Raw genomic sequence first — 121896 nt, forward strand, 5'->3', positions numbered from 1 at the left:
AAAGCCACTAGCTCTCTAGTGTGGCTTATGACAAAAAGGGCTTGACCAGAGTCCCTGCAATTGAATCTATCCCATCCCCTGGCACAAGCCCCAATGACCTTGGAAGGAATACAGGAAGAGTAAAGATGTCAGCATGGTATTTCTGCATGTTTAGGTTTAAAGCCACCCTATGGACCTCAGCAAAACTATTCACCTGTTACAAGTGAAAAAGAGATTTAAATGTTTTCTTCAGCTAGAACACAGGTCCCCAGTACTTTACAACTAGCATTAAGAAACAGGCAGATTAGTATAGTTCAAATCCTCTAGAGCTCAAAGCTGCTGAAAGTGTTGTGCATTTTGTTGTTTTACCATTCTTAACGCAAGGACAGAAGCTCTTAAGTGCCAGTTTACTCATCCCAGAGCTAGAATTGCTTCATTTCCTCTTTTGCTGAACTATTTCGGAGCAGTTTGTGATACTGATATTTTTTCCCTCAGTAACATCACAGAGCCTGTGTATCACTGTTAAAAAACAAGACTCAAATACTTTAAAGCAATTAAAACAATGCCAACAGAGGACAAAGCCAGAATTTCTTCACTGGCCTCCTTGAGCTTTCCAGGCACCTGGCCCAGAAGGGCCTGGGTTGGTACATACAGATGGAACAGGGCTCTCTGAGTTTCAAGGATTTGTTTATATGTGATTTTTATAGACAATATGCATTTCAGCGATTATTAGAGGTACAAACTAAAATTAAATTCTTAAATTAACATTATAAATTAGCAGTAGCCTAGATGTATCTCTCATTTTGGACAGGGTTGCCACAAGTTTTGGTCAATGTCCCAATTTGACTCTTCATCCACAAGTTGAACAAACTGAGGGAAGTTCTGGGGAGAGAACAAAAAGTTGTCAGAGGTTCCCTTCTATCTCCCTTCAAAGCCTTTCCTCCTATAGTAACTTGTCTTTAATACTGGAGGACTCACTCTGTAGAAGAATTACAAAGGAGAAAACTCAGATGACAGCAAAGACAACCTATATTTTACAAACCATTTTCACTTTTTTTTCCCTCATGCATCCCATCCCCCATACATCTGCTAACATAAAAACACGTGTTTTAGCTCTGCCTTTACTCCTGTACATGTCACATAGCATCTTGCCTCATGGAGACCTGTGTGGAATTAATTACTACCCTATAAAAACAAGAAAAGTTTAGTCAGGTCTCTAAGATAAGCATTTAGACATATGTTCAAGGGTTATCCAATTCCTACTATATAACCCTTAAATTTGCACCATTATAAGAAATATTTTGTTTTGGGGACCTTTTATTTCATTACAATTATTTTATGTAAATTTGGAAAATCACTTGTCAATATTTATTCATAAACCAACACTTAAACTGTTAATTCTTTATCACAAACACTTTTAATGACATAATCTGTGGACTAACAGTTTCACATCTACTGCCTTAACAAAAGGGTGAAGAAAACAGCAGTTAAATGATAACCTGTGCACACAAAAGCTCCATGACGTTTTATTTCCCCGATACTTCATGATCAGCCATAGGTAAAGCATAAGCCCAGCTTGTTCAATAACATTAAAACATTCTGCAACTTCAGCTTCCATTAAAAAGCTAAGGAAGAAAAGAGTCAAAATTTTCCAAATGGAAAACCATAAAATCACCAGACACGCAAAAAGTTATAATTTCAAGCTTTTAGAAAGGATACAACAGAGAAGTAATTTTCTAGAATTCTCAGCTTGCAAAAGCTTCAATTAGTTGTTAAGTCAGCAGCATTTGTTTTAATTTTCCCCCTTTGAGGACTTGTTGCGAGTCCTACTGCAGTCACTAACAGCACCGTTAATGACCTCAGTGAGCAAGGGTTCAGAGCTGAACCGCAGTTATAGTCAGAAAATAATGCCTAATGCAGAAGAACATTAAATTACATTATCAAGTTTACGTTTATTGCCTCTTGATGAATTTTGTATCACATTTGCTCTGTTTACAACTCAAGTATTCCTCTCACAGCTAGCTACTGGAGAAATAAAAAGCAAGATTTCAAGAATGATACCATTCTTGAAAATATAATCATCCAAATTTAAAAAAAAAAAAATTGCAATCAGCCCGTGCAGAGTCACATGTATCAGAGCAACACATAGGCACACCTGCCCTGCCAGGACACGTGCTGCATGAGCAGTGTGTGCTCAGTAAGGTTCCCAACCAAGAAAGCAGTGTTGTCTGCACTTCAAATAAACTTTGCTCACAGAGACTTGACCTACAAGACCAAGAGTACTGAAGAGTCTAACAGCAGACGGGGCACAAAAGAATGTCACTTCACATTTCCTTTTTAGTATAATTAAACTTTTAATGCCATTTCAGTTAGTTTCACATTCAAAGCACAGTTTTCCAACTACCACATTTAATTCTTGTTTAAAAGCTGGACTCTCTGCAAATAGCACACTGTACTGCACAGAGGCAAATCTTCACCAGAATGAACTCTCAGCACTATCACATAGCTCCTTTCAGTCCAGTTTGTGAGCAATATAGGTGCTGTGGAAATAAGTAAATATTAAATACATCACATTAATAACAACAATATTATTATATTACTGTTTAGATAAATAGATAATTGATCTTATAAATTCTTTCCTCCTTCACTTGCAATGTAACTGCATATATAAGAACTCTGAAAAACTTGGAAGCTTTAAGCCAATGTAGGAAGTCTCTCTATCATATCTTCCTCTGTTTAAGGCGTGGATACCAATACGCTGTATCCATTACAAGTCAATATAAAGCTTTTCTGCTGTGTTCTATGTTATCTATAAGGATAAGCACTCAGCTCTATCAAAAATAAAGTGCCTACCCAGAAAGCCATAGGCAAGATGTGACTTCTGACATTTTTAGTGAAAAAAGGTTAATGGCAGTATTCAATTCTCAGGTCGCAAAATCCATTTAGAAATGGTTCCATCTGGCTTATATACTAAATAATTCAAAATATGCCAACGTTGTATGACCAATATGCTCTATTGTCTCAACTTTTGCCACTAGTCTTGACCCCAAATTCTCAGAATTTAGTTGTATTTGGCAACAAAACTGTTTCAGTGAACACTTGAGCCTGTGTTGTTTGCACTATACATTTTTACTATATTAATCACATCACATGATTGCATCTTTAAAAGATTTTCTTTCTGCTTGTCAAAAAAAAAAAATTATTTCTACAGAGTATTGGTTTAGTATATTATACTTTATATACTATATAATGTGTAACAACTATACCATAACTTTATTTCCATTACCATTGTAGCAAAGTTTAGCTTTTTTAAATTTTGTAGGGGAGGAAAGGTAATAAGCACTACAAAATATGGATAATGAGAGATATCCAAGTAGCTGGGAAATATTGGCAAACTTTATAAAGAGACCTTAGAGACTTAAATACAAATACCTTTTGGGTTGTTTGTGTTCTTCAGCACTTCATTTCCTAACACTTTAGGTTGTATTGAGAGTGTTTCTAATGTTTCACCTCTTTTTTCACTTTGCAGTGAGACAATTCCCAGTCTAATATTTGTGTATGATAGCAATAAGCATAGCAAATAATAATTTTTCACTCATAAAGAAAGTTTACATCATTTCTGTGTTGGCCTTCAGCTCAAGGTAGATGTTCTGGAAAGCTGAACAGTAAACTTTTCTCCAATGTTTTAAAATGAGAGAAGAATCAGTTAGTCGTTCACAGGCAGGAGGTCAGTCCTTCTGTCCTCCTCCTCCACACAGGTGTCCCCACACATGCAGTGTGAGGAAGCCGGCCCAAGGCAGCCCATGTGCTGCCCCTGGACACGAATCTGGGACTAAGACCCCAGGAGAGAGGTAACACATGCAGCTGCAGAACAGAAACCGCACGAAGAGGGGTCAAGTTAGGACACAAATATAGGTTCAGCACATTAGTGTTACTTGAACAGTTTCTGCTTAACTGTCTTTCTGAGTCCTCTTTGACAGACCTGGGGCTAAAAGTCTGTTTCCCTGCACTGTGTTCCAGATGGGCTGTGGAGCTCAGAGGGGGGGATGGAAGGAATAAAATACTAATAGTCACAGCTATTCTGGTGCAATACAGGGAGACAAACTGTAGCCAAACTTGAATGGGGAAATGGTAAAAACTGTATTTTCCTCTCCCCATACTAGGAAAATCTAAACTGTTCCAACCAAAGCAAAAAGTTCTGCTCTTTTAGAACAACTGACTGAAACTAATGTGGGCTTTTGCCACAGCAGCCCTCCTGCCCCATGGGAGAGAGGCATGGAAGGTCTGCCTTGGAGGACAGCCTTCCTGCTTCTCTCTTGCCCACCTCTAATGCTGTGCAGGAGCACCAGCCTCTGGCTGCTCTCTCTTGAAGCCATGCTTAGCATGTAAAGCCCATCTGCAGACTCATCGAAGTGAAAACCAAAAGTTTATGAACCATACATATATGAAGTCAAAACCTGCATATGCCTGATAGAAAAAGGCAGAAATCCTTATAAATTTTTTTATGGCACAAACTATACAGATACATTTTTAACATCATGTTTGGGACTATTTTGCAGAGGACAGTATCTCTTTCCCCCCAGGACTTCTGATATGGATTCATGTTTCTCATGAACTCCTCTTCAGTAGCACAATTAGCAACAACAGAAAATCTTAACAAACCATAAGAAATTGAAAAAAATGAAGGGTTTTTTTTTTAATATTGTTAAATATAAATGAGTTTGCTGTGATTTGACATTTAGCCCTTGTGATAAACAAAGAAAAAGTAATGAAGTGTATTTTCTGGTTCCACCAGGGGGACTCTGAAATGGACTTTCACTGCAGACAGATTTGCACAAGTGCCCGTGAGTGCTTCATCCAATTAGGAACAAAACCCAAACAACCCAACATGACTTGTCTGGCAATCAGGTATTTGCAGTCAATCTCTAGATTGTGCACACACATACCGAGGCAATTCACAAGTAATCAGTCTGTTAATCAAATACCTTTGTTATTCAATAAATTTGACTAATGGGCACAGGGGACTTGATGGTTTTGTTGCTGCTGCTGCTACTAGCCAAATTTTATTAGCAGAGAAAAGCTAAGGTTGCTTTTCTTCCTTTTCAGTAACTTGTGATAATGGTGGCATTAGGATCCCTGTTCTGAGCATATAATTTTCAAGCTGTGTGTGCATACACTTTCATGAGCACAGTCAGGCTTGTCAAATCTACTATTCCAAGCATCTTCGTCTTCTTTCTCAGCTGAATTATTTATGCAGCCAATATTAAGTAAAGTATGCTTTACATATAAATGTTTCATATCAACTTAATAAAAAGTTCCCAGTTCTCAGTCACTCAGTACTGGCCTAGGTAACTTGCCTAATTTCTGCCTTCAGAGGTTTCATTTATGAGTAATCTAACCACACTGAACATGTTATAAAAGAACAGTTTATTGAAGTGGTATGTGATTCTTTTTTTTTTTCCTGCTAATTGCATTTTGGTGACTGAATTGTGAGTCTTCATTGTAGGCTGGATGAAATGAGGCTCTTCTTGCAAGAGACAAACAGTGTTTCTTCTCTGAAAGCTGAGTTAATTAAGTGTGGAAATAAAAGACCTGTGCCAAAGCCTCCCCTTCAAATGGAACTTCTTCCACGTTATTAGCTGATGTAAACTCTCAGCCCACACTGAGCAGCAGGATATGTTGTCAACAAAAGGATTTTGATTAGTTAAGGTTTGTGAATAAAGTGTGGGTGGGTGGATGATTTTTTTTAATACATTCCAAAACCTGGAAAGATGGCTATTTTTTTTCCAGTGGTGAAGAAACTGAAACTGGCATGTTGAAAACACGTAGTGTTTACCAGTTCAGTTTAAGATGGCATTTTAGATAAATTCAGCACTATTATGCTGCTCAGTGGATACACTATCTGGGTACTACTGTTAATTCTTTTTTGAAGATAATGACTTGGGTACAATATAGCAGCATCCTAAACTTCTATTTAGAACAATGGAATGTCGGTGGAATTGTCAAATGCTATAAAGTGGATTCCAATTTTGTGATGGTAGCCATGTCAGGTGTTTGGTAGTAAGCAAAGTTAATGTTGAACCAAGAGTCACCTATTCAAATACGCAATATTCTCTTACTAAATTTGAAACTTTCATTAACATAGAGCTGTGTTCCATCTCTCGTCCAGTTTTTTTCACTAAACTCAGCCTGAAATCCATACGAGTAATTGTGAGACAAGTAATAGCTAAAACGCTATTTTGCTTTTCCCAGAAACTTATTTATTGTGCCCCTAAAACTGTTTAACTTAATTATGTATTTCTTTGAGCCAACAGCCATTGCATATTTCTTTTCAGACTTTAATGCTGGCCTCTTTAAATATTCTGCTTGATATTTCTAAGCAAAATCTGTGCTTCATCTTGATGTTCCTATCTGACTTCTTCGGGGGAATATTAATGTATACCTCACTCTAAGCACAGATTGCAGAAGGACTATTCTAGTGTTTTAAGAACTTTTAGAGTAGCTTTGTCTCATTTATATTGTCTATATGGCCAAAGCTTCAAGACTCATTATTAACCTCCTACTGTCGATTGGACTGTACCTTGCTTATTACTATATATGAATGTATAACTCTAGATTTAATTCTGCCTTGCATACTCTGCCTCCACATTATTTATATGGCAGCTTGTCAACTGGCTGTAGCTAAGTATATTCTGTATTGCATTGCAAAGTGAGAGAAAAATGAAAAGGAGAACTCACCTGCAGAGTTTTGCAAATATTTTTTTTTAAGTGTTAATTATAGCCAAGGAAGCAATTCATAAAAGTATCTAAGTTTCATTCCCTTTTCTTTCTCCTCTTAAATATTTGAAAGTAGAGTGGGTATTTCATAAATACACATCTTATTTAAATGTCACCAATGAAGGCAAGATTTCTAAAGACAAAAAGGAGGAAAAGAGCCAAAAAATATGTATTTAATGAAAAATACCCTAGTAAGCATCCACCCTTTGCTACTAAACCTAGCCAAAGATACAGAAGGAAGAAATGCAGTTCCTTGTAAAACATGCTCCTTGAGTTTTGTACAGTGAAGTTAGCCTTGAGAAAGGAAGTGAAGCAAAACCAACAAAGTTGTAAGGAAGGAGCAGCTTAGTCTCCATGCAGCCAGAGGCTGCAAAAGTCAATGACATTCACTCATGTGGATGCTTCTTGCCTCAATACGAGCATCACTCCCACACTTACTTCTAACTTGTCAGCTGAAAGACAATTTACAGGAAGAGACATAAAACTAATAGATATTGGAAGTAGGGCTGACTTTAATGAGGAAAAAGTAACCAGGGATACAGGAAACAGTGGGCTGGGAGAAGAAAGAACCACACAAGGACTAACTTCAGGTACAAAACAGTGTGAGAATCACCAAGCAAATAAAACGTGCTGGCACACCTCTGGAAGAACAGTATGTGTTACTTTCCTGTTGAAATAACTTCTCCTTTTCCTCTCAAAAGTTATTCTGAAAATAGTACCTTTACAATCTCAAATTCTAACTGTAAGTTTAAAAACATTCCAATATTAGTGTGAAATTTGCTTTGAAAATTCTAACTACAATAAGTTTAAAATTACCAGGGAAAACCTTTGGTAGTTATCAGAAGCAAGAGATTTCTTACTATGTACTAGCACTTTAAAATTTGTATTTCCTCTATATGCAATACAATTAAAAGGCCCAATTTCTAACAAACAAACAAACACCACCAAAAAAATCCCCAAACTAAAAAACTAACAAGCAAAAAACCACACAGATACACACAAACCCCCCCCCAAACACACAACAAACAAACAAAACGAAAAAACCCCACCAAAACCAAAACTCATCCTACTCACTAGAAGTAATTTGAATTATTACATAATGGCAGTAACAGACAAGTTCTGAATGAAGGATAAGAATGAAATTACATCAGTTCAATTAGCATATCCAAGGAAGAAATACATAAAATATACTTACGAGAAGTGTTTTTTTAAACACAGTACAAGATTTTTTTTTTTTTAATGAAACATAAGATGAAAACACTCAAGAAAAATGGATAACACCTGACTTTCCACCACCTGTAGAGGATGGAACTATTTGTTTTCTTTCCAACAGAAAAAGCAGGGTACATCAAACAAGTTAGTAGGAACAAACTATTAGGAACCAACTTCAAAACAAACAAAAGGGGTGATTCTTCACTGAGCAGATAGCTGATATCCTTAAGAAAATAGAAAACATGACAAATTGGAGAAAATACAAAAAAAGAAAAAACTCTGGAAGTTGAATGTGAAACAGTGAAGGCCAGCCAGAGATTTTAGAGAAACAACTTGCTAAAGGCATATAAATCAGGATCCATGCTAGATGGTGCTTGAAGCACAGCAAAAATATTCTATGATGGTAAGACCATAGCATAAAAGCTCAATGGTATCTATGTGCTGATGTTCACAATGCAGGGAGATCTGAAGGGACCTTCTCACACTAGAGCATTTTTTCTCAGGGACACATCTAAGGATTGATTAAAAGCTGCAGTGTCTGTAGAAAGCTTTTACTTATTGAAATCAATTAAATGAATGAGACAAATCACTACCTGAACAACATACCAGATAGTATTCAGCCAAGAGTTTAAAAGAATTTGTTCATGAAATTTCCTATTTATTAGCTACACTATAAAGCCCTATTGCTTAAATTGGCCTCCATATTTGATGAAAGAATGGTAGCAAGGTTGATCCAAGCAACTACAAACCTAGAAAAGGACTTTTAACTTGGGTAGACAGGTTGCAAATAAAATAAAAAATAAATTTGCTAGGCACTTTGACAAATATTATAGAATGGAAAGTGAGTCAACATTTCTCTTTTTTCAAAAAAGTCAAATCTCAAATTTATTAAGTTTTTGAAGCTGCAAATAAGCTAGTGTAGTCCAGCCACAGAGGGTCCTAGATTTTCTGAAAGAAATTAATTTAGAAAAGTCCCTCAAATACTTTTAAAGAAAATAAGTTATCATTGGATAAGAAGGAACATCCCCTGGCAGATTAATAATTCACTAAAGGATAGGAGGCAAATGATAAGAATAAACAATTCTCTTGTTGATGCTAAATTATTCAAGGTAATAAAGACCATAAAAAACCCAGAATCATTCCAGAAAGGCCTGACAATGCTGAATGAGTGAGTAATTAAGGGGCAGATAAAATTCATCACTAATAAACTAAAAAATGTGCATGGGAAAAATATAAGTACAAAATCATGTGCTCCAAATTATCTGTTCTTACTCAAAAAGTAAACTAACATCTTTGATATTGCTCAAAAATAACAGTTAATCTTGACAAAAATATAATTTCAATGACCAGAGGTCCAAAATGTAAATAAGATGCTAGAAATTGTTAGGAAAAGAACAGAGAACAGAATATGAAACATCATTATGCTTTTATATAAATCCTTTGAGTGCCCACATTTTGAATCTTGAGTGCAATTTTAGTAACCTCACCTCATAACACACGTAGCAGAGAAGAGCAACAAAGGATGATTAGAAGTACAAAATGATTTACTAAAAATAGAGATTAAATAGAAAAGGACTCTTCAGCATTGAAACCTGACAATAAAGATGGAGTGTGCTCATTTCATGCATCTCTATCAATGTGGAGAAGATGAATAGGAAGTGATTATTGACTGTTTCTCAGAACACCACAATTACCCAAGTCATGTTATGTAGCGCTACTCTTAAAAGCACAGAAAAATAAATATTTTTACGTACTTCATTTATTATTTTGGCACAGGACACTGGGGTGATCAGAAACACAAGCAAGTTCAAGAAGGGATGAAACAATTTTATGGACAAGAGGTCCATTGATGGACATTAGCAAAATTCATGCAGTCTTCACCTTTGGTAGTGGTTCAACTGCAGATTTTCATAGGCTAGGGGAGCGGATCACTCTAGATCCGTTCTGCTTTTACATCTATTCACTGCTTCCATAGATGAAGACAAAAGACTAAACAGACTTTTGTTCTGACACAGTAAAATTGCCCCTGTAGTTTTCTTCAGTTTTTTTGAAGTACTACTACATTCTGGAAAAATAACCTCTTCCTAGGAAAAGAGGCAAAATAATAGTCTTGATGTTCTTCTGTGGGGGAAATGTTTCTTGCTTGCAGTGGAGCCTTACAGGCTTTTAATTAGGAACACCACAACATTTTAGGTCACATGCTATCCATTTTTTAAGATTAAATTAACCAGTTGCATGGCCCACCATACTAACAGAAGCTGGCAAATTTGCCACTGAGATGGGACTCACAACTTAAGACTATACCAGTGGAAGCTGATGCCACCCCTTTGTTAAACTAATTCACCAACTCTGAAGAGTAACAGAGAATTGCAGTCGCATCATTATTACTACCAAGAGTATGGCTGAAACATAACATTCACATGCTAGGGAGCCTTTCCAGCCAAACCTGTGTCCTGCCAAACCCTTACTGACAACTTATGTCCACAGATTATTTATCACATGGAAAATAAATGTTAATTCCTAATCAGCATTTCCTCTCTACCTGAATGCACGCTAATTTTCATAATTTCTCTTTTCTATTACAAAAGCCAGTGCAAAACCTTTCTAGCAGAACACTCGAGAAAACACCAACTCCAAGGGACTCATTCATTTTGTCTAGACATGTACCAGAGCAGAGGCAGGCGTGACAAATAATGAGGCAGCCTTCCCTCTCCCAGACACCTCTGCTATCTCCCTTGTCATCTACCTATGGGCTCATCATGTCCACACAGGGAACTAGAAGCAGACTGAACAATTTGCATTTAGTTCTTCCTCACATAATATCTTAAGTCTCAGCAGGAATTCCTCCCTATCCCTCCTCTCCCAAGATCCAGAGTGGCCATTTACCTGAAGAGTAATAACAAACTTCTGTCTGGTTCCCCTCCACCACCCCATCACGTTTAATTAGGGTCCTAATTTTTGTATGGCTATACTGGATTTTGTGTGGGAGAAATGTAGATAACCAGAGGTTATTCCAGAAGTCTGGTCACTTAGCTTAGTTGAGTCACGTATTTTAGTTGCATTGATATGTTTTGATGAATCTAAGTAAAGGTTTGAAAATTCTGGCTCAAATTCTTTCTTTTAATATACATATCACTTCTCAGTTTGACTCCAGTGAGAGCATTCTAAAGAAAGATAGCCCCACATCAGCCTCTTACTATGTTCATTGCCCTTTAGAGTGTAGTAGAAAAAAAATAGTAGTCCTATCTAGAGACCAAGTTGCTTATTTATTCCTCCTTTTTATTTTCTCAGTTTTTGGATTTATGTCCTCATCATTTTACATTTGTTCCTACTAATTATGTGCTCTCAAGCTATTTCCCATTACATATTTACTCTCTTTATTGTTTTCAATATTGAACTATAGTGACTTAATTCCACCCACACTACACAATTTCTCCAAGGCCTCATCTTTGTTATGACCAAACCTATCAATATATACTAGTTTTTAGCTCTAGGAAGTTAGTATTTTACAAATTTAAGAACAAATTAAAGAGTAAGGAACATATTAAGGTGTTATGCAAGTTCATTGGAGAAAAGAAAAAATGCCCTTTGGAGAAAAGAGAAATACCAGTTATCACTGTGGTTCATACTCTTGAATGGGAAAGTGCAGAAGCTTTCAATTGTTTCTTTACACAGGTGATGAGCACCAGTCTCCTTTTCACCCCACATCAGAGCCTCTAACATACATTTTTTGTAAAGATCCTAAAAAGTTGCTGCCAACTAGCAATGACTGCCTCCTCCTTATGATGTGATACAGACATGAAAGAGATGTACAGCCCAGCCATGCTGACTCTGTGTGACCCCAGGGCCCTCTTATGCCCATGGAATTCACCACCACCACAACACCAGGGCAGCATAAAAAGGCTAGCACCCAGGAGAACCTCTTTCAAATTGACTTATTCCTTTTAAATATATAGATCTTGCAAGAGAACCATCCAACATTATTGAGTCTGAGCAGTACCTCTTATGAGAGCAGCTATCATTGTGCCAATGCCAAGAAAACACTTAAAACAGGAAAGGAAGAAATAACATGCAACAAGATAATTCAGCATATTCCACTACTGACCAAACCATTTCCTCTCCAAACCATTTTTTCCCAGTCATTCATACTCAGAAAAGGGTTTGTGACCTACTTAATTTTCTGAAGTATGCCTCTGAAGATACTGACAGTTTTCATGAACTTACCCTCTAAATCAAAGCGTCTCAAGCACCTGGCAATGTCCTGAGTCCATCATGAAGGTATTTTGTAACAGACCCTGCTAACGTCACAAACACATGACCTAACCCTGCATGTCAAAGACATGCTGCTAGGCTTCATAACAGACAAACAAGTTTTCTAGGGCACCACCATATCCTTTCCCCTCCTGTCAGACAGGTATTGAGAAAGAGCTTTGCAGTGGCAGAGCTATGCAGGACACACACACAGCTCCTCCTGCACCGCTTCCAGCTGAGCAGCAGCGATGCTACATGGACCTCTTACTGTGGTGGCATCTGACCAAGCAGTCCTGATATATAGAGAGCACAAAAGGGAAGCAGAAAAAGGCACAGAGAATAAGTTCTCCTAAGGTTGCTTGGACTGCTCAGTATTCATGTAACAAGTGGTGCATCTTCAGGCCTGTAACAGCCTATTTCCTGGCTTTCCTATTTCTGTTTCCTTCCCCAAAACTCTTAACCTGCTTCTTCACATGCCCTTTCAATAGCTCTCTCCACTGACGTATTCTGGATATATTCCAATGTAAATGAGAACAGAATTTCCACTTTATTCCCAGTTTGGTGGTTGGGGTTTTTTTTGTTTTGGTTTGATTTCTTTAATTATTGAAGATTTAGGGCACTGTGCATGTCACCTTGAAGTGATTTCAGAGTCATGTATAGACCAGAGAAAAGCCTGCTGAGAATAAACATGATGTAAACCCAATTACACCTGAAATGGCAACACACTGTTTTAAATGACGTATGGCTGCTCTACAGAACATAGTGTAGAGCTTTAAAAGGCTAGAAGCTGGGAAATTGTCTCTGTGCATCTAACAATACAGATTGCTGTGGTTGCTCTATTTATTTGGGTGTTTTTTTAAAACCAAGACTGAAAAAAGGCTGATGCCACACTTATACTTAGTTTTATAACCAGCATAGGTGAGCCATTTACAAGGTATGCAGAGGCATACTGCACTTTAACTTCAGAGAAGGGTATGTTTAAAAAACCAGAAACATCTTTGGTGGGTCAAGATGCTAGTTTATACAGCAATGCAGAATCACATAAAGTAAATATCAAAACTCTTAACAGTTTTTCTTCTGAATTCAATCCAAACTAATAAATTTACTGTGGCTCTGCTTTCTCTGTTCACTTTGGCTCTTATCTAAATGACAAGTCTTGTCCATGTGCCATGGATAAGTATAGCATAGTGTCAGGGAAATGACAGAAGCATCCTAAGTTCTGCCAGACAAATCACAGTAGATGGGACATTATTTTTTCTTTGGTTATTTGACAGTGCCATCTGTAACTCCTGCCAATTTTCACGTGTTACCCAAGGCAATTGCTTTCCTTTTGTTGAGAAGAAAAGGAGGGTGTAAGAGAGCCAGCCATCATAAAGTTAACAGAACACCCATTTTTGTGCAACTTTTAAACCCCTCCTACCTGCAACATGGAAGAGAGATAAAATACATGAGGGAGTCAACAGACTGACAAACATAAATGCAAATTCAGAAAAAGATTTGTGCTCAATGTTCTGCCATTCAGGGAAGCACTACAATTACACATGCATGACCTGCTTTGTTCTTAAAGGCTAGAATGGGCACTTGAGTGGAACGTCAGTAGAGGAAACACGAGGTTCATGTGGCTGTCTGCACATGATCTAGTATAGAAACAGCCTGTTGCGTTACATATGATTGAAGCCATTTCTCCCTTCTTTGTGGAAGAATAACACTCTAACTCCCTCCACGCCATCTGCCCCACATTGATGAACAAGGCTACTGCAGTCCAGTAAGCTGGAGAAACTTATAATAGGAAAGACATAGATATGTACACCTTCATACTGATCATTGCAGAGAGACTACCTGAACAGTGCAAGTTCCTTAAATATTTCAGGAAAAGGGAAGAATGAAGGTAATCTTCTATAACAATAGCATTGTCAAGGTATAAAAGATAATCTTCTCTACTAATACTACAAGTGCCAAAAGGTGGACTTGGTCTCAGAATTATTAAACACATTAATAGGGTTTATGTGCAAGATCATTGCAGGAGTGTCTGAAGCGGTAAAGTGTTCCAGGCATATATAGGCACATGCAGCATTTGCACCTGACTTTTCCTGTGATACCAATTAAATCAAAACAGCCTTTTCATCTACAAGTCTCTCCCACAGTTTGGCTTAGATTCCTGCATGACAATGTCTTTTGCAACTTTTCTACCGTCCTCTGCTCAAATGAAGTACTAGTCCTCAATATAACATTCTGGAAATAGATCAGGGAGGCAGTACTCTTTGTCTCAATGGTGGTAAGACATGACACAGGGAACCCCATAAGTTTCTAACGCTGGCTCTATAACTAGCTTTCTGCATTAATTGGAGTACATTTTGCAAGCTGAATGCTTAAAATCAGGTAGGTATATATCTAGAACTAGTATGAGTTGCACATGCTTAGCAACTCTAAGAGAAAGAAGGGACATCAGTACCTGAAAACTATTCAGTCCTGCCTTCCAAGGACAGCCACAGGAGACTGGATACTTTCTAAAAACAGAAGTAAAGAACCACAGTCTACATTTGAGAGTGTGTTTAGGTTTAAACATGCATGTTTGAACCACTTAGTCTTAACTCTTCTTTTCTGCAAGGTTTTTTTTGGACTAGTCAAAGTAAAAAAGCTTAAATCTTTGTCATGCAAGCTATGATGGATGGTATCCCTTTGGATTCTCTCTTTCTCCACTGCAGAGAAAGATCAGAAGGAGCATCATTCTGCTGCAGAAATTCACCACAAAAATTGAGATAACTTTGTGGAAGAGGTGTGCTTTTTTAACATTTTTATGAATTAAAAATTGCACTGAAAGTAAAAGAATAAGTTCCTAGGTGATCTTACACAGCATGTTGTCGTCCTTCTTGGGCTGGGAATAACAGACAAAATACCACAGAAAATCTAACCTGTGGCTTTCTGTCCTAATGCCAAAAACGTAATCACTCTTGTCAGAAATGTTATTGTGTCATATAGTAAAATTTGAGAACATTAAAATACCAGAGCAGAGATTTGATATTAAAGACATTGCTCATGAAATTACTTGCTGCACATTGACAAAATCTGGAAGCCCTGTGGGCTTGTTCCTTTAAAATGATACATCTGATTCTGACAGAAAGAAATTTAAAGAAATTATGTACAGACTAATTTCCAAGTAATAGCAGAAACACGAGTCATGCTCAAAAATAAAAATCCAAGTACTATAGCCTTTGAGGATTATACTGAACATGCTAATAAATGAAGTGTGAGTAGATGAATCCCCTGTATGAAAAAATAAATACAGGGATTACAGAAGTCACAGCAAATTCTGCACAGGCAACTCTCCAGTGCATTAATATTTTCATTTAAATCAACTTGTAGCATCTTGTTTCTTTGAAGCTGTAACAAGAACTGTATAAATTCTCCTGAAGCTATTAGGCACAGAGAGACACTAAGATGTACCTATAAGTTAAACCAGAAATCAATGTGTAAAATAAATCAACTAAATTAGGAAAAAATATAACTTTTAATATGGAGAAGCAAGTGACTCTTAATGATGACTCAACAGCAGCTATAGGCTAAACATATCACTTCCTTTTTGGTGCAGTTCTTAAAAAGAACGGGATAGCATAGCAAGCTGGGAGAAGCTTAGCAGGTCACCTCCCTCTGCACTGCATTCTTAGAGTGAAAGATTGGAATAGAAAGATTGAGAGAAGCATCGTAAAACACAGGTCCTCCTCCTCAAGTCACACAAGCCAGCTTCCATATCAGGAACTTACATCTGCTTCTAGAGAAGCACTAAACATATTCTCTTAGTCTCCTTTTATCACACTACCACTCTGAAGAGGAGAGGTACATGTTTGAATTAATCTCTCCAAGCCTGCTTGTCAGATCCTTTAAAACACTTTCTCCATTTAGTGTCAGAGTGCTCTTTATGCACTTACTGGCCTTTCTGACAAAGGACCAAGTTGACCCCATCTGGTCAAAGAAGCAAAAATATGGGATGCCTGACAGCCATGAAGAGTTCTGCACCCACATTCCTTCCCATGCTGCCAGGGTGGCCGAAGACCATGGCTTCAGTCTGTTGGTAAGAGATTCTTTTCCCCAGTCCTCTTTCTGCTCTTCTAATAGTACTTCCCCTTGATTATACAAAAACCTTTTTATACAAATAAAGCATGAAAAGTTGGGCTAATTTTTTTCACCTAAGCTTCTTTTTCATGTAGCTAATTCTATTTCCCTAGTGCATGCCAAAATCCAATTCTCATATGATAAGGCAACAAAATGCATCTTATTCTTACCATCATGCATTGCATAAAGCTAGAGAGCTTTGTATTGAGGTTATTCCTTCCATTACGTTAAAGATCATACATCCCTGTCACTGTCACTGTTTCCTCAATCCATAGCTGTCCAACCTCTGATAAAAAATGTTGTGGGCTTTTTGCTGGATGAACCTTGTATTACTGACATATTCCCACGTTTTGATCCATCACTAGGGGGGCTGCTAAAGCAGTTCCTTGCTAAAGAACATGAGTAATCTTCAGTCTATCTGATCTCCACTTCACTTGCTTGTTGAAGATCATCATACCTAGCAAGTGCGTGATCAGAACTGAATAGACAAGCATGACAAACATTGTCTGAGATGCTACCCCAAAATAAGTAACAGACTGAAAGAAATACATTTAGGTAATTGTGGATTATAATTAGCTTGTTTCATGTAAAGTGTGGGCTGCATCAAAATAAAGAAATTGTGGTTTTAGCTAGACAGAGTTTAAAGGGTAGGTATTCTTAGAGCAGCTGACTGGGAACATTTCAGCCGAGATGTACTGTGAACACAGAGACAGGTCTATCATTTACAGTAATGAAAAGTCATAAAAGTCTCTATTAAAGAGTTATTTCCTGCATAATGAGGAATAAGGGACTGAGGAGTCTCATAGGTGAATGCAGAAGGAGTAGATAAGCTATTTTTTCATAAAATTGTTCCAGATCAAACACTGAAGAAGTCAGGTCTGAAATCCCTAACTGACATTGATGCGGATGCTAGCTTGAGGCCATGCTTTGGATAAGTGTAGTATTGCTCTCTGTATGGAGCACAACAGATTCAACTACTGCAGCAACAGCAACAAAATTGAATTAAAAAAATTAAAGGCTGCCTATTGAGATCTTCTGAGGCTGTAAAATCATTTAACTTTGTGCCAAAACCCCCCATTAAAAAAAAAAAAACAAAAACAAAAAAACAGAACTATTTTGTCTTTAAGATTATTTCCTCTGATGAGACTCCAACACATTTGAGAACAGTATCCTAAGGGAAGACAATATTTTATAGATCTAAAAAAATCAATATTCTACAGCAGCACTTGCCACAAGCACCAAGGCTGGTGGCTGATGGACCTGAGGGACGTTTTAGAGTATGACCCGTACCAGGTAACTTCTGCCTCTACATGTAAGACTTCCAGTAAATATATTCACTGCTGAGAGGGCCAACATGAGAGATAAAGATCTCCCTTAAGTTTTAAGGAAATGGAGTCCACAACATTTTTGAATCATGCCCATACTTTTCAGAGATAGATTAAAGTCATCAGCTCACTATTGACACCTGCCAGGAGATATCTGTGGATCTCTGGGGTCTTCTGAAGGAGAAAATCAGAACTTTTACCTCATAGCAATACTGGTAATCCGCCTTCCCGGCCCTTGAAATTACCTGAAAGAAGTTTTATACAAGCTGCAACTGTCAGTGGGTGCTCTTTGCTCTGGGCCATAGTTTACAGCTTTAAGTCATTTAGCTGTGTGCCAAGATGTTATCCCATTTCTTGACATGGCAGTCATACTCACTGCAGAGAAGCTCATCACAGCTGCTTCCTTGTTAGTACATAACTGCCTGCTATTTGCAAGTTCTATACAACAAAGGAGAAAAGTAAAGAATTGATATTTCCATTTCTTTCATTACGTTCAGCTATGTTCCTTTAGTTGCATTAAAACCCCATAGATTTTAAACCTTTTCTGACAATGTTGTTACAGATTTTTGCTTTTGATCGTTTACAAAAGAAACACACATGGCTTTTCCCCTTGCAGTTAAGGGAGGGAATAATTTATTTACCTAAATAAAAAAGCGTGTTTCCTCCCAAGTTTCCAGTGAAACTGGGTAGGTAATTCTATGTTGGATTTTTAAAGGAAACAGATTTTTTTAAAAGAAAGCCAGCAGAGATTCACTTCTAGGTAAGAGAAAGACTTTGATAGTCTAGAAATAACTTTATAAATTAGGAGGATTTATGAGGCTCAACATCAGGGACCCCCAGCAAGGGGCATCCTTAGACCTCAGGCCCAAGGCGGCACTTGTGAGGACCCGAAGTGGGCTCCTTGCCCACCGTGCCTGGGCCAAGTCACCACAGGGCCAGGGCCAGGCAGGCTGGGGGCCAAGTCCCCTCACTGAGGAGGCTGGGGTCAGGCAGGGACCAGTGCTGTGGGGGTGGCAGTGCTGGAAGACCCTGGGCCACAGCAGTTGCTGCTGTTCCATCTGTAGCCATCATTTGTCCAATACAGTCTCTGCACAACCCATTTTCTGCTACCACAGGTCCAAGGACACAGAATGGAAGCTCATCTACAACAGATGTATTTTTGCCCAACACATTTTTAATATCAGACAAGTGTTGGCCTCAGAAAATTCAGTAAAGATTTAATCTGGTAACACATCCATTTCTCATGTCTTTTCTGCATGTTTTTTTAATAGATTAATTTTGATTATGAACCTATAAACAAACTCTGTGTTGACAATGCTATATTCTGATGAAGGTGCTCTTTCCAACCTGGACAATCACAAGTTATTTTTCTCCTTCAAAAAACAGCACAGTCTTGCACACTATGCATACCCAAAAGGATCACACATGCACATTTTTATATGCAGGGATGGACACAGCCCCAAAGTGAAGGAGAAACTGCTGGGAACTCGAAGTTTGTCCCAGGTAATTGGAAATACGGGATCCCTTTTTAGACCCCTGAAGCAAAGCCATGGGACAAAGCAGGGAATATGCAATTTACAGCCCCACCACTGGGAAGGAGACTGAAGGGTTTGCAAAATAACTTGACACCTGCTATGTACGTGTACTTACAAACATACATTGTTGCGTGTCTTTACCAATGAGGGTAGAACCTTTTGGAAGGAGGGTGTGGTGCATGGAGGGAAAGGATATGCAAATATTTATGGCCCTGCTCACATGAAAATGAGTGATTTAAACAAAAAAAAAAAAAAAAAGGCAACTTAGATTAGAACTAGATCTGATGCATTTTAGATAGTTATTCCTACTAGAAATTTCTGAGAAAATAAACTGACATACAGATACTTCTGCAAAAATTCTAAATAGGACATTTTAGGTTTTTCCTGTTAGTAAGCACACTGTACCTTATGTCCATTTATTTTAGAACATATTTAACATAACACAGATCAGGTCTATCACTGACTGCAAACCATGGGTTTCTTCCACTGGATCCAAAAGCTCTTATAGTAATTTGACCATCTTTAGCACTACAGAGCTCCAGCCAGCAGGAGGCTCTGAAACAAATAATTTTAATTAAATCCCTTTCTAAAACACCTTTTATAGTTCATCCATGCCAGGAAAATACTTCACAGTAGGGTAGCCATCAAACTGTTGTGTAAGTAAGGTGAACACACCTCAATATTGGGGACAGGGGGTGTGTGGAGTATTTTTGATTTCCAAAAGTAGGCCTTAATTCTTGCAATAACAACTCTAAGATGTAACCGAGGAAGTAGTAAGGGGAGTTTAGCACTGGGGTTGAGATTCTGACTCTAGGTGACACGATCCCAGGTGGAGCTTTGCACAGGTGACTCACTTGGCCCCATGCTCTTGATCATTCTGAAAAGCACCACACTACAATGACAGTTAAGAGCTGAATGCTCTTTCATTTTAAAGTGTTTGTTAATCTGGGTGCCAGAGTAACATTAAAAAAATGTACAACATACATGCTAGCACTGTCAGAGTCAGGCAGCTTCAAGAGTTCTCAGCAAACAAAACCTACCTGCAACTTCCATCCTACTCCCTCTACTGCCTAATTGGTTGGGTAGGCCAGCTTGCTGTACCTGAGACTTGTTCAGCTCTCAGACTCTCATTAGCTTAAAAAAAAAAAACAACGTATTATTCACTGTACTATTCTGTTTTGAAGAGATATGCAGCTGTTTTCAGTCTGGCTATTCATAAGGAACTTACTCTTGGCTATAGCAGATGCTGTTTCTGATTCTGTAAATTTACACACCCAAAAAGACTATGTAAACTTCAGTTAGGTCAAGAATTCAGAATAGGGTCACAGAAGAAATATCTAAATATCTAGAAGTACCAAGTTAATTTATGACCAAGCACTGAGATCAGGTAATGGCTACTGGAGCATGAGCAACTGAAACATGAAATCTATCCATTTCAACATTTCCTCTGGAAATGTTCCATAAAGCTAGAGGAGACTGGAACTCAGCCTGACAGGATTTGGATCTCTGTAAAACCAACCTAAATAGCAAAATAAATACTGTGTATGAGGGCATTCTGAGGAGGAGGCCAGTTATCTAAAGATAAAGCTTTGAATTTGAATTGCCATTTAATAGAATAGAATTTTGCACTTATAAAGGCAAGCCTCAGTTGGAGAGAGCACAAGAAAAAGGGACCTTTGTTTGTTAAAATATCTTTGTTTTCTTCACGTCCAATCTTGCAATCTTGAATTCATACTTCAGTCATTTAATACAAGCAAGATTGTTCTATTTCTATGAAAGGTAAACACACGTATAGCTGAACTGCTAAAAATTCCAGGTCTTAAACACTACCAGTAATTTGGGAGTGTAGAACAAGGCTGGAAGCATGATATTGACAGATTTGTTTAATAAACACTTCTGTGCAATGTCAAGACAGCATTGCTTATTCTCTATTCTGCTTCAAGTTTTGTGCTATTTGGGTTCAGCTTCTGACATGAGGCATTGAGAACCTTAGCTTCCACTAAAAACAAAAACCACTGTAATATTCATGACAAAGAGAAAGTGAAGTTTAAAGACAAAAATCTAGAGGTGAACATAAGAAGAAAAACACTTTCTTTTCTTTTCTTTTTTTTTTTTATCTCCAAGTTGCTTACACAATCTTGTATACTTAGACTGGGTTTTTTAATCCTTAAAGTAGATAGTACTGAAATTTGTACTTGGCAATTTTATTGCAGATCCTTTCCAACAGAACTAGTATAAATACGATTCAATTCACTTGTTAGTGTGGATGACTATGTCTCAAAAACTGGAGACATCCCTTCCGCTTCAAGAGTTTCGTTATTTTGCACTGCTCTTCATGTTACAAACCCAGCAAATTCCAGCAGTTACCCAAAGGAAGGTTCATAGAGTAGTTTAACTTGCCAAAAACAACAGCTTGTCACTAAAACCAAACAAAACAAGACTCTACACACAGCCACATATTGGTTATTTTTATCTTGTTGGTCATGAGAATGTTAGCAAACAAACCTTGCTTTCTTTCAACAAATAGCTTGATATGTACAGAGAAATCTGCATCCTTAAACCTCCCAAAAAGATGGAACGTAACTATATTAATTTTATAATGCCAAAATTCTGGATTATAAGCAAATCAGTAATTAGCAGTAAGCAAATAATTCCTAATAAGCATCTATTTAATTTATTCTAAGGTCTTATTTGTAGTACTGTACCACACAATGTTCTCAATCAGTGCGCAGACCTATGCAGCAAAATGCAAAGTTGTAGAGATTCCCATCAGTAGAGACAATTTCAACAGGAAAAACCAGGGCAGCCTGGGAATAGGTGAAACGGGTTATTCATGCAGTTGAAAAACTTTGGGAAAGCCCGTGAGCTAGATCATAACAGAGGGATATAAATTAAATATTCAGAGCAAGCAACGTTGCTTACAGGTAACATTGTGGGTTACCTGTTATGTGTCTAGCACTATAATGTATAACTGTTATAATGGAAGTATCAGGCAATTTTAGAACTTTATCATATTTCAAGAAATGGAGCTGAAGGTTTCCCGCATTATCTGTCCCTTGCTGGCAATTTTTACTGGGGCTTTTTTGGGGACATCATATCAGAATTACTTCAGTCATTTGTAAAAATTAGCATTAGTAGAAATTTCTCTTTTGCCACTATTAACAAAATTCACTACACAACTTTTTTCTTAAGCAGCTTGTTATATATGAATGTTTCTTGTCATCATGAACTTATTTTTCACCATTTCTATGAAAAATATGACTTAGCTGTTCCCATGCAGTTCACAAATGCTTAGTCTCCTGGTACCAAGCAGCTCCAGCCTAGGCTGTTGAGGCAATAGGCAGAGAAACACAAGCAGAAACTCTCTCAGTCCTCAGTTTCAATGCTTCTGCTCCTCTCACCCAGGCAATATGGTGAGGAAAGCAGACTGGCAGGTGGGACAAGAGCCAGGATGAGAGGGTGGAAGGAAGCACAGACTGAAACAAGGAAGCTGCAGGTGGAAGACTAAAAGCACAAAGTAACTTTAATTTTTTTGTTTCTACTGTCTTTGCTAAGTTCATAATCTTACTGTCCTCCTACATAGCTTTTGTGTTTTAAAGTCAAGTGTTTTACTAGATTTCTTTTCTTGGTCTATATTTATCTGTTCATTGTCTGACTTAAAGGACAAGATGACCATTTATATAATCATGTGTTCATTTGCCACTGTGAACATGCACAAAACTCCACATATGTAGGAATCTGCATCTGCGGTGTTATTGGTTAAAAAAATCATGTTTGTGTCTATCCTCAATACAACTTTTCAATATAAAGTAACAACATACAAACAATGTTAGTTCAAGAAGAGAACTAGATATCCCTGATAGTATTCCTTTTTAGGTGTAAACATCTTTTATGAGATAGCTGTGATGTTAACAGATGTGCAATGTCTTCCTATTATTTGGGACAACAGATCATATGAGCATATGAGGAATGAAGAATGAAATGGTACTTCTGCACTGAAATCCTTTTTAGACCTTGGCATCACTAATCCATTGGAAATGCATGTACACCCAAGAAATCTATTTGACTAACATGACTGACAATCATGATGTTGAAGCAGCAGATTGTTAACCTCAGCTATAACTAGATTTAGCCTGCAATATAAACCCATTTTTCCTTCTGCTTACAGGACTTGCTTAAAAGCAGCCTGTGCCAACACAAGTAACTATGATGTAAATATCATGTAAATTTGGTTTTGACACAGCTCTTTATTGCTCCCAAGACCTCTACAGAGCCACTCTTCACTACATCTCACTCACTGTAACTTCTTTTTGGGTGCCACATCATATACCTTCATCTGCTCCATCTTCACGCATTTGGAAGGAAAACTCAGTACATCAAAAACAGTGAGTCAATGCAATTATATAAATGACTAACAGCACTATATATACACTTGATACATCATCCCATCCCCTCACCCCCTAAAAAATAAGAAACCAAAAAAAACCCACAAATATACTTCGTTCTTGACCAGGATTTGCTATCTTTTGCCTCATTCATCCTTCCCTTTGGGTTTGGTATTGGCCTAAATAAAAGGATAATGACTCTGGATATGAAAATCCAGTACCTCCTTGCTGTTACATAAACAAAAATCCAACAAACCCTCTGTATACTCAATTTTTTTTTCTGACATCTCGATTTACACTAGCAGCAGTAGCTCTTTCTCTGATGGACATCATCATCACAGGCACCAGGCCATCTTTAAGCACCTGGGAACTGCTGCTAAGGACTTGCCCCGTACCCTTGCACATCACCTACTGCTTCTAGGAAGCAGCACTTTTACATTAACCCTTAGCGCTTCCATTTTCAAAATCACAGGATCATGGTTCTTTTACAAGTTATATATTTGCATTTCTGCAGCTTGTATAGTGACTGTGATGTAATAAACGACTCTTCAAATTCATAGTCAGTAGCCTGGGAAGCCAATGGAGTAAAATTAGGAGAGAGTTATTTAATTGTTATTTAATCACTTGGGTCCCAGCTCTGCACAAACACATGCATTTCAAATGGTTGTTCTGACTTCAATGAAGTTGGGTTTGACAAAGCTAATTAGCACTAAAATGTACCAAATCAGGGCCTCTGCTACATCACCAGTGAAGGTCTGATCGACAGAGCAATTAAAATGCTTGTAGCCGTCTTATGCTAAAACTAGTCATGTGAACACAATAGCTGCTGCATGCTTTGTGCTGCAATTGTGTTACAATTAGGGCAGCAGCTACACATCTGTCAAGTATTAGGTATTTTTCACATAGACTCTCTGCAGCAAAATCACTGGATAAAATCCTTTGGGAGATGCCTGTTCAGTCTGACCACAAGATAAAGCAAGATATGTGACTGTAACTGAACTGTGAAGTCACTGTGCTCATCTCTCATGCCCATCGCCAAAAGATGCAAACAGGCAGTTTGCCTGCCCGAAGCAACGCCACGCTCCTGCAAGAACAGTCTCCGCAGCTTTGGTCCCTTCAGTTCTATGGACACTGCAGGCAGCTGACCATTCTAGGTCATCTCTCCTGAATGAAATGTTAACACATTTAAAAAGCTGATTAGTTGAACTGACCCATCTTTTTATCAGCTCTTCAGTCTGGCTTCAGAAATCCTATAATAGGATTTACTCTTCTGCAGCAGTTTGCATAGGAGCCCTGTAAATTCAGTCCAGAGGGCTTTTACTACAGGAAAATAACCTGGTATATCATTTCACTGCAGTACATTTAAAATACAGCAAAACCACAAAGAGTATCCAGGTTCAGCATTGATTTGCATGAGGTCATATGAACATGATTATTATTCCTATAAAAAGCACATGTGTTGTAGCAAATTCAAACTGCATTGCAGGAACATGATGAAAGAGGGAGAGCACAGGAACTGTCTCACTAGCTTCCTCACCCACTGAACAGAAAAGACAGCAGCCAAGAAGTTAGACAAAGTAAGCAGGAGGCCTATATTTGGCAGCTCATCTCTATATGCAGCTCCATTTCAGAGCAGCAAACGAAGCGCCTCTGGTAGCGCATTTCAATCCACAGCCTCCATTTAGGTACACAGAAATTCAGTGGACTGCACACGGCTGAAACTTTCCATTTTCTATTTCAACCATTCCTGAGGTTTTTGCTAAGATGAAATATGTGTAATAGCTATTAAAAAACAAAACAAAAGTACACACACCCCCAAGACAATCCTGGTGACCTTTCCTTTGCCAGTCTTCAGTGCTCCCAGGCTTTATAACAGCAATCTGAAATTTAGAAGAGTAGCACATTTGTGCATATGGTCTATGCTGTTCCAAGTTTGCACAAATACTAAACCTTTTAAAAATGTCATATAAATCAACCCTGAAACCTGTTGGACAGGGTAAAGGGGCAAGGGGGACAGTGGGAAGTATTGTGGGCAGTTCTGGTCTCCTCTCCTCTCAAAAAGCAGGGTTAGGCAGAATTCACAGAGGGGAAACAAGGTTGTTTAAAACATAGGGAAATGCCTGTCATAAATGTCAAAGACTTAGAAATCTGGAAAAGGAAACAACAGACATATGAAATAGATCTTCAAAATTATGAATGGCATATTGTATGGTGAGATGACCCAATCACCATCTCTTTCAGTGCAAGAACCATGTGGTCTCAAATGAAGCTAGCGAGAACCAAACTCAAAACAAATAAAAAGGGTTGTTTTATCATAAAAAAGTAGTAGAGCTCTGGATCTCTTTGCCATATGACTGTGAAATTTAAAAAGATTAAAGAGGAACTAGACAAATTCATGGAAGAGATATCCACCAGCAGTTACTGACTACATAGACACCATATTACCTCAGGCTGTTTCTGTATTAAAAATATTTGGAGCTGGGGAAAGGACTAGAAGATGCTGTTCAACTATGTGCGGTCCTCATGCTCTATCGTAGACATTTGCTTTTGAATTCTGTTGGAGGCAGGACCTTGGGCTGGTTTTGTTATTAAAAAAACTAAAAACTTCAAAAAGTATCTTTATACAGTTATTTCCATGCTGTTATCTCTCAGGTAATTGTAAGTTGTAAAGAACAAGTAATATGTCTATTTGTGAAGTCCCAGAGATTTAAAGAAGGCCCAAAGTAGACAGGTCCCAGAGGACATCTAATGGAGTCCTGGTTTGTATCATCTTATATTATTTTATTCTTCCCAAAGGCTGGTCTGTCCTGGCTTTGTTCCTTGCATACATATCCTAGTCCCAAGAACAATAAGGAGGAAAGGAGAAGCATGACATGGAGTCATGTCATGTGATCAGAGGGATCACATTATATCAAGGGGGAAAGTCACTCTGCCTTTCAGGTGTTATGTAAAGGAGTCAACTTGCCCAACAAAACAACGAAAAAGAGGCTTCAGTAAGCTCTCCCAGACAGTGATTCAGAATTCAACACCTACTCAAAAATCCTCTGAAGGTGTTTCCATCTCTCCTAGGCAGACTAGGAGACAATCTGGCAAGCACAGAAAACCAAGCAAAATGGTTAAATTTAAGCAGATAAATACCCCTTCTTGTGCAGATTGGAAATGAAGACAGACCCTAAAGAGGGAACTATCAAATAAATTGCTGGTGATTGCTTTTAGACTGCCCAGGAATGATGGTATTTTATCATGTCATCACATCTAATAAACAGAAAATGCAATTGAGTCACTCAGTGGGCTATTTGATTTGATTTGATTTTTCATTTCTTTTTGATGCTTATAATTCTGTCTTATGTTAGCAGCAGAGCAGGTTGGGCTGTGGCAGTGATAATAGATAATCTAGTAGTGGGTATTTTTGCCTACAACATCATGAAAGTAGCAAGTCGTGATAACCCCTAGCAGCAACAAGGACTAAAGACGAAACTTTCACATAGAGGCTTTTGCAGCATTACTGATATCATTACGCTGCCACTCTGTAGAAATCAGATGGCATTTTTCAGCACAATAGAGTAACCTTCCTTCAGCAAAACGCTGGTGTTAGCTGAACTACTCTGCAGCTCTAGAAAGCCTGGAGGGGCTCATTTACACAGGGGTTAATGGACTGAATTCTGCACTTGTATTCCCAAAATGCAAGCCTCCATGCAGATATTCTCCCAGTTTTACTATCATTCAGCAACCTTTGCCTTCTGTCTTTCTGAACAAATACAAATTGCATGGATTAGCTGTTTTCACAGCTGTACAACCTACTTCAGCTAATGGTTACCTAACTTTTGCAAGCTTAACAGCACTCGCATCACAATCCAGGCAAATACTTCACACACTTCCACTTGATTCCTCCTCTAAAAGTCCTTGAATTAATGTAGTTTTATAATTATCCAAGTATACACTTAATTGTTTTCAGATCAGTCCTTTTATCATTTTTTTTTTCAGTCTCTCTCAATTAGGCTCTATTTAAATGTTTCCAGCTGAAACATCCTAAAATAAATACTCTTGTGACTATTATGACAATAGACAATTCAAAGCACAGCATAAATGTAGCAGAATTTACCTGTTTGGGAACACAAAAGTAAGATAGTATCTTAAACTTGATAGTTAGATAAATGAAGTTATGCCTACTTGTCTCCTGCTGGTTTAATTCAGCAAGTACTCTGTGCTTCTGAATTGTGGTACAAAGGCACCTTAAACTGCTTTAATGCTGAATGTGCCTATCCAGTGCTCTAAAGCACAGGAATAGATAGATACCTGCAGCAACTATAGAAGAGTCTAGCACTGAGAATTTTTACCAATACATTGGACAAACTGCTTTTGACAGTTACTTAAATATAGTCGACATTACTTTCAGAAAATGGGTTTATCTTTCATGGGTTTTCCCATTTTTGTAGAATTTCATGGCACAGCCACATTTAAACCACAGTACAAACATATAAAACAGCAGCAGTTTGGATACTTTGGGATTTGGTGTGACTATATGGCCTTCTGACATTCCTTCCAGCCTGAATTATCCTCTGATTCCCTGTATAGCTATATGGATTGCTATATATCAAACTGTTCCCCTCTTTACACCACTGTGATTTTAGAGGTCAAAGTGTCAAATATGAAGAACTATAGAGGAGACTGGTAAAATACATGCCTACACATAAACATGGTTCTTCTACTGTACATTTCATACCCTTAATCTTGGTGTGATATACATCCCCCGTCTGTTTCTCTCTATATTGTGGTCCGTTTATACTCCCCCGCCATTTCTCTGTTCTCTTTTCCTCTGAAAAGCACCACATTCTAAGAATTTCAATGGACACTTCTACGTGTTTAGAGTTTGTCCAAAATATTTTATCATTCTAAAAGATCTTCACATCTAACTGAACTGTGTTTACAGATGAACACTCAGAACAATGGAAAAAATATTTGTTTGAATTTTAATTTGCAGTAAAAGTAACCTGGCTGCTGCAGTAATAAACTTTTATGTAACTAACTTTGTGAGGCAGTAAACACTTTTCCCTATATATAGTGGGTTACGAGTATCTAATACATTGAGTTGACTCTAAAATCTCAGCAGAAAAATAAAGAAAAAAACCACCAAAGAAATTATCACCTTAGAAAAAATGCAACATTGAGTTCAATCTTCAGTGTAACTATCCTAATAATCTGACTAGTATAAATGAGCTTCTGATAAATGGTGTAATTTACATGTACTTATATGTTATAAACCCACACAATAATTTTATTTCTTTCTCCAGAATTTGCTTCTTAACAAGTGTTTTCTGACAAGAAAAACAGCTTCATGACTCCGAAGAACGAGTACATTTGGAGATTGCTTCTGGTGACAGTCAAAATTTAGCTATGCCCAAAGCACCATCATAACTGTAAAGCTACTCTATTTTTTTCCTAAAACTTAAGGACTACGTAGCTGATATCCCAAAGAGAAAATAAATTTATTATTTCCTCATTATTATTATTTCTGGTGGTTTACTCCTTAGGTTAAGAAGGATTTGGAGATGCTGAGAACTGAATTGAGATGTAATAGCCATGCAAAACACCATACTTCATACAGAACTCAGTCAAGTTTAAGATGTTCATGTGACCTGCCCTTATTCTTACAAGCCAAGGCGGAGAGGAGGAGTTCCCTCTAAATACATGACATCAGTAGCCTTTGTATTCCAATCACAAATCAACCAAGTCTGAACAGTATAAACCTTAGTTCAGTCTAACATTATTTCCTGCTGTTTACCTTTAAATCAACCAGAAATTAAGAGTGAAAGCAGAGCTTGCCTTTAAATTTGTTAAATAAAAAATAAAATTAAAAAAAAATACAACAAAAAAAAATCACAAGAAAAAAACCGCAACCATTACACACCACAAACACACAATCAAAACTTACAAGCCAAAATTCCAGTATTGCACACATAGCTGAGCCCTCAGCTGAGCTCTCTCCTGATCCCACTGGCATGGATGACATGTATGTCAACACTAATTTTTTTGTTCACTGAAAGGAGGATCTAGGCAACTATGTAATTACATGCATTTAAATTATTCAAAACTGAAACCAAATTTACTGAATGAAAGTATTTTTAATGCTATTGCTGCTTTCCCGTATATTATGATTTTAAAGAAATATGCCAAAACAATTATTTTGTGAGTCCATCTACAAGAATGAATAAAAATCACTTGATAAAGACTTTAAAGTCTTTTAATGTGGGTGTCTTGACAAGCTTTAAATGACTTTAGTAAGTCAGAACAGCACAGTTTTTCAGGGTTATTTCATAAAAGGAAAATAATTCTCAGTTTAAACTCATGGCCACATTTGAAAGGAAAAAGAGCTGAATTTTTAGGTGAAAACAGCAAAAAGAATTTTTAAGAACCAACTGAATTAGAAACACAAATAGTGAAACTGCTGGTTCCACTGCTTTTATAAGTGACTTAGAGGTTTCATCCATTTCTAGATAATTCCACGTGTAGAGATATACTAATTCTTCAGAAAACCTTTCCTGACACCAGGATAACCACACTGACCAGACTTGCAGACATCCTTCCCAAATGCTAGTCACTGGGAAAGTCAATCTAACCTGACAGGACTAAGAAGTATGATGTTATCACTTGAGTCTTTAAAAGCATTTATACAACATGTTGAAAGAATAAAAATTAAGGTTGTTCCTAGAAAAAACATAAGTATAAATGTTCATATTCCACCATGAGGAACATGGTTTAAAAACTGTTATGACAGCACAGTTCCTGATGAAACACTGATTAAAGCCATCGAGTTACACCTAGAATATAAGGGGAACTTTTTTTTCCCCTATGGTTTTCCTTTTGATGGAAAAAAACCAAACATGTTCTGGCCAATATCTCATCTTTTAACATGATATCAAAGGCAAAGATCAAGCCCTTGTGTGCATAAATACATAGCGAGAGCCCTTCATCACAAGGATTTCCAAACTTTTGATACCTAACATCTCACAGAGAAGAGTTTAGGCAACACACAAAACATTTTTTTGTTCCACTAAGAAACAAGACCAATAAACTACAACCAAACTGAAAATATTTGCTCCAACAAGCATGATAAAGTCATTGCATAAATGTTATATTTGAAGATAATTATACAAGATATCAGATAGTATATATGCAGGTATACTTTCAAATACTTATACTTTATGCAGGAACTTACATATATAGTAATGTATGACCTTCAAATTTAGGCACCACATATTAATGTGCATTTTTAATGGTGTTTGAAGGAACTGGAATGACCCTTATTTCCCATCTTTCCCTCCCCTGCTCGGCCTTTAATGTGTTTAAATGCAACCTCTAAAGTATAAACAGTATGGCTGCCCCAAAGATTTCATAAAGCAGTCTCATACAGACTCAGATTGTGCTAGGGAAATTCAAGACAGTTCTGCCAGTGATGTTGGAGACAGCAAGACTGGTATTAAAGTAGATTCAACAACAGAAAAATAATACTAATAAGCACAGGGTCTGATAACATTACCTAGTGTTCAGCTTTATATAACGAGTAGGGGAATGGTTGCATGGATTTTGGCTTGGAAGACTGACATTAAAGAAATCTGAGTATGTACCATGGAGCAGTGTGTAAATGCATACTCCTGAGGTCTACACCAAATATTTTATAGTTTGTATACATAAAGCTCAACCAAAAAGATATATATTCAGTGTGATGTAAAATAAGAAAGTAAGTCATTCAGAGAAGCAAGATATGCTATAATTACCATTAGCTTAGCCTTTCCCTAAGGTTTAAGAACCTGTAATTGAGAGCCATGGGAAAAAACCATCAAAGTAGGTCTAATTTTATCAAGCTTTAATTAATTTACTGAACTACCAACTCAGTATAACAAAGCTGGTTTTGTATGCTTCTACTGTTATTCCATTTTGACTTTTTTTGTAATTAAAGTAAAATGCAAGGCCTACATTCAGAAAATTATTTAAACATACCTTAGTTGTAACAATGGACTGCCCTTAATAAGACCTATACATGCTTTATGGTATCTTATTGAAGGCTGATTGAATAGATGTTTAAAAAAATTAAAAATTTTTAAAAAGAAAAAGAAAAAAGCACTAAATCTTGAAGCCCAAATACCAATCTGAGCCTACTCCCACCTGGACAATCACACAAATCGCTCCACTGCTGCTGGGCTAGAGGTTTTTGCTGCTGGGTCGATATTCAGGTTGTCTGAATTACATCCAGAAATATGCCGCACTATTAACATGGCAGATGTCAGAGAGTTGCATGAGTGGAATCTCTGGTGTGTTTGGCAGGAAATGTTAAGTTTAAAATTGGCTATAAGTTTTAGGAATCTGAAAGCAGGTGGTACACTCTGATTTCAACAGAAACTGAAGAAACTGCCATTGACTTCACTGAGATGAAGAACTTCAATCTGAGAAACAGGGCATCAGAACAGGCTCAGCCTTCCAGCTTGCATTCAGATCACTAGTCACGCTGTATTTATTACAATCCTATGTAGGCTTCTTGCATTTCCCTCTCTAACCAGTAATCAATATTGAATTGAAGTTTGGGTCCCTGGAAAGGTGCAGTGAAACAATCTGCTCATTTCTAAAGAGTAAGTGTTTTGGCAAGCCAAAAAGCTGCAAAAGTCAAGTAGAAGCTCTGTCCTATTGTATATTCCAGCTCTCTGGCAGGAGTTATGAATGGTACTGAAAATTAGAAGAAAGGAACAGGCATTGTATTAGTGCTCCGCCCCTACTCAGCCACCCCCAGAAACGGATGCATTTGGAAAGACTGTACAGACGTCTCTGAGAGCTGAAAGTTGAGATGTTAGTGCAAAATTTTCAGACAACACCATCGCAATTTAAAACTCAAAAATTACATATGATAATTAATGTCGGGACCTATACAAGGAACTTTGACCAAAACATCCCTAGCAGGTGGCATAGTCACCAAGCACAAAAAGTCCAAAATCAGTGTTAGCAAGTCTATGTACACACACCCAAACCCACAACATAGCTGCTGTATGGATGGGTTTAAAGTACAATGAGAAGTCAATGCAAAAGGAGTCTGATTGCTATCTGTTCTCTTTTCAGAGGACATCTCAAGAGCACTCGGGGAGAAAGATGTAGACTGGATTAATTACATTGGTAACATCTGTCTACTCCAAAAAGAAACCCCTCTTTCCTACGGCAAATGCAGAGTGCAAAAGGATTTGCTGGCACGCAAGTGTAGCAGAGCACATAAGGAATAAATTCAAGATCTGGAAAGAGCTACATTTCTCATGCATGCACTGTACTCTTGTACAGATACAGAGCATGTACACATACACAGAGCAGTTTTATGGTGCAGGAGGTGCAATTAGAAGAGAGAAGAGGTGCAATTTATGAAGAAGAAGAAGAAAAATGTTAATCCTGCACAGAACCGAAATCAGTCTGCTGTGCATTATGAAATGGCTTGCATAAAATGAAGCATTTTTCATATTCCAAACAAATTGGCAGTTCCAATTCCCGAGGTTATAATTAAAGTCCAGCTTTGCTCTGCAAAAAGTAGTGGAGCTGGCATAGTATTTTTCATGTTTTTAGATGATCAGGAGAACAAATATGACAGAATGGCAAAGAAATCTATGGGGAAAGAGAAAGATGAGACAGGTTTTAAGATTACTGAAGTATCAATTACTGACTGGCAGCTGAACTAAAAATCCCACTGGGGCAGTATGACAGTCACTATGGAGAGTTTGGATAATGCTGACTGCTTTTGAAAAATCTTGCCCAGTGAAAATGTAATACAGGAAATGTAGGAAAAGTCATCAGACATGTCTGTAAAAGCCAAAGCTACACATGGTAAATACTCAGTGCAAAATGTGAGTGTGATAGAATTCTGTGGGTTTGTATAGGATCTTTACACAACTCTTGTGAGCCATTAAATAATCTGGACTTTTGCAGTGATTTTTAAATTTTGAATTGTCATCATTTTCAAATAAATTATGCAGTAACTCATTCCAAACTTCAGTAAGTAGCAACACTGCAACATTTTACGTTTAAACTAATTCTTAAAGAATAACAAAACCCTCTTCCTGATCTTAAAGACTTAACATGAGATGTGCATGACAGATATTTTTACAAATTTATTCTATTATCATTTGTGGTCTTAATTTCTGTTAATTCTGCAAAATACATTTTTCTAAATACAGTATTTTCATTTACAAAACACATACCTACTAATCAATTTCTTTTTTTTTTTTTTTTAAGCAATCTAACTCTAATCCTTCCTATTCCAAAATAAAACAACTAACTAGCCATTGCTCATCCACTTGAAAACAAATACTTCTCAGCTTTGGAAAATGTAAAGGTTAGTGACAGACACCATGAAATCTAATCCTTATAAGTCTTTGTCTGTGTAATAAAACTTTTCCATTTTTATGAGGCCTTTTGCCATATTGTTATGTACTTTCACCATCAGAACATCAACACGCAAGAATAAACTTAATAATGATCTTCATATTATCTGTAGCTCCTTAAACAAAGCCTGTCTCCATTTTTCCAGATTGAACCTTAACACACCTCTTTATTGTCACTGAGTTACAGCAGCCTGACTAAAGTTTAATGACATGGCCGCTCTGCTGATGAGTCTCTAGAGACTATCACTTACTGACAGACCCATCTAAGTTTCAAACAGAGCAGAAGTGCTAAAAGTGTATAAAAGCAATAGCTGTACAGTGGTAAATTAGAAGTACTGCCTTCTCTAAAGACATGCAGTGCAGCAAGAGTAGTCTGAGCCTGTGATGATATTCACACTGCTCAGGAGGCTGCCAGCCCCAGAGAGAATAAAAAAAACCCCAACAAACCAAAACCACCACCACAAAAAAACCCCACCACCTACTGAGGTTAGATTAAAAATTACGCAGATCTTGATTATCAATAGCTAGAATGTCTTGAGAGGATTTCTAAGAGTTTAGTCTTTCTGAGCTCCATTTCATCAATTTGAATTGCTGTTTTCTCACATAACCAATTTCAATTGTACTACAGAAATCTTCTAAGTGCAATAAAACCCCCCAACATTTACCATGGCTTCCTCCAATTGGCCTTAATCGTGTTTGTTCATACTAGAGCAAACTAGTGACAAACCAGCTTCTCCAAAACTGTGACAGATCCCCTTCTACAGCAACTGAAAACACTAACCAGGATGTGCTAAAGCAGACTCACCAAATTTTTACACGTGCATCAGAGAGAATAGCAATTGTATTAGCAGTACCGTATTCTTAAAACTCTAGAAAAGAAAGTGGATTCTTGAATATACATGTAAATTAGAGTAATCTAAATTAATAGTTTATAAATATGAGTTAAACCTCAGAAATAAATTTTCTATTGGAGGTCTTGGATATTAAACATTATGTTCATTTTCAAAAGATTCTGTACTAAAGATGAAAATTCATTCTGGACAGCAACCAAAAAGCATTAGCTCTTAAAAAAAAAAATTAAAAATCACACAAAGCATATTTTCTCACCATTAAGCAACAGTCATTTTGCCAATTCTGTGTTTCCTCATGGCTAGGGTCAAAGATGCTATTACCTGGTCATAGCACTAGAAATGCATTGGTGCAACGGTGAGCAGAATCTAATCCAGTGTATTAAGATAGTTTTAGAGAAGCTTCCAAGATGCAATAATTCCTTTGCATGGACAACCAATAAACAGCTAATAGTAGGCAGTACATAACTGGTATCAGTATCTTCAGCAATTATAAAGGCTTTACCCATAAGCCAAAAGATGTATTCTGTTTTGTTGGTGTTTTTCTTTAACATTAACACTTCACTTCAAATACAAAAATAAGGCTAAATATTAGCCATAAATCCTACAATTGTCTTTCCTGAAGTAGGAGGGCCTACGTTAATATGTTCTCTCTTGGTAACCTGTGGGAACTGAGGGCTAGATGGGGCTTGTCATGCTTCCAACTGGTATTTCTTTTTGCATGCAGTAGAACTGCAACCCTTCCAGAGAGAACCAGATATATTGTGCATGTGCCACATGTATAGTCTGGGCATACACTGTAAATCTGACATTGTCACATATTGAACATACTCTGCATGTAGTGAGCAACTGTGTAGTAGATTTTTGATAAAGTAAATGTTTCTGCACACTGTGTGGTTTCTCAGCATGTGCACTGTAGGAATACCTGGGGCTTCCAGCAAGCAGCAGCCCAGGGGAAGCTCAGTACAGCAGTTTGTTGGACTGACCAACATACAGAAATATTAGACAAATGGTGAATCCTCCCAGGCAAAAATCATCAGCCTGGGGAGAGTCCAAGGCAAAAATCAATGTGCATACATCTAGAAGCAAGATTGAAAGCCCTCACAATTCTCTGAAGGAATCACTCATTAGACTAGCTTCAATGTTCACCTCCTGCCCTAATCTATTTATGCACTTTCCATGCTTCTTTGACAAAGGATTCGGAAGAAGCTGTTCACTCAGCTACATACCAAGTGGATGAAGCTCATCAAATGAGTGTGTTCCTTAAATATATTATAGCCTGCTAATTAGAACAGTAATCCAAAAATAAAAGACCTCAGTCTAATATCCTTCAGAAGGTTCACAGTCATATCAGCAATCTGTCAGGGGGATGCTCTAGTCATCCCAGACGGCCAGAGATGGCAAAAACCATCTTCCCTGCTGAAGCTTTCCATTTTTCCATTGTATGGAAAAGATTTTGAGATTCAATGGGGTACAAAAATAGCAGAAAAGGAGCAAAACTCACCTGGGAAGGTACAGCATTGACTCTATTCTTTATTCCAAGATAATTATGCATTTTATTCAGAGAATGTCTGTCTTTATAGGTTGTCTTGTTGAGCCTACAGTCATGAGTCCGTGAGGCCAAGTAATGAATTTTCAATTCAATTTCATTTCATTTCAATTTTCAAGATATAATTGAGTGCTACAAAAATATACACACCCCAAAGCCAAAACAACCTGTAAATGCTTTCGATCTTTGCAGAGTAGTTTTCTGTATCAAATCATATACCTTGCCGATGACATTCTACAATACCACAAAAAGGTGAACTATAGTTTACAACAGAAAATGTTACATTTACCTCCATCATTTGATTTTTGCATCAGAATATCATAATATTACATTTTAAAATAGTCTCAGTATTATATTTGTAGAATTTTATAGTTTAGTTAGAGAACTTTTTTACCAGAATGAAAACTTAATGACATTATATATGTATATGTACCAATTTTTAATATAACACCTACACAGTAATGGCCCGATCATTCTTTCATATTAGTTTACCATATATTCACTCAATGTCAGAGCCATACTCATCATTTATAGCAGCATGAGAGGAAAATCTCATAGGAGAGGTCATTAAAGGGTGACTCCTTCTCTTATTATGCTAATATAGGTGGGGTTTTTTTTTCAAAAAACAAAATCCATTACCAGTTTTCTCACTTTTCATATAGAAAATGGGACTGAAGAAAAACTAAGTCATCCAGTCCATATTGTAACATCAGTGTAATGCCAACCCCATTCCTTACTGATGGCTTCCCAGTCACTCCCAAGAACATCCTGTGATAGAAAAATTGCAGATCCCACGATAATTTATTCCAGTGACTGACTGTCCTTATACTTCCAGTCCTTCACCTAAATCAAATTTCTTAAGACTCTGAGAATCCCTAAGTACTGTCATCTGCCAGGACAACAGAACTTGATAATGTCTTAAACGTAACCACAAATAAAGAGAAAAATCAGGGAAAAACAAAAGAAAACCAAAAAAAATCTGAAAAAAACTGAAACTATCACCAAACTAGGACTCATTAAATATTGACTGCAGATTTGCTAATTTCTGCGAATGCCTAGCCATGCCAGAAATCTTCTGATTTTGTTCTGTTGTACCTCTTATTCCTTTGTTCCCCACAAATTCACAACATACAACATGATCAAGACTTCTGTCGGACAATTACAACTAGCATTCTAAAAGCACTCTGAATTTATGGCAGTCCAAAACTTTATGCAGACAAAAAATATGATTTACCATTTCCCTTTGTATCCCTCTCTTCCTCTACCAAAAAGCAGGGGGAAAAATGATAAGGTTTTTCAAAATTTTTCATGAAAAAACAAACTTTTTTATTTCACCCATTCCTCCTTCCAATCATAAACAGTTCATCCAATTCAAGCGAAGTTGTGTTGAGCATCCACATGAATCACTCACTTATTTCTCAAATATACCATTCCCTAGATGAGTCTTCAATTATATTTTTCAATGAATCAACTCTCTGGGTCCAGCTAATTGTGCGTTTAGCAATAAGAAGTCAGGTACATAGCAGAAGTGCATGAGCCTTACTTCATTTTTATTACCGTTTCCTATATCAAAATGTAACTAACTTAAACACTGAAGTGCAAATTCACTGACAGAAGTCAAAAAACATATATTCAAAAGCAGAGATTTGTGAAATGAAGTGCTTGCCTTCACATGCAGTTATGAGATCCTAATTTTGATTTTTCCTCATAAAACAGAAAATTATTTCAGGACCTCATCAAGCTCTAAACAATTGCCCCCTCTCCCCAAATATAGATAAACTCTTTCTGTGCTCCTTCAGAGCTATAAATTAAATTGCTTTTGCTGTCTTGAAACGTTCCCAAAGTGTCTCTTATTGTTGTTATACATCTGTCTTATTCCTAGATTGCCCTACAAGCAAATGTTCATTCAAAAGTGTTTAAGCTCTTGCAAGTTTAGGCTCTGATGCAATCCTGGTTCTCATGGATACCTCAAAAAGTTATCCTGTAACTAGAAATTTTACAGGCTTCCTGAGAAAATACAGAGGATTACTGATGCAGGAACTGTTATTTAAGTTTCCTCAGAAAATAGAATGGGTCTGAACTACATTAAAGGGGCTGTGCAGAGAGATTTTCATGCCTGTGTCTCAACTGTACCTGTTACAGTGGAAATACACATTTCAGTTTAACAACTGGTATTTATGATTCTGGAAATACCATTAGCTACTATGGTGATGCAAATTGATTTAATAGTAATTTTGAAACAAACTTTTAACTCCATAGGATTTTGTACATTACTGTAGGCATCTATTTACAATCTCCCCTCCTGCAGCTATTTAAACAACTGTACACTGTAATTTACCAGCAGAAAGTATCAAAACCAAGAAAGATCATTGTTTTCATGTTTATTTAAGTCCTTCTGGCTTGCACAAAGGTTGCTAGCTTTTTGTTATTCTCTTGAGAGTTCATCCAGAGATGTCCAAAATGAGATTGAAGGACAGTGTACAGTCAAGAAGAATTTACTTTTTTTTATACTGGTAGTAGCTGCCCTGCTCTTTTCATACACCTGCATTTCATTGTCAGTATATCCTGTCATTTATTCAAATATATTGCATGAGCAATTTCTCACATTGCATCTCATGAATATATAATCTACTCAGAAAATTAACACACAGCAGAAAAATCTACCCAAAAAGTGAACCATTTTCCTTCACACTGTATGTTCTCACCACCCGTGCAATTTTAATGCTTCAGCAGCCATCTTAGAAAGCACAGAACACTATAGCTACAAAGAATCTTATCAAATCAGATTTTCTGCATTATCAATTGCATTGGTCTTTGAATTTCTTTTTTCAGCCTCTTTTTCTGACCTCTTCCAATTTTTCTTGTTTTCTGCTTACCCGTCCACGTGAGGAAAAATGGATAGTTCTTATTCATAGCTGCTATGAGACCTTCTGATGTATCTTTTGACCTGACCTCTTCTTCTAGGGATAAAAAAAATATAATTCTTGTTTAAAAACTAACTGCTCCCAGCACTTGAAAATTTCACCCAGAAGAACAGCTAAAAATATGAAGCCTGAAGGAAATACTACATTGGAGGATTGCAGTTAGAATTAAGATAAAACTTCTAAAAATAGTTTAGTAACGAAAGACTCCAGTGATTTTCAGGAAAACTCAGAATTTCAGATCCCATTTTCAATAATTATTCAGAAGAATTTAAAAATTCTATATGTATTCTCAAAACAAAGCTGACCCATATATTAACAGTCTTTTGAGTAAGTACCAGCACTCTGAACGACCTCTGGAGTTGTAGGAAGGGGCAAGAGTGAGCACACAGCAGTTGTACAATATATTCTCACAGTTCATGCGACATTAAGGTTGGATGCTCAGAGAACAGGGGGATGCTAAAAGCACTTTTTTCATCTTTATCTGAAAACCCAGGACATCACAGATGAACTCAAAGAGTGTATTTGTGAATGTGTCTCCTTCCGTCTACCCTATATGCAACATCACCTTTAGATGCCTAAAAGATTTCAGTTACTGCTACAGATGATGGCTCATTGCCTAACAGCTGGTTATTATTATCAGCTTCTAGTCCAATTTGGAAGAAAAGTGAGTGTATTAGTTTTGACCTAAGAGGAACTAAATGGCTCAGTTTGAGTTTATTGCAAACACCAGCTCCTTCCCCTGTGGAATAATACGGTTGCAATCAGCTGAAACACTCAATTATAAGAGCTGTCTAGTCTCCTGGAATGAGACTGACAACAAACTATTAAGAATTTCAAAAATCTGGGAACAACTTAACATTCTTGATTTATTTTCCAGAATTTAAGTGCAATCTCCTATTCCTTTCTCTTCCCCAACTTTTCTCGGGATGCAGGTAGGCTGAAAATAGAGTGTAGGTTTGGGAGTTAAGAGAGACAGGCAGACTGAATAAGTAAGTTTAATATTTAAACTTGTAAATTACAAGTTTTGCGGTTATGTTAGAAAAAATTCTCTTTGTAGTTATAGATATGCATATAGATGAAAAATAAATAGATCTACCACACATGTTCTATGTTAATGATCTGCATTTATTAAACGGGGACACATGTCATGCAGTCTGGAGCTATGTGACAAATGACACTGATCATTCTTTTTCGACAGACCATCTTCCTCTCAAGGTTCTGGCCATTGCCAGTGGGAACCTTGTGAGCTAGATCTGTTCTAATACAAATTAAAATAAGTCATGCTACTTATTTGTTGCAACACGTTATGACACCTCTTCGACACTGGTTTCTTAACTGAGGGGGCTTTAGTCACAGCCCAAATGCTCATCTCAAAGGGAAAAGGACTTTGACTGACAGAAGAAGATTTTGTAATTAGATCACCAAAACTGTTAAAAAAAAAGAGGTATTAGACAAGTAGCTCTTTGTCCAAAACATATTAACATATTAAAGCTAGCTACATAATCTTCAACGCAAACAGTGTAACCAGTGTAACTCTACAAGCAAAATCCACCTGATATTTTGGGTAAAAGATACATGTCTGTCTACCGTGTCAGAACTCAGCCAGTGTATTGAACAACTACATAAAGAGAATTATGCAACCTCACCAATAACCTGATAATACATGAGGTAATAAATTATGTATAATAATCAACTGGACAGTAATACAGTAAACTATAATGTCCATTTCAGTAAACAAACATCTAGTAGACAAACATAACCATGTTGTATGATCTCTATTTTAAAAAACTTGTCAAAATAACTCACAAAACCATGTAGCACCCCTTTTACATTCATCAGGAAAGGGAGATACATTAGTTCTAAGGGAATAACTACACATCTATCAAGACAGTAATCTGTGTGCACACACCAACTGCACAGCAAACATGGACAAGGAGGATAAATAGAGGTGTACCAAAAATTTTGTTTGATTAACACTAGTACCCAAAGGCCTCCATTAGGATTAGACCTGATCATCCTAACTGGATGAAATTTTTTATTATGTAAGAGATTGGTGACCTGACAATATCATACTTATTCTGGAAATATTATGCCTCTGCCCAGAAAATGCTAAGATGCTGAGAGCTTGTTTGATCCTGCTTTTGTAAACAAGCACCACATGCTAAGCTTTCCACCGCTGTATTTCTAATTAGGAGAGTTTTGTAAAAAGCAGCTCATAGGACAAGCAAAGGCCAGTGAAAAGCAGAACACTGTTTTTTTCCCAGTCCCCTACAACATTGATCTACTCCTGAAAATACCATCCACTTATAGAATCAGTATAGACTGGATAGATTTCCTGGGACAAACCAAGTCATGTATAAGCAGTGTTTGAGGACAGGTTTTTTTACTGCAAGTAAACAAAACTTCAAAGCCACAGAAGCACAGAATCACTTAGGTTGAAAGAGATCTCTTGAGATCACTTACAACCCACCTGCTCAGCAGGGCCAGCTAGAGCAAGTTGTCCAGGACCATGTCCAGAGGGATTTTCAGTATCTCCAAGAATGGCTGGAGCCAAATCAAAGTCTCAGTGTAAGTTTGGCTCCCTTTGACTTTTAAGGAATGATTGACATATTTTCTCATGTGACAGTCAGCTCTGTTTGGTGCTATTGTTTCAGTTTCTGTCAGCTCAAACTAACAACTCTGCAGCAATTTACTCTATTCTGCCTATCTTCCCAACAGAACGGCTGATTAATTATTTTTAAGTAGCCCCTTGGATTTTTGTAAAAGTCTAAACCAGCAAAATCTTAAGGCAAACAACTGGAATAGTCTGTATCATTAAAATATAAGAATATTATACTATCTGGCTGTGACTTTCTGTTATCCAGTATGGGAACAGTGTCCTAGGCTGACATGTAAAAGACAGACAGCTAACTAAAATGCCACAGTAATCTCTTCCTGTTGCCAATTCATATCTAAAAGCTGAGGGAAAAATACACTCCCAGTGACAGCTCTGAAATAAGTCAATGTGTGACAGTAATCAGTTCTCCTCCATCAAGTCGGGTTCCAAGAAAAAGAATATTTTTTTAGGCTTTGTACCAACATTGTCAAGAAATAACAATGACACAAAGTAGTAGGCTATTTCCCTCAGAAATAAAGACTATGGGCTTTCAGCAAAGAGGAGAGCCAGCTACCTGAAACAAGGAAGTTTCTGGTAGATTGTGAAGAGATCAAGTCATAATGGCTGGCTCAAAGAGGGGCTCTGAAATGGTGAGAAGATGCAATAGAAGAGCCTATATCTGTACAAGACAGGTTTGTGGAGTTTTTGCAGGATGATGGAGCCAGACAGTAAAGAGTTATTAATGCAAAAAAGAGAAGGAATCAAATTAGAAGATGAGAAACAGAGGGCTTCACGTCAACTATAAGGGTATGATAAAAATCAAAGCAAGAATCAGTACATGTGTAAACTCAGAGCTACCTGCTGGAGTAAGGGACAGATGAGTAGCAGTGTCTGTGGTGGAAAAATGATGGTTCAGAGTCATATCACATCAGGGAACAAAGACCAAATGTAAGACAAGACTGAGCAATAAATATCCCCACCTCTAATGAGGGAAAAACTTCTCCTTCTTTCTTTTTCTGTCACAGAAATCTTCCCCATGACAACACACAAGAGCAGACAATCTGAAATTAGAGTGGAAAACCTGTTATGAACTTCTGGAGTGCAATCATCACCAATAGAAAATGGTGATTCCCTTTCTCTGAACTGTCCCTAACTGAAGGTCTCTCTGTCCTTTTCCTTCACGACAGAAGCAAAGCATCTCAACAATACTGAAGAAGCTGTTCTGATACCCAAAACCAGGAATATGAAACCATATCTATAAAGGACTTGGGGCAGAATAGCTGAGAGGGCACAAGTAAAGGGAGTAAAAGTTTAAAAAAAATAATAGTAAAGGGACTACAAGTAAAAGAAGTAAGGGAGAAAACAGAAAAGATACAGAGAGAAAATAACTGCATGCTGATAGGGAAAGGGAAACTAACAGAGAGTTAAGATGGGAGATGGTGTGAGACAGTCAAATAGAACATCCGTAGGCAAGTAACGTCTCAGCCTCTTCTCCAAAATCTATGTAGATGATAAGTAAAATATAATATCACAGGGATAAGTTGACATTAATTGCCTTACCCTTGGTGGTGACAAGGTTTAAGTAACTACAATACATAACACCATGAAACTAAACAAAGGATAGACAGAATGGAAAGAGGCTGCAATGCTCAGGGTGTGCCCAAGGGGAGGCATCAGAGAAGTCAGATAAGAAATCTGAGCATATTAATGTCTGAAACAGCCACGTTACATGACTGGTACTGTCTGTGTGTGCTATGTCTATGTGTGTGTCAACAGAGTCAGGCACAGCCCCGTGATCGGTTGTACTTTTTAATTGTTAGTGGTTTCTGTTCAGAAAAAACCCCAACAGTCTGGATGATGTCACACTGCTTTAAAAACTAAGGGAGCATAGACATGAGCCTTGCCCTGCTCTGTGTCCATGGCGATGGCGAACAGGCCTTAACCAGCTTTAATTAGTAGCCTAAATTCAATTTAAGAGACATCTAGGTAGAGTCATGCGTGGGCTCAATCTGAGGTAACAGTAAATATCTGGGGCAGAAGAAATGCTTGAACATTGACAGTGACAGAAAAAGAGTAAGATAATGACAGCAAAGGAGAAGCAAACAAGCTACTAAACAAGGAAGAGGTTGTGAAAGGTTAGAAGGTCAGTGGCAACAGGATTGAATTTATTAGAAAGAGAATGCCATGACAAGGAAGAGAAAATAGGGCACTTAAAATACAAAACTGGAGATCTGATGCAAAGTCATGTAAAAATGGCTTAAAGAAGATAAATTAAAGTAGCTGGTCAAGTGGAATCTGATAGAAAATATTAAGCACTACATGGGTAAGGCAGTAGTGTCTACTAGAGAAGAGCTGATAATAACCAGAGTCAACAGAGTTGAGGAACACAATAGACTGGGAGTCTGAGTGACCCCAAAAAATGGAACGTGCGTGGTGAGATCTGAGGAGGAAGAAAGGATATTACAGCCTGTTTCCAGGAATGAAGAGGTGCAAAGAGCATTGAAAGAGCAAGCTACAGCACAGTGCTGAGGGAGTCACGTCAGAGGGGCTGACACTCAAGTATTAAACAGAGTGGGTAACGGTTCATGCAGACAACTGGTTTCAAAACTAACCTGGGCTTGCATTTAAGCAGGTAAAGTCTCTGGTCTGTCTGGCTCTGGATTTCAGGACTTTGCACTCACTCAGAACCTGGATAGATTCCTCAGGTCTCTATGCTGTTAGATGGGCTGGCTTTAGGCCAGCATATTTCAAGTGCTCCCCTAAGAGATTGCTGTGTCTCTTAGTTCTCTCAACTTCTCCACTTTCCATTTAAAACCCAACACTTCCCATTGCTTTGATTCCCATTTACCCTTAACCACCACGATGTAGCTATCAGCCTTGCTACCTTTCATTTGTCACTTCACAAGTTGACAGATGACTGCTACAACAGCAGGCATAATCTATATCGTTAGCACAAAGTCTTAAGAGGTATTTAAAAATTAACATGGAACTTTCTCCTCTTGGTTATGCAGAAGTCACAAAGAACAAAACCTTCAGGTACTCTTTCCTAACAATGAGAAATGTTGGTTCAGTAGTTAAATGATACCATGCCTCTGGCTGCAAAGTTGGTTTAAGAAATTTCTGCACTTTAAATCAGAACAGAGAACAAATTTAATATATAATTCCCTCCACATGCCCCAGGCCCTTTCAAAACTCACTAAACTTCATGATTTCATAATGTTGTGCCAACTAAAGGGAATAACAAAGGGTAGAAAAGACAGAGGAATGACGCATTTAAAGGAGAGAAACACTGAATCTTTATTGCAGAAGAGAAAGATGGTTGTCAAAGCATGGATTTAGTTGCCCTTGCCACCTGTCCTTTCTGTCTGTCTTTGAATTCACTCAGCAAATCTCTGTACACAGCAATGACTAGAGAACAGGGCTCACTGTGTATCAGCCAACCTTCCAGCAGCATTTGTGGATACGCATAAGTTCTTGCCATGGTTTTACTGCTGAATTCCTCTGTTGAGTGCACTCTTTGCTACGTAACTAACAGAAGTAAAATACTTATCACCTAACTGGGCAGAGCAGACCTTGGGCTCTGACCTAGATCATAAACATCTTGAAAACAAATCTCAGCAAAAGGGGGATCTTGCCAGCAACGACAAGGTGATGACAGTTGTCTTCCAGCCCTGTAAATTTCACACCTGAGCCAAAGGACTCCTACTGAACCCAGGAGGCTCTGCGTACACTCTAGCTCAGGCTTCACAAATAACTTATGTTTGCACCGTGCATCACCCATGACTCAGATACTTTTAATCTCACCTCTCCATGATTAGAGACCATTTCTAATAACTCGTACTGCACAGATTTTCAGACGTGGGTGCGCAAACATGACAAAGCCAAGCCACAAGACATTTAGTATTTTCTTGAAAAGAAAGAAAAAAAGAAAATGCTGCATGTAATCAAAGGAGCTCAAGGAACTAGAGGAGCTCAAAACAAGATGTAAGTTGCAGTTATCGAAGTAGGCTGCTTTTCTAAATTCTCGAGTCTTGCACTGAAGACAGAAAGAAAGAACCCCCTGTCATTTAAATCACATGGTTAACGGGGCTGGGGCTCTAAGAACATCACGACATTCATAACGAGGAGTCAGCAACGATTGCCTCGTTCTTGCTGGAGTCACCCAGCACCCCGCTGTCACGTCCCAGTTCCCACACCACAAACCGAGCACAACACCAGCAACTTCTTCAGGCGTCCTAGACTCGGTGCAGCCTCAGCGCAGCCTCTACAGCGCTTCAGCGAGACAGAATTAACCCCGACCAGCCGCCTCCCGGCCCCTGCCTGCCGTCGCCTTCCGCTGCCAGACGGCGGTTCGCAGGTGTGAAGATTCCCCGGGACGGCCCCGCCGCGGGTGACCGCCGCTCGCCCGGCCAACCCGGGACCGAGGTGCCGCTTTCGGACCCGTCGCAGCCCCGCACCGCCCCGGGCGGGGGTGGGGAGCCACGCTGACCGCTGCCCCGGGGAGCGGCAGCCCCCAGCCCGCCGCCGCCACCGCGGGGCCCGGCCGCCAGGGAGGGACGGGGGAGGTGGCCGGGGCGGGTAGGGGAGGAGTGAGGCAGAGGGCAGGGCCGGGAGGCGCCGCGCCGCAGCCGCGCTCCTGCTGCCCCGACGCCGCCGGAGCGGAGGGGCCCGCCGCCACCCGCCCGCCATGGCCGGCCGCCCCGCGCCCGCCGCCGCCGCGCCCGGCCGCCCCCCGCCCGCCGCTCCCAGGTAGGGCCCGCGCCCGCGCCCCCGCCCCTCCCCGCCCGCCGCCGCCTGCGCGCGTGGGGCTGCGCCGCGCCGCGTCGCGAGGGGCCGCCGCCGCCTGTGGTGAGCACGGCTGCGGGTGCCGCCTGTCCCTGCCCGCTGAGGAGCGGCGCTGGGCGCCCGCGGGTCCCCGCTGCCTGCCCGGTGAGTAACGCCTCCGGACGCCCACCGGCGCCCCCCTCGCCCGGTGAGGAGCCGCTCTGGGTGCCGAGGACCCCCGCCCGGGTTTACCGCGGCACTGGAGCCCGCAAGGAAGGGGTGGCCCCCCCCACTCCCCGCCTGAGGGCGGTCACGGAGGAGCGGGGACACGGCGGCGGCGGAGACGCCGCGCTTCGCGTCCGCGGCACCCGAGGGGGAGCGCGGCCGGGTGGCCGCGGGGGAGACGGGTGGCGGCCGGTCGTGCGGGGCTGCGGCCGGAGGAAGCGGCCGGGCCGGGCTCGGGAGCGGAGGGAGCCGCCGGAGCGGGCACCGGCAAGTCGTGCTCAGCTGCAGAGGGGCTGGGGGGGTGCTGCTACCTGCCCGAAGGTGGTCAACCGCCGTGGCTATACTCCTACTTGAAATGCAGCAGTTGAAGGGCTTTTCTTAAAATAGGAGGAAAAAAAAAAAAAACAGTAATCTAATTTTGCTATGACAGCTGGTTTTCATACCGTAGCATCTTAAGAAAGTCGGTAAGTTAATTAGTGCCTAATAAAATACCTTTAGGATATTGTGCTTAAATCACTTCAACACATGTATGCTACCTAGTAAATCAGATTCTTTCACAATGAAAGGAAAACCTAAAAATCACTGTGCTTTTATTATCCTTGCTCCACCAAACATGTATTTATAGCACTTATGAACAAGAGATTCGAGCAAAACTTCCTTCAAGACGGAAATTGATACACAGATAGGAGTAGCTTACCGGAGATGCAAGATGTGGTTAAGCATAATTTTCAACAATCACAAGTAAATTGCATTTTGATGATAGCAGCAAACAAAAGTATTATAGAAATTGTACCATTTAAGTATGATACAGGCTATCAGAGATAAAAAGCATATGCTGCAAATTATTACAATTTGTTTTGTTTTAGTTGCTTCCAGTGCAGTGTCCTGATGAGAGACGAGTGATAAAAATGATAGAAATCATGTCCAGAGAAAGCACAGCCTTAAAAGGAAGGTAGCAAAACTATATACCTGAATACTCAAGAGGAACTGACTGGACTGAGGGAGGGAGGGACAACAACGCTTAAGTGGGTGATAATTACTTGCAGGAAAAATTGCTTTTATTTACTTGAAGGAAATATAAAGCTTTAAAGCAACCCCTCAAAGAGAGTGACTGAATAGCGTTTCACATCAATAAACATTTACTGACCAAAGCTTGACAAAGTTTTTGCACTTTGATCTGAATTGCCCGATCTAGAAATAGCCCTTCCTGGTTTTTCCCTTTGCATTTCAGGGTGAAATGAGAATGATTTCACTTGTTTGTTTGTTTTGTTAATCATGACAACTTTTACATGCTGAATACCAAGGTGATTATACAAACTTTAGTATTTTATGGGAAGTCACAATCTGAAAGCAAGAGGGACTCAGAGATTAAGGCCAGAGAGACTTTTAGGTTATCTGATCTGACATCCTGTATTTCACACTCTACAAGAAAAATGGGGTAGAATGAAATCTTGACCTCAGTAACCTGGATCAGGATAAAACAGATATTCCAAAGAGACAGTCTTAAAGATTAGACAAGCTGCTGCTTTCCTTGTTTATGAGCTTGCTTTCATTGTTACACATTTATCTCCTCATAGGCATACAACCACCTCCCAACTCCACACAACTGTTGCTAGGCTTTTCATCACTGTTTAGAACTGAGCAAACCAGTCCTACTCCCCTCCAGAGCTCTGCCATCTGGTCATCTCTTCACCCCAGCTAGGCCCATTACCCAGAAAACACCGGCTATTTCTGTAGCAAGGCCAAGGCCTATCTTGCTCCTGTGAGCCACATACCTCTTTCTTCTTCCTGAAGAATGAGAGATTTTTCTTCCTGTAGCTTAAGCAAGTCAGACTTCCTTGCACTAACTACAGTTCTCCTTTTCATCTCCTGCAGCTGGTATGTTAACAGCTGGTATGCTGTTATTTGTTAATCAAGGTAACCCTTTCTTTGCTGAACAGCTGTGTAAGCTTCATAATTTCTGTCTGTGAATGAGGGTCAGAGGACTCCAGGAAAGAAGGTGACCAGAACAGCGAGTAATTTCTTCAGCCATTCCTGTCCTCACTGGGAAACCTTGGGGAAAAAAGCACACCTGGGAAGCCATGGGACAGATAACTTGTCCTTGTACACCTTCAGCTCATCATGCCCACCATACAATATGGGCAACTTTAATTGGGAACTAGTTACAGCAGCTGTTGAGAAATACAAACAATGAATGTTAGCATTCAAGAGTTTACAGAACTTACCAAAGAAAGTTTTCACTGCTGAACTGTTATAAATCAAATAGTATTTTGCATTTTCCCTACAGAATCACTTCAGGCATTGGCCTGTTTCTGTGGTATTCACACCTGATCTTACTCACCTACACCCAACTTACTAAACCAAGGCTACAGCTCTGCCCACCTTCCTGACTCCTATCACACACTACGATCACTACCTGAGTTCAGCGTAAACTCAGGGTGCACGTTAATTCCTGCTCAATACCTTCCCTTGCTTTGGCTTCCAGATCTGAAGGCAAAAACATAAGCCCTGGGTCTGGATGCCCGCAGCCACTGCAGAGCACAGCAGAGCAGGCTAGTGGCCTTTGGGCATCCACAGATAAATTAACATTTCTGGCAGTAGCTTCTTGCAGTGAACGCTTACCCTGGGGATCAGATGAGCAGCTGCAGTGAACTGCACAGAACTGGTAGCTGTCATATTTTCTTCAAGCAGCTAAAAGACATTTTTGGTGCACATCACAGTTAGGAAGCTGGAACTGTGGTCTATAACAATTTATTGGTATTTTATGGTGGAGAAACAAAACCACATTAAGACCTTAAACATCCCGACTTGTCCTTTGCCTCTTCAGGGGAGAGGCAGGAAGAAAAATATTTGAATTTTTTACATATGATCCAGAAACTTCTGTGCTTCTGTTCCCTGTGTAAGCCACTGACTATTTGGGATGCTGTTGCACAGCTGCTTAAGGAGATAAAACCCCCCCTTTCAGTAAAACTGCAGTTCCTCTGCTCAAGCTTATGAAACTAAACCTATACACATGCGCAATTTTTGGCCAAGCCTATATCTGAACGCAGTCTTAGCTGACAAGCAAGAGTCTTCAAACACATCTTTTGGACTAGCACATGCTTTTAATACACCTTTTCTGTGAATACTAGAAAGAAAAGGGGGGATAATAAGTGTTCATCAGTTCAGAATTAGAAGTAGCACTGGGGCTTAGAAGCAACATTAGACTGAACAGTAATTCAAAACAATTAAAATGCATGTCCACCCAACAGAGATGAGATGTAGCAGGTTTTATATTTTGAACAGTGAAAAGACAATCTCAAAGAATGTCTGTTTCTGAGACACTTACTCTCCATGTTGTATCACCAAGATGAAATGAAATATCTTTGCTACATCTCAGTAATACCTGGCATGGCAGAAAACTTGGGCACATATTGCACAGAGAATGGCCTTTCTGGTTTTATAGGGTCCTGCTGGAAATCAAGCATTTTTTACATGTGACGAATACGCTAGAGCTGACCACAGGTGCAAAGAGGTAAGTTAAGATATTCAAAGCTAAGGAGATCCAAAAGCTGCGGCTGTATCAGACCTTTCTTACAGACAGTAGGCATGTGGCACGCACTCATTGCCGTTGGTAACTTACACAGTAACACTAATGTCACAGACTTCAGCTGACAGCTGCTCGTGTGGTCCAGCAAAGCAGCCCAGATCTTGTATAACACAGAAAGCAGATTTGGTGGCTTTGTACTAAGATGCTTTTAGGAATGAGTGAAATAAAACTTTGATCCTTGAAGGAGACAAAATTGCAGGCAAAGACTCAAATTATGAAGTTCAACAGTCATGGGACTAAGCTGGAGATAACAGTTTCTTTGAAGAAATCATTAAAAAAAAATAGAACTCCAACAAAAAAACCCCAACCATCCCAAAAACCAGCAGCACATAAACCAACAGGAATCAGCACTAAGAATTTATTTTGAACAGTTGTCAGTGGTGAGCGGAATGAAATTAAGACAACTACTCAGGGGGTGGTGGGTGGTATTTGGTGAGACTGACCACATAGCTTGCAGATCTGTTTTCCATATTTTTCCACCTCTGTGAGTAAAAGAGAAACAAATGCATTACAAAACTTATTTAAATAAAAGAGGGCAAATGAAACCCCCTGAACAAGAGTGTAATGTCAGAACTTTCATTATCAAGACAACTGCATGCATTAGAACAGTAGCTGGTGTCACATATATGGATGAAATTTGCTTTTTTGCACTTGTGCAGAACCAGTACTGCAGCCCAACCAGAGGAATCAGTTTAATACTTGCTGGGTATGCTTTTCATTTGCAAATGAGCAGATGAATTTACCAGATGTTTTGAGTGGAGTGACCAGAAATTTTATCTAATGCAATGTTATCATTTTGGATATTCACTACCTTCTTACAATGTCGGTTTGATTGTCAGTGGTGGGAATTCTTGCAATGACATGCTGCATCCTGTTTTCATGGGAAATTGCATTAAACAGTTCATTATCCTGGCTAACCTATGTTGTCAAACATAGGCAGCAATTATCAGATATGTTTTCCTTCAGTGAGGTCAGGGGAGAAAAAATTCAGCTAAAATCAGAAGGAACTTAAATTGTCAAAGGCTGTAAGTCTGTGGATGAGGAATCTGATCCCTTGGGGAGTGTGACTGTGGGTGACAGGAGGAGGGAGACTTGCAGAAGCAGTAAAGAAATGAACTATAATTTCCATGCTTTGTTTTACCAGTATGCACTATAGTGACAAAAAACAATTGCTTATTTCCAGACTTGCATCTCCACTTCTTCATTTATTTAACCAATCTCATTTGTTTTGATTTCTTTAATCTGGGCTACCCTAGTCTCCCACATGAACTCCATACTTCTTTTCCTGCAAACATCCATTAATCTCCTCTTTTGGTTCCTGCTTTACTCCTCTACATCACTTCTCCCCGTTCTGACTGCAGCACCTGTAACAGTGTCAGTCACTGTTCACAGTTCTGCCTGTATGTACCAACCCTTCTTCTTCATAATTCAATCCTTTCCTTCAAATGTCCTTCCCCCAGGATTGACCTGAAAAACCCTAGCAGGTATCAGTGACAGTTAATATGTCCATAAGTTGGTGCCATGCTGTTCATTTTATATATAATTTAGGTGATGACCTCCTTCCAGTCATCATTGTGAGCACACTTACTAGGTGAGCAGGGTTTTGCCATCTCCTTCCTCAGCCCTATGTTAATTACTTTACTCTTTCTTGTTACATGTTGTTTGTTAAACCATACCCCAAGTAGGAGGGAGGGAGGCATGGTTAGGTGGGAGCCTTTATCTGCACTGTGGATGATGAAACCTAGCACTAAAACCTGCTTCAGGTTACTTGCTCATGCAGCTGTTGTTCCCTTAGGACTTGGGTCTACAAAATTGTAAATTAGAGCACCCTCTAAAGAACAGTATATTAAGCCATGGTTGGTGCCTGAAAAGCCAGAAGTGAGAACACTAAATCCCATACTCAGGCAGCAGAGTTTCTTGTGTGCCAGAGGGGCTGAGGAGCAGGAACAGGCTGATAGGAGAAGCTGAGCGAGCTCACTCCAGTGAGGATACCAACCTGGGATTGCAGGGATGCCGGCAGCGGTCCCTCCAGGTACACTGCTCTAAATTACTTTCATTCAAACTCAGCTGGAATGCTCCAGCTGCCACTCAGAGACAGTATTTGGTTAGTTAACAATGGGGAGACAGCTTCAACGTGAAGGACCAGGAACCCAAGCACTAATAGCCAAGTAGTTTTGAGCATTCACCCAGAAGTGGAAAAGGCACTTTTAGATTTTTCTCAGAAGAAAAAATTAAACTTCTACATCAGAACAATAGCTTTAATTACCAACACACTGGACAAAATGCAGCAGCAGCATCTCGCCCTCTCCCTGCCTGTTATGCAGGCTTCTGGCCAGTGCTGGCCGTGCTCTCTGGGGAGGAGCAGGGAGGGAAAGCCTGCCCAGCACCCATAGGGACTGCGCTTTGAAACACATTACATACATCAGGAGCTCAGTATCAGAAACTTGTGGGGGTTTTTTCCCAATTTTTTAACCACCTCTTTGCTTATCAGTGGATTAGATAGTACTTCAGAGTGCATGTACAGTACACCTTCCATTCCTCCTGCTTCAGTTAAAGGGAAAAAATTATACTGGATATTTCTGTTTTTCTTTTAATTACAAGTACAAATTTAGTACATGCAGATTAATACTATGACTGCTAGGATTTACTTCGTGCCCAGTATGAATTTTAAACCTTCTTTTTTAGTCTAGTCAACCTTGGATTATTTTCATTAATCTCTTTATTTTCCCTCATTAATTTTCTTCACTTCAGAACTTGCCTGAATATTATTAAATATCTGGCTGCTGCCAATGCCCGTGACACATATAGGTAGTCAGTGGTTTTTTATCAAAGCTATGTTTTCTCTTGGCTGTGGCATCACAGTTTATTATATATCTATATTATTCTTGACTGCTACATAAGAAAGTTTCCTTTCTAAATCTTGTTTAAATTTAATTTATAGCTGAAAGAAAAAGGACTTTTTAAAAACTTCTAACACAGAACCTGATGCTGCAGTGCACATTTCCCACCTAGTGAAATTCAAAACTGGTCAACAAGTCCTGTATAACCCTAAGTGATCATTTTAAGACTGGAACCTAGCCTCTACACTCTATACTGAGTTGGCTCCATGCACTTGCAATAAGCAGCTTCCAAGTATTACAGGAGTATTTTGTTTTCTGGAAAATTTTTGATTTATTATGTGAATCGCTGAAAAAACGTAATTCATTGAACTAAGACATCTTTGTGTTACAGTTCAAACTTTTTAAACAGAAAGATGCACAGAGTTTAAAAGGGTGCCTAGACTTGGATAATAGTTTAACTTGAATGATTGGCTTTCCCAAACATACACCAGAGACACATGTGGTGGGATATGGTATACAATTAGTTACTTAGTGGCAACTATGTAACTGGTTAGATTTGTAGGGTTTTTTTCTTGCATGAAGGTGAATTTTCTTGTTGGAGTGACAGCACAGCGTGTATAGGCTAGGTAAGTCCAAAAAGCCTGAGTGTAACCGTTCAGCCCACTGAGAGAGCTGTTGTAAAAGTAAGAGCATTCAGCAGGCCAAGGGCAACTGCAGTGCTTGTCTGTGCAGTAATCTTAAGTTACTTGAGTACTGTAGTTTCACTTCAGTGAAGGCTCAGTTTACTTAGAACGTCCCATAGGACTGGACTTGTATTTTCTTTCAGCAATGAAAAACTTAGGTGGTCTTCATGTAGTCCTTGTGAGATTGCATTATCAGAATTTCATAATACCAGGCATAGTGCACCCCCACCAGCAGTGGAGCTGTTCATTACATGCAGTGGCTCTACAGAATATTAAAAGGAGAAAGAAAAGGTATTTCTTAGTTTTCAGAACTGTGTTTAAATTAGGTCCAAATCCTTTTCCCCCAAGGTTAATTTGTAACTATCTATGCTATTTCGGTTTGAAAAGGAAAGAGATCAAATCAGCAGGGTAATAGTTCAACAATGTACTTATAGATTGTTCCTCTTCCATGTTGTCAAGGCAATGTCTTCCTTCTCAGTGAAAAATGTGTATTACCATTGTAGGCATCCAATAAAATGAACAGTTCATTTATTTTTAAAAGGAAAAGATTTGCACACTGTGATATTGAAAGGAAAACCTGTCATCCTCACACAAACTCTGGAACAAGACCCTCCCCTTAACTCAAAAAATCCCAATTGTTTCTTGAATATGTAAAAATACAGAAGTAATAGCACGGCTATTAAGGAGCTTAGCTAAATGTACCTGCCAATAAATTCAATCCTAAATGTAATATATGCTATAAATTTAGTGAAATCCAATGGTGACATTATTAATAATCTTAAAAGTAGCATATATGAACTGTATCAGTGGTTTGCATGATGTGATTTAAATGTTAGCATAGTTACCAAATACTAAGTTTTGATACTTTTAAAAGTACAGCCATATTCATAAGATTATGGAAATTATGTACATTATGGAAAAACACATCTGAGTATAAGAAAGAGGTGTCTTTGGGTACTACCATCACTAGCATTTTTTTACTTCATACAAGTAAAATTTATTCATAGGTAAGCATATATTTGCTTAGTGCAACAGATGATTTTCTGATTCAAAAGGCATAGCTTTTGAGGTATCATGTATTAGAAAAATGAGTAACTACCGAAAAAAGACAAAACATAAACAAACAATGCAAATACAAATAATAAACCAAATCCAGTAATTAAAAACAACAACAACAGAAGAGTCTATAGGACTAGTTTACTTTGACATGGATTGCTTTTGGATACATACAACTAGACCTCTCTATTATACTGCCTCTTTCTCCAGCTGAACATGTTACAGTGATCCCCTGGTAATAAAACAATAGTAGTTTTGCAAAACCTGGATTTAAGTGCATGCCTCTCTTTTTTTTTTCCTTTGAATCAAAAGAATTTAGACTTTGCTGTGCTGATCAGAGTAAAACTCAAACACACCCAACGACATGAAACAAGAGGCAACTTCTGCTTTTGAGTTAATAGAAAGAGCATAGCTGCTGCTGGGCTCTGCTGAAGCAGGGTAACATCCCTGCCTCAGAGACAGTGAGCACCTTCAGCTTCCTTTGTACTGTGAGTTACGGTCATTTGGCACTTTTGGATGCATTACAAAACACAACAATTTCATGCTGCCATATTATTTTTATTTTTAAAAAAGACGCCTGGACAAGCTAATGGTTGTGATACAGATGGTCGATATATATAACCTTTTTGTTCATCATGTATAATCCAGCTACATGGTCAGCTTCACTGAAGTTATTGTAGGATCATTCCTAGACTGTGGTGCAAGTGAACTTGTCTGTACCTAAACTAACACCTAATAGAAACACTTCCATCTGCAAGGACCAAGCATGAAAAAGAGCAAGTGGCATCAAAGAGCAATTTAGTATCTCTCAGATTCTCTGCAACCAAATCTCTCTCCTCTTGATTTCTGAGTGAATACCTGAAAATCCACGTCTACGCATAGTCTGGTCTATATTTTTGTATTAAGTGTAAATGCAAGAATACTAAGTTAAGGTACTCATGTAATCACACTGCAGGTAATGATAAGGTTATCTGAGAGCTTAACCCGAGCTCAATCAATGGTGCAGATGGTCTTGCTGGACCTTGTGCATCCCAGCAAGAACAAGTCAAACATTTCAAGCCCAGTTATCACAACAGTTTCATAGTTACTCTGGAGTTCATTGCAAAGCAGGGGCTGAAAAAGCTCTGCAGTTTATCTACATCATGCCACCAAGGAAAAAAGTTAGATTAATGAAATCAATAATTAATTGATCTGATTCACCTTTAGACTCTCAGAGATAATGCCCTATGTTCTTTATATATAGTTAGAAATGCAGTATATTTTAGGGGGTAGGAAGAAGAAGGATTAATCTTGCCAAAAAAACCTCAATCATAATTTCTTGGACTGAAATCTCATGCTTTCCTTATGCTGGTATAAGATAAGAAAAAATTGAGAATGTTGCCTTTATACCTACCACTCAATCCTGTTAATCACATTACAGTCCATGGAAAAAAGTTTCACGACTTCAAGGAAGCTAAACCAAAGACAATATTTTCAGTATCTTGATAGAATTATACAAAAGTATGTTTTATCATATTAGAAGCCAAGATAATTAGAGGCAGCTTCATTTTGTTCATGTCTGACAATGTTATTATGTTTTTAAAAAAAATCCCATACTTTTAACGAAGTGGGTTTTGAGGCCTTGTTTTCTGTAAATTATTATAGATTGCTATTTATTGACATATTAGTTTAGCATCAAAATTGATAAGATCTGTGTTCCTTTGGATATTAGCAAATCAGAATTGTTCAGGAATATTCCAGGCATGTAAATTGTGTTAAAATAAGATTTGTTGTGAATAAGCAATGACAGAATGTATTCTTTGGCATCAAAATAACTTCAGAATATACCCTGACATTTTAACTAGATAGTTCACAAATATAACTGCAGGTGTCATAGAAACAATACTGGATTAAAGAGAATAGGAAATTTCTGTGAATATTTTAGATTAACACACTTATTTTTAGACTATTATTTTTCTGGTAAAAACATATTTGTTTCTGAACACTATTAAAATTCTAAACAACATTTTGAAAGATTTAGCAGGAATCTACACCAATTTGGCTTTCTTTCAAATAAAAAGAGCTGGAAACCAGAATAGCATTGAAGAAATAATATATTTACTAGATAAGTACTTTTGAATGTACTTTAGATATTGTTAAAGTAAAATATTTACCATAATCGAATTGAGTTTAGTAGGGACCAACATCACAACTACACAGAGTGGTTTTAACCAATTGGTTTTTGAGTATATAGATGTGTCAGTGAAGCTGCCTGTCCAAGGAAAGGAATGACAATGGACTATGAATTGCCTTCATTTTCACAGCTGTAGAAATTATTTTACAATTGGGTAATGTTATTTCTGAGAACTGAGGAAGAAGGGTAGACTTCGCCACAGAAGAATATCTACCAAAGTTTCCGGCTATGCTCACAGCAGCGAAGTCTTGGTTCTCTTGGGGATGGGTGGAAGGGAAGAATTCAAGCAGGTGAGTTCAAAATACCTGCTTAGATCTTCCGTTCTGCCAAACAGAAAATCAAGAGGTCTTTGGTGGCTTGCCAAAATATCTGCAAGCCACCATTATGTTGAGGATGAGGGTAATCTGACCATTCCACTTAACACGCTAACTCCTTCGTGAATTTCAACAACCACACAGGCTAGCATGGTTATTTGGTGGTAGGAGGGATGATTCTGCAGTAGCAGAGTCCCTGTGGTATAGAAGGCATGGCATAACACCAGTTCAGCTAATCGTATGCCACACAGACTCCTGATAATACTTCAGATAATTCCTGACCCTATTCTTTCTCCCTCTACTCTGATTGATTTGTATCTCAGAAATGCCCCCCCAAAATAAAAAAAAAAAAAAAAAAAAAGACAAGAGAGGTTGTCATGCTTTACTGATTAGTTCTGTGACTTACTGGTGGCTAGGGAGTCTTCAGGCATTTGGAATAAATATTTTATTATAATTTCCTTTAGTATTCAGAAACATTAACTTCTGTGACATGGAAAACTGCATCTTCAACTACACTATGCTGAAGTCAATTCTAGGATTTGTAATAAGAAACGGTGTACAGCATGATATTATGGCCTCTCAGCTGGTCATACACCAGCCTCAAGATGTTCCATAATTCAGATTCTGTGTTTAAAAATTTGGTTTACTAGTATCACCAGTCCCTTTTCACTAGCAGCTTTGCCCTTTACCTTCTATTAAAGTAGCTGAAAGTGATTCTACAACAGTAGAAAATTTCCAAGTTTTCCCTTAAATATCTGGGGACAAGTAAGCCCTTTGTTAATGTCAGATTTCCAAAGCTAGATTTATTATTTCTGAGGAGAGCTGGTACAAAGAATTTCAGAAAGTCTGACAAACAGAAACACGTCATTCAAAACATGAAAGCGATGTTCACCTTCCTATCATGCACATAATCCTGAGTACCTACGACATTTCAATTACACTTTTACAATCTATTTGATTTGTAATCAATCTAAAAAGGAAAACACTGGAACAGCTAGCAAGTTTTGATTAGCTACGTGCATTTTCTATTCAAATAAAATCAAGACATATGCATTTACTTTTAAGTTACAAACATCTTTGTCACATTTCCTTTCAGAAATACTTTGTATCTGTCTTGAATTTAATTAATGAAAAGATTTTACAGGGAAGATTTGAGATCTTTAAAAGGTAACCTGTAAGAAAAGTTGTCAGATAGTGAAATACTTGATTGCATGTGCTGCACTTTGAGGCCTGTTTTGTCAGTATTTGACATAATGCTCAGAATCAGAAATGCACTGCATGAGTCAATAGCAAAAGCTGGTTGAGAAGCTTGACTCTAAAGTTTGGCTATATGATATAAACAAGATGCCAAAAAATACTGAACAAACTAGTTAAAGCCAAGGTTAACATCCTCCACATGAAATCACAGGTTTCTTCCTATGTTGTGTTCCACTGGTTCTCCTGAAATGCCCACCTGGCAGTTTGTGCATAGCAAAAGGATGAGAGGAGCAGTCAGAGAACACAAGTTGCTTGTTAGATAATAGAAGCATTTACAACAGACTTTTAAAAATTACTCAGTGGTTTATGGCATTAAAGCCTAATTTGCAACGTCTTTGACTGCATCTTGAAAAATGCTGAGAATTTCCATTTCTAGTTGAAATCTGTGGGAGCTGCTTGCACATTTGTTATGTATTTAATTTGGACCAAATTTCACCAGATTCCAGCTGTGTCACAATGTTTTTTCATCATCTTTAAAAGAAGGAAGATCAGATAACATCACATGCTTGGAATATTACACTGTGCTGCACTAACAACATAATCTATATGAGGAATAGGCATTGCCATCAAAAGTGCAGTAATAATATAAGTTGCTTAGTAAGTACACAGTCATGAACATTCTTGTTTGAGAAGAAAAACAACTTTGTGGAAGAGGACAACTCTTTGTCCTCCTTTCTACAGCACAAGGACAAGTGCTATTGTACAGTACACCTACATACGCTAGATGAATAAGGAATACTTTTGTGGGACATCTTTTTAAGAATATTTCTGATTTTGTATTGCTTCTTACTGACTTAGTAGGCTTAAATAGGAGCAAGCCTATTGCTTTGCTGTAGAGGAAATGAAACTGGTTTATTCTGTTGTTTCTGTAATACCTGTACCTGGATATAGTGAATTCAGTCTGTATCTCTCTAAAATTATCTCCCTGATCACCACTGCCCACTTAAGTTATATACATACAGACTGATTAGTTTGCAGTATCCTTCCTTTAACAAGATTTCCTGTCTTTCCTGCAGTCAAACCCTCAACAGTGCCTTAGTTTCCCACCTAGCTGGCACTCCAGAGCTGAGTCCCAGACTCCTTGCTTTTAGGGCAGAAAAGCAGTCCTGGCTATCTTTCAGTCCATCTTCGTAAGGTGCAGTCCTTTAGTCCCCCATGAATTTAAGGGTCTGTTCCTTAATCTTTTCCAGGTTCAGTCATTCTTCCTCATCAGACCTTATCTGCTCCCTAGTTGTCGATCCAGGGCTTCTTTTTATACCTTCTAAAACTCCTCCAAATCAGGAACTCTTAAAAAATTATTATTACCAGTGCATCCTACATATCATTCTAGGCATTTTCTTTCATTGCCTTATGCACCCTGCCAGGAGGAGACCTCATGGTTCCTCATGTGCTTTTCCTGTAGTCTCTTCTGACCAAGGTCCAAGCCTGTCCTTTCTAGAAGGTTTCCTTAGTAAGTAGCCATTCTACCAGCATAACAAAGGTCCCCCTGGAATTGTCCTAAAGTCATGCCAGATCCAGGGATAGGTGGGAAAAAAGACAGAATGCCTATCAGCTGTATGTAAAAGCCCAGTTTATGTTGGGTTGATTCTCTGTCAGTAAACTACTGAAATATAGTTAACCATCAAAAAAACCCACAACACAATCATCTGTCATTCAGCTCCTGATTGCCAACACTTTGATTTAATTGTCAACTCTCATCTGAGTATACCCTGCCATAACCATTGAATGTGGAGAAGTTTGTCAGACTTGTACATAAAACCTTGTTATTTTTCCTTTAAAAATTCAATTAGTAAATAAAGGAAGGAAGGAATATTTCTAAGTAGATCATATAAAATTTAGTTAGTTTGGTTTACATTTATGCTTCAGTAAAACTTGTCTGTTCTTTTATAATATTTTAAAAACATGATTTGAAAGAAGGCTGATCATTGCTAACGCTTGCAGAGGCTTCTAGATTTGTTTGCTTTTTTGAATTTGGAGCAGAATGAAGGGCATCCAGGGCTCGGTGAACATGGAAGGAAAAAGCTTTTTTATTGTGTGGTGTACCATAGTATGGGTTGTTTTTTCTCTGCTCCTATTTTTCATTAGCATGTAGCTAAAGACCTGGACTTTTTGGAGCTGTATCACTAATAAAAATTAAATGTAAATCAAGAGTATACAATAGACATTATGAAATGAGCAATCTGAATATAAAGCACTTAAACTTCTACTCTTTTCAGTGCACTGATCTGTAAAACTAGCAACCCAATCCTGTACCTGTTAGACTGCATAGACACTCAGGTCTGATAATGATGGGAAGTATTCAGTATTTTCAGTTCCCAGTGAAGTCAATAACAGCCAAGGGAGACAGAAACAAGTCTGCGAATACCTTACAAGACCAGACCCTGATATTGCCAATGACTATATTCTGCACATGGGTTCCAAATCCATAACAAAATCAGAAAGACATTTGTTTGAGATATTTATAGAGCATCTGTTTGACTAACCATCTGTGCTCCAACTGAAGTATACACATGGTCCAGACTGAATAAAAAACAATTCTATGGATTAAAATAGTAACTTTGACACTGTTACATCTAAAGATTTTACTGCTAGTGGCTTTGTTGACCTGTTTACATGTAAAGGTAAATTTTAAAACTGTAAAATCTGAAAGGCAGCATGAGGAAAGATTGTGACTGTCCACTTCAAAAAGGCTTTGAAGTTAAGGGATGCTGTTTGAATGCTGCATGCCTTTCAAAACTGCTGCTTGCTTAGGGTGTGGATTAAGCTAGCTGTCTTCCTCAGTTTCTGAGTAGTTTTCAGGTTTCTTTGCAAGTGTAAAGGTAAGAACATGCTGAAGTATTTTGCCATGTTTTCACTTGTCTCATATTTCTCTTTCAAAATGAGATTCATTCCTTTTTTTGTGGTTCATGGTGTTCAGTACAAATATTAGCAAAACATTAGAAAAGTAGTCGACTATAGCTTGGAGTTAATTGTACTGAGAAACGTCAGTGTATTCATTCAAGTTTGTTTCATTCATCAAGATTATCTTTTTCATGGATCAGTATGTTTCAGATGTTCAAAACGCTGAGATTAGGAATCACAATGAAAAGATGAAAAGCCCTAGTCTATAATAGGATTGATTCAATATATATATAAAATGATCACTTACTATTTATTGAAATTGCTCCTTAAGAATGATTATTGAACAGCAAGTTTTTGGAAGCTGGTTATGCTTGTTCAAGATAGTAGGAAGTTGAAGTTTCTGATATTGTTTCACAAGATTAATTTTCTTTAGTGATAACCTGGGGAATTCTTTAAATTACCTCTTCTTAGTTGATGTAGCACCATCTGCCACATCTGCAAAGAAGATAATTATTTTTAGGAGCAGCTGTGGTTTTTTGATTAAGTCTTGAGTCATCAAGGTCAGTATTTTTGAATTATTCATTGTAAGGAAATAGAAACAATTCGTTTGCATTTTGGCCAATAATAAAGGATGTACTGTTATTACAGTTAGGGCCATAAACCTCATAGCTATTTACTACAGTCCTCTAATTTCCAAGAAATTTGTTTGCATACTTTGTGAGATCATTTAGCTTTGTAGGAAAAAAGTATCAGTCATAATTTATGAATCAGAAAGACAGCACCTGGTGACAAATAAGTGACTGTGGAGACTCTTCTGTTAATGGAAATATTAAAGTGAAAATGGTGTACTTCTTAACACTGGGTAATGGGTCCAGGTTTCCAGCTTCAGTTTCAAAAGCTGAATTGTAAATCAGGATCTCTCACACCAAAGGAAAAATCCACAGATGAACAATCGTTTAACAGAGATTCCTTGTTATGCCTGTGGCCTTCCATGATAGCTCTAAATCAGATGAGCACATCTCAGTCAGATGAGCATTGTCCATCACATAATAAATAAGGGGAGCCAAGCAAAGGTGAGAATTGGGACCTGAAATCTTCAACAGCTTGCTTTATCTTGTAGCAAAAAGGCTCCAATCTGTGCCAGATGCCTTGAAAGACTAGTGCTTTATGTAAAGTCTTAATGTGAAGTAACGAGCTATCATTTGATGATGAGATGGCTACATCTCTGCAGCAGTTTCTTTCAGCTTCCTGCTGTTGAGGAACTAATGAGAACAGGCAGCTTCTCAAAGACAGAACAGTTTTTTCCCTGGGGAGTTAATGAAAAGTACATTTGTCTTACTGGCTTTGCTACAGAGCAAAGGTGGCAGAGCTGTATGGCCTGAGGAGGGTCTCTTAAGAAATCACATATGTGTTGAAAATTAAAGCTTAGAAAGAGGGCCCACAGGATAAAGAAAGAGAAGAGGAAACTGGTCTGTGAGATAAGATAATTGAAAAAGAGATGTTGAAAAGCCAAACCTATGTTCCATGTTGAAAGAAATACCTGTGAATCTGAAGGTATATAGACAGAACCTCGTACACTGCACCTCCTTGAGTTATGGCAGACTCAGGTTTGTGACATTGGATGCTCAACCTGAAGAAGCTCAACTAGATGCTCAATTTTGCATCAGTTAGTATGCACTGCTACATATCTACTTTGCTTGATACCTGGAGGTGTTCATGTAGCTGACCATCAATAGTGGCCAAGGTGTGCAGGTATATGTTTCTCTGTACTTCTTTAGAAATTGTGTATCCATAAACTCACTGAGAAAAAGCCTGTGGAGTCTAAAACTGTTTCCAAATGTAGCTCTCACAATTTAGCATTTCTTTGTTAAAATTATTCCATTTTTCAGTGACTGTGAACCCTGACTGCACAAACAGTGGGAACCTGGAGTTCATATCACTAGCACGATGCTAGACTTGAACTGCAATGCAGCATGAGAATAAGGCTTCTGCTCTACTGTTACAGCGCAGGAAATATCAACACAAAGACAAAAAAGAAGCACTGAAAGTGTTACAGATACTTGTAAATGTGTTGTCCCTTGTCCTTTGAAGCACAGTTGTTGATTTTACCTGTGTTTTGAGTAATCAGCTGGATATGAAATACAGCTCTGAGGAGTGAGATAGCTGACAAGAGAATTTAGATTTACCAGATTTCAGTAACAGCAAAGGCAGTTGTTGTTGCCTGCCTGAACCTCAGTCCAAGATGGACCCTTTTCTCATTCAAAACATTTAATGGCATTCTACATTTATTTCACTCATCACATACTTTTAACAAGCTTTTCTATATTTACAAATGAAAAGTGGGTTTATTTTGGAAAGAACAAAAATTTTAAATGATTAAGAAGATTTTACAAGTCTTCTTGCTTTCCACATGACTAGGAAGACAGCTTTACTTCTGTATGAAATACCTAATGTGCTACCCCTTACTGGAGTATCCTCCAGAGATAGCACAGATTTGTTAATATTCAAGAACATGACCCCTCAACTATATTTTCCAACTATGCTTTAATGTACTATTCTATTTGTACTGTTTAATTAAGGTCCAAAAAGGCCTTCAGTTAGTGGCCACACTATCATCTTTGTTGCTTTTAGACTCAGCAATGCTTTATGCACCAGAAATTCAGTTCCCTGCACACACAGTAACAGAGCAAATAGTCATTATCAGCATATCGACTCCCTGTATGGCAAAGCAGTGGCAAAGGTCAGTCTTCCTCTCAGTGAAGAACAGGAGAAAACAATGGGCCTTGTACTTCAACCTGCAGGTCAGACTTGATTTGTAGTTTACTGTTAGATTGCAGAAGTGATGCATCTTATAAAAAGAGGCAGTGCACAGCTTCTACTGGGAGTAGTGACTTGTACCTAGTACAGAGGTTGCATCTAAATGTGGACTTTTTGAGGAGGGTACTTAACTTCTACAATATTTGACCCTCTGAATATGAGGTTTTTATTTTTAATGAAGATATAAAACCAGAATGACTTTATATGTTTAATGTCCCTCATTCTGTTAAAGAACTTGGTATAAGCCTATAAAATGCTATTTTGCTCTGTCAAATGCCACAGAAATTACTGCTCAGAAATGTTACTGTTTGTCTATATAATCTGAGTAAAGGAGCAGAATTTTGTAAACAGCCAAAAGTCTCCCTTCTAGATGCAAATGATGCTGGTATCTTAGCAAATACTAATTGGTATCATACTTTTCAAGTGAAGTCAATTAAACTACCAGGCTCACTTGTGCATCTGTATCCAATCCTCCCATGCAATTCATAAAGCTTCCCCCCACTTAGCAAGTGCTAAGTTAATTTTATATTTTTCATTCACTCTTCTAATTCCAGCACATATAGGTTTTTTTTTAATAATTATGGAATATCATCACACACATCAGCAAAATTCTTATTGACAAAATTACTTATCTATGGGAGTGGATATATTCATAACTGCTCCTAGGCAGTATCAAGTGCAATATACATACACGAATTTTTGAGAGAAAGGTAGCCTTATTGATGTTTGACTGTGAATTTGGGCAAAAAGTGAAAGTAGTCTCCTATTAACATATTGGCTTAAGATCCAGTGAAGGTGACTTATGAAAATTCATTTTAGTTTTTAATTGAGCATACCAGAAAATTGCACATGGTCTGTTATCCCGTCGGAACTGATGAAGGGTTATTAGTTAAGCTGTGGTAACCTGGTAGCTTGTTATGGTCTATCACAACATGTTCCACATCTTCTCACAGAATGACTTGCAATAAATTAAAAGCACTCTAGAGACTCAGTTTGGGAAGCAGAACTTGATTGTGTAGTATACTCTTTCCCTAGTACATTTCTGGAGAAATAGCCCTTTAGCACTGTGTGGTCTTTAATTGCAATCACATCACGTCCGGAGAGAGAAGCTTCACTAAGCTTGGAACAATTTGATTATTATATGGAGGGAGATCTTACCAGACTGACCTGAACTATTCCAAAAGAAAAGGGTGAGGGGGTGGTACCAGCTGTGCATGCAAATAACTTGGCTGGGGGAGCTTGTTTTTATCATTTTGTATTTCACATCTGCACAGTCCCAAAGTAAATATAGTTCTGTTGTGTACAACTGACTCACAACAGAGCATGTACATGACTTACCTTTGCTCTAAGCCATCAAGCTATTCCACGTAGATCATGGAATTCAACCACTCCTGTTGTGCTTTCTACGTTTTAATCACTACCCTGTCTATGCAGGCAGGTAAAAATGCAGCAAACATTCCTTTGTCTACCAACCTGAAATAATGCAGCAATTATTTCATTTGATGCTCCACACTGCCTGCTTATGGAAACAAGCTATTACCACTTTTCACAGTGTCGTTCAAGACAGGCGGATATGATTATAGGCAGCTATATGCTATCCTCTAGTCGTCAAAAGACATCAGTCTGCTATTTTATGTCCAAAGTATGTAGCTCAGGAAACTCTTCCTAAAAAGGAAAATTAAGGTAATAAATAGACTAGTAACATCAGTAAGGAGAGTATAGATAGCTTCTTGTAATCTAAGTTAAGTTACATCTTTTTACTGAACTGTATTTTGGTATCATTTGAGCTATCTATGTAGCTGAGTCACTGGAAAGGTTTTTGGGGGTTTGTTTCTTATTTGTTCTTCAGCAACTTTGAATCTCCACTGATGCATGAAGTCCCAGAGCACCAAGGCAGCAGCACAGACAGTTCGGCAAGCAGTTTGGGAAGCTCTATCACAGCATGTAAGAAGGTAAATTCTAAGTTTATGTTATATTTAAAGGCAGATATAGCCCAGGTTATAGCTTTGCCTTTTAACTTTTGTCTTTATCGGGGAATAAAAAATTCAACTGATACATAAAAAAGAAAAGGACTGATACAGAAAAATAAATTGTGGGTGCTGTTATGGTATCTTGAAATTTTGTCTGCCTGGTCTATACTTGTCTGGTCCCAGAGTATATTTATTATACATATATGGGAGATAAACTCCTCCTGAACATTTCTATTTTTCCGCATTATCTGACAATATGAAATAAAAGCAGTGTATAGCGTGAATACCTTCAGGACTGCTCTTCAATAGGTGGTAAGTTTCTCGAACCCAGCCTGAAAGTCCAGAGCTTTTCTCTCAGGTCAATACAGTGGAGGGTCCTTCATGAAACAGCTTTTCTGCCTTTCCTAGTATCTGACTGAACAGGTTTCAGCAACCCAGCAGGTAGATTTGACCATTGCTGGTTTTGTTGCCTCAAAATGAATTTATGTGTAGTTATTTAATTTAGAGGATGTGCAGGGGAAAAAAAGCGGTGCCTCTGTGTCTATGTCATTAGGAAAAGTCAGGTATGACTGAGATTATTTTATGCATGTAGGTGATTTCAGTACAACTGAGAATACACAGGTGAAGACCATGGATGCTTCCTTTTATTCCTCCTCCCCAGGGCCAGATTATGGCAGTACAGTCTGAGGGAAGGGGGCACTACCAAAGACCTATTGAGGAGGGCAGGCCATCTTTCATCTCTCATTTTGCAATAACCCTCAGAGCTCTACTGTCTCCCACAGGCATAATTCTAGAGCTGATAAGAAAGCATTTGTTCTAACACAGAAATGTTATAAAACTTCACAGTTCATTTAGTTTTCCCATAATTCTTACTTTTTTTTCTTTTCCTTCCACTACTAATAATAATGCTTTCCTTCTGTGGTTTGGGTTTTTTTTTCAAATTAACAACAATATATATTTATATATGTAAGCAGAGAGAAAGATAAAACATGTAGAAGATAAAGATCTATTTTCCACATCCTGAAAACCACACTGTAGGTGTGTGGGTGAGCATTGTCTGTCTACAGAAATTTTGTTAAAGGTAAAATCATTGATATAAAAAAGAACTCAACAGACTGATGTGTATGCTCAGACTGGTCTTCTCCAGCCCACCCCAACATGGCTAAAAGACAAAGTGTCAGTATTTCATTTGATCAAAGGGTTTGTTTATTTGTAAAATACCTGATTTTTAAAAAAAAGTTGCTGACTGTAACTGAAATCTTCATCGAGGTAGAAACAGGCAGAAAATCCCTTGTGTGGGAGAACATCTTCGATTTTCATTTAATCTCAGAGTTGTCTATTTTATGTAAGACTGAAGGACGGTGGCACAGCACTGAGAAGTGCCACCACTGTGTTTACAAATGCTCCCAGCTTAGGCACCTTCAGAAGCGCCACTCTCTTTTTAAGGCTAGCCTTTATCACATGATTTAGAGCTGCTTCACCTGCCTGATCCCTTACATTTGAACTTTTCATTGTAACACAAGTCGATTTTATGATTGTCAGCACACTAAAAGAAGTGATTCACTTCTGCCAACACCTCTGACAAACAACAGGATATTTTGGGCTTCTTTACAGCATTGTCATAGAATCTGTTACATTCTTTTTTTGTGTGGAAAAGGATAAAAAATTACACAATCTAGGCCATTGCCTTCTCTTTTAGCCTCTGTTAGTTACAGTGGTTTTTATGTTAGATGTGTAATTGGTGGTGGAGCGAAACACTATCGGTTCCTGCTGCAAGAGAACAGTTTAAACAGTTGACTAGCATGTTTGAATAATTGTATTTGGCATGAATGGCTCCTGTCAGGAACCATATGAGATGTGGCCTCTTACTACACAGATCATTCTGAACAAATGCAGAAGATGTGGCCCTTGATATCTCATCTTATTCTGTATGTCCCACTTTCATATCTTTTTTGATGAGTAGTAATTAACCAAAGCAATTAAGATGATCAGCCACGAAGACGCAGATGTTTCATTTGTGGAGCAGAGCCTTTTTAATGTTGTCTCGGTTATAGATATTTACTGTATTTTAATCTCTTATGATCTAAATCAGGGAGCAGGAAGCTGTTACACTAAACTCGTATGCAATATTTTCCTCTGGGAAAGAGTGACTTTTCTAATCTACACTCTGCTAGAGGCTGATTTAGTTCATTGATTCACAACAGACTGAGTAATGCTGATGGCTGAGTCTCTAGATGAGAGTGGAAAACTTTTTTTTTAGAACCATGAATTACTGCTGATTTCACATTTAGTGCATGATGCAAATTCATCCTGAATTATTTTCTGAGTGTGATGATCCTGCTCTGAACCAGATATACAGCAGTATAGTGTGTGCAGCTGTTACACATAAGTATGGTCAATGAATCAAGATCTGCTTTCAATTGTACCTCTGCAAATCAGAAGCAACCTCATTGAATTCAGCAAAATTGCTAACTATGTATGTCAGTGGGATTGGCCCAGAACTTGTCTCAATTAGATAAGAATGAGGAGAAGTACAAGATAGGAGGAGGAAATTTTGGCAAATGATACCATTTGCCTTAAAAGTGCAGGCTATATAAAAGAAGGATGCTGACTGACAGCTGAAGTAGTATAGGTTTAGGTTTCTTATCCTTGGTACAGACCAGCTCAGTATATTTTGAAAATATGCCTAAATGCAAAAATGGAAATCAGAATGTACTGGTAGAGTTCCATCTCTGAGGAATACCGGTTCTCACATTGCATTTGATTAATCAGCAATTAATTAGCCCTGTTAATTTAGGCCAGCTTCTTCAAGCTTATACTCTTTTGATAATCTCAGTCATACATTATTTTACTATAAGGACTTCAGTATATTCCTTTAAAAACATGAATATCCCAGCAAGTTTTAATACATATGCAAAGTCCCACTTTATATAAACACCTAGTTAACAGGGAGAATTACCACAATAGCGAGATGCTGTAAGAAGTATTACATTCACTTTTACTGTATGTTTGTCTTTGACCATGATAATATTGCTGTCTCTTACCAAAGAAATATGCCCAGAAGTTCACATGGCTTCTTTATAAGCATTGTTGCATAGAAGGTGTGTGTAACCCTACTGTGATCAGCATTTCAGGGTGGCCAAAATTATCCTTCCTCCAAAGAAGTACTAATGGGAGGGTTCTGAGCAATAACATGTCTGTAGTGGTCCTAACGCAGAAACTTGTGTGTCATAAGGTAGAGTTTACCCCTTCATTCCTGCCACCACTTACTCAAATGTCACTTTCTGTCTCCTGAACACCATTCAGATATGTGTAAAACCAGACCATATGCAAGGAGACCTCTCCCACGTGTTCCCATGTGCCTCCCTTTCTCACAGCATTGTCTTTTTGGAGTAGTTTCCACAGGCTTTCCAGACAACTTTGGGCCAACCTGTATTCGTTAGATTGCTGACCTCTGCCAGCTTCTGCTGTGTGGACTCAAGTATACCTGTTTTTTTCTCACCTGTCGTCTTCAAATCAAAGTTGTTGCAAATTATTTTCTCCAACCTCCAGCAGTAAAAAAGTTATATCTATTGCACCCTTCTTCACATTTCTGGCTGCATTCTCAAGTGTATGTGGAGAACTACTTATGCACACATGAAAGCAGAATCTGGCTCAGGGAAAACATCATCCTACTAATATTGTTCATCTCCTTGAAGTTACTTAAAAACCACATACTGTCCAAAACTTCCATGTAATAATTTCTACCCTTGACTTCAAAGTCTATTATGAAAAGCTGCATACAAAAATTAAATGTACTATAAAGCCTTGCAACTTATAAACCAGTGACCCAAGCCTGGCAACTATGACCTGGCCTGACTGAAACATTTGTTCAGGAGAGTTATTTCTTCTGTCGATGCTTTACCAGTATTTACTTCCTGATAAAAACATGTTCTGAAAGAAAGATAGAACTACCAAGGGTCATTTAACATCCCACAGGATGAAGTTTGGACTGTCCAGCTCATTTCATGGGTTTATCATCTACACTATACATCTGCTATGATCTAGCTGTTCTGAAATGTTGGGTGTGCACACCAAGCCCTTAGGAGACAAAGAAGAGTAGTACCAAGGATTTCTGAAGCTTGTTTCTGTATGATAGTTTCTGCCTATTCCAGTTTCTAAGAAACCGTCTGAGATTTAAGGAAAAAAGATCTAAAGTGTTTAAGGCTGAAGACAAATTCACTGTGATTTTTAAGGAAATGAAACAAGACTGCTTGTTACAGCAAAAGTTATTTGAGCTAAAAAGAATCATTTCCTATGTATGCAAAATTATGTCTTAACAGATAATTAGAACTTCAACCCTTGAGGATGAGAAGTTCTAGAATCAGATGAAATCTGAAATCTTATATATGTAGATATATACATGTGTGTGCACATATGTATATGTTCAATTCTCTAGGTCTTCATAAAAGCCTCAGAGGATGGTAATTTTTGGAAAAGAGGAAAAAAACTTCTTGATTCTAGATTTCACCAACCAGTTTATAATAGTTCAGTATTTCCACATTTGAAAATACTTCTTAAAAAAAAGAGAGTTTATAACACTAACAGGAAATTGTTTCTTTGGGATATGAAATATATTATTTTCCCCATCTAGTCTCAGAGTTAGTTATGGTGGCAGAAATCTTTTTGCACTGACACAGGAGGTTATAAAATTTATTGAGTGCAGAGTCATTCAACTGGTAAACAAGATTAGCTAGCAGCCCCCGAGAAGAGGCTAGTATGATGTGAAGCATTCATGAGCCTTTGTCATTCTCAGAACAAAGTCTCTGGGCACAGTGCTTTTACTGAGTATTTTGTGAACCCTAAATTTGTATTCAGAAGCTCTTTGGAAAAAATCCCAAATCAGGGCTGGAGTACTAAGAAACAACCACCAGAGAGGTGCAAAGCCTTTGTGGAAGGCACTGAAGAAGGGCACTGAAGCAGGCCAAGCTTATGGACTGTGGTGTTCCCCATTACCTCCTCATCCATCTTCTGCTGACTTTTATTCAGAAATCAGTGTAGAATAATACAGGGACTGCAGTATTAACTATCTAACTGGCTTTCTGCCAGAAAGATAAACATTAGAGTGGGTGTTAGTCTGTGGGTGGTAATAAGCTTAATTCTGGATTGCCCCTGAGTATTAGAAAATTGTGTCAACTGGTCAGATTAGCTTTCCACTGTCATTCATCTTGCCTGAAAAATGAAGAGGCCTCACAAGTTCTTCTCATTTTTCTTCCTAAGAAAAGGATCTAGGCTTATGGATCAAGTGTTCCTGAAGTATGACAAAGGTCTGTCAATGCAAAATATGCAATAAGGTAAAGGAAAGTACTGTGGATAGATTTTTTTTCCAGGTAAAGCAACAGATTTATATTTAAAAATATCATTATTAAAATAAAAGGTTAAAAGTCTATTTCCACGTAATGCAAAAATTGTAAGAAATACAGATGAGATATACATCCATTTCAGAAACGTACTTCTTAACATTGCTGCCTAGGGGAAGACAATAAGCCATATAAAATGTTCTATAAGTGGCATCATTGTTGCAGCTATTCTTTTCCTGCTGTTACCTAGTTTTAAAAATACTAAGGGTCTCTCTTTTTCGTGGAAGAATATTAGTACAGAGGCAGCAAGTAAGGAATTCAGTTCAATCTAAGCATCAGACTTGCAAATCTGGCTTTGCAATTTTGGTTTTGTTTGAGCAAAGCTTGTGGCATAAACTGTAGGACTGAGTCAACACAGAGATTAAACACAAAGTTCTGGTCTCAGGGTACTGACTGAGCTCAGTACTCATTACAGCAGGTCTTAAGTACTTTAGCTTCTCAGAAAGCAGAAAAATGTGTTTAAGAAGAAAGAGTTTCTAGCCTAGGCATTCCCAGAAATGAGGCTGCTGGCAGAATGAATAGTACTGATCTATTGTGGAGAGAGATACAGTAAATCATAAAGGCTGCAAGTTTGTGCACTTTGTATAATTAAATAATTAGTTTTCCCAACATCTATGTTTATCACTTTAACACAGAACAAAACCCCTAGCAGTATTTTCCAATAAAAATGCTGGGTTTAGGCATCGCCTTCAAGTATCTCCAAGGGCTTTCAGTTCTGAAAGAAAACAGGCTGATATTTTAGGGTTTATATAAATTACTTGATTTAAGGTATATTAACTGGACAGATCCAAAAGGAACAGTCTTTCCCCTCCCAAAATTTTGTAGGCAAGATTTCCTTTGTTTACGATAGAGTTCAGACCCCCAAAGCACAGTAGGACTGAGTAAATCTTTTAATTATTTTAACTATTTTTAACTATTTTAACAGATTCTCTGCAGTAACAGTCTGCTAGAATCAACAGACTACTGGCTGCAGAATCAGAGGACACCATGCCAAATTGGCTTTCTGGAAGACAAGTCAGAAAGCAACTGTGCCTCAGTAAGTACTCACTGTAATCTCCTCTGGGGACAGGTCCCTTGAGAGTTATTTGGGTAGGGTGTGGGGCCAACCTCAGTACATGTTTTAAAAAAGCCAGTGACTAACTGAAATTATAGCAATCTATGTACAGTTTCTGTAATTTCCAGCTTTCTGTTAAAAGCAACCATACAAACCAAAAATGCATACAGATTTCTATACAGAGGACATTAGTAAAGATTACTGCAGAGGTTTCCCCACATTTGGCTTTCAGACTTTGTGGCCCTCCGTATTTTTTTATGCTCATCATCTGCAACTGACAAGAAAGAAAAATAAGCCAAAGAGAAAATTATTCCAAACCGTAACTTGTTAAGTGGCAGGTTGGAAAGAGCAGATGTTTAAAAGGCTGCTCAACGTTCTTGAAGGCATAGATACACAATTAAGGAGAAAACTCTTTCCATATTAGATGAGGAGAAGCTGCCAAAGAACTCAAACAGAATTATTTTACATTTGAAATGAAATTTAAATCTCACTATTGTGGGTTATAATGTAATTAAGAACAGCTTTTGGTTAAGAGCGTACATGAAAAAATAGAAGTTGTTACGTTGCTTTACACACAATCTGCATGAAACTGGATAGAAGTACACTGCTATGACTGTAATAATTTTTCATTTGGTGAAGGACTCAGGAGTGCAGATCCTTGCTTGGAATCCCATTTGATTGTTACTCCCTGGCTCCAGTGAGCAAGCAAGGGCTTTAGAAAAGAGCAGTTTATCTCAGGTGAAAGTTTTCCAGCACTTCTTGTGCTGCACACAACTTAAAGACCAGCTGAAGGCTCTCATGGAGTCTCCTGGGATTCCCTCAAGGACATGGACATTTCAGCTTTAGCTGATGAACCCAGACACCTGCTGTCAAGACACTGAATCTCCATCCCATGGTGGTGATGACTGGAGGCTTTGTGTCTTGCCTGGGGGGGATGCAGCATGCTTGAGAACAGCAGGAGTGATACACAGTGCAATTACAGCAGTCAACGTTAGGAATATGCTCAAAGGTTATAGGGCTCAATTCACTGTCATGCTGTCCACTGGACTACCAGTTTCCATGAGGCAGAGTGAGAAAAATACACAACCTAAACAGAGTGTGCTAGTAAGCAACCATACAAGGTATAAGGTGAGAAACTAAAGACTCCCGTGTCTATTTTAGATGATGATGGGTGAAACAAGGAAGGGGACTTTATAGAGTAATGCTCACTGGTAGTAATTTCCTGGACTCCCAAAATTAGACAGACAGCAGTTTCCTGTTCTTTGAGCATTCTGCATGTATTCTCCTAAGCAAAAAGACCCAGTATAGCTGCTTGATACACACTTTTCCTCTTGAAAGCACAGCTCTGGTTTTATCTAGCACCAGTCAGTCACCTTGTAAGGAAAATAAGCATTACTCTTACCAGAAATACTGAAATGACTTTTCATTACAATCCCAAAAGGAGATTCTTAGATAAGGGGTTTCAACAACTCACAGACTCAAATCTCACATGTGCTGAATACCCACAGTTTTCCCTGGCACAGTCATGCAAGGTGGTAATTTTCTTTTAATCCCCTCTTTGTCAAAGAAAAGACAAACAAGACAAAGCTCTTTCCTAAAGAAAACAGCTTGTGTTGCTACAGTGTGATGGCATAGTTCTGCTTGTAGGCAGAGGGTGGGCAAAGATGCTCTGGTGAAGCTTCCAGGATACAGAACTGCCCCACAGTTCCTAATGCCAACCTAAACTACAAGACCCTGACTGACCCCCTTTTTACATGGGAGGAATATTAGGATATGCTTTGAAACAAGGTCTGCCAAGTCCTCCCAATGCCTACTCCCTGCATAGTGTGCATATAGGACAGTCAGCCTTCCCTCTACAGCCTTCTGAACACAGTGTCAACTCTACACACACAGAAATTTTCACAATTTTCAAAGCAAAATGTTAGTACCTTGATGGTTCTGCAATTTACAGTTATCACTATAGAAGAAAACATTACATTGAAAGAATTTTGTATTAATGAGATTGAAGTGGAATGTACAATAACATATTGAGTGAAATTCAAATATCATACGCAGCATTAATTTAAAAGCTAAGTTAAATATTATTTTGGAATAGCGCTGTTCACATCAAGAGAAAAGGTATTTGGTGGCCTGGAAGCTTAGTTCTTGATCTGTCCCTGGAAGTTATGCTTTTGAGTTACTGTTAAAATACTCATAAACTGTTATGAGCTGAACTGAAGTTTTGTTCATATTCCTGGTTAATTTATTCTGAGTGGTAGTACAGTACAGAATTTTAATTTGGGTGCCTAAAAAGTTACACAACTAATGTAAGTACAAGCAGTAAACTAGAAAACTTTGATGATAATCATCAAACCTGATATGTGGATCAGAGTGTAAGCACATAGATTTTTTTTTTTTTTCTTCAGAATTTCTCTCCCCACCTTAGATACATGGGTGGTTCATTTGGCTGTGCACAGTCCCAGGGAACAGGGAATACTTAACCACTGTGCAAGGATTAAGCATTAGTTCAGTATCATACTCGGAACCTGCAAAGCATTTCATTCCAAGTCCTTTCCACTGACTGACACTAAATGAGCAGAAGCTGCAGGAATGAGGGAGGAAGAAGGATATGAACATGGAATAGCTTCCCCAGCTTCTCAATTAGCAAGCAAATCAGACTGCCCTTAGCAGAAAATATGTTTTATCTTCTCTTTCATGCAGAAGATTTTATAAATTGCTGTTGCCAATGGTGCCAGAGATGTTTGAATCAAACTCCCTCTGAAAGTTGTCATTTTGTTTGCAGAAGGAAAAAGAAATCTCAAATGTTCTGTATCAGTAACGGTTGCTTTTCCCAAAGATAGCTGGTAATAATTTTAGCTATAGTGTTCAGTTTTCATTTACAAGAGTTCATGTTTAGTTGTAAGGGGTCTAATCTTACTGTAACTATAAATGCAACAAGACCATATGAACATCGTTTTCATAAATGTTATATTCATTATTTCCCATTACAGATTAGCACAGTTAGTACTGTAAAAGTAAAAGTAAAAATAGACTCACGGCTGTCCTACATATGCTCACCAAGTATACTAACATTGATTTATTAAAACACTAAACATTTAACTCTGTTATAGCAGACTACTTTTTAACAAGATAATTTTTTTAAACAGAACAGGCATTTTGGTACATGTAATAATCCATTCAGTTCTGAAAATGTAGCCATTATGATATGAAAATAATAAATTATGTTAGAACAGTATTTCATATTTGCTTAAGGTGGAAATCTTCTCCTGAGCTCTGAAAATTGTTATTTCAAATTATGGTACCCCACCATAAATAGAAGAAATGCTCATGTGTCCATATTTAATCTGATGTTTCTGGTCATCAGCAAGGATGAACAATAGAAATCACAGGGAGAAGTAAGACGAGATGTGGTGTCTGTTCTCCATTTTTATGCCAATTTAGTGGCATGTTGGTCAATTGTCTATGAAAAAAAGTGTTATATGTGTAATGAGTATGATGTGAACAGAGTTCAAAAGATGTCTTGTTCTAACTTTCCTTTTCTACTTTCTGTACAAACTATTTTTGTCCAATTCTCTGTGTTTATGTTTAGGAAATCAGACTAGATACACTGGGATTGAGTCCAGGGCATGGGGCTAACTGTCTTAGGTTATTAGGGCTTTCTAGGGAGACTTCCCACAGAGGCTAGTCAGGAGGGGGCAGCTGAGATTTCTGTGTGCTTGAAGTGAAGGCACAGTGGGAGATAGTGAAGGTAAATCCTAGGTAGTAGCACTGTTTGTTTTCATTTCTATATTGGAATAAAACATCCTACCAGCTCTCTTTAAAACATCCCTGTATTGAAGTGTGCTACCCTCCTTATTTCAGATGACCCTATCTGATTTTGCCATGCTGTCTCCTTAAAAAGATTAAACTCACTCAAAGAACTTCTTCTACACTGATATTATGAGTGACTTTTTCCTCTTCAGAGAATATTTGAGTAATTGCTAAACATTAAATTTAGTTCAATTAACAATGATACTGTTTAGCAGGAGTTTACTGCTGCTGATTAGAATACATAGTTTCATGCTAATATCATAATTAGGTAGTATAAATTTTAAAGGTAGTTTAATTATGGAAGTTTTGTTTTATTTATTTCGACTGAATGAGAACTTAATCAAAATCCACCTAAGAATAAAATGTATGGATTCATGAGACATAATCATTCATAAGCTGCACATATTGACTTATAAATACAATTAAAATATCTGTAATGCGACATTCTTATTACCCCATGGAGACACCTCATGAAATAAATGTAGTTTCAAATAAATATATATAACTTTGTCCACTCCGTTATTGCCAACTATCTTTCTCTGGACCTACATCAAATGTTCCCTGCTTTGGACATGCTTTTAAGCAAACCTTATTTGAAAAGAAAAATCTGATAGATACTTTGTCCCTAATTTCCCTCCAAAGATCTATATTATTTAATTACCAATGCTGAACATTTGTGGTTGGCTTATGTTAGTACAAGTTAAGAAATTTAAATTCTTCCTTAATTAGATGATTTATAGTTTCTTCTAGCATTGGACTCCTAAAGTGCAAAGTCTTAATCTTGCACACAGAAAAGTCACTTATGATTCTCTTAGCAGTTCCTAAGATTTGACCTTTTTCTTTTCAATGCCTGTGCAGTAAGCATCAGCATGATGAAGGCGGTATTGCCATGCTGCTAAAGATGTATCTTAATTGTCTTTTAGGAATTCTTAATGAAAAGAGTTATTTAGAAAAAAGTAGGATACAAAACAAAATATGGTATTATAGTCCTGCAAGACATTTGGCATTCATTTACCTCAAGATGCATAAATCATAGCAGTGAATTTTCCAGAAATTCTCTGGACTTTCAAACTCTAGAGCAGTAACAGATAGAAAAGTCGTTAGAAATTACATTTACACTGAAACAAAGATTTTCTCTCAAAATGTATCCAGACTCCAATGGTCTCCCCACAAAATGTGACATCATGCCCTCTCCATCCTCACAGGAACATCTCGTCCCAACATATAGGCTGGGAAGCAGGCCTTCCCACCCCACACAGCCTAACAAGGAATTGCACTTGAGAACCACTGTCTAGGAAAATACACCCTTCCTTTGCCAAGCAGTGTGCCTCCATGTGAGAGGTAATGGGATTTCCAGACTTTGGCAGAAATTCTGCAAACTTTTTGTCAAGTATCCTGTAGAAGTAGGAACACAAACTTTACACCATTAAATGGCAGCGATAGATATGAAAGATGGAAAATCTCTGCTTTTCAATTAAAACACAGCAATAAAAACCAGTGCTCATTTCTTAATTTAGCATAACAAGATACCACTTCTTAAAGAATTAGGATGTGTCAAGGCCTCTAAAGTTTATTTTAAAATCATTTTATGCCTTCTTATATCGGAAAAAAAAATCTGGCTTTGCAGGCAGATGGGCGGGAGAACAGTTTCAATAAAGGGTTTAAAGATTTGAAACATTCTTGAAATAGTCCAGCAACTTTTCTGCTTGCAAGTAAGTACTCCTACTCTGTAACAACATAAATGCTCACACCAGAATACTCCATACAACTATGCATATAATGTAGGCTATATGCATAGACATACACAGTTGTATATTGGGTAGACTCAGCCTAAGGGAGCAGCAGGAACACATGGCCAGAGTGAAGGGAAAGGGGAGGGATGGCAACCCAAACTTTGGTCAAATTCAGTCTTGTTAAAGTACCCTCTCATTTAACCGTTGGCTGCTTTTGTCTGAGCCTATGCCATTTGCATATGCTATGCCATTTCTCCAACTGGTCTGATGAGTGCTGGTGGTAGCACAAAGGAGAGTTGGAGGACAACATGACTAGGGAAGTGCGGATGGTGGAGACAGTAACGAGCAACTGGGTGGGCTTATGACACGTGGAAGAACCCTAATCCATCTGCAGCACAGGAGGAGGAAGCATTTCAGCTTGGGGTTGTTAGCTGGTTTAGTTGAGTACAGGAGAACATACCCTGTCTAGGAGACTGACATTAGCATCTCAAGGAAAGGAAGCAATGCTTCTGTTAGTGAAGGGTGGCAAGGCTGTTGCCCTGGTGAAAAACAGATTGTTAAGAAAGCAGACAGGTGATATAATTATGGATCATGTTGTCTATGATCTCTCTGTTTACTAAGATAATGAAGAATGTCATTTTGCCATCATAACAGCTGGATTTTCAGAATTGGCTACTTACCTTGCTACTGCATATCTTCACTGTCCAAAGCAGGTACCTAAGCATTGTTGATTTCATTGCAGTCTAGCCATCAAGCTTTTAAACAGATTCAGGAGGAGATTAAGGATGCCATTACGCACTAATTTGAGCTGGTCAGACCAGGACTTCTATGGTCTCACCTCCTCCCCCAGCCCCTACTTAATCTTTGATACTGCCCTGGCATTTGTACAAACATACAGCAAGTTGGTTCAGAGAGAAAAGTAACTATGAAATCAAGAAATCAGTTTTTCTGGCCAATTCTTCCTTGAATCATCTCACCGTATTGTCAGACAAATGCCAATGCTCACTCAAATGATGGAACAAAAACATCCAGGAAACAGCTCCCACAACTTAATTCAAACTGAATGATAACATATGCAGAAAGGGAAAATCCTTGGCATTTGGTATTTTGAGGGAAAAAAAGAGAGCAGCTTTCAGTTGAATTAAAGTAGATTATGAGTGGTTTTCATTCATTTCTTCACCCGAGTCTTTTTAAAGATTTGATACTACATATCTTTAGATGTTTAGGTACAATTATACAGATTTATATTTTACATCAGTCTTTGATACTAGAATTATTTCCAGGTAATTTGCTAACAATAGTGTGGTCTCTGGGTCAGGGTGTTGAAATCTAAGCACTAGAACATTTTGTATCTCTTAATCAGGGCCGCTACTTCCAGTATATTTTCCAGAGTCTCCAAAGAATGAAAGCATGCCCTTACTGAAGGACTGAAGGGTGGAGATCTAGTCTTACAGGAGTTCAGAAAGGAGGATGTTTCTTCCCAGGATTGGTAGTAGTCAACAAGACTCTTTATACAGCCAAGTATGGAAGTGCAATCTTGAATCCCAAATGAGGGGGTTTTTTGGGTTTTTTTAATCAAAACCATATTTGTGTTCCTGAATAGTGACCATATATAGCCGAAACAACTGTTTTACGTGATTTACGTTTCCTAGTAAACATAGCAAAGCCCTATTTGCTGCATAAAATAGACAGACCTACACACGAAGATGTTTGCCCTCATGAAGTTGCATGCACACCCTCAGCAGTATGTCATATAGCAGGGGATTACAAGAGTGTTTATTTTACCTTTTGCTCAGTAATTACTCAACCATCTTCAAGAACAGCATTGTCTCTTTCAGAAATCAAAATCCATCCATTGCTTACCAGATCTAAGCCATAATTACTAGAGGTATTTTTAGTTTTAAGTCCCATCTTCCTATTCAGCCTGAAGATACCTTAATTATATCCTGACAAGGAGCAGGAATCAACAGCTGCAGACTGAATTGTGGCATTGAGTCTTAGTCCTTTCTCAGGCATGTGTGGGTGTTCACACTGCTGTGGTAAGGAATTGTAGTTTCCAGAGAGCCCCTCTCTTGCTTGTGCAGAGAAATAAGAAAACCTCCTCTTCACCAATTACTCTCTGCCTTATAGAGCCCAGTGCAGGAAGACTGAGCACTAGTTTAAAAGACTACTGAAAGGATTACTTGTATAATCTGTAAAATATGTTTCTCTTTTTTCTCTTACACATATTTGGCTCTGAAAAATAGATCTTCACATATGAGTTAAGGCAGAAGTTATATATGCCCTTAAAGGGTTGTATTTCCACATTTTCAGTACCGGACATGTATTTTATAGAGCAACCAAAAGCTGCCTCATGAATTTTGGGGCAGGGAAGACTGACAATAAATTCTTCTTTTCTTTCCTTGTAACTTCAGACTTGGACACTCTTTTATCTTCTGTCTAGATCTGCCATCTTCTTTCCTGTCCCTCTGGGATACTCTCATACAGCAGTGTTTTCCCATCTGTATTTAAGAGAACCAGATGCTTAGCCCTACTCTGACAAAGCTATAAACAACACTGGGAGGATCAAGCATGGTATTGCAGCTATATCCCCTTCAGCATTTCACACTGGCATATTCTCAGTGCCTCCATGGTCTGCTTTATCAAGAAATGGGATTCTTGTGTTACCTCCAGAGTGGACATCTGTATCTGCTTGCTGCTGTTGTAACCACAGGTTTCCTCTAACAGGCATTGCAGTGTGAGGCTTATAGAAATTTGTTAAACATTAAGTATACAGGGCACCAGAGAGAGCAGATGGTGCATGTGGCATAAATATTTATTGGCATATTTTAAGTCATAAGTGATAATTAATTACATCAAACCCAAAGGAACAAGCCTTAATGGGAAGAAAATATTCACAGATGTTTTTGAAGCAATGGATTATGAAGAGATGACTCGAGATGATTCATTAATGCAGTCCAGCCATTAAAAAAAGGATAGTCTCTAAAATATCAAAACCTATAAATCCAAGTCATTTGAGATATGCACTTTCTGAAGAGTAATTGGGACTAAATTTCAGGTACATTACTGCTAAAAATACTGGAGTAAGAGCAGTATAACACATCCTTCTGACAACACACAATGGGTATCTAAAAAAGAATTGTTTCTGGGCTGGGGAGACACAGGAAAGTCACGTCAGGACCTTATTTAAGTGAACTTGAGTGACTCACAGAAGATAGTATATACCGGGTTGTCTGCTTTTGGAAACACTCCATTAGAGCTTGCAAGGATATGGGCTGGAAACCTCATTTGAATGTTAGACAGCAGTTGGGCAGCTCACAGAAGAGATTTTTACATAGAATCTGAAAGGAGTAATGTGATTTTTGTGGCTGTCCTAATGAAAATACAGGGCAAGAAGGGGAAAAAACAACTTTTTCCACTCACAGCTGGAGAGGGAAATTGTCACTCTAATCATGTGAAGGACTGTACAACAGAAGAAAGGCCCAGACTTGGCTTCAAGTTGATGTTTCTCCAACCTGCCCTGCATCCTGTTGTTCTCTGGGCAGAGAAACTGTCAGTAGAGTGCCAAGGTCCTACTTTGACAAGGACATAATTTTTGGTAGTTTGCAGTAACCTGATCTCACTTTGGTGAGATAAGGAAGGTACCACTGTATACCTGTGGTATACCCGTCATGAAGCCTTTTGAGTTATTTAGATTACAGTGCAGAAGGTGTGCCTGAGCTGCTTCATACTCTGGGGTTATCACTTACAAACTGTCCCACCTGTGTAATAGAGCTGCCTCACACTTCCATTCATGTACATCCTTTTGCAAGCAGCTACGTGGCATATCTAGTACTTCCAAACTAATATTTTTATTTCTACATTTCACAGCTGGTTCCTCCGAGAGAATCATTTTGGCAAGCATGGAAATTAATGTGAGACAAGCATTGCATCCAAATGTTAATGGATAATTAGCTCTGTCTTCCAGAAGATGCTTTTTTATTCTGAGTCACTATCAGGCTGTTCCAAACACTACATATAAGACATATTCCAACACAAGATCCTCTTTAACCATTTAAATATAGAGGATCAAATTCTACCATGTGTGGTGAGCGCTACATCTCTTATACCATTCCCAGTCTCCTATCTACCAACAAGTTTAGCTATGCATATTATTATAACTTTTTTTAATGACTCCAAAAAGAAGGGGTGAGAGCCAATGGCAGGGAAAATAAGTCACCAAAATTTAGTCAGTGGGGAAAGGAAATTGTAATCTAAAAGCAAATAACTGCAACATAAAAGCAACAACTGGTAATTTTCAGTTTCCTTATTTCTTATGAAAGATCTCAGATCTCCACAAAAGGAGATGTCAGTCCTTATAATACATCCATCTTCAGTAGGCATTTATCTCTATGCTCAGGGAAGTGAAACACTTGGGAATTACCCAATTGCGTTCTTTCATCCCATGACAGCACACCAATTCAATAGCAAGGCAGGAAACAAAATCCTGCCAGCTTCCCAAAGCTACTCCGAGGTGGAGCAACAGGAGGCTAAATAATAGTAATGACAAAAAAAAAGAAGGAAGGTCGGAGAACACTCTATAGAATATTACCTGACACTCAACAAATTTAAACTGGCAGTTTGAGAACAGTTGGGATCTCTCTCCCACAAACCATAGAAAGGTGTTTTTTCCTTTACAAGCATTTTAAAGAAGCACAGTATAAAACCAGAAGAAAGCTGAATGAAGATCACACGTTAGGTATTATAAAACAGTATGCACAAGAAAGCCACACAGGCACACTCCTACTTCAGATAATCCTTATTTCCTCTCATTAGGGTGTGTGTGACTGCACAGTTACATCTTTAAATAGCTGAGAAATTTATGAGTGGGCCTGAGTGAGAACAAAGACTGTCTGCCCCAGGCAGTTTGTCTAATTGCCTCTGTTCCAGTTCAGTCTGCTGCTGGCTGCAGCAGTAGAGCTTCTCTTAAGTAAAATGAGCAGTTGTTTATTACAGAGATAAACACACACGCCCAGAGACAGTGTGAGAACTTGAAGAACTGCTAGGGCTGGAAGTTCTTTTCCGTAGTTCTGTGCTCTTAGCATTCAGAGCATGAAATCTAACTTTCACTGTAAGTTGCACCTAATTGCAGTCAAGTGTTTTGCCATAGGTGTTTTCTTCTCCAGAACTCAGGACCTTGTACAGACAAAGTGTATTGGCATGTGCCCTTTGAACTGAAAGATCCCCTACAGCTGTCCATACAATATCCATTTTACCATCATAGTCTTAGCATACAGCTTTTTTTTTTTTCCTAGCTACACTAAATTACCAGGGGTAAGCAAAAGCAGGGGTAGGAGTTTCCATTTTGTAGATATATTTACCTTGTCAGAGTTAGAGAACAATCAGGAACCACACCACACGGTGTTACTGAAATTACCTAAAACACCACTCCTGATAGTATTGTAGGAAACTGGCTCAAGCTGAGCTTTCTAGCTCCTTTTCCAAAAAGATCCAATCCAATCCTCAACTGGATGCCAGGATTTCTCATCTCTTTGCTCTTCTGCAAAAAAAAAGAGGGAGCTACAAAAGCCCTGACCTCGATCATCACTGTAGGAGCGTCCAGACCCCTTTCTGTATTATGAGCCCTATTTAGGGACGATGCCACAGAAAGCATGTCAGGGAGCCTCACGGTCCCATTTGCACCACTGCTCTGGACCTACAGGTTTAAGACGACCATGAAGAAAGCAGATGTTGTCCTGGTAAAAGAAGCTTGTCTAGAGGAAGAAGAAAGTTCAGACCAGAAAATCTTTTTTAATTTCCAGCTTCGTCATTTCAGATATGAGAAATTGAAAGCTAGGAGATTCTTGCTTTATTTAAGGGCTTTCTTCTAAACTTCTCAAAAGTGTTATTCAGGTGTGTTTTTTTTTCTCCAACCACATATATGAATAAGTATGTGGAATGAACAACTCATTTTTTTATAAACTGCAGATCTTAAAAATGGTAATGATAAAGCTAATAATCCAATGGACTCATGGACAGAAAGATCTTTATTTCTGCCTGCTGCTATTTAACTTAGTAGAAAAACATCCATGATTTAGCAGCTGTGTGGTCTGGCTCTGGGAATACAGAGCTTGTGAGAACAGGTGAGTACACAGAAGTACAGGTACTTCTGGCGGACACACAGGGATTAGGGATGGTTTTGATAATTCTGATGCAGTGAGCCCCTCCTTCAGATTCCAGCAGAAGATGTTTAACTGAGATATCCCGTGTTCTTTTTAACTGATGGTATGCAAATATAGGTAGAGTAATATTTTTGTAAGTAATTTTTCTAAGCATTTGGGAAGAATCCATATCAAATCCACCAAAATTAGGTTTCCTAGTTAAAAATCACATTACGTATTATAAACAGTTAAAAAAATTTCCCAGCTTGTTTCTTAAACCATGTATTTGGGTAAGATTAATCCTTCCAGATCTGCACCTCCCCCACACCCCTTTTTTTTTTTTCCCCTGAAAGGTGCTTAAAGAACTCTGTGAGAGGAAATTAGTTATCTTTACTATTTCATACTGGATTCTGGAAACCAATAGATCATACTTCATCTGGGGCAAGTTGTAAATCTGTCAAAAGCTATATGTAATTAGGCAAAATATTGTCCCAGAGCAACTGTTGATTTGTGTGCATAAAAATAATTTGACAAACTAGTTGAATTATATTTAAATTAGTTTGATTAAATATTTTTTTAAGAATCAAGACAATACCTAGGATTACAGCCTCAGTAAAGAAGAATAATTACATTTTCTGGTGCCTGTTTACCAACAGAAATTATTTCAGGCTCAACTGAGAGCAATGAAAGAACAAATTCAAGTGGAGGGGAGAGCAAATAAAGGAGAAGTGGGGGGAAAAGGAAATTTAGAAGTTCAGTTAAGGCTTTCTTTCTAATTATGCAGTGGCATTTGGGGTTTTGAGAACATATATTTAAGATGTCAAATTAACTGACTTGAAGAATCTTTTTAATGTGACTGAACAACACATTCTGCAAGCATGGTAGGCATGGTGATTCATGATTTCATTTTCAAAAAATTTGTGGAATCCAAGACAGTGGTATCGTAGAAGACACTTTTTATTTTATGGATGCTAACACAAAGCAGTCCTCTAAAAATAGGCAGGCAGAAAGAGAGGGCAGCACCAAAGTAAACCCCTACTTATGCAAAAGCAGACAGACCTACAGGCCCACTCCTTTCAGGGACACATTTGGCAACAGAGCCTTCCCTGATGGCTCTGAGAGGCTTAAATAGAAAGACAGAGGAGTCCTGTGTCTTGACGGAGCCATGTCAACCTCCCACAGCAACAGACTCTATCAGCAGAAGTTGAGCATTGGGCTTCAGCTTTTTTCAAGCCAATTTTAATCCCTGATGGTCTGTGGGAGGCAGGTGAGAAGAACAAAGAGGGTGGGTAGCTTTGATAAGGAGACAGACTGTGCTGCCACCAGTGCTGACAGTGGGAGAAGGAGGAACTGGTGCTTCTGCCCCACTAGTGTTCTTGTGACTCCTCTGCAGTTTGCAGGATCTGGCATCTGATGTGCTTGACATGCCACACAAAGCTACCATTCTGCATGATAGAGATTAGATCTCCATTTCCAATCAAGACATAGTTTATGAGTACACATGGTCAGAGTCTCCCATCTGACAATCTGTAGTCACTTTTGAACTTGCTGGATATCTAATTTGACAATCACACAGAGGTCCTAGAGGTAAAGGTTCCTCCAAGTTTCACGAATATAGAAGAAACTGGGAGACTGTAAGTGCACCAGCTGTCTGTGAACTCTAGCCTTGCTTATACAACAGAGAAACTAGACAAAGCCACACCTTCATAAACACTCTACTGAAGGGAAAGTGGCTTATACCACTTATACCTCAAGATGCTGGAAAGTTAACCTTGAAATGTTAATACATAGATAAGCAGGCTTTTCTAATCCCATCACTCACATAGCTAATCAGAAAAATCAGCTGTTTTCCAGACCACTTCATAAGCACAAGAACATGTCATATTTCTTCTTTTTCAAGTAATCTTGCTTCTTCAGAGCTCTACCTATTTATAACCTGTCTAACAGCTAGGGCAGAGCTGCCCTGGAATTTGTAAAGCATGTGTGAGCAGACAGATGCTACACAAGTCTCCTTCAGCAGAAGCAGAGGTCAGTCCCTAAAGGTTTAGTTTAAAATGACTGAAGCTGTTGGTAACCATATGTTATCTGTATTATAGAACTTTATTCAGAAATTATGAAAAGAGAGATTGGTGAGCCACAGCAGGAACAAAGTCCACAGTGAAAGACTGAGCTGGTGAAGTTGGGCAATTAGCCTTTTGTTTGAAGCATACTCTTAAAAGGGGATACACAATGCAGAGGGTATCACTGCTGTTCTGGGTTAATCCTTGACTCTGACAAGCCTGGCACTGACATTTCTGTTTTCCTGCTTTTTCATGTTACTGTTTTCCTAGTAGTTTGTGTCTTATCTTCATTGGTCTTTGTGCAACTGAACTAATGTGGGTTAGTAGACTTAAGGCTGTATTTAGAGACTGTGAATTGCTGAATTTAGAGGCTACGCAAGGTGTTGTGAATTCAGTGCTTAGAACAGGGTATGTTATCTTCTGAATTGCAATAGAAACCATAAGCTAGTTGCTAAGAGTTTGGTTTATGTGGAAAAAGTCTCTAAAAAATTAACTAGGTCAGTCACAGAATAAGTGGATTTTTTCTATTTGTACTTTAACTTAATCTAGAGATTTCTACAGGGTGACTCTGTTAGACATTGACAATAAAGTGCATGAAGCTAAAAACATTGTCACCAAACCGCATCTGTTATAAAGCTCTAATTTCTGTTGCTTGTAACATTGATCAGCTGTAGCTGGATCTTTTGTGTGCTGAATGCAAATACTGTTAAGGGAAGGATGAAGCATTCCTTTTCAGAGGGGAGAAACATGATGGTTTTGATTTAAAAATTTAATTTTAATCTTATGATCCAGGAAGCAAGAAGCAGCACTGGGGCCAGGATGGGTTTGATGGGGAGAAGAAAGAGTTTAGGGCATTATCCTGATCACTTAGATTTTACAAACCCAATTTTTGTTCTTAATGTATATATTGATCATACAACTGAGCTCAGTCAAAACCCACCATCAGACCTGTGTGTTTCCTTCCTTAGTTCCCACCTCATTTTCTCAAAAGCAGAGAGAATTTACAGAATGGTGTGCTTTTACTACAGAAAGATCTCACTAACTAGTGGAGCAAAGGGGCCTGTTATTAATCTGGATCCAATAGTTTCTGATTCACCAGATCCAGTCCCGAAATCCTTTCCACCGAAGGCTTCGAGTAGAGATTTATCAGGAGGCATGTTTCAAGAGGTATGACAACCATGGAGCTGCTGATTTTGTCTGCTGCCCTGCACAGTAGCATCTCCCATTACTTCTCCCCACACTGTAGTCCAGGATGAAGACACCTAAGCCCAGGTGACAGCAATACATAGCAGACCTGCCCCACTGTGTGAAAGACAGTATGAAAATGAGATACATGGTCTAAACTATTATGCATACTAACATTATCCTACAAAAGGGGGTAAAAAACCATATTTGGTATCATAGAAGTGATAAACATTATTGAGTAGTAGGTCCAAGTAAGACAGAACTAGCTCATTCAGTTTAAAAAAAAAAAAAAAAAAAAAAAGATTTCCAGATATTGCTGCTTTAGCTTCTGATCTAACAGCTTATATCTAGTTGTATGACACACAATTTACTCTTTCTATGCAGCTGATAGATATACTTACACTTTGGTAATACCTGCTCATTCATACACCCCCGAGACCTGGAGCACGTGGAACTTGAGTCCAATCATTCTCTCAGAGTCACTGCTATGGAATATTTTCACCTGACATCTTTGTTTAGCAAAATCATTTGCATTTTTAAATTAGGCTTAGCAGCATTTACTTCCTCATCTTTCTCAAATACTGAAAATGCCTGTAGAGCACTATAGACTGTTTGACATGCACAGATAAGCAGAATGGATTTAAGTACTTACAACTTTTTAATCTCCTTATTTTGCTTCTACATGGCATATAAATGTCTTGAGGCAAAATAATTGATTTTTATAGTAGTTTAGAGCAACACTATACCAAATGAGACTACCTAGGAGTGTTAAAAAAAATAGTAGGCAAATACACAACTGTCCCAGAAATCTGAACATTCATTTAGTAATTCACCATCAATGTTCTCTTCTCCATATATCAACATCATAATAATTCTCTGCTTCAGTCGCTTATAAGATTAAAGAATGCATCTGTTTGGCTTTGTAGACTACAAGCAGTTACATTTCTTGGCTTACCAAGACTGGCCTGGACAGAGACTGCCAAGACAATTGGAATTTAGGGCTGCAGGGAGTCAGTCTTTCACCTCAGTTTCATTGTTAAATAGCTCATTTTTCCAAACGATTAAATATTTCATATTCTTTGTACAGTTATTTAGCAGAGTCCACCCTATAGTTAACCACAACAGTTAAAACTTCATGACATTTTGACAACAGAAAGTCTCCACAATTTCTATAAAATCTTTTCCCTGGAAGTGTCTAAAATTTGGTAACACTATTTTGTAAAGTTTTATCTTTGTCTTTCTGGAGCAGCTTAGTCACTGACATATTGTTTCAGACTGTGCTGATATTTGGGTAGCAGGCATCAGCCTGCCCTGCTGAGCAGGAGATCAAAGGATGCAGGAAAAGGGGAAGGAGCAAGACTGGCTTCTGTACAACCCACAACTAGTCTCAGGTTCATACTTATTATTTTGTTCAAGAACAAATTCTCCTTGAAAATAACATCCCCTGCAATGGTCTGATGGAACCATAATTTTTCCATACCAACAATCTTCAAATACAGGAAATGGAAAAAGACAAGATTAACTTGAACAAAGCTAAATGATGGTATCAATTATGGTTTATTGGTTTATATTTATCATTGTTTTATTTGGACTGGCTTTGAAATCAGATTTTTCAGCTTTATTAACTGTCACAGTTATATTATCTAGTCCTCTGAGATTCTACTGACATTTAAATGGGTACAGAAAGAAAGAAAATAAATTATCATAAGGCCTAGCAAAAAAAGTAATTTAAGAAGACTAATGCAGGCACGTAAGATTTTAGAGACATGTACATTAACTTTGTAGTCTTGCACAAGCAGTAATATTTTCTATTCATTCTGTAGCAAGAACTACTTTTGACTCCAGTCTGTAAATTAAAATGGTGACAGATAAACTTTTTAATGGTACAGACAAGCAAAGGGCAGAAATATTAGGCTGGATGTTTCTTTCAGCCTTGATGGATGCAGAGTCATTTCTGTGAAGTATGTTTTACCACCAACGTGTGCGTGAATGTGCCCAAGACCTCAAATTTCTGAAGCTGCAACGTAGGGAGACTTCACCTCTTCAAAGCCTGAGTCGCAGTGGAAACCTGATAGCAGCTTTTCAGCACATGACACAGAACTATATTGTACAATTGTACTGAGAGGTGCAGACAAATTGGCCTTGTGTCAGTTTCTTTTAGTAAATGATTGTAGCGAAATGATCAAAGCCACAAGCTTCCCAAAAAATTTACACAAGCAGCATCCTTTCACACAAGTCCTACCAAGCCTAGATGCTAAAAAAATTCCTAGGATCTCCAAAATTATGAGGTAGTTTAGTTATTAGCTAAAGGGTAATCTCATGTGACATTTTAGAACATTTATTTAGAAATAATCATTTTACAGCTATTTTGTTTCTTTCTAAAAAAATTAAATAAATGGTACTTGAAACTATTGGGATTACAAGACTCAAGAAGCTGCAAGTTTAAAGAACAGAGAGGTCAATAATTAGGGGTTCTTACAGACAGGCTATGTATACACACACACATATATATATATCACAAGAACAAGAGTTTTTATTTAGCCTTCACATTAGCATAAATAATTCAAGTGAAAATAAATGCAAGGTTCTTTTTGGGAGCTTTGCAGATCAGCATTTTGATAACCATGAAAACAAATGATCTTGTCATACAGACAGAAAAAACAGATGACTGCATTGCTAGAATCTGCTGGGAAAGGCATTTTATGCCATCCCAATATAAGTCAAAAATACGTGAATGTTGCTGCTCAGTTTCAAAGAGACAAAGCTCACAGAAAATTTCTGGACAAAAATGACACATTGCCACTCCTTTGATATTTTCTGGGAGTTACAGTTTGCTTTGTCTCAGATGCATGGAGTAAACCAATATCTTTTTCTAGGGCTTTCGCTGACTTTAGCTCCTAAGGGAGCACGGCATGCAGCTGTACATTCTATGAAATAGACACTTACCATTGCAGCGAGTGATGTCTTACAGTAGCTATATTTGGTTATTGTGCTGTGGGGAGATTATGATGATCTAAACGATCTAGCTAAAGCCAGGAGACCCTGACTCTGGTCTAATAAAAGTTTAGAGCAACTGTATTGTTTTTCTACTTTTGTACAAATGAAATTAGGATGAGAGTAGGGCTCAGAATTCCAAAACTGCCATCCCATTGCAGAGTTATTGCTGAGAGCAGAATCGAATGAGGTCAGACACTCCATTAAATCCTTAAAAACAACTGTCATAGCAATCATAGTTGCTGTAAAATTTCACAACCCTCTTCACTAACTGTATCTTCACAGTTCTACATTTAAAAAGGGATAAAGTGTTCAGTAACATAATAGTGTATAAGAAGCAATACACATCCTGAGAACAATACCTGCCCAAAACATAGAAGGGAAAAAACATGGAAATAAAAGCCAAGCCTTTAATTTCTCAAAGGATAATGCTAAATAATCAGAACATCACTGCATTAATGTAAGATGCATGTTACTCACATTGGGCACAAGGAGCAAGTGAAGATACAGACAGATATGTATTAATTTAAAAGTCATATTGTGAGTTTCATACCTGCATCACCCAAACTGGGACAGAGAGGAGACAGCCGAATGCCCTGACATACAGCTACCTTCCTGCTCCCACCACTCCTGTCAGCAACAGATGCTAACATCTAAAGTGAACAAAATAACTACTGAGTGTCATTGGGGAAAGCCTAAAGTGCAAGGAACAGCACAGTTTGAACTTGCCCTTCCTGCTCTGCAGATAGTTATTACTTCAGTTCTTTGCCCTCAAGGGCTGCATTCTCATCAGCACTTTGGCTGGTTTTATATACAAATCTACTTTCAGTCTTAGGCTCAATGGTCACTCAGCCTTCCTAGGCCACACGGTTGTATCCTGCACATCCTTAGGCTTAGGTATTTAGACTGTGTTTTTCCTTTGCACCCAGGAACTGCCTGCTCAGAATTATTTTCTCCTGCAATCTCTCCAGGGGCTAATTATCTTTTCCACTTCTGTTTGTAGGAAATTAAACATGAGTTTTATGGGCAGATGGCAGTGCAGTCCCAAAACAGTTATTTCCTCTAACTCTCTCTTGGGCTGACTGAATTGGCACCTTGCATGTCTAAGTAGACTTGGTGTTGTGACAGAAGACAGGAGAGAGGATGGAGAAAGCAGAGCGGCAGACTTGGGAAGTCAAGACCCTGTAAACTGTTTCCAGACAGCATTTATACACTGACAAATACACATACAAATCCCCTGCAAATCCAAATACATACACAGAAGTTTAGCTTATACCGAGGTGTATGGCACGAAACCCAGCCTGATACTGAGGTCACAGCTGAGGAGGATCAGCTGTATGGATACAGTGGCAGAATGACAGGGATGAAGCAGTTTGTGCCACCTGAATGTTGTCCTGCCACCATTCTGGCATTTTGATAGTCTTTAACTGTGTGGTTATAATCCAGCAATTGACATAGGTTAGAAACAAAGAAACCATGTTTAAGAATGTCCTTTAGGTTACAAAGTCATAAACTCAGATGTTAGAAAATGGCAGATACACGGTTCTCTGCTTCTTCATAATTCTGCACCTTTTTGAAGTCTTTGTGTTCATTGAATCAGGCAGAGATACTGCGTTGCATAAATGTGGGCATATAAATTAGAATTAATGTTGCGCAAGCTGTCTGTATATAGTTCTAATTTTCAGGTCTTGCCTCTTCAGTTTAAATTCCTTTCTTTTAAAACAGATATTGAAATTTATTTGGGAGGATGGTATATAATGTATATGTGTTTGGATTTTATGGGGGAAAAAAATAAACACTTCCTGCAGCACTTTAAACAAGTGTTGATCACAGTCCTCTACAGCGCAGAACACAAGACTATGGCTCTCACTTCACTTACCAGAGTAATTATATCAGTTAGATGCAAGGGACAGCCATTATCCCAGTGAGAGGGAGGAATATAGTGGATTTTCAATTCAACCTCTTCCCTAAGAAAAAGCTGAAAGAAGTCATGATTCATGGGAGAAAAGGGACCAAGCATCTCAAAGCTGTTTCTTTTCTCAAAAGCTGCTAGCAGCTCCTGGCCATTACAGCACTGTGCAGGAAGCTACCACTGTTGTGGCAGGATGAACCCAACCTTCAAACATCTCTGCTGAGCTAGTATTTTGCACAGAAGAGGATTGGAAAACAGATTTTCTTCTTAATTAAAAAAGAAAAAAAATACTAGCTTAATAAAAAACCCACAAGCTACAGCTCATTTTAATCTCGCCAAAAGCTGTAAGATATTTCATAGGACAAAGAAAAAGCCTTTCCTTACTGTCAGGCATTGATACAGACCATAGAAAGAGGCATTAGCACTTCCTAAACCAGAAAAAAAAGTAGTTTGGCAATCTGTTATCTGGGGCAAATACTACAGAACTGAAATAGACTTCACCCTAGAACAGACACTTAGGAAAAATACAGTTTGTTGGGTTTTTTTTTTAAATTACTGTTGTTAGTAAGACATTGAGACAGCATTTCTTTCTTACCATCTCACCAATTTTTATCTAGGGAATATTAAAATGCCAGTAATACCGACCTTGGTTAATACAAGCTGAAATGAAAGCAATAAGGAAAATAAGACAATAATATATTTCTTTGCTTGTCATTCAGCTGTTTACCAGCATCAGTACCCTTACAAAAAAATGAAATTGCTTTACTCTTCCAAAGTGAGAACAGTATTACACTTTTAGCGATTCCCTGAGGCCATCTGTCAGTGAGTAAAATATATTGTTTGTATATTACATTATATCCTTAAGTGCTTTATAGACAAGTTTCTTAACATGTAGTTCTTTTAAGAAGTAGTAGTCTTAATTTGCAGACAGTAGATGCTGAGGTGTCTGCATAGTTTCTACACTGACTCAAGAGTAGATTTCAGGACTTGAAATTGTTGATCTAGAGAATTTACTCCATACACCTCTTACCAGTCACAGAAATTATCATGCAAAATAAGGAAGAAAAAAAGAAAAAAGTTTCTCTCTTTTTTATAGGATCCTGGAAAGTAAAGGCTTCTTCAGGATCAAAGTTCAGCAAATTAGTGATGATAATCTGCCTGGTACTGTCACAGTAGAAATGCTTGGAGAGTTTTATGAAGAAGAGGCTTGGGGGTCAGACACCGATTCGTGTTATTCATGTACAGGAATCTGCATAGTAAAAGGGTTGTTATTTACAACGTGATTGACGTGTTAAATGGTTTCTGGATATATAGCATACTGCTTTCTGACAGTACTGAGACTCTAGATTTGAGTGCAGTGGTACATGTTCACCAAAAGAAAAGTTTTGTTCTCACTTGAGCAAACAGGATTTCTACACGGAAACACTACTGAACCATTAGCATCTAGCAGGGAAGTTGTGGGTGACTACCTCACTATGTAAAGCCAGAATTTGGGTGGGTTTTTTTCCTTCTTGTATTATGTAACACCATTTAAACTTTGTTGTTTCCTCACCCCCAAAATAAATATTACCTAAGTCAGAAAAAAAGGCAATATCTTGAAATTTCTGCATGGTTTCCAGACAGTAGGTCAGTATGAGTGGAGAGCAGACACATTTTAAAGTGAAAAGATGTTTGTGGAAAGACAAGGATGTGAGGTGTGAGGGAGAAGTGTATGGGAAAGGATTGACATTTAAAGATACTATGATTAGGACAAGGTTAGGTTCTAGTTAAACTAAGCTAAAATACATTAACCTGGATCTGATCCAAAGGAAAAAGTCAGAATTAGATCAAGGTTACATGCTGCCCTGACCTTGGCTCTTTCTTCATAATCTATGCAGTATTTTGCTCCTATAGATTATGAATTATTCTTTAATGTTGTTTTGCCTTGTTTTGATGGAGGTGTCCCTCATAATTAACTGAAAGTTCATCAAGCAATGCAAGCTAGTGAGAGCTTAAGTTTTGTATTACGTAAGCAGAAAACAGTGAGAGATTTTTCAGATGGATCTTTTTCTCTTTGAGAAACTCTAGTGAAGTATCTCCAAGGAAACTATCCTCACAGTGAACTTTCTAGAAGGTAGCAGTAGTGCAGAGCCTGCCAGGACAGAGCTGTAGAGTTAATTTATGATTACAGTAGCCATCTAGTCCCAGCTCCTGCTCAAGGCAGGGCTAATCTCAGAGCAAACAGCAAAACGGAACAAGTGAGTTCTTCAGTGTCTTTCACCAGTGCAAAACTAGTTTTGTGCAAAAATTACCTATAATTAAAACTCCAAAATCCACAGAACAGGAAAAAGCTAAAGAGACTGCATTGACAGTGTAATAAATCAATGTCAATGGAATCTGACAAGTGTATTTGGAAAATGGATTCACTACTCCTGTATGTTTTATAAGTTCATTGGGTTCTGAAAATAAAATTTTAAAAAAGATGACAGAAAGAGCATATGACTTTAAATAATAGATATTCCTGCTTATACTGTTATTTCTTCTACTGAGGCATTAGAGAGTTATATGCCATCATGCCACATGAAATAGAGATGATTTTTTGGCTGCTCGGAAAGGACGTACCTTTAGGATGGTAGTCGTGCCAGCGTTTAACACAGCAAAGACACATACCATTGTACCAACATGTAGGTAGCAAACAACAAAACAAGGTTTGCTAGAGAGTTGAGTGTTTGTCTGGAATGTACATGCAGAAATGACTGCTCCTACACAGCTTACCACTCTGGCATACGGGCTTGGAAACAAAGCTCCGAAGTAACAGCCCTACCTTCAGCACAGTCGTGAACACGCCTGAGCGGACTAGAAACTGGACTCATACCTTCCATCACTCCTACCCTGCTTGCCAAATTAATGGTTGCCTAAGCAAATGGACCTCCATGCATCTGTGGACTCATATCTGCGCATCACTGTGGGCACTGGGCAAGTACACGTGCGAATCAAGAGCATAATTTTCTAATGTTTTGTAATAACTACCTATTGCTGATATGTAAAATGCCTACGTGTAAAATCCCAGTGGAAAGTAAGAAAAAATATTGTCTTTACAATTAACTGTAACACATTTAGGACATTACATAACTACCACATTATATTGCTAGAGGTATTTTTAATGCTTTATAGCTTAGAAATTTTTATAACTATTTCTTAAAAGTTAGCCAGCCATAAAATGCAGATGACAGTGGCATATCCTGATTGTTGACATTGTAAGGCAGAGAAATATTTTTCCTAAAATTCTAAAAATGTCCAAAAATATGTTTTTAAGTTCATATAAAGATACCATTAAACTATGTAAAAGGCAAAAAGCTTTCTTTTTCAGTGGGGTTTTCTTGGTTTACAATGGGAGGTCTGGCTGGATCTTTCCATCTGCTGTGCTGGCTGTTACTGCAGATGGTCATAATCTGTACATATGGTATGTGCATATATAAACTGAAATCAATGTTGTCTTGGGGTAAAAGCAGGCACACAACAGGAGATCGGATGTCTAACACAAGAATATGGGTGAAGGGGATAATTTAGAGCATTTTATTTTTCTAGGGAAAATTTACATAGAATTAGAGAAAGAAGAATTTACTGTTTGCTGGAAAAGGAGAAAAAAAAATAAATCACTCATCTCATAGAAGGTAAATTCCAGATCTGCAATTTATTTGAAATCAGGTGTTGGCTTTAGCTCAGCCCTGAATCTGTGCCATGTTTTGGTTTAAATCAAGACAACACCAAACTCTCACAAACTTCTAAAGAGATATCCACAGCGCTCAGAAGTAGGACAGTCAGCCTAGCTTTGGAGTTCCTCTTTCTAACTTGGAAATAAAGCTGGAGGAAGTATTTTCTTATTTCTGAAAACTAGTAAAAGGTCTTCCAGTCATGTAAAAAAAATAAGTCTTCAGAAAATGAAATGGTCTTTAGATCTGAAGTTTCTGTTTAAGTCAATCTCACTACCATTAAACTGTTGCTGAAATGCATAATGATTAAAGAAGGGGCAAAAGACTTTGTCATTAAAAGTAGTACTTTCCAGTGAATCACATGTAAACTCACTAGATAGTAAGTTGTTCTGCCATCTATTGTAGTGCCTGGTTAGCACTGCTGAAAACTTCTACTTGCATATTGGCTCATGAACCAAGGTTAAAAAAAAATTATTTCCATAAAGTCTTAAACTTCTACTTAGGAAGTTTGGAAAGTTAGAAAAAAATACTACAGTATTTATGTAATGTGGAGAAAACTATAAAAGCAGCTCACAATTTGTGCATATATCAATACTTGCACTTATGAAACATTTAGCAACAAGTGCCTGAAAAGAAGAAATCGTTGGAAAAGCAAGACATGAAGAGTTTATCTGATATACAGTCAAATGCATTTTTAACATTTCCTCTATCTTTTCTAATATCCTCTGTATTACAGTTTATTGGCAACATTTGCCCATTCATCAGACAACCTAATTTTCAGAGCAGATAGTCATGACTCAGTTTTGTTCTTTTTCTCCTTTCTTAATATCTACTCTGCTATTCTCTTTGCTAACCTTTCAACCTTTCTTGTACTAGGAAAAGGCTTCATATTTTCAGCTACAAGGCTAGAAAAGGAACATATATTGACTTTTAAAGGATTGCTGCCATTAATATGACTTTATACTCTACTGTTTCTTTTTCTCTCATTACAGGTTTGTTTCGTGAATTTAGATGCAAACAGAGATGATTGCAGTGATGAGCAAGTGAAACAGGTAACAGTTTAGGACTTAATAACATGCACAGTGCATCTAGTCAGGTACACCAGGACTGTCCAGTACAAATCCAGATCAAAATTCTATGGACGAATCAAAGTCAGCCCTAGATTTTTAAACCTTACAGAGAGCAATGCATCAGGAATCTGAAATTATCTCAACAACAGGCCATATTTTATAGCTTTTCTTACTGCTATCCCAGAAAGATCTAATGGATTGTTGGCAGCCTGTGAATTCACAGCAGTTATCATGTGAGTGGACTTCTTGCTCAGCCTTCGTTTTATCAGAGAAGTGAACATGGATATGTCATACATCCAATTTTTTAATTTGACATAATACTATATGAAAATAATTTCTGATGTCTCTCTTTCCTACTGCCAAAAAGACTTTGAGAATCTTCTACTCATTTATGTCTTGTTCAGCTGACAAGTCTTACTTAGTCAAACTCCAGACAGTTTGACTATGTGATCTTGAGGAGAAGTCTAGATAAAACAGAACTAAAGGTATGTTTTACCTGTTTAACTGAAAGTTTGGAGGGTTGAAAAAGAGATGTTTTAACAAAAAAAAAAAAAAAAAAAAAAAAAAAAGGAGCTTGGTTATTTTACAAACACTAAAACAAACTACATCATGATATGCTATTTAAAATACATACCACACCAAAAACCCCTCAAATCTGAGGAAGTCACATTTTAAAGATATGGCCTGGTGTCAGTTTTGAGTCTATATCTTCCTTTATCAGTTCATCATCCTGGCTTGGTGTCTATGATCAACACAGCAATAGGGCAACAATGCATAGTAAGTGAACAAAGGTAGGATCTCCTGACAACGTCCAGGGAGTTCCTCAGTAAAGCATTACAGGTAATTTGCTGAAACCACTTTTAGCTCATGGGAGGACAACCAGCTGGGACCCAGTTGACTCCTGCAAGTCATGCATTAGCAGGAAATGTTCTCCTATGTTGTTTTCTGCATCTGTTTTCTGGATCTGTGAAAATTCAGATGTCAAAAATAAATACAGCTTCTTGCAGTGAAATTATTTTTCTTTTGAATCAACAGGTTAACTGTGCAGAACAGCTTGAGAGTTTTAACTTTACTGAATCCACAAAAGCACTGGTAGTTTTCTAATAAGCAATGGTTTTATTGTTGTTTACAATGTTTATTAAGGAATAAAAGCTATAGCAAGTCATAAGGAAATACCAAAAGTTTCTCTCTCAATTTTAAAGCTAGATATCTGTAAAAGCCAACTTAAATTAGCTTTATGCAGCTACCCTTTACAATGCCTGGAGATCAGATTGCTCCCTCACAAGCACAGATCACCTTTGAAAGCAGCTACCTGATTTTTACCTATCAGCCCTACAGCAGTGGTGCATTCACCACCCCTGCACTTCACGCAGCCTGAAGCTCTTCCTTCACAGCAGAGCCCAGCCAGCTCCCCTAAGTGCTGCACCCCAACATGTTCACAGCTAGCACTACCCATCTGGCATGGGGCGGGGACTGGTAGTGGAGAGACCACAACATCTGGCCACATTTTAGAAAGGTATTTTCTGGTGCAGAGTCAACACGCTTATTAGCCATGACTGGAAGATGATACTTTTCTTTTAGTTTTCAGTGTAAGTAATAAAAATTCACTGCTAGCACAGGTACTGTGCATTCTTCTCTAAGAGGAAACTCATCAAGATTTTTGTGTACAATATGCAGTTTGTGTAAATTAGCTTTGAGTGGGGTGGATTTTTATACAAGACGCTGATGTGGTGAAAGCATTTCATGGAAGAATTTTAAAGATGTTAGCATAGCTGTTGTTCATATGAAATATGTAGCTATTTACTAATAGATATTATTAGGATTTTGCCTTACCCATTGAACCTTGGAATGGGTTACATTGGGTTTTTTTGGTGTAAAATAATAATTTTTCGAGACTTTTCCTTTTTTATTCTGAACAAAAGGTAAGGAACTGAAGTAAAAGATATACAAAATGCCATGATTTCCTACCTAAGAAATCTAATAAATGTGGCAATTTAGGCAGTAGAAAAATAGAGATACGTAGAGAAATGTGTGTGATAACAGAAAGGTTATAATTTGAAAAAAGAAAAGAATGAGAACTTTTTGTACTACACTGAAATGTCAAACTGAATTGAAGCACTCAATTTAGTTATGTCAAATATAAATACTTAGCCTCATCTGAAGATCAGTCTACTGAAAAGTGAATTGTTCCCCAAAATTGAATTAAATTTGCTAAGCCAGAAAGTTTTATTATATCTAATTCACTCTGAGGAAAAATAACAGTACTGCAAGCTTATTATTTTGAAGATTAAAAGGAAAAAGTGAAGTATCATTGAATTGCATACTAACTATAGCATATGACTGGGTGCCCGAGAGCTGCGTTCCCTTAATGGCTTTGCCATTTGATGGTCCATGTTAGTGCATAAAATGGAGGTGGTATTTACTCCCTCTATAAGGGGTCATCCTTGATTCCCTGTTCATAATGCAAGCACACTGAGATCCTTGGCAGAAAAGCACTCTTGGAGTAGGGATTGTCCTTTTGGTCTGGCCTTTGTACATGAATGAGCACTGATGTCTCCTGCACACCCTGGGGACTCCCAGCAGTATCACATTACAAATCTCCTATGTTACGTAGCATCATTGATGTTGTGACTATTACTACTTTTGGCTCTAGCAAATACGTAACCCATAGAAAATGATTGTGTCATTACAAAGGAAAGGTCATGAAGGTGTCCAGTGGAACAGCAAAGAAATTCATGTTTCATCTGTGTATTAAGTACTTCCATTATTTCAGGTTTAGTATCGCATCAATTTCATCAGCAATTTCCAGCTAACTTTCGCTTTGGTTTCTTGTTTGTCATGTGCCTGGAGGAAAACTGGATTTGCCTGTTCTCATTATCACACTTACTGAATCTTTTCTGGTTTAGACAATAACAAACACAGTGTTCTCAGTCTCTTAGGAACTCGTAAGAGGAAGGCAAAGCATTTAGGTGCACAAATACAATCAAGCTTCTTTAGCACATGACAATGTAAGGGATAACAGATTCTCCTGCTGGACAGTTGTGCAGAAGTTTGTGCTGTTACCGTTGTCTTTCCTGGTGGCTCAAAAGAAAGAATGTGCATTTTAATGCTGCCAGTTCTATTTTTAATTGACTCAAAGTAGTAGGTTCAAGTAAGCTTTCCAAAGGGATGCCTAAAAGTCATATTTCATTTTGATATTTATGAATATAACTGTGCAACTCAGACTTTGTTACCTGAGAGCAAATCTATCTTTCATACTACAGAGGTTGATCAGCGTCTCTCCAAATCTCCCCAAACTCATCAGTTCGATGAATGTACAGCCACCAAAGGAAAATGAAATAGTCCTACTGAGTGGATTAGCATCAGGAAACCTTCAGGCTGATTATGAAGTTCCCCAGGTAGGAATCAAACTCATCTTTAAGATCACATCACACCTCTGAAGGATAGAATTTGGAAAATGGAAAAAAGGAAGCTGAAAGCAAAGACCTTGCACCAGTTTAAGAGACGGGTGGGAATTTGCAAACGTAAGAAATAAATCTGTCTGACAAAAGTCTGTTAAGCGAGTGTGGTGGGGGGGTGACACAAAGATAGAAGAGAGATCCTGCTGTTCCCTCTAGATCCTATGGATGTCTGGACTGCAGCTGATAACGCTTTAAGCCCTATTAGCAGTTGATCCTTCAGGGAACGCAGGCATTGGTGGCAGAGATGATTCATAAACCCAGATTTCAAGAGCAGCAGGAGTCAGAAGGGCAACACAAAGGGGGGAAAGGGAAGATGTAACACTTTTCCTGTGCACATAGCTAGATCGGGGCACAGCTCCTACAGACTCCCTTTCAAGTGAAGTCTTGCTACTTCCCACTTTCATTCCCCATCCATCTTCTCCCACGCACGCACCTCAGGAAAAGAGCTGACGATAGGACTTGAAGATCCCAGAGGTTACTGTAAGCCTGAATGTGACAATGGAAAATACCAAGCTACATTAACCATACCAGAGCTGATACCTCATTTAGCTTCTGTCAACTTAGAAAGTAATTAATGCATTAATTAAAACTTAACATTTAAAGGACCTAAAGGCAAAGGTCTCATGCTAACTCCTTCACTCCCATTATTGCCAATGAAATGTTCCCTATCTCTGATCAGGAGGCCAAGAATTCCTCTTACTGGCACCACACAGAGCAAGGAAGCAAATAATAACATTTGCTTAAAGACATTTTAATACACAACTTCCAGAAGCATAACTCATTGTAATAAAAAGCTTTTTCTTCCTTTTATCATTCTTTATGCCTGTTCATGTTTGCCTAAAGAAAAAGAATGAAAAATACTTAATTATTTTTTGGCCTGATTCTGATCTCATTTGGACAAGCATGAATTAGGAACAACTTCATTAAAACTGCACAGTTACCCTGGAGTACAAAGCTGTCTCAGCAAACTCAAAAGTGAACAGGTATCTCCAGTTTTATCTGTTGCAGAAAAAAAAAAAAAAAATAGCAGAGAACTTTTTTTCACTGAAATTAACTTGTGTTTAAAAGTCTTCATGAAGCAGGCCCTGTAACAGCTATATTGCAGAGATCACTGAATTTTATGTTATACCAATAAGTTCATCTTTAAAGAGGGAAATTGCCTGGTTATTGAGCTTTCTTGCCGCTTGTGACTAGCGGCTGAATTTAGAAAGATTTAAAAAAAATAAGATCACAAGCCTGTGGTGGGAGCAGTAGAGCTCCAAACCCCACTTCCCTGGAGGCGGGGAAGCCGCTGCAATACATACAAGGGTGTTTTGAGGCCTGAACAAGATGACTCAAGCACCCAAGTCATCCCCATCTCCGAAAGACTGTGGCCATTAAGACTGCCAGCCTTCTCGGAGAGAGTGCAGGCAAGAAACAAATGAGAAGTAACCTGAATTTCTGTCTTGTAAGATGAGTAAAAGCTTTGCATTGAGCCTGGGTGAGATTTATTGGCCAGATAAGCACATATTATGTTCATCCTTACATTTGTTTGGCTTTCTAGAGAATTTAATCTGTGAGGAGACTCACATAGTTTTCATACAAGGATTTTTATTCTGCTCCCCCCTCAGCCCTTTTCACAAGTACAACCCTGCAAACCGTGGACTGAAGAAACAGCAGGGGACTGCTTGATCTAAGGCTGTGTAACATTTTTTACAATACAGTGTCTGCTCAAGTCTGATGCAGCAACAATTTCTTAGCAGCTAGTTCAAAAAAAATCTCTTCTGGTTTACTTTTAACACACTAAGTTATCTGGTTTTCTGTTCAGACACATTTTTTAGGTGGAAAGTAAGAGCAGACTAATAAAACGTGCTATTCTAACATAATACTCATCCCACTCTCTTTATTACTAGATTTTTGCTTTGCATTCACACTCAAAAGATCTAGGATGGGGTTACATTATGCTAGATACTGTGCAAATGCACAGGGGGTCCAGGACATCTTTTGCACAGCTTAAAATCTACCACCTCAATCCAGAGTTGGTTCCACTCAAGGGGACTCTTTCCTGGGGGCCTGGAGTTAAAGCACAAGATCACAAGCTGCAAAAGCTTGGCTTTGCTTCAGAGCACATCCATACCACAAACATAGTTCCATGCAGAGATAACAACTTAGCTCTGTGGTTGTATAAATATCCAACAGTTTTAATATCAATAAAATGAGGATAACAAGAGTTCCTTTCTCTCAGTTTCTGTCCAACTTTCAACTTAATTGTACAGCTTCTCTGGGTAAGACAACTTTATATAAAAGCTCAGCACAGTGCGCAACGGAGCCCCATTTCCAGTGGAAGGTTTACTGGTCTGAAATAATGGAGCTTTGGGCAAATAAGGAATGAAGGAAGAAGAGCAAAGAAACAAAATAAAACACTATTTTAAAACAGTCTGTAGGAATATCTAAAGGTGACCTGCTCTTAATCTCACCAGCCAGTATTTACAGGCTGTCTTCAAACAAGCGTTGCAACAGAAGTTATGTCGAAAAGGAATTCATGCCCACAAACAATTCCCTCAAGAGACAGGTAATACTGGGTGGTGTGAGGCCATTAATAACACTGTCAGATGGCTAACTCTGACATGGCTAAAAGCAAGTAAGGCTCTGCCATTAAAACAAGAATTTGATTGAAAATGAACAACTTGATCATTTCAATAAAATAAAAATGCCCCTGTTATGCAGCTGGGTTCTCTACTAAAAGACTTGTATAACAAAAGCTCTCAGTCCAAGCAGTCTTATTGGGCATACATGTAACTGTACACTGTGTTACAAACATCTAAATGACAAATTGTATTGCATCTTTGCAACAGAACATTCCTGAGATATTTATAGAGAGGGAAGCTTAAAATAAGTTTTATTTTTTAATTGAATAACTATTTGAGATTCTTTTCCCCTCTAGTGTCCTTGGCTGGCAGATGTCTGTTTGGTTCAGTGTGCGAGAGGGGACAGGAAAAACAGCGCAAGCTGCATCATTTTTGAAATAAACAAATTTCTGATTGGGCTTGAGCTCGTTCAGGAGAGACAGCTGCAGATAGAAGCTCATGTCTTAAAACCTGAGGATGACACAAACTGCTCAGTGTCCTCAATAGAAGAAGATTTCCTCACAGCATCTGAGCACCTCGAGGATGACAACGAGGCTGATGAATACAAAACTGGTAAAAGCAACCGGACTAAGCATAATTCTGCTCTTGTTCATACTGCAAAACAGCCATGGCAATGTTCACAGAAATTGCATTTGATGTTAATTCATGCATATATCTATTTGTAATTTAGAAAATGTATAGCCACTCATATTTTTAAATTGTTGTTCAAAGATAAGGATACATGGATGAGCAGTAGTTTTTACATGCCAGTAATGTGACACAGCTGTGCAGCCATTTTCTTTTTAAAGTTACAGGGTACTCCACAAAAATTAATTTCTTATTTTTCTTTTAATAGGTCATGAAAAATTAAGTGTTTCAGAAGCATCTTCAGATGTCAAAAAAAATAAAGGAAAGGGATTTGAAAATCTCCACTACAGAAAAGCCAGGTTGCCATTCATTCTTGAAGGGAACCGCATTAATAAAGATAATGCGGCTACTAGAATCTCTGAAGCTGTCAATGCTGTGGCTGAAGACAGCAACTTACAACCTGAAGATAAGTCAAGCCAGGAAATACTGTGGCAGAAGGAATTAGATGAAAGAGCTACTTCATCTTTTAGTACTACTAATTTGACTAGTGAGGTTGAAAATTCCTGCTCAGCACATGTATTAGATGACATATCTTTAACCAAAATGGCTAAAGAGGAGGTGGGGCCTCTGTATGACCCAACAGCAAAAGACAACAGTAAGACAGATGGAGAGGATTGTGCAGGTATTGGGAAAACTGATCCTCCCTCGCAAAATGAGCAGGCAACTACAGGTCAGTATGCTACAAATTTAGCAGAATCTGTTCTGCAAGATGCGTTCATTAGACTGTCACAGTCTCAACCCACTTTTAGTGAGGAGGCTGCAGTCAGCATCTCTGTAGGAAGCTCCTGTAAGTCAGAAGACGTATCTAATTCCCGATCGTGGAATGAACTTCCAAAGATCGTCGTAGTACAAAGTCCAGACAGTTCTGAGAATACATCTGATTGGCCAGGGTCTGCCTTCCCCAACCTGTGCCATTGGACTGAATCAGAAAGTTCTGCTGAAGTTTTGGATTACTTTGAGGAAGAACATTCAAACAGACATGGCCAGAGTGCGCTGGAAGTAGCTCTGGCTTGTGCAGCCACTGTTATTGGAACCATTTCCAGTCCCCAGGCTGCAGAAAAATTCAAATGGGATCAAGAAGCCACAGACTCTAAAAGTGGAATGGTTGGTAATGAAGAGATACACGCAGCATCTTCACAGCTACTTGATGACTGTGCTGGAACAGAATATTCATTTCCATCTGCGCTGTGTGGCATGACTCAAGTAGCAAGTGCTGTAGCTGTCTGTGGTCTAGGGGAAACAAAGGAAGAGAAGTACCCTGCAACCTCGAGTGGACTTCTGTCTGCTGCTCAGACTTCTGCAGCCATTACTCTCCACTGTAGCATAGCTATAGGAAGCAGCATGGAAAAGCTAAATGATAGCATTGCAGAGGCACTTCTTAAAGAGACGTCAATAATTTTGACAAAACCCAACACATACAAAAATGTAGGGCATTTTATGGAATCCATAAATGGAAAAATTATTGAAACGGCAGCAAGGCCACGGATTCCACACACTGATGAAGTAATCAGGGATGAACTTGCACAAAACCTATCCAATATTATTCTACGGCATTCTATTGAAGAGGTTAGGAAGAAGAGACAGCTACATCCCCGTTCAGAAAATGGCTCAAGTACACAAGACATTTTCATGGACACTGCAAACAAGTTGCTTTTTAATGTAATATATTTCACTTGCAAGAAGATGAATGACATAAGACAAGTTGAAGAGTGTTCTCCTCTCTTTTCTGAGGGCACAAAGGCAGAGAAAGTAACAAGAGCAGAAGGATGGTCAACACAGGCAACAGCACGTGAAACTTCACACAGCTCCCTTGATCACTCTGATGTTAAACCATTTGGTACATCCTACAGCACTAGTGCTAGCAAAGATCTTGGAAATGTCACAAACACTAGGAAAAGTAATATGAACGATGTCAATAGCAAGGAAAGTGCCACACTGAATTCGGAACCAACAAGCAGAGCTACAGGGCATAATGCACTTGTTGCAAAAACATCTCCCAAAAAAAGATACCTGAAAAGAATGGCACGAGACTGTTACAAATCCCCAAATCAGAGTAACAATCATCAGAAGAAGAAAGACTACAGATCATTTTCAGACAGAGAAAATACCTTTGCAAACAATGAATGCAGGCATGGCGTTCAAGAACAGCTGTCTTCCAGTGCCACCATGAATGCAGAAAACCAGGCCAAGCATAAGTGTGATGCTGTGCTAAATAATGATGTTCAGGTTAGCTTGTCTTTATTAGGAAATCGTGTCTTGCTTCCTTCTCAGCCTGTGCTACAGGTGAAACATTCAAGGGACAAATATTGTATAACAGATTTTGCAGAAGAATTGGCAGAAACAGTTGTCTCTATGGCAACAGAAATAGCTGCCATTTGTCTTGAAAATTCAAATGGAAAGCAACCCTGGTTCTGTGCGTGGAAGAGAGGCAATGAACATCTGGTGACCCAGAGTTTATCATGCAGAACCATGAAACGGAAAAAGGAAACCCATGCTAATGGCTCAGTTGTTCGGAAGCACAGGGCACCTAGACTTAGTGAGATCAAAAGAAAAACAGATGAGCATCCTGAGCTAAAGGAAAGATTGATGAATCGGGTAGTAGATGAATCTATAAACCTTGAGGACACACCAGATTCAGTCAATATCTTTGCAAATGAAGTGGCTGCCAAGATCATGAACCTCACCGAACTTTCCATGGTGGATAGCATCTGGCAAGGTCCAAACCACACCAGGAACAGGCTGCACTGTGAAAGATGGACCCGAGCCAAGGCCTCAAGCTGTGAGAGCATACCAGAGGAGGACTCAGATTCCAAAGCCTCTTTCAATACCCTAGGCCTAATGAACACCTTCGGTCAGCCTGTGAGCCAGACAAGTTCTGTCTCAAAGCAGTCTAGTTGTGAAAGCATTACAGATGAATTTTCAAGATTTATGGTGAACCAGATGGAAAATGAAGGAAGAGGTTTTGATTTATTACTGGATTACTATGCAGGAAAAAATGCAAACAACATCTTAACTTCTGCTTTGCAACAGGTAGCCAAGAAAAATGGTCATCTCAATGTAAGACCAAGTTGCCCATCCAAACAGTCCAGTACAGAAAGCATAACAGAAGAATTTTATAGGTATATGCTAAGAGAAATAGAAAAGGAAAATAAAGATAACATATCTTCTCCTCTGAATTCAAAGGACTGGTGTGGCAGTTTGCTACCACCCTCTCTACGATCACCTTTTTGCTTTAGGCAGTCGTCAATGCCTGACAGCAGATCATCAGGCTCTAGGCTAACAGTTAATGTCCCAGTTAAGGCAAATTCTTTAGATGGATTTGCCCACCATCACCAAGATTCCTTAAGTGTACAGCCAGTCAGTACTGTGGCTTCTTCAGGTCTTTGCAAGTCTGATTCATGCCTGTACCAAAGATGCAAGACTGACCAGATAACAGATATGTTGATTCATGAGACATGGGCAAGTTCTATTGAATCTCTAATGCGCAAGAACAAAATCATAGCAGATGAGGCAGAAGCTGCAGACACAGACCAGTTCCACAGTGATTCCCCACCGCATGTGGAACAATATGCAAACAGACTGGCTGCAAATATTGTTGAAAGTGGCAAAAATTTTATTGTTGTCCAGCAGGATTCCTTTGATTACACAAGTCGAGAACATGTGCTGGAAAGCAAACATCCTCAAAGCCCAACTCAAATTCAATCAAAACCCAAAAGGGATGGAGTAAATTTGGATGAGAAAAAAGAGCATATGAAGAGTCCTGGATGCCTCCCTGGAGGCCAGCACAGGGAAGTGCCTTTAATTCAGATAGAAACTGATCAACGAGATGAGCCAGATAAAGACTCAGAGTCCTCAACTTCATGTGGCCCATCTGGAAATGAGCATCAAAGCAAAGAAAATCCTCCAGAGGCTTTTGATGCGAAACACACAGTTTCCAGTTCCCTACTAAATAGGTGAGTGACAAAACAGCAAATCAGCACATTGCTTTGGTGTTTCTTTTAATTTCCCAGTAAAAATTATGATGATAAAGGAAGAAGATGAGAAGAAGAGAAACACTTTTAAAGCAATAAACAGGTTAAGTTCTTACTACAGGTTTCTGATGGCATTAAATCACCCAATCATATATGACAGTGCCAATGTCCGGAGCAAAATTACATGGAATATGACAATACCATGGTTCTGAGATTCAAATCTCGTACTGCACAGACAAGTAAGTTTTCTCCCTACAGATATTTAGTCTTCTATAGTCAGGCCAGGAAAGATGGGCAAAGTTTGAACTTTCATTTAACTCTGGCTGATATCTCAAATAAATAAATAAAGATCGGTGTTAGTATAAAACAGAAGACAGCAGAATTTGACCTGTAGTTCTCTGCTATACTTGTTCATATAACTAATGATTTGTGTACCTCAAAATAAGACCAGACTTCTGAGAACTTGAAGTTGGACTTGGTGTTTACAGTCTGGAGCTACAAGTAACAAAAATTCTTTAGTGGAGGAAATAATAGTAATTAAAAGCACCCCTCACCTCCTTGGGTTCAAGACTTCTACAGTACAATTTAGGTAGAGAAAAGAATAAAATTTCATTCTATTTTAATTCCATTTCATGGAGTTTATATCACAGCTTACCACCCTATCCTTACAGCTGTACTCCTTTTATTGGGAAATCTGCAACTTGCTTTAGTTAGGGCAAAGTGTAAGCCCAGTATGAGAATACAGTGCAAATGTAGAGGATTGCTGTGGATGCTATGAGGTTAAGAGCAAGGCTTACTCTCAAGGCATTGTCTATTTTTAACTATACTTCTTCATCGTATCCATTACCTTAATGGTATCTAAACTGCCAATCACTTGGAACATTGCAGCACCCCATTATCTCAGAGTGCTAGAAAGAGTGCAGGTGCTAGTGTTAGAAACCCTTTTGTAGCTCATTTTATTCTACACAGTGCTCTGTTTTGGCTCTGCTTGAAGTGAGAAAGCATGTACTTTCCTAGGTATGGCAGCAATTAGGTAGATAATTATCATAGTGTCATTATTCTTTCATACTGACTCTCCCCCACTAACCTTCCTCTTCCTTCAAATGCAACCTGCTTTTAATAAGATACATTTAGAAATCTACCTATACAGAATCTTGACTGTTTGAAACTGTGCGAAAATAATTTTATGAGCCCTTTAATGCCAACTTTTCCTCTGCCTTTGATGCAGAGGTCCCAGAATGGCTATGGGATTGGTAGGGTGGCAGAATTAGTAACCAGAGGCTACACCTACATGAGTATTTTGGTTCAGTGATGCAGTGCAGTTCTGAATCAACTTGTCTCCATTTCCATGCACTGGCTCTGTTTGCAGCATGAAATGCAGATTTCTTTTAAAGGAATCTCAATGAGAAGCTGCACAAGTGTGTACAAGATGTGCTCGTACACCAAGTGGGAAGGCAAAGCCTCCAGTGGTTCTTCACATGAATTTGAACCACTTGTGGTATAGCTGTCTGGACCAAGTCTAGGCTGACATAAAAACCTAAAATATATATAATGTAGATAGAAAAGCATCAATTGCTTTGATCCACTCCTACCACATGAGATTACTTGCTAGTGTAGATATAGGCAGATAGGACTCCAGGCAAAATATCAAGCAGACAATTAGAAAAATCAGTCAATTAAAAAAGAAAAAAAAAGGGGGGAAAAAGTGCCACACAGGCCTGGGGAAGAGGTCTTCAGCAAGGAAAAAGAGTTTTTTCTTGTACATAGGCAGTGCAACAGACCCAATCCTTTCACAGTTACACAGAAACAGTTCCAACCAACTGTTCAGAAGTACAGAACTGTCAGTTCAAAGCATTGCTAGTCTGAGATGTAATTGCATAATGAATCAAACAAAACCTCAAATGCCAAGTAACAACGCCCACAAAAATCTCTCATGTTTTGGACCAAGTATTAGGTGCTACCTGCCCTGTATTAAAAATCTGAATAACCTGGCTGCTCAGCACCTTCAAGGTTACTACAGATGATGAGTTTTGTACCTGAGGGTCAGGATAACAGGTGTATTTATCTGATAAATGTTGACTGCCTGGTAGAGCAGAGGCCCTCAGGCAAACAAGTCCCTTTCTCCCTGTACAGGAGGCTGCCTCTCTCTCTAGCATCCAGCATTAATGAAGCAACTTCTCAGTTGTCCTGATAGTGACAGCATGGCAAAATGAGATATCCACAGTGATACTGTCTCGGTATATTCTTAATCAAGTTAATTACCTGGGAGCAATAGAATTTTTGATGTGATCTCTTGCTCTAACTGAAGACAGGGCACCTCAGCCATAACTACAGATAAAAGTCTGAAGGCGAGAACTTCTCTACAGGGATCCTGCAGAGGATTGCCAATACACGTTACATTGTTTTAATCACAACGTTGCAAATGCAGACCATCCCGTAAACTTAACAAAACTACAGTTTTCTTTAATTGTTATTCTGGTGCTGCAGTAATATAATTAATTCTTTCTTATAATCAAAAAAGAGGGGGGGGGGTTCGATTGTTATATACTTCTCTGCCTGCATATCAAAAGTCCCACAGTAAGTCTTGCAAAGTCCAGTTTGGCTCTGAAAAGCTACCATAAATATAGTTTTTACTTTTTGTTTGTGTGTGCATTTGTGGGAGTGTGTGTGCATATATATATGTGTGTCATAAATATGGGCGTATGTGTGCAACATATGTCAAGTGTGCAGAATTATAAAGCATTTTTCCCTTAACCTTTGTGTTTTCTAAGCTCAGTCTGGGCTATATATTCAGTCTGGTTTCTGACTGCTGCACACCTAGCTAGAAAAAGAATACTTTGTCCTTCCCCAACCTAAGCAGCAAAGATCCTAAGAAACACAGAAGGCTAAGAGTCATTAGTGATTCACAACCCATAATACTTTCCTACTTTTACTCCTAGACCTCTTTTGGATCTACAATGCTAACAGAGTAGAAAACCCTGGCCAGAAACTTATTAGTAGTAGGACAGGGATTTAGTGCCAATATATATTCCTGAGAAATGCTATCATTCTGCACTAACATATACCACATATTTCAATCACTGATTGAGTGAAGTGCACTAAGCAATAGACCTATGCAGTGAGCAGTTCTTTTTGTACAAGCTAAGCCTTTTCTATGTATGTTTCAGTATAAGGCTTGCTTTGGTTTGTGTTTGTTTATAGCAGTCATAAGTAGATAATTTTTTAAGATCATCTCAGACCATATGTTCAACTGGACTTTGTGTATAAATTATAAGCTTGTCCCGTCTCTTGCATTTGTATAATTTTGCAGCTTGGTTGACTTTAATCAGCAGCATTGCCTGAAGAGTGGTGGCATTTATATTATTGATATTACAATATCAATGTGCCTTCCTTATCACCCTACCAGCAACAGTCCTCAGAGCAGACCAGATGCTGAAATCATAGGAGAGACAAAAACAGCTGAAGAATTTCCAAACCATCTCAGCAGCAGTGAAGAAAGCACTGGCAGCTGGTCCCAGCTAGCTAACGATGAGGACAATCCTGACGACACGAGTAGCTACTTACAACTCAGCGAGCGATCCCTGAGGTACCTATATTGTCTGTTTCCGGTACACAATACGGTCTAATCAACCAGGCCAATGATTTGACTACCATGCATCAGGAATGAGGGTCAACAGCTCAAGATTTATTCAAAATACTGTAAAGAAAGCCTAATGACAGAGTTCATCATTTTATTTTTAAAAAAGGAAAAAGAGTTAGCCACATTCTGGTTCTCAGCCAGGTCTTTTTATTATTGGTGAGCAGCTAGATTCAGATAAAGAAAAAACTTCTTGGCACCACTCAAGTGCCTCAGTGCTACAGTGAAAGGGCCACTGGACAAGCTAATTGCTACAGTCTTTCCTTTGATTTATTTGCTGCTATTTGCATAATGTTTATTTTAGCATCTCCTTAGCTGAGATTGATGAGACTGCTATTCTCACCAGGTATCTGTGCACTAAGAACAGAGATAGAGCCCTGATCTGCTTAAAATGGCACAGGAGAGCAGACCAAAGAGGATGACGGAGTTCCCCCTGAGTAGGCGTAAATTCCAGAGCTCCCAGTGCAATGTGATGCTTTTTATTCCTGTTCAAGACAGCACATGTGTTTAAAAATGTTATCTAGTCCTTAGAGTTTATATAAAGTGACATTAGCTTGACTTCAGCCCCTTCAAAACTTCAAATTGAGCAAGGTTTTTTCTTCACATGCTCTTAGATTAGGTTTTAAAATATTGTCAAGTAATTGCATCTTTCTCTTGGAGATTAAGACGACAAGGAGGAAGACAGTATGGCAATGAAGCAGGGAAGAGAAAGTGTCTGTCAGAGAGCACTGTTGGCTAGCTGAAAAAATACTGAACAAAACTTGTCTGTCAGTGTGGGTAAATTCATTCCATTGTTATAGTATCAACCTTTAACAAAGTCCTTGTTTTGAGAGAGCTGATGTATTGTGCCTTTTGGCTCTGCATTGAAACACAAATTGCTACAGAAAGTCTGAGTGCATGGCATGCTGACACTGACTCAGAAAAACCTGATGGGGAAAGGAACTGTCTAATCAACCCTTCTAATGTAAGGAAAAATAATTTTTACTGGAAAAGCAACTAACTAAGTGGTGCAAGATGACTCGCCACACAGAACTTGTTCGTGCTAATTGACTTGCAGCCAGCAAATTCACAACCTGTTCATGAGACTATTACAATATCTGTGTAAACATTCGCTGTCAAATTTAGAATTATGTCATAAAGTGAACTGGTACTATTTTTTCCAAATATTCTCAGATGTAATACTTCATTCTTATGAAGAAGCCAAAGAGAATACTTCTACATATTACTGGTCCCAAGGAGCACTGTCTTTAATTGAAATCTGTCTTTCAGAATAGTTAGAAACATTAGGGGCCACCACTGTACCTGTGGCTTCCTTTAGATCCCTGATAGTCTTTGGGGTATGATGTAATACGCTGAAACTACTGCTCCTTACAGGCATGGAGTCACCCAACAGGTAAGTAATATGATGGGCAACCAGATGCCTTGCTATAACTCACCATGTTCAGAGGTATCTGAATCTCTGCAGGTTTTTTCCAGGACATCTCTGTACCTGATAATCCTCCTTTTCAAGGACTCGGACTGTTTTTTTGTTTGAGGTGAAATGTTCATTGCATAAGCCATTCGCAAGAAGATAGTTCACTTTTTTTTCTTCCCTCCAGTTTAGATCATCACTTGATACATGTTCTATTTAGAACTATTTTAATAAAATCCTCATTATTTTAAGCAGATTAGTGTGCTTCATTCTGGGAACCACTTGCTGAGCACAACTGATTTTGTGGAACTCTGCATAACAGGGGGCAGCCTCCTCACTTTGTACATAAATAAATTTAAAAAAGATGTATGGAGACATGTTCAGTGCAGCTTGGCACTAATATTTAAACTTTTGCTTTGTCAGCAATGGCAACAGCAGTACAACTAGCAGTCTTGGCATTATGGACCTGGAAATTTATCAGGAGAACGTGCCATCTTCTCCTATGATTAAGTAAGTAGTCACTGAAGTGAGACTTGATGTTTAGTCTAATTTTAACTGCAAATCGTTTACACCATCTAAAATGTGCCAAGCTCTGCTTTGCACCTGCTGCTGAGACTGCCATTAGTTTCAGAAAAAAAGCACATGAAGGTGTCTGTGCAGAGTGATAGCACTAGAAAATGAAAGATTACAGGAAAGCCCAGGAAAGGATCTCTCAGGAGAATATGGATTCACCAACTGCTCTTCCTAAAAGACAGTTTTCTGCAGTATTGGTTTTCCATTGTGTGAACTGTCTTCTCTAGACAACTTCAAATATTATCAAAACTCTACTGTAATAGCAAGTAAGGTCAAGCAAATAAGGATCAATTAAAGTCAAAGGAAAAAAAATGATAGCATTCTTTCCAAGAATAATAATAATTTGGCCCAAAGTACATCTTACCTATTGTTTCAGGACATGTTTCTACTGAGCATGCAATTAAATTATCAGGAGATGTGCAAGTACCTGCCTAAAGATTCTGGTACCCTGAAACCTGCCAGCTGGTGAATGTCACGATGCAGTCAGGGCATGGCCACTGCAGAAGTGTACATCATGTATTGAACATGGGAACTTTGTGAAGTCGGTGACAGCAGAAAACCTTCACAGCTCGTTACCAGACTATACTACAACAAGTCCTGATTTCTTATTAAAAAAAAAAAAAACAACAAGCCTCTCAAAAGCTAGGCATTCATATTTCTGTAGAGTTACATGCATTCTCTCTCAGCTGCCAATTTAGAGACTAACATTGTTAAAACATCCCAATCTTCACAGTAGGCAGTGATACCTCCTATACCCACTCCTAAAGATGACCCCTCTCCCTTATATCTCTGAGGACCAAAGGGAGAAATTTCTGATTCCCCTTGCTAGCTTTCAGGGGCTATTCTCAAGTGTTAGCCAATAAGCATGACAAGTTTGTATTTCCACAAATCAAAGTCACTGCACAGAATACACCTGTTGTTCAGACAGAAAACTAGGAAAAAATCTGATGGAAAGGAAGTTATTAAGCGTGATTCTAAGTCATGACAAACCATACGTTGCATGCTTCTATTTCATTCTTTCCTTTCACGTCTTGCAGTAACCACTACATGAGTATATATAATCTTGATTCTGTGAAGTCTTAGGGGAAATTCTGAAATCCTGTGAATTAGGGTGGTAAAGAGTAGCATACTCCCATGCTAGAAACAAAATCTTACACTTGCAGCGTTCCCCCTGATTGAGGGCAGAATGGGACAGGAGCAATGAAACAAATGCAATAGCTGTGACATCAACAGTGAATTTGCAGTCTCCTGCAAATGTACATGCACATGGATGCTGTGTTCAGAAATGGAAGCTGAAGCACTGACCACATGCCTGAAGTTTGTTTCTTGTCATTTAAGAAAGACATGATACATAAGAAATTAAGATCTTTGGAAATTTTTGCAAGGCGCAATCAGAATTTGTTTGTCCAAACAACTAATATATTTAAAACCAGCAGTCGTTGAAGTCATTGATCGTTTTGATTGTATTTAACTATGAAAGATAAAACTAGAAAGCAAGACTGGAAAAGATTCAGCCAGGGAGTATAGTACTGCAAAATGCAGGCATTGGAAGTTCGGTGTTTCTGCCCAGGTTATGAGACTTGCTGGGTCTTACCATAATGTCATTTGCTTGTCATGATGTAAAATGTAAAGATACACAGATGCTGGTGAAATGTAATACACAGTGCAACCAGTACAAGTACTTCATCCCATTACAGGAATAATGCTGCAATTCCCACAGCTTTTCCTGATTTACAGATTAAATAAATTAAATATATTCAGCATTTTATTATTTCATCCTACGTAACTTTTTTCTTGCAGTTTTCTAGGTCTTGCATTGAGGGAGAAGTTTATCCATCATGAAGCAATGTTGTAGACTGTTCCTAAATATCACTAATAAGCTTTGTTGTTGTTTGTTTCTAAGTGAATTAGTAGAAGAAAAGGTTTTCCTTAAAGAACAGACAGAAAATACAGAAGGTAAGTTGAACCATATCAGTTCAAGTATACAATTTGAAGTTAACACAAGTAATTGCACAGTAACTGCTGCAATTATTTTTCCAGAAAGTACTTCTGGGCTTTCGGTGGGAACAGCTAATTGTCAAAAGGACCTACTGGTAATAAACTTTGATCTGGAACCAGAGTGCCCTGATGCAGAGCTGCGAGCCACCCTGCAGTGGATAGCTGCTTCTGAACTTGGAATTCCAACCATCTATTTTAAGAAATCTCAGGAAAACAGAATTGAAAAGGTAGTATTTACAGAATTGGCAATACTGTTAGTTCACTTTAATCAAGTAGCAGTTACTATTTATTGAAAGTACTGAGCTTAAAAGTAGATGCAAAAACATCTTCATTACAGCAAGATGACAATGTTACTTTTTGTTCTAGAAAGGGGGGAGAGGATTAAATTATCATAATTTAAGGTATGTGGAATAATTAGATTGTTTATGACACAAGGAACAGTATCACCACGAGACCTTCTCCAAAGCCTCTATAACATCTTTGATGAATCTGTTCACTTTTTCACACCAGTGATGCGTTAAGTATCAACGCCCAAGGCAGAATTAACAGAGAGTCCTTTATGTGTCTGCACTTGAAAGGTTGAAGATGGCTTACATGGAGTTTAAGCATGTAACTTAAAAAATAAAAATCACTTGTGTGTGGACATCACACACACAAAGTTCTGCTACTTGGTGACAGTAAGAGCTGACTATGATGTGAGACATAAGTTGAACTTGAGATTTCCAGCTTTGAAATTCCTTAGTCCTTATGCAGGTCCTACCTTGCCTGCAACACTGATTAGGGCAGCCTCAGGCAGGTCTGAACTTGTGCCTGGCTGTTCATAAATTGCTATAGCTAGGGATACAGCAGGATACTGCAGGGCCTTGACAGTTCCTCCTACATTCATGTCAGATCTAGCATGGCCAAATGCATTGGCTTTATAGTCACTTTATGCTGGCAGAAAAGGATTGCTGCTCACCAAAGAATGGGCCTGGTGCTCAAACATATAGAAAAGACTAACTGCAAAATAAAGAATACCTATATTAGCTCAGGTTCACTGTCTGACATAACAAGACTACAAGGCTTCTGCCCCAGAGCTGATGGAAAGTTCAGAGGTTAGGCAGGATGGACCTAGCTGTGTAAGCATATCTTTATATGATTACTACACTGAGAGACAGTTTTTGCCCAGGCAGTGACCAACCAGTGTTTCCATTGGAGTCATATTTGCAATCACACATCTGTTACTTGGAAAATTAGATGACTGATTGAAATAGTTTGCATCATTGTATGGAAATTATAAAGCACCACCTCCCCTAGCTTAGCAATAGAAAATTGCTCTGTGTGCCACTACTCTTTTCCTCCTGCTCGGGTGTAGCTTAGCCTCTGCCAACCACCATTTTGAAAGCAGAAGTCTATTTTCAGAGAGGGGCAGACAGACACAGACTACCAGAACTGAGAAACCTTTGGAGGTACTAGTCCGAGCCAGAGCACCAAGAGCAACACTGAAGTCCAAAATGGCAACAAGTACAGACTGTTTCTATTCCTGAATGATTTTAATGCACCATTGTAGATACCACCAAATGCCACCCACAGCATTTCAGGAATGATCAAACCAGCCCCATTTCCAAGGTCAGCAAGTTTGTCTCAAACCTTAAGGCTTACAAAAAGTGTCACAGTGTTCAAATCAATTAATGAAAAAAGTATTATAAATCAGTATTTTGCTCTTTTATGGGAAGATCATTTTGAGTAGCAGAGATATTGTTTGATTTTCTTGAGTACATGCATTTGGGAATCATAAACATAATTTAAAATGCATTCAGCAGCAACAGTCCAAATTGCATCTAATTAAAGAAACAGCTGTCAGCTTTACCCATGTGCTTTGGCAAACAGTTAATTCAATTGCAAAAATACACTAGAGAATAATGAAGCACATCCTGCCTACAACAGTGCTCTTGGAAATCGCGTGCCTATTAAATATCATTAAAATACATATTAAAAGTTTAGGCTTCAGTATGTAAATAGCAAACAGCTACACTAACTAGAGACACACAATATTTTCTTGTGTGGTTTAAAACTGGAAATATAGAAGGAGCAAGCTAATTAGATATTGATTGTGAAATTCAAAAAAATTAAGCGCTTTGATTTTCATTTATGTGCTTCAGAAAAAAATGGGACCAGATGTATGACACTGAAGGCCATTATTAAGTACAAAGTGGACAAATTCAGGACTTTTTTACAGCTGCTTAAGAACATATATTTAACCTCTGGTTTATCTGGAAGTTAAAAAAGAAATTAAATACAGATATTCTCTGTGATTCATACACAACTGTGGCAAATGTCTTCATGCGATAAGAGTTTATCCAGAATTCCCTCACCAGTACTATGTGAATATTTAAAATATTATGGGATGTTTACATAGAAATAGAGAAAATTAGATATAAATTAACATATAGGTAATGGTAATGAAGAGGGATTTTTTTTCTTTAAAAGGGATAGTCACACTTCCATCATTTTGAAAGGAAAGTTGTGATCCTTTATTGAGCTCACTTTCACTGTTCTTACTTTCATTGCAATAAATAAGAAATAATTGATGAGAGCAGCTAATTTAGAAAATGTTGTGAGATCCAACCAGTCTTTGAGGAGCTATGGAACTTCAGAAATGAAGTTTTATGAATAGAAAGAACCTTTATGTTGCTGTGTGGTGAATTGTGTCCACTCCCTCATAGATCAGTGCATTTGCAAAGGATGGTCTTACAGAAATTTGTGTGTATTCATTTAACAAAACCTTAGCAAAACATTAACCAAGTCCTAAGTGTGTTTTGTTTTGCTTTTTTGTTTAGTTTTTAGATGTTGTGCAATTAGTTCAACGGAAGTCCTGGAAAGTGGGCGATATCTTTCATGCCGTGGTGCAGTACTGCAAGCTCAGTGAGGAACGCAGAGAGATGACACCAAGCCTGTTTGATTGGCTTCTTGAATTGGGTTAAGAAAGTTCACCAGTTCAGCATTTTTGTTTTATTCCAGTTTAAATAAGCAGTGGTTTGTGTAATGCTCCAATTTCCAAACATCACTGAATAAAATGAGCAAAGATATACAAATACAGAAACACCACATGTCCGTTCCACAACTGAACAAGGAACAAAGTGAAACCAAGGTGTATTGTATCTTTCTGTATCATGAGGGACTCTTGACATATTGTGCTATAGGATGTACTGTGTTAGGAGGGGATAGATTTTTAGCCTTCGGAATTAGTGGACTACACAGTGAAGGCTTAATTATCTAATATGTTCCATTTTCATCAATTTGATTAAGTCAATCAGCTAAAATGGCATAGTACATTAACATTCAGTTTTAAAATGCCAATATTATACAGTTTAACCAGAGTGTGTTCCAGGATGCCTAGAGACACCTGTGTCCCTACATAATTTTTTTTTTTTTTTTTTAAATCCCCATAGTCTGCTAAGGGGTAAAAACTTTTGAACACTTAACACCTTTGCAGTTAGACAACACAATAAAAAGCTGCTGAAAACACATTTTAGTTTCTTTCCATGTGATTATTTCTCTTCCATAGCTATTCCTGATTCCTGTCTTCTTCTAAAGGAAATAAAATCTAGACTCTCAATTACTACCCTTAAAAAACTCATTCCTTTTCACTTGGAGGCAGTGCAGATCAGTACAGCTACACCTGGTATATCCCTGAACACATCCCTGCGAGTCAGGGCAGCAGGTTTCTAAGACCTGTCCCACCACAGACCTGCCACATGACCTTGGGCGAGTCATTTCACCTCTGTGCCTCAGTGTCCCTACCTGGTAAGAGGGAGTAATGATAGTACAATCGTTACGTAAAGTGCTTCTATTTAAAGCACTATGTAACATGCTACATATCAGTTCAAATCAGTGAAAAAAAAAAATACTATTTTAATTTTAGTTTAATCAAATAAATTGTTAATAAGGTGAAGAAACGTGTATCTGAAAAGAGTACCATCTCATAAAAATCTTAATGTTAACTTTTGTAACTTACAAGAAAGCAAAATGATTGTTAAAATTTCAGCAGACATACTTGTTCATTTTGGATATAAGTGTTTGGACTATATGTGATAGTTTACATTACTATAACATTTATATAACTGTTTGATAAAATATACTATGTTACCGTCTTGTTGAGATGATCTGTTAGTATCATGCACTTAATGATACATTCCCTTGACTCTGCCAAAGAGATTGGTTTGGAATTTAAAGGTAATTATAAAATTTATCACATCACAGCGCTTCTGCAATTTGTTTATTTGAAAATACTTATCTTTCATTTCTCCTTACCCAAATAGCATAATAGAAAACCTGCCTGCTTTTCCCAATAAAATATTTAAGAGATGATTTATTTTCCATATAACAGTATATGCTTCTGTAATATTTCTTGGAAGAAAACCTATCCTTTTGCACTAAATATTTTTGAAAATTTTGAAGTAGTTTTAAATAATTTATGAAAAGAGCCATAATCTCAATTTTATCTTTAAAACCATTCCTAAACTTGCATGATTGCGTCACTCATTTGTTACCAGATACAAACTTAGTGAATCAAAATCTAACATGGAACATAAACAACATGAGTAATTCTACATTTACTCTGCAGTATGTACAGAACAGTGAAGGTTGCTTTACTGTCAAGATAAAGGTTAATTTATTGCATTCACTGAACATAACTGTGCAGTTGCTGGGCCTGCTCTTAAGAATTGCTGAACATTCATAACTCCCACTAACATGAGTGGCAACTCTGAATGCTCAGCATTTCTGAGGCTGAAAGTTAATTAAAAGCACCAAGCATTACACACTTAAAGTGATTTAAGTTAATAAATGGGAAAGTGTATTTATTTTTAAATCAAATACAGTTAGTTGTCGGTATACAGTTTTTTGCTGTGATAGAATAAATGTTTACTTATCCTACAAAGCACAAATATCATGACAGAGTTGTAACAGTGTGATGCAGTTTTTCTGTACAGTAGTTCTTAATGTTGCAATTTATTCAGAAATAAATTTATGTTATAATGTGTGTCCTCTTTGCCTTCCTAAAAAGTTCATGAACGTGCTATTGGTTTTTTGACCTATTAAATAATATTTACCTGCCATCCCTGTAGTTTCTCAAAGCTCTGCTTCTGAGTGAAAAATCTGACCCATGGCCCTGACCAAAACAAGTCAGAGCAATGTCTTACCTCAGTACCAAAGCTACAGCTTTACTCAGGTTCCACAACTGATTCAAGTGATACAAGGCTAATCATAACATTCTTAGACCACAGTAAAATAAAGAGAAATTGTATGTTCATTGCTGAGAATTAACCCCAGAATAACTCCAAACATACCAAATCTCTATTCATGTTCACTCTAGCTGCTTTCAGTACCTGCAAAGGTAGGCAGCGGCATGGGGACACAGAAGTTCAGGAGCTTCTTCTGCTTAAGTTTGCACAGATATTTACTGCCCTACTGCCTAGGTGTAGAGGTATTTCTACTGATAAACAGAAAAGGAAACCAACACTTGAGTAAATCAGAACAGGACTTGTCCGCCATTAAGAGAAGCTGAAAAAAATTAAAGTCAACGTTGAATACACATAAATGAGAACTTCATACTACATACAGTTTTAGGTTAAAATCTCAGAGTAAATTATATGTAGTTCAACCTGTCTGTATATATGAGCATGATGCAGGTTGTTAACATCATGAGGGCATGGAGGAGGTGGCTGCTCGCTATCTTTCCCAATACAAACTAGGGCCCAACAAAAGAAACTTAAATGAGCCAGATTCAAAGCAAACAAAAAGCGGTGACACATTATCAAATGAGAGAATGCAAAACTTGTACATAGTTTCAAGCGGGAGCTGGATAAGTACTTGAAAGAGATGAACCATAATTTACGAAATAAGACAAACCCTGTGAGCCTCAGGAGATGCCCTGGCCATCAGAGGCCACCCATGGGAGCAGCACACATATCTGCCTCAGCACTGGCCTGCTCACCACCTTACACCGCCAGAAGGCTTCAGGGAAAGGTGCTTTCCACCCTGATGTTGACTCTACCACCCACCTAATGAAGAGCAGAATTTATCTAGCTACATTAATTCAAACACAGGAAAATTACCTCTTGAAAAATATA

At 38.3% G+C, this 121896-nt stretch overlaps 1 protein-coding gene across 3 annotated transcripts; it reads left to right on the forward strand.

The window, feature by feature from the left end:
- The first annotated feature begins 46074 nt into the window (after nt 1-46074).
- On the forward strand, nt 46075-120806 carry SPHKAP (SPHK1 interactor, AKAP domain containing). Of its 3 annotated transcripts, none has more exons than XM_074877640.1 (12): nt 46075-46257; nt 66309-66411; nt 72754-72864; nt 97401-97460; nt 100742-100876; nt 103863-104118; nt 104402-108146; nt 111571-111750; nt 113636-113722; nt 115689-115741; nt 115826-116010; nt 118603-120806. In XM_074877640.1, exons 2-12 carry the CDS (start codon nt 66328-66330, stop codon nt 118744-118746), a joined length of 5040 nt encoding a protein of 1679 aa, XP_074733741.1. In that variant the 5' UTR covers nt 46075-46257; nt 66309-66327; the 3' UTR covers nt 118747-120806. The 3 variants fall into 3 exon arrangements, with proteins under 3 accessions (XP_074733741.1, XP_074733740.1, XP_074733742.1); XM_074877639.1 differs by lacking the exon at nt 46075-46257 and adding an exon at nt 46749-46829; XM_074877641.1 differs by lacking the exons at nt 46075-46257; nt 113636-113722 and adding an exon at nt 46749-46829.
- The last annotated feature ends 1090 nt before the right edge of the window (nt 120807-121896 follow it).

The sequence above is a fragment of the Strix uralensis genome, chromosome 9 (assembly GCF_047716275.1).
Source record: "Strix uralensis isolate ZFMK-TIS-50842 chromosome 9, bStrUra1, whole genome shotgun sequence".
NCBI classification, from domain to species: domain Eukaryota; kingdom Metazoa; phylum Chordata; class Aves; order Strigiformes; family Strigidae; genus Strix; species Strix uralensis.

What these genes read in the sequence shown, in the direction of transcription:
- SPHKAP (XM_074877640.1), top strand. Translation starts at nt 66,328, where the DNA reads ATGCATGAAGTCCCAGAGCACCAAGGCAGCAGCACAGACAGTTCGGCA. An exon ending in CAGAAAGCAACTGTGCCTCA is followed by an intron (nt 72,865 to 97,400) that starts GTAAGTACTCAC and finishes CTCTCATTACAG; the next exon opens with GTTTGTTTCGTGAATTTAGA. An exon ending in AGGAAAACAGAATTGAAAAG is followed by an intron (nt 116,011 to 118,602) that starts GTAGTATTTACA and finishes TTTTTTGTTTAG; the next exon opens with TTTTTAGATGTTGTGCAATT.